Below are 115,714 nucleotides of genomic sequence, written 5' to 3' on the forward strand. Positions count from 1 at the left end.
ACACTAGATGAAACAAAGTTCTCTATTTAATTTTTTATGGGTACAAGTTGTCGTTAAGCAAAGCCTTTCCCAAAATGGGGTTTGTTTGACGAGAAAGAAGTTTGTTTAGCAAAATTGTTATGGTTGGATTAAGGATGTTACTCCCTCCACCACCACTCCTTCTCCCTCCACCTCCCCACAAATTTTGTAATGACAAAATTGTCCTTTTAATTTTTAACCTTTTTACTTTTAATCTTATTTATTTACCAAACCCTACATCCCTCACTATTACTCTCTCACGCACAGCCCCACCCTCAGCTTTCACTTACTCTTTCTTGTGAGATCCGCCGTTTCTTCTTCCCACCTCCGTCTCACTCTTTTCTCTCTTTCGGTGAGACTTCTCATCCCAACTCTCCTTTTGCTCTTCGTTCGTGGTGGTGTGATAGTATGGTTGTTCGTGCTCTTCGTGGCATGGCTCATACAATAATCATTTCAAATTCCTTCTTAATTTCGTTCAGTGAATCATTAAAGTTATTAAAACATCTAGTAGTAACAGAAACCAAACACAAATCAGTTATCAATTCAAAAGGTAATTTTTAAACTGTCGAACAAAAAGAGTTTTTAACAAGTAATAACAAATAATCTTCCTCTAAGTTCTAATTGTAACATCAACAATCCATCTGCACAGATAATTTTCATTAACAAATACAATGGTATAGCCAAGTAAGTTCTTTCTCCAAAGAAACAATGACTTAAAGTCAACCAGAGACCCTACCCCAAACACACAGAATCCTACAATTAACAAGAGACCAAGTAAATTACTAAAAGAGGAAGAAGCACAGACTAAGCCAAACTTGACTTTCTCCAAGAATTCACTATTCTTGAAAGCCTCGAAAGAAGAACCATGCTTCTTAAACTCCTTGAGCCTGATCTTCAATGCACAAATCGGCTCTTAGTCCTTCGATTGACCCTCGCCTTTGTTTTTCCACTCCTCCCAGAAACTCAACCTCCTTCCCCTCTTCTCAAAATCCACAATCCCATCTTCCTCCGCCAACACAATAGCCTTCTTTATCGCGGAAAGGTCGATTCGAATCTGCGACCTCGGGCTCCATTTCTCCAGAACCCTTTTGCTGAAATCGGGTGAGGAGTAGTCGCGTCGAATCTCCGACAGCTTCAGGCGTAGACTCTTGATGAACTCGATCTCCCTCGGCGGTGAAGAGCGCATGGTCAGAACCGAGAAAGGAGGCGTTGCACAATTAAAGAAGTTCTCGAGCTCGCGGTCGAATGACGTCGTTAGGTCTTTGAACGAGTTCGCTCGGTCATGCATGAGTTGGATATCAGCGTCCGCTGAGTCTCGAACCTCCACGGATATGGCATATCCGTGAACAGATGTGACACATCCGTTTAATGACATATAACGACAGATCTCACAAGAAAGAGTAAGAAAAAACTGGGAGTGGGGCTGTGAGTGAGAGAGTAACAGTGAGGGATGTTGGGTTTGGTAAATAAATAAGATTAAAAGTAAAAAGGTTAAAAATTAAAAGGGCAATTTTGTCATTACAAAATTTGTGGGGAGGTGGAGGGAGAAGGGGTGGTGGTGGAGGGACCCTTGGATTAAATGTTATGATGACTATATGGAATTTTATTGATGATTATGATGTTAATTGATTGTAGTATGATATAAATGTTGGAATATAATGATAAATGAAAGGAATATGATTTTTTGTTTAAATGAGGAATTTAGAATTGCGTAGAGAATGAATTTTTGTGCCATACAATTATGTGATTAATCGCTAATTTTATCAATGTTGTATAAATGGAAAGGGAAAAATGATGTTCTAGTGCTGATTAGTTTTAATATCAATTTAGAATATTGTGTGTATTATATGGATGTGGTCTTTCTTGAAAAGGAATGTCATATTTGGATAATATAGTGTATGCATTTAGTTTGATTCCAGAAAGTGAAGTCATTATAACTTTACTAAACACAAATTCATATAAAGGATGAAGTTTATGAGTGAGGGGTGAATGATGTTCCTTATCTAAGGGATCAATATGAAATACAATATTAGCCTAGATAATTGATAGGAGTTAACGTTGTCATGGTAAGTTAGGCTTAAATAGAACTAAGGTTGTGTGTTTCTCCAATCAACTAGGTTAAGTGGACCTAGGGCGATATTTTGCTATAATTCACTGTGAGATTACATGACAAGTGTAGAACTTGCACGAGTATTCAACTAAATGCATAAGCATTCCGAAAATTAAGTATAGGCTATGTCAATTCCTTAACAAATGGTTAGTTTTGAACGAATGATCTTTTGTGGTGCATTGATCAGTTGATATTAGGTGTGTTGTTTGAATTTTAACTTGTTAAATATCACTAGCTTATCCTTGTGTTTCTTTTGTTTATGGTTTTTCCAATTGGAATGATCGTATGTTATATGCAAGCAAAGGATAGTGCAGGTGGGAAAGTTGAACAATAGTGAGACTGTTAAGGGTTGAACAATAGTGAAACTGTTAAGGGTTGAACAATACTGAGACTATTAAGGGTTGAACAATGCTGAGACTGTTAGGGTTGAATAGTGAGTAAGTGTAGCTTAGTTATATAAATTTTTTATTGTATAGATCCTCCTAATGTATAGAAATTTTATGTTTATATCATTTTTAAATTATGATTTCTCATGGAGGACTGTAAATACATATTATATACTTACAAGATTGATTATGCTTAATACTTTATTCATAATACTTTAATTAGTAAGATGATACTACTTAGTTGGGATGTTTCAATTTATGGTATCAGAACAAGTCGAACCTTAGGTGATCTGTGGGAAGTGGATACTATGTTTTTGTTGTATTGGTTGTGTATTCGTGTTAACAATAATTGTATAAGAGTTCAGAGCAGTTCATCCTCAAGATTATCTGAAGGTTATGGGTTGGTTATGCTTCTTTTATGCACATAAGTGATGAATTTTAGATAGTAGATATGGCCTATGAAATTAAAAACATTGAGAAAGAAAGAATATTGATAAATTGATGAGGGTGTAGACTCATAACTAGATCAAAGATTATTTTCCTTCTTAAATCTAAAAGTGTGGGGGAAAATAGTGGTAGACATAAGGCAATAGGTAAAGAATAAGTTGTAAATCCAGTAGGAGTTTGAACGTGTAAGCATAGAACAATTAGGTTTATTAAATTAAAAGCTGCAATTTGAGTTTTGATGTCAACATCTTTTCTAGGTAAGTTTTACCTCCTTGGTTGTGTGAAGTGTTCAATGGTAATAGAGAAATTATAAATTTAAGATTAACTTGATATTCTTATCTTTATAAGAGTTGGATGCAAAATTAAGAATGGATTGGTTGTTTTCCAATAATATTCTCACAACTTTTGATCAATAAGTAGTTGTGTTTCCAGACTTTGAGAGACTGATGTTATGACTATACATCATGTTGGGAGTGAGTTGAAGAAAGGGAAAAAATATTGTGCGACCTTAACTCACTTAGGAACTGTGCTCAATAGACAAACAATAAAGGTTCAAGATGTGAAAGAGCAAAAGGAAATGCCTAGAGGGTTATCTAAGGGAATAAAGCAAAGTTCTCTATGAGGTGAAATTCTTTATAAACTTGGCACTTGAAGCTAGGTTAGTATCAAAACCACTTTAATGGATGGCCTGGCTGTTTTCATGGAACTGAAAAAGAAAATGAAAGATATGTTAAAGGCAACTCTATATTATTGGTAAAAGAAAAAGGATAACATTCCAAGGGTGTTTAGTCTACTGATAACCCAATGAGATAAATAAAGAATAAGTGTCGTTTGCCAAGGATAGGCAAACTGATTCAACAATTCCATGGTGTTATAGTCTTTTCAAGGTGAAGATACCATCAAATTTTGGAAAGAAGATGCGAATATTCAAAAGACTACCTAATTATTCAACTATGGGCATGATTGGTTCATGGAGATGCTTATGGCGTGAATAATGCCTTGTTGTCTTTGTGGAGTACATGAACATGATATTTCCTCTTTTGAATAAGTATGTCGTGGTTTTTATTGATGACATATTTATCTATTCCAAAACTTATGAAGAACCTTGTAGGTCGTGCTAGCTATTATAGAGATCTATTGAAGGGGTTCTTGATATTGGTAGTTGTTTGGGTGTAACTGACGTGTAAGGACCAATCATTTATGTGAATGAAAAAAAAATGTGAAGAAAATTTGCAAAAACTAAATAATAAGTTGACCTTTGAGGTTTACACTACCGGTTGGAATGTGTGTTGATATAGGAGAAAAATTGATGATTGATATTTCGTGATAATTGAAGATTCATAAAAAGATGGTGTACTGTATGATCACCCGGTCAACCAAGGACCGAGCGGTCGACCATCCAACAAATGATTGACTAGTCAGGAACAATAATTGATTGATAATTAATCTGCACAATAATAGTTATTAATGGGAAATTAATAAGAATAATAGTCATTAAATTGGAAATTAATAGGAATAATGAAAGTCATTTGTTGATAATTAATGGACCAGACTTAATTGTAAGTCCATTATAAGATTTTGAAATATATGTTTGATGAGATATGTCAGGTAATTATTTCTGATTATTGATCTTTATCACAGAATTATTAAGAAATACCACTAACATGAGCATCATAATGTCTTTGATAGGTACCCACCCACTTAACTTGGACAAGAAGGAGAAAAAGGGAACAACGTAACTCGAATGATGGAGGATCATTAATGGAGCTCATTCGGTCTTTAGGGCAACTTGAAATACTTTGAGCAAGGGACCTCAACCCCCTACCCGGAACATTTTGACGCCTACCGTGGGACTGAGCGACATCCCTTTCTAGCCACAAGGAACTATACGAGTGGTACTTTGGAAGACCTTAATTCCTCCACTGTTCGGTCATACATTGGCCTCAACTGCTCAGCCAATCATGGCCTCAGAAGAATCTAGGTTGGCCTCACAAAATGTCGGTGATTGTAGATCTTCACCAAAGGAATCCCAACCGGCCTTACCGAAGGTCGATGACTGTGGATCTGCACCAAAGGGATCCCGATCGGTCTTACCGAAGGTCGGTGATCGTGAATCTTTACCATAGGAGTCCCGAGCGGTGCCTATCCATATAGTCATGACCAACGTCCTCAGCTCTCTACAAGTCAGAAGTCATTAACCTTTAACATCTCGGTTGTGACACATACTAATATGGATTCCTCATTTTGGTCTTCAAATGTTCAACCGAAGACTGAACAATCTTGCATGCTTGGCCATCCGGCCTTATAACGTAAGCTAGCTTGATATTAACTATCTAACCTTGTAAATGTATTGGCTTGATTGGTTACACTTTTTTTGACCTTTTAAATTTGAATTGCTTCTTTTCTTCTGTGCAGATGACAAGACCCTGCATACAAACCACTTGGCCAACTTTGAGCAACCAGCCGGCAGGGAATGTTTTTCAACTCCTATTGAGCCCCTCACGGGTCAAGAAGCGTTTTTAAATTCCTAACTTACCTTCAACCAGTCGACAGGGAATGTTTTTCAACTCGTGTCGAGCTCTTCATGGGTGGTCAGAGGACGTTTTTTAACTCCTGGCTTACCTTCAATCAGTCGTCAGGAAATGTTTTTCAACTTCAATTAATCCATCCATGGTCAGTCAGACTCTTGCATTACTTGCAACGAGTGATCAATGAAGCTCACAATCTTGGTCAATGTACAACAACACACAAAGACAAATGTCGAAGGTAAAACTAATCTGCATTGGAAGTAAACTACCTAAACCTTCTTCACACATTATACCATGTTCGGGCTTGGGGGCCTATGTACTGTATGACCACCCAATCATCCAAGGACCGGGCGATCGACCAAGAAATGATCGATCGATCAGGAATAATAATTAAATTATAATTAATCTAAGCAACAACAACTATTAATGGGCAATTAATAAGAATAATAGTCATTAAATTAGAAATTAATAGGAATGATGAAAACTATTTATTGGTAATGAATGGATCAGATTTAATTATAAGCCCATTATAAGATTTTGAAATATATGTTTGATGAGAGATGTCAAGTAATTATTTTTTATTATTGAGGTCTTTATCACATAATTATTAAGAAATACCATTAACATGAGCGTCATAATGCCTTTGACAGGTATCCACCCATGTTGAGACTTTGGCAAGTGCACCAAATCGTTTCAAGTAATATAGCCGGTAAGACCGAATATCGTTTCCCAAGAGACTCGTGTTGCTAAACAATCGTATAATTTCTAACTAGCTTAGATGAAAGAATAATTCCATGTTTTTGGGTTTTCATGCAATTAAAGTAAATACAATGCAAGAATGATAAAAAATGAACTTTGGAAACCCAAACAACTAAAAATGTAAAGGATTTGCAATGATATGAATTGCTATTTTTGGGTGTATGATTTCACCTACTTCACTCTTGTGCATAAAACTCACTTCGTTTTCATAGATGTGCTAAAGTCAATCTACTAATTTAGTCAAACCCAATCCCTTGGTAAAGAGAGCCTAGACTTACTTCTTAAACTCCAATTCCTTAGAACATTTAACAAGTTCATCCGCTTTAAGAGTTGAGATTCAAGACAACCAAAGGTCCAAGTCCTATTCCTAGATACAATTTCCTTTAGGTATTTATTCCAATTCCAGATTTACACAATATTTCCCAATATCAAGCAAACCCTAAAATCATGCCATGGTTGATCAAGTCATAACAAGCTTTAAGAGAAGGAATTAAACACTAGCAATCAATGAAATAGGCATATAATCATTCAAATCAACAGTAATTTACACAAGAGATTCGTGGTTACATCAATCCCCAACAATAGATGCTCTCCATAATCATGGAGAGCTTAAGCTTACAATTGATAAAATGGAAGAAGGGAGAAGACCCAAGGGGGAAGGAGAAGTGTTTCCACAGCTCCAAGCTCGCCTCCAGCTGCTTAAATGGATAAAAATCGCGTCTGGGTTGCCAAAGATCCAGTCCCCTTCGTGTTCCAGGGTCAAATAAAGCTTTTATGCCACATTAGCAAAAGTCACGCTTGGGACCTTGACAAGAGGCGCCTGACGCGAGTTGGACCAATCAAATGGCGCTCGACGCCCATAGAGGAGGAGGTGCCCGACGCCCACAAAGGAGGAGGTGCCCGTCGCCCTGTTAAACCTCGGCAAGTGTGACCGAATCGTATCAAGTAATAAACTTGGTAAGACCAAGTATCGTTCTCCCAAATGACTCACGGCCTAGTTAGTTATATGATTGTTTGATTATTTAAGACTTGTAAAAACAATTACTTTGGGGTTTTTAATGCAAAATACAAAAAGTAAACATGTATGCATGAATTTGATCAATGGAAAAGAAGAACAAAACACTTGGAACGAATTATATGGATGAGTATGTTGTTGGGGTTTATCAATTTCATCTTATCCACTCTCATATATTTAGGAATTCATCATTCTTTTCATCAATGTTAATGTCACTCTCTAAATTACCTTAAACCCGATGTCTCGGCGAAGAAAGCCTAATCATAATCACTAGTTTACAATGTCTTGTCTCCCTAGCAATTAATCATGCATTATAATGAACAGAAGCTTAAAGGCAACCAACCATCATACTCCTATGTCTAGGTTTATACTACTATTGAGAGAGTTTCCCCGAATCTAGATTTCTCCGTATGTGTCCATATCGACAAAACCAATAATCATGACATCGAATGAGTTAAACAATGCATGCTTTGAGCAAAGAGGAAAAATCCTAACTATTAATGAAAGAAAGCATGTATCTCAAATAAGATGTTTAAACACAAATTCCATATATGAGAGCTTCAAAAGATTACATTGATTCCCCAACAACAATACAAGTTTAGTTCACCATATTCATGGTGAAACTAGATGAAAAATAATGAAAGAGTGAAGGATAAAACCCTAGAAAGTTGAGTAGGTAGCCTTAGCATCCAAAATCTTCCTCCAAGGGGTGGGGAGGTGTGAGTTTGCTTCGTTCTCTACCAAAGATACTAACCCTAGGTCACCTAAAACCTTATATAGAGTTCTAAAAATTAGAGAAAAGTAGGCCCGAGCCCAAAATAATGGCGCTCAACGGTAAATATCACTTAGCGGCACCAGCACGTCATCAATTCTTCCCCTCAGTTGCATTTTTACCCCTCAGTGGTGCCAACAAGTCTTCAGAAGTGTCGCTCAGCGGTAAATGGCGCTGAGCAGTACTCGCAACTTCTCTTATTTTGCACTCTTTGAGTTCTTTTCTGATTCCATCTCTGTCCTACTTCACTTCTTTCATCAAAATCATTCTAAAACTTGCATAAAATAAGGAAATCAAGCATAAACATGTCCAACTTCTTATTTCCAATAATATAAGCAAAAACATGATTCAAAGATAGTTTCTAAGTCTTAAAGGTTGCTTTTGGTATCAATTTTAAGCATGAAAATAACAGTTTTTCAACTGTTATCACGCCCACAGAGGAGGAGGCGCCCAACGTGAGTCATTTCTGCAACATTGGTTCTTCGTTTTGTTTACTCCTCTTCCCTCTTTTCCTAGGTTTTGTTAACTTGGTTAGGTAAAGAAACTTCTTCCAAATACTTTGAATGCATGGAGTTGAGGATTAGTAGTCAAATAATATTATTAAAGCTTAAGATGCAACCACTTAGAAAACTACATGAAAACTAGATTCAAGATGGTAAAAATTTAAGGAAGAATTGACATTTTCTCTCAATTTCATACTAAATATCATGGTAAAATTTGTCATTATCAACTCCCCTAAACAGAGAACCTTGTTTGTCCTCAAGCAAATGGTAAACTAGCCTAAGAAACAATCATTCAAATGCATTGGTTTAAAACTTGAGATACTCTTTAAGCTCATGGAGTAGAAATCACTTGTGTTTGCTTCTCGTAGAGAGAGCATGCCAGAGATATAAAGGTTTCATTAATCAAGCACAACAATGTTGTTCACCAATCAACAATTATGATGAAAATGCAAAGGTTGCAAAGGAAATCAACAAAGATGACATAGTGTTTTTCATGTTGTATGGAATCAATCCTCTCTTAGATAGTGTTTCACTCTAATGCACTCGTGTATAAGAATCTGTGTTTATCTCCTCTACTATCATATTATCACACAAATCAACTTTGTCATTCGTTTTAACCAAATTAAACGCATTCACAAACAAGTCAACATCACAAAGATTTTCATTGGCTTGTATTGAGGTTGGGCTAAGAAAGAAACATGATTTTTCTGGATAACAAAGCACCTTAAGCTAAGAGATTAAGCAATTCAAATCATGCACATAAGTTTCTCTTTTGCTTCACTTAGATTTCAACCAATTTCGAACTTATCCCAACTTTCTTTCATTCAATTCTTTTTCTTCTTTTTCCTCACTTTCCTATCTTCCTAGTTTTTCTCAATATACCCTTATAGAACAAACTCTCCCAAACTTAGACCATTCTCCTTTATTGCACATGATTGCTATATTCAGCTCAAGGTATGAAACTCAGGGAATTTTCATTAGGCTTAAGGTGCAAAGAGGAAATAAATCTTTCATTGAGGTTCCAAAAGTTTGCATTGGCTTAGTTGGCTAATGTCAATAAGGTAGGAAAAAAGGTGACCTTGATCATGTGTAACAAGCAAGTGAAAAACTCAAGCAAAATCAACTGTGATCTAGCATGATAACATTCACATGAAAAATCTAAGGCACAAAATCTCACCAGGTTAACTCAAGATTCCAAACTTTGATAAACACCATGCTATGAATATTGACTACATTGAACCCAAGAATTAGCATAACTAAGTGAGAACATCCACAGTCAATGCTCAACTAATTCAACTATCTCCATACTTTCAATCACATAAGATAAATATGAAGCATCACAAACGAATTTTCACAAATCATTCACTCAAATTATCAAACTAGATGCATAGAAAGTATCTACTAGGCAGTTCTAAAGCACAAAGTTCTAAAAACTGAAATTAAAGCAAAATAAAATAAAGTCTCAACATAAAATAGCATTTTGAAAGTTTAAAAAGTAAGACTCCTGTGGTGACTGCTCATGAATCAGAGTCATCATCATCCTCAACCTCCCTCAGTAGGATAGGCCTGGTCTCCAGGCTAAGCTACACGAGTATTGCACTCTACAAGTGTCATAAAAATTGGATGAGAGGCGGCATACACTTGTCTCACCATCTCCGCATGAGCGACGCCACTCCTGTTAACTGCCTCCAACTTGGCATCTATTAATGTCGACTTCATGTCCATCATTAGGTATGGGTCAGTTAGAGGGTTAGGTTGCTATGGACGAGTCGGTGGTGGTATTGGGTGCTGACGACAATGAGGCCTGGGAGATTGAGGTGGTGGACTAGCTACCTCTTCCTCTGCATCTAAACAGAACTGAGTGTAGTACCCCATGTCAATTGTTTTACGAGGAATCTCAAATGGGGGGTGGTATTTGTGTCAACTCCTTCTAGCTTGCATAGATGTGTGATCAAAGAAGAATGACCAAGAGGTTCCTTGACATTAGATGAATTAGCACAAAGGCAGATTTCATTTGCAATTAATATGCCCAGATTCAATGAACGACCTGTAAGGATGGCATATAAGATGACTGCTCTGTTGACAGTGACGTCTGATACATGAGTGCAAGGAGAGATGTTGGAGTGTACAAGTGGCATCCATAATCTGCTAAAAGAAGTGAGGTGCACTCTCTTTATGTGGAGAGGTTGTTGTTGCCTATTCCTTTGAAATGTACCTCCTTGAATGCATATGGATTGCTCAATGTCTTCATAATCTTCTCCATCAGCTCAGTGTAACCACATGGTTCATCATCCTCTTCCCAGCCAGTATTTAAAAATTCATTTATAGTGTCAGCATTGAAAGAGATTCGCTGACCCCACGAACATAGCTCTAGAAAGGATCGGCATCATCAGAAAAAACTTTGGCATTAGCATAGAATTCTTGCACCACTGCAATGTTTGTAGGTTCTAGATAAGTTTTCAACTTTCCCCATTGTCGTTCCATGATTTCATTGTAATAATCAGGTACATCTTGTGGTAGGAGTGTAATTTTCCTTTCCATCAACAACTTTCTATTTTGAACCATTGAAAAGTTCTCTTCTTATGCTCTTTGGCAAGGACGATGTGAGAGTAAATCTTTTCCTTTATTTTATGTTCTCTTAGGCCAACAGTTGTTTTGATGCGTTTAGAGCCTAAAGGAGAAGCCATTCCTGCAAAAGAGAGTGAGTCCAAAGATGCCAAGTGTGATTAGGGTCATAAATGGAAAATATCCACAATCTTTCAGTTTAGTGCACCATATATAGTTAGGTATAATCACATTAATCATACAGGCAAAGATATAACAAAGAAGATCTTGATCAGTGGAAGTTTGAGGCCAAAAAGGAAAACCAACTTGAGAAGCCAAGCTGTTTTGGCTTCCTGGCGTGACAACATAACTGAGATGGTGCTGTGTTTTTGGCAGCCTAGCTGCTAGCCCAGGTTTGCATACAATGAAAGCACCTTATGAAGTCTAAAGCCTCAACATTGATTTGAAAAGATAACTAAATATCAAAGACAAAGATTAACATTTCACACTCTAGAAATCCTATGAATCATCACACACTCTTAAAATTAAGACAATTTTTTAAACTTAATTTTCAGCACAGTTCTATTATGATTGCAACAGAAGAATGAATTCATAGAGCAAGAAATTTGCAGTGCAAACCAGTCCAAAAGACAAAATTGTCCAAACTCACTGGCGTCGGGCGCCGCCTATGGCAGATGGTGCCGAACGCGATTTGCAGACTTGGAATTCACCCAGGTTTCGGTTATCCAACATGGGTGATGGTGTGTGTGGTTGACTAGTTTAAGAAATGCGAAAATTGAACACATAGCAAGAATCCAAGTCATATAACACACAATTGGAGGGACTTTCTACAAACTTAGGTCAAAATTGAAATACCCAATCACACAATAACCAAGAATATGAAATGTACAAACAATTAGAACTTCAAAAATTGAAAAGCCTACTTGGATTGAAGAGTAAAAGACCAAAATGGGGCAAAGCTTTTGGGTTTTGAAGTAGTTGAGGTGATGTGTCGAGAATGAGAGTGAGAGAGAATGTAAGGATGGCTCAATGGTGACAACAACAACTTTAGGGCATTGTGGTGGATGAGAATGCAATGATGAAAGTGAGAGTGATTAGAAAGAGAATGGTATGGGGGTGTATGATGGTGGTGGGTGTGAGGAAAGTGTGATGGAGTGAAGTTGAGAAGGTGTACTGTGTGTGAGAGGGTGCGAGAGAGTGATTCAGAGGTGAGGTTTAAGCTTAGAAAATTTGAAGTGGGCCGAAACTCTGTGCAACCCAAGCCCAATTGTGCAGATTTTCTGCATTCTGTGGCGCCGAGCGCCGTCTCAGTCAATAAGTGTCGATCGTGGTATCAAGGTCCAGAACAAGCCCTGAAGCAAAAAGCCAGGATGATAAGCTTGCGCCGGGCACCCCATTAATCAACAGGCATCGGGCGTGAATTATGCAGAATTCGAATTTAGGCCTCCCAACTTGAATTTTTTTGGAATTTGATTCTAATTCACATGCATTGACTCCAGAATGTCATGTTATCACTATACAAACTTGATGAAATCTTAAAGGAGTGAAATTGAGTTTAAAAATGTCAAAATAAGTTCACACTTCCAAAGCTTTCTACTCCTACAAGTCAAAGCTTCACTTTTTGACATTAACACAACCCAAATTTCTCTAAGACATGATAATACATACACAAACAACCCGGAATACAACAAAACCATTTTAACTACTCCTATTCACATCAATTTACCACAACATTCAACATTACACCAATCTACTATCAACATTACCTTGGTTAATTTTCCAACTAACATGCTTCAAAATAACCAAATCAAACTAACACAATATAAAACAAATTCAAATGATCAAACCACACTCAAACAATAAAGTTACACATGAGAAAAGATTATAAAGCTGGGTTACCTCCCAGTAAGCGCTTGTTTAACGTCATTAGCTTGACACCATTGTGCTCAAGGGTCAGAGAGAAGGATAATTGTGGTGAGACGTTGGATCTCACCACCCAAGTAATGTTTCAATCGTTGACCATTTACCACCCAACTTCTTGCTAGATCATTTGAGGAAGGGTCTACCAATTCTATGGCTCCATGAGGTTTTACTTCCTTTATGGTGAAAGGTCCCGACCACTTTGATTTCAATTTGTCTTGAAAGATCTTGAATCTAGAATTGAAGAGTAGAACTTATTGGCCAGGTTGAAATTCTCTCTATAACAGCTTCTTGTCATGATACAACTTGACCTTATCCTTGTAATTCTTGTAGTTATCTTATGCTATCAATCTTATTTCTTCCAACTCCTGTAGTTGCAACTTCCTCTTCTCTAAAGATAAGGCAGGATCAAAATTAAAAAACTTTAAAGCCTAGTAAGCTTTATGTTCCATCTCCACCGGTAAATGACAAGCCTTGCCATAAACTAGTTGAAAGGGAGTCATTCCTACAAGTGTTTTCATGGCAGTTCTGTAGGCCCATAGAGCATCATCCAACTTTAATGACCAATATTTTCTCGAAGAAGAAACAGTCTTCTCTAGAATCCTCTTAATTTCTCTATTTGACACTTCGGCTTGACCATTGGGGTGAGGATGATATGGGGAAGAAACTTTGTGTCTCACTTTATAGTGTTTTAATATCTTTTCTAGCTGATAGTTGCAGAAATGAGATCCTCCATCGCTGATAAGAATTCTTGGCACCCCAAACCTTGAGAATATATTCTTCTTCAAGAATTTAATCACAGTCTTTACATCATTCTTTTGGCATGCGGCTGCTTCTACCCATTGGCTGACATAGTCCACAGCAACCAGAATGTACTCATTAGTGTAAGATGACGAACAAAATCAATACCCCAACAATAAAAAACCTTTACTTCCAGGATGTTTTGTAATGGCATCTCATGCCTTCTTGAGATAATGCCTACTCTTTGACACTTATCACAACCCTTAGCATGAGCATAAGCGTCCTTGAATATTGTAGGCTAGTAGAATCCATATTTGAGAACTTTGGCAGTTGTTCTTTCACCATTGAAATGTCCATCATATGGTGAGTTATGACAATGCCACAAGATTATTGTTGCTTCTTCTTTAGTAACACACCGCCTCAAAAGGTTGTCAACTCCTAGTTTGAACAAATTAGGGTTATCCCAAACAAATTGTTTAGCATCATTTAAGAATTTCTTCTTTTGTTGCCATGAAAGATCATCTGGAAGGATTCATGCAGCTTTGAAATTAGCTATGTCTGCAAACCAAGGCCTTTGTTGTACCATCATTAAGTTCTCATCACAAAAATCTTCACGGATTTCTCTCTCCTTAGTTGTAACTTCATCATTAACAACCCTCGAGAGATGGTCAGCAATAACATTTTCACTTCCCTTCTTATCTCTGATCTCCAAATCAAATTCTTGCAACAAGAGAACCCATCTTATTAGTCTTGGTTTAGAATCTGGTTTGATGAACAAGTATTTGATGACAACATGATTAGTGTAAATAATCACCTTTGATCCAATGAGATAAGGTCTGAACTTCTCTAGAGCATACACTATTGCCAAAAATTATTTCTCAATTGTGGCATAGTTTAGTTGGGCTCCATTTAAAACCTTGCTGGCATAGTAAATGGTATGAAAGACCTTTTCTCTTCTTTGGCCTAGGACAACACCTATGGCATAATCACTTGCATCAAATATCAATTCAAACTCTTGTTCGCAATTTGGACCAATTATCATCGGTGCAGAAATTAACTTGTCCTTGAGAACTTTAAATGCATTTAGAAACTCTTCATCTAACACAAAAGGAGTGTCTTTTACTAGAAGGCTGCATAATGGTTTGGCGATCTTGGAGAAATCTTTGATGAATCTTCTATAGAAACCAGCATGACCAAGAAAGCTTCTGATTCCTTTAACATTTGTTGGTGGTGGAAGTTTTTCAATGACTTCCACTTTAGCTTTGTCAACTTCAATTCCTTTAGAGGAAATTTTATGACCCAGCACAATACCTTCCGTTACCATGAAATGACATTTTTCCCGATTGAGAATGAGGTTTGTTTGGATGCATCCTTTAATAAGAATCTCTAGATTTGACAAGTTAAATGAACCTCCAAACACTGAAAAATCGTCCATGAATACTTCAATGCATTTTTCCACTAAGTCAGCAAAGAAGGCTTGCATACATCTCTAAAAGGTTGTCGGTGCATTGCAGAGTCCAAAAGGCATCTTTCTATAAGCAAAAACACCAAAAGGACAAGTAAAAGTCGTCTTTTATTGATCTTTAGGGTCCACTACAATTTGGTTATAACCAAAATAACCATCTAAGAAGCAATAGAAAGCTTGACCAGCTAATCTTTCCAACATCTGATCCATGAAAGGAAGGGGAAAGTGATCCTTCCTTGTAGCCTTGTTCAACTTTATATAATCAATACACATCCTCCACCTTGTTACTTATCTCGTAGGTATTAGCTCATTCTTCTCATTACACACCATTGTCATCCCACCTTTCTTTGGGACCACTTGTAGTGGACTCACCCAAGCATTGTCATAAATGGGATATATGATTCCGGCCTCAAGTTGTTTCAAAACCTCTTTTCTTACTTCTTCTTTCATCACAGGATTCAATCTTCTATTGGGTTGAACTTTAAGCATACTTCATCCAAAGCATCAACTTGGAAACATACTTCATCATCATTGGGGTGAGACATAGCTTCAAAAATATTAAAGTTCACTTCCCCATCCTACACTCTCACCTTGAGTTTACCATTATAGACATCAATTAGTACTCTTGCAGTGTTCACGAATGGTCTCCCAAGAATGAGAGGGACCTCAATATCCCCCTCCATCTCCATTATTACAAAGTCTACTGGAAAGAAAAATTTGTCAACTTTAACAAGTACATCTTCCACTACTTCATGAGTGTATTTAATAGATATGTCCGCCAATTGTAGAGTCATCCTTGTAGGTTTAAGATCTAACTCTCCAATTTTCTTGAACATAGAGAGTGGCATTAGATTGATGCTTGCTCCCAAATCAATTAGGGCCTTCCCAATAGCTAGATTCCCAATGGTGCAAGGAATAGTAAAACTACCTGGATCTCTGAATTACGGTGGAAGAAGCTTTTGGATGATGGCACTACAGTTGCCTTGTACTTCAATGGTTTCTGCTTCGATATACTTTCTTTTTTTGGTGAGTAAGTCCTTCATGAATCGAGAATAAGTTGGAATTTGTTGGAGAGCTTCAGAGAAGGGAATCTTTATTTCCAGCCTTTTGAATATATCTATAAATTGCTCAAATTCCTTCTCCTTCTCCTTTCTTGTATACACCTTTGGATAAGGAAGGTGTTTCACTATTTCTTTTTCTTTTTGCTTTACTTCTTTTTCTTAGCTTTTATTGATTTCTTCTTCTTCTCTCACATTTTCTTCTTCAATTTCTCTTTCTTTTTGGTTTTCTTCCTCTATCTTTTTCTTCTCCTCTTTTCCTAAACTTTCCCTTGAACGTCTTCTTACTTCCTTCCCACTTCTACTGGTGATAACTTTGCATTCTTCCTTTGGATTGGCTTGAGTGTTAGTAGAGAATTGTCCGCTTTGTTGATTTGCCAATTGCTTAGCCAACTGATCGACTTGCACTTCTAAATTTTTTATTGAAGCATCAGTGTTTTTCTGATTTTGGATGGATTGTTGCATAGACATTTGCAAAGTTTCTTTTAATTTTGTTGTTCGATCATTTTGAGATGAATAATGCGAAGCAGGTTGATAAGGATTTCTACTAACATAAGCTCTCTATGCTTGTCTCCACCCTTGATTGGAAGGATTAGGAAAATGATTGTTGAAGAAATTCTGACGTCCTTGGTTCCCCATATAGATGACTTCTTCAGATTGGGAACTACCAGAAACTTGACAATGACCATTAGGATGATCATCTCCACAGAAATCACATCTCATGACTTGATGATGTGGTTGACAATGAGCTTGAAGTGCTTGTAATTGCTGAGGTAATTTAGCCATACTTTGAGTCAATAACTCCATTTGTTGAGAGAGAAGCTTGTTATGAGCAAGCAGTGCATCTTGAGCACTAAGTTCATACACTCCTCTCCTTTGTGTTGGAATTCTTCCATGTTGACTTCTTAGATCAGTGGAAGCCATATTTTCTATAACAGGAATGGCTTCATAAACAGTTTTGAAAAGTACTGAACCACCGAAAGATGCGTCTAATATCATCTTAGTATGAGGTTGCAAACCACTGTAGAAGGTTTGCACTTGCATTTCGAGACTGAATCCATGGCTGTGACACTTTCTCTGTAAAGCTTTGAATCTTTCCCAGACTTCACATAATGGTTCATCTACTCCTTGAACGAAAGTAGCAATTGCAACTTTTATTTCTGTGCTCTTAGATGGTGGAAAGAAGCGAGCTAGAAATTTATGTTCCACATCCTCCCAACTAGTAAGACTTTGATTAGGCTGTGATTGAAGCCAAGCCTTCACTTTGCAATTCAGAGAAAATGGGAATAGTCTCATGTACAATGATTCTTGATCCTCCCCCATTACACCCAAAGAGCCATACAACTCATAAAAAGTGACCAAACGAGTATGAGGGTCTTCATTGTCTAAGCCAGAAAACTAATTTGAACTAATGAGCTGGAGTAGAGTAGGCTTCATTTATAGTGGGTCTCACAATGCTTGAGACGTTTCTCGGGCTTGTGTAAGTGATTGAGTCCCCTATGGTTCTCCTTGAAGGTGGTCCTGCGCCAGCCATCCCGTTCACTAAGAAGAATCAAAAGATTTAGGCCTTGTTCTCTTGAGTGGATTTGAGGGAGAGTAATTGAGGGGATTTGAAGATAATTTTTTTTGTCGTTTATTTGAGTGAATTTGGAGGTAAATTAGAGTGGATTTGGAAGTAAATTTTTTTAATTTTTCACGTCAATAAAATCCTATACTAATTCTCACAAACTTTACTTGCAAATTCACTCTCATTTACCTCCAAATTCACTCAAATAAATAACAAACAAATTTATCTTCAAATTCTCTCAAATCCCTTCAATTACTCTCCCCCAAATCCACTCAAGAGAATAAGGCCTTAGTGATTTGATTGTTGAAAGAAGACAAAGATTCAAGAATGACTTGTTTAGCTAGAGCTTTTCGTTTCCTAGTGTCATTGTTGTTCCTTCGAGCAGTTTTCTCGATCTCAGGATCTACAAGGAGTGATTCTATGACACAGTCCTCCTTGTACGGATGCTTCCCTGCATACACTAGAAACAACCAAACTCGAGCCACAATTTAGCTCAAAAATATAGAAATAATAATTACAATAAAATAGCAATTTATACACAAAAGAATAACGTCTAAATTGGTTAAAAATCACACAAAAGTCTAGTTTAACGCGGGTCCTCGGCAATGGCGCCAAAAACTTGTTGAGACTTTGGCAAGTGCACCAAATCGTTTCAAGTAATAAAGCCGGTAAGACCGGATATCGTTTCCCAAGAGACTCGTGTCGCTAAACAATCGTATAATTTTTAACTAGCTTAGACTAAAGAATGATTCCATGTTGTTGGGTTTTCATGCAATTAAAGTAAATACAATGCAAGAATGGTAAAAATTGAACTTTGGAAACTCAAACAACTAGAAATGTAAAGGATTTGAAATTATATGAATTGGTATTGTTGGGGGTATGATTTCACCTACTTCACTCTTGTGCATAAAAATCATTTCCTTTTCATAGATGTGCTAAAGTCAATCTACTAATTTACTCAAACCCAATCCCTTGGTAAAGAGAGCCTAAACTTACTTCTTAAACTCCAATTCCTTAGAACATTTAACAAGTTCATCCAATTTAAGAGTTGAGATTCAAGACAATCAAAGGTCCAAGTTCTATCCTTAGATACAATTTCCTTTAGGTATTTATTCCAATTCCAGATTTACACAATATTTCCCAATATCAAGCAAACCCTAAAATCATGCCATGGTTGATCAAGTCATAACAAGCTTTAAGAGAAGGAATTAAACACTAGCAATCAATGAAATAGGCATATAATCATTCAAATCAACAGTAATTTACACAAGAGATTTGTGGTTACATCAATCCCCAACAATAGATGCTCTCCATAATCATGGAGAGCTTAAGCTTACAATTGATAAAATGGAAGAAGGGAGAAGATCCAAAGGGGAAGGAGAAGTGTTTCCACAGCTCCAAGCTTGTCTCCAGTTGCTCCAATGGAGAGAAATCGCGTCTGGGTTGCCAAAGATCCAGTCCCCTTCGCGTTCTAGGGTTAAATAAAGATTTTCTGCCACATCAGCAAAGGTCGCGCCCGACGCCTCGATAGGACGTGCTTGACGCGAGTTGGACCAATCAAATGGAGCCCGACACCCATAGAGGAAGAGGTGCCTGATGATAACTTTTTGGCAAGTATACCAAATCGTTACAAGTAATACAGTGATAAGTAAAGTATCGTTCTCCTCAGGGAATTTGTGTTACGTTATTCAATTAAAATTTATTTATCAAAATCAATTTGAACAACAAATTATAAGTGAATTCATAGTCTCAAAGTAGATGACAATTTAAAATTGAAATTAAAATTTAAAGAAAGCTTCATTGGAATTGACTTCATGACCACATTACAGTAACTATTCTGAGCAATATAACTTGCGTTCAAACATCAACATCACAGTATCTTGGTTTAATTCCTTAAAACAAGTTCTAAAGAATTATGTTCAATTATTAATTCCTTAAGTAATTAAACATAAACTTTGCATTAAGAACGATGTTATTGATGACCAGGAGAATTGAAACTATTCCTAGCATCTTTCCTTCTGGTTGCTTTTCTTGCGTTAATACTCAAATTTACTTCCCAGTACAATTTAAATATAAAAACAAGTTTATTTTACTTCCGTAAAATAAAATAAAAAGTAAACAAGAAAAGCATACGAACACAATTTATATTGAACAGGAAAGATTACATCAAATGTCAGCCATTACAGTCAATTCCAAGGAATAAAAGTTTAGCCTATCCTAGACATCACAAACATACTCATTTCTGCAATTCCTTGCATGATGTGCAGTCTTGATGTCTTCAGAGAGGTCTCCTCCTGGTCTCCAGAGCAGTTCTCCAACGATTATTCTTCTTGCCCGTCTCTGTCTGATACCCTCTATCCTCCAAAGCACGTCTTTTAAGAGACAGTTTATTTCTCATAAAACTGCTCCATTCGCTCAGCGCACAGAAGCAGATTCGCTGTGCGAATTAAAATTAATTCAGCAATCAACTGCACCAACTCGCTAAGCGCACAGCCTCTGGTGCGCTGTGCGAATTCAAGAATTGAAATCTCCAAACTGGCATGATTCGCTCAGCGAACCAATGGTGGTGCGCTGTGCGAATGTATTCTCCTGGCTCTGCGAATTTTGCTCCTGCTATGCGAGAATTGGCTGACAAATTCACTTTTGTACAACTTTTCCTGAACAATATTTTACAACACAATCTACTTCCTATTACGACTTTTCACTGAGTAATAACATGAATAATTACCAAATTGAGATCCTTTATAAGTGTCAAAACATCTGTTTTTCACACTTATCAACTCCCCCAAACTTGAACTATTTCATGCCCTCAGGAAATAACAGAAACATATGAACAACACATAACACACCTTTGACGTTTTGATAGAATGACTTTACACATCAGACAAATCACATGCATTCCTAAAGATTCAAACAGGTATGACACAGTAAATTTTTTTTTTTTTTTTTTTACATAAAATTCGCAGAGCGCATTTCAGCTATGCGCTATGCGAATTAAAACACTAAAACCACTCTCTTTTAATTCGCTCTGCGCAAAATTTCGTTGTGCGAATTTTGACAGAGCTCACCCCCAACTTTAATTAGCATAGCGCAAAGTGTGCGCTATGCGAATTAACTGCTCAAGTTGCTCTGGTGATTTTATTCGCTTTGCTTATCAAATGCGCTATGCGAATTACTTCTGCAAAGAGAAAAATTTAACTTTTAAATCGCACAGCGAATTTAATCGCTATGCGAACTTCAATCTCAAAACAATTTCTTTTTCTCTCTCGCAGAGCGCATGAAATTCGCTGTGCGAATAATTCACTGCTTCATAACATAATCTAGTCGCATAGCGCACCTCAGCTGTGCGCTGTGCGAATAGAGCGTCAGACCTCATTCATCAAGCATCTCAGCACTTCCTCTCCACACTCAAACTTAACAATTACAGAATCACAATTAACAAACATAAATATATACAAACATGTGCTAGGGTGCCTCCTAGCAAGCGCTTCTTTAACGTCACTAGCTTGACCCAGAATCTCATGGCTCAGACAATTTAATAATTGTGGTGAGGCGTTCAACCTCACCACCCAAATAAGATTTCAATCTTTGGCCATTAACAATCCAGCTTCTATTTGAATTCTCAGAATTTGAATCCATTAGTTCAATAGCACCATAAGGCTTGACTGCCTTTATCACAAAGGGACCAGACCATTTAGATTTCAACTTACCTGGAAACAGTTTGAATCTGGAATTAAACAACAATACCTGTTGTCCAGGTTGAAAATCTCTCTTGATCAGCTTTTTGTCATGGTACACCTTGATCTTTTCTTTGTATTTTCTTGATGAATCATAGGCAGTCGACCGCATCTCCTCCAGCTCTTGCAATTGAAGCTTTCTTTTACCTGCACACAGAGAAGCATCAAAGTTAAGAAATTTTAAAGCCCAGTATGCTTTATGTTCCATCTCAACAGGGAGATGGCATGACTTGCCATAGACTAATTGGTAGGGTGTTAGCCCTACAGGAGTCTTCAAGGCAGTCCTATAAGCCCACAGGACATCATCTAATTTTGCTGCCCAATCCTTTCTTGAAGATGATACTGTCTTTTCCAGGATTCTTTTTATCTCCCTGTTGGATACTTCAGCTTGACCATTGGTCTGTGGATGATACGGTGAAGCAATTCTATGCCTCAAATCATAGTGTTTCAAGACCTTGGACAACTGGGAGTTACAGAAATGTGATCCTCCATCACTTATGAGGATCCTAGGTACACCAAATCTACAGAAGATTTGCCTCTTGAGAAATTTGACAACAGTCTTGGCATCATTCTTCTGGCATGCTGCAGCTTCCACCCACTTACTGACATAATCCATTGCTACTAAAATATATTTGTTGTTGTAAGAAGAAGGTAGTGGTCCCATAAAGTCCATTCCCCAACAATCAAATATTTCAACTTCTAAAATTGCCTGCAGTGGCATCTCATGTCTCTTTGATATGCTTCCCGTTCTTTGGCATCTGTCACACCCTCTAGCATGAGCATGTGCATCTTTGAACAAGGTAGGCCAAAAGAAACCAGATTGAAGCACTTTGGCGGCGGTCCTTTCTCCATTAAAGTGACCTCCATATGGCGAATTATGACAATGCCATAGGATTCCAGCAGCTTCCTCTGCTGTAACACACCGCCTAAGTAAGTGGTCAACACCCAGTTTGAAGAGATAAGGATCATCCCAAAGATACTCTTTGGAATCATGAATAAACTTCTTCTTCTGCTGCCAAGTCAAGTCATCAGGAAGAATTCCTGCAGCCTTAAAATTAGCCAAATCTGCAAACCATGGCCTCTGTTGAATGAGCATCAGATGCTCATCAATGAACTCTCCCTTTATTTCTCCCTCTTTATCAGTCACCTCAGAGTTAAGAAGGCGAGACAAATGATCAGCAATCACATTCTCACTCCCCTTCTTATCTTTGATTTCCAAATCAAATTCCTGTAACAATAAAACCCATCTTATGAGACGTGGCTTTGAGTCAGATTTAGCCAGTAAATATTTGATGGCTGAATGGTCAGTGTATATGATAACTTTAGACCCTATCAAATAAGGTCTAAATTTTTCAAGAGCATACACAATTGCCAAAAATTCCTTTTCAGTGGTGGCATAATTCAATTGTGCCCCATTCAGAACTTTACTGGCATAATGAATAACATGAAAAATCTTGCCACGTCTCTGCCCCAAAACAGCCCCAATAGCATAATCACTAGCATCGCACATTAACTCAAAATTTTGAGTCCAGTTTGGTGCGACTACAACAGGGGCTGATATCAACTTCTCTTTCAAAACTTCAAAAGCTCTCTGACACTCCCCGTCAAATTCAAATGGAGTGTCCTTCACAAGCAGATTACAAAGGGGTTTAGCTATCTTGGAGAAATCTTTAATGATTCGCCTGTAAAAACCAACATGTCCAAGAAAGCTCCTTACCCCTTTGACATTCATAGGAGGTGGTAATTTTTTTATCACATCAACTTTTGCTTGATCCACACCTATTCCCCTGGATGAGATCTTATGTCCTAAGACAATTCCCTCACGAACCATAAAGTGACATTTTTCCCAATTTAGAACAAGGTTCGTGGAAATGCATCTCTTCAAAACTACATCCAGGTTCTCTAGGCATAAGTCATATGATTTTCCAAAAACTGAGAAATCATCCATGAAGACTTCAATGCAATTCTCTACCAAATCAGAAAAGATGGCTAGCATGCAACGTTGGAATGTAGCAGGAGCATTACAGAGACCAAAAGGCATCCTTCGGTATGCGAACACACCAAAGGGACAAGTGAAAGCGGTCTTTTCTTGGTCCTCTGGATTCACTACTATTTGATTGTATCCTGAATAGCCATCCAGGAAACAATAATAAGCTTGTCCTGCTAGCCTTTCCAACATTTGATCCATGAAAGGGAGAGGAAAATGGTCTTTCCTGGTGGCTTGATTTAATTTTCTATAATCAATGCACATTCGCCACCCTGTGACTGTTCTTGTAGGAATTAATTCATTTTTCTCATTCTGAACAACAGTCATACCTCCTTTCTTAGGAACAACATGCACAGGACTCACCCAAGCACTATCTGAGATAGGATAAATCATTCCTGCTTCAAGCAATTTAAGCACTTCCTTTCTCACCACCTCTTTCAAAGTAGGATTCAACCTTCTCTGTGGTTGTGCTATGGGCTTATAATCCTGTTCCATCATGATCTTATGCATGCAGTAGGTTGGACTTATGCCTTTCAAATCGGAGATGTGCCAACCTATTGCCTTTTTATTCTCTTTCAAGATTTTCACTAATTTTTTTTCCTCACTGTTTGATAGAGAATTGCTTATGATCACAGGCTTCTTAGAATTTTCTTCTAAAAACACATACTTGAGATGATCAGGAAGCATTTTTAATTCCATTTTTTCCTGATCATCCAAATCAGCCTTTTCCAATTTATCCACTCTCACATCAGTTGAATTCTCTTCTTTTAATTTTTCTAGATTTTGTGAAATCTCCTCCACTTCAGATTCTTCTTCAATAGTCAGCTCTTCACAAGCATCAACCAATATACGCTCTAAAGGAGATTTCACATACATATGATTTTTTACAGTCTCAATTACATCATCCAGTACTTCAACTCTGAAACAGTTCCCTTTATCTTTTGGATGTTGCATAGCCTCCACAACATTAAAGGTTATTGTTTCATCATGTAGCCTCACCTTCAAATGACCATCATCAACATCAATTATGACTCTAGCAGTTTTCATGAAAGGTCTACCCAATATATGGGGGACTTCAGTATCCTCCTCCATGTCAAGAATAACAAAATCTACTGGAAAAGTAAACTTATCAACTTTCACCAGTACGTCTTCAATAACTCCATATGGGTTTTTAAAGACCTATCTGCTAATTGTAAAGTCATCCTTGTTGGTTTTACTTCCATGTCTCCTATTTTCTTTAACATGGACAAAGGCATCAAATTAATGCTTGCCCCTAAGTCTATCAATGTTTTTCCAATAGGGAGTTTTCCAATTGTACATGGAATAGTAAAGCTTCCAGGGTCTTTGAATTTTGGTGGTAGAAGCTTTTGGATGATGGCGCTACAATTCCCTTGCACCTCTATTGTTTCTTCCTCAATATACTTTCTCTTCTTGGTCAACAGATCTTTCATGAATCTAGCATAAGAGGGCATTTGTTGAAGTGCTTCAGAAAAGGGAATTGTAATTTCCAGCTTGTTGAAGAGAGCCATAAATCTAGAGAATTGACTTTCTTTTTCCTTTCTAGAATATGTCTTTGGGTACGGTAAAGGATTCACAATCTGTTTTCCTTTTTGGCTCTCTTCACTTTTTTTATTTTTATCTTTATGCTCTTCCACTTCTTCTTCTTTATCTTTCTGTTCCTCATTTAACTTTTCCTCCTGATCCTCTTTTCTCACAACTACACTTTCTAACACTTTACCACTCCTTGTTGTTATAGCTTTACAGTGCTCTTTTGGATTTGGTTCAGTGTTAGCTCCAAATGTATTTACAGGCTTCTCTTCCAATTTCTTGGCCAACTGTCCCATTTGAACTTCTAAATTTCTTAGAGATGCATCTGTGCTCTTTTGATTTGATATGGACATCTGCATAAATTGTTGAAGAGTTTCTTCCAGTTTTGATGTCCTATCAGAAAGAGTGGGTTGTTGTTGAAACTGTGGAGGTGGTCTACTGGAACTAGCCTGACCCATACTAGGATGAGGTCTCCATCCTTGATTATAATTTCCATAATTACCAGAACGGCCTTGATTTCCCATGTAATTGACCTCTTCCTTAGCATTGGTAAGAATAGCACACTGTCCATTTTGGTGCTCTCCACCACACAGTTCACACCCTTGCACAGTATGTTGTGCCTGTGATACATTTTGAATCTGTAATTGTGATACCTTTTTCATCAGAGACTCAAGCTGTTGAGTCATAATTTTATTTTGGGCTAATAAGGCATCTTGGGATTGCAACTCAAACATTCCCTTCTTTTGATTTTGTTCTCTCTCACCCTGAACATCATTGTCGCTAGATGCCATATTTTCAATAATTTCATGAGCTTCATCAGGTGTCTTCCACCTAATGTTACCTCCTGCTGAGGCATCTAGCATCAATTTTGTGTGAGATTTTAAACCTCCTAAGAACAGGTTCAATTGAGTGGGGACATCAAATCCATGTATGGGAGTCTTTCTTAACAATCCCTTAAACCTATCCCATGTCTGACTCAAAGTCTCTTCAGGTTCCTGTTGAAAAGAGGATATCTCTTGCTTACCTTTGTTTATTTTTGATTGAGGGAAATACTTATGCAAAAACTTTGACACAACGTCATCCCAACCTGTCAGACTTCTCTCAGGAAAAGAATTTAACCATTTCTTGGCATTGCCTGCCAAGGAAAATGGAAAAAGACTAAGTCTGATTGCCTCCTCTGACACATTCAACATTTTCACAGTGTTGCAATATTCATTAAAAGTTGCCAGATGATCATAGGGATTTTCGTGTGACAATCCTGAAAACTGATTACTTTGAACCAAGTGTATCAATGCTGGCTTCATTTCCATGTTAGCCGCAATTATCACAGGTTTGGCTATACTGTTGAAAGATGCAGGTACAGTAACTGAAGCATAATCTTCCAACGTACGCCTTCCTTGTTCATTTTCCCTGTTTTCCTCCATCTTTTTACTCTCTTGGTCAGATGAAAAACAAGCGTTTGAGGATAAGCTGGATTCTCTAGCTTCTTTTTTCCTATTTTCTCTTCTACGCCTACTATTATTTCTACGGGCTGTCCTTTCAATCTCAGAATCAAACAATAAATTCTCAGACTTTGTTCTGCGTGGCATACAGAACAAAAATCTCCAATGACCAACCCAAGAAATAACAACAGGAACAAAACACAATATATACAGATACACAGAAAACTAAAACAATGAATTTACGGAGATGGGAACAGAATTGAAATTGATAAACAACTAATTAAAATAACAAAACAATCAAATTCCCCGGCAACGGCGCCAAAAACTTGATAACTTTTTGGCAAGTATACCAAATCGTTACAAGTAATACAGTGATAAGTAAAGTATCGTTCTCCTCAGGGAATTTGTGTTACGTTATTCAATTAAAATTTATTTATCAAAATCAATTTGAACAACAAATTATAAGTGAATTCATAGTCTCAAAGTAGATGACAATTTAAAATTGAAATTAAAATTTAAAGAAAGCTTCATTGGAATTGACTTCATGACCACATTACAGTAACTATTCTGAGCAATATAACTTGCGTTCAAACATCAACATCACAGTATCTTGGTTTAATTCCTTAAAACAAGTTCTAAAGAATTATGTTCAATTATTAATTCCTTAAGTAATTAAACATAAACTTTGCATTAAGAACGATGTTATTGATGACCAGGAGAATTGAAACTATTCCTAGCATCTTTCCTTCTGGTTGCTTTTCTTGCGTTAATACTCAAATTTACTTCCCAGTACAATTTAAATATAAAAACAAGTTTATTTTACTTCCGTAAAATAAAATAAAAAGTAAACAAGAAAAGCATACGAACACAATTTATATTGAACAGGAAAGATTACATCAAATGTCAGCCATTACAGTCAATTCCAAGGAATAAAAGTTTAGCCTATCCTAGACATCACAAACATACTCATTTCTGCAATTCCTTGCATGATGTGCAGTCTTGATGTCTTCAGAGAGGTCTCCTCCTAGTCTCCAGAGCAGTTCTCCAACGATTATTCTTCTTGCCCGTCTCTGTCTGATACCCTCTATCCTCCAAAGCACGTCTTTTAAGAGACAGTTTATTTCTCATAAAACTGCTCCATTCGCTCAGCGCACAGAAGCAGATTCGCTGTGCGAATTAAAATTAATTCAGCAATCAACTGCACCAACTCGCTAAGCGCACAGCCTCTGGTGCGCTGTGCGAATTCAAGAATTGAAATCTCCAAACTGGCATGATTCGCTCAGCGAACCAATGGTGGTGCGCTGTGCGAATGTATTCTCCTGGCTCTGCGAATTTTGCTCCTGCTATGCGAGAATTGGCTGACAAATTCACTTTTGTACAACTTTTCCTGAACAATATTTTACAACACAATCTACTTCCTATTACGACTTTTCACTGAGTAATAACATGAATAATTACCAAATTGAGATCCTTTATAAGTGTCAAAACATCTGTTTTTCACACTTATCACCTGACGTGAGTCATTTCTACAACATTTGTTCTTCGTTTTGTTTGCTCCTCTTCCCTCTTTTCGTGGGTTTTGTTGACTTGGTTTGGTAAAGAAACTTCTTCCAACTACTTTGAATGCATGATATTGAGGATTAGTAGTCAAATAATCTCATTAAAGCTTAAGATGCAACCACTTACAAAACTACATGAAAACTAGATTCAAGAAGGTAAAAAGCTAAGGAAGAGTTGACATTTTCTCTCAATTTCATACTGAATATCATGGTAAAATTTGTCATTATCAACCCACTTAGCTTAGACAAGAAGAAGGGAGAGCGAACAACGTAACTCAGATGATGGAGGATCACTAAGGAGCTTATACGGTCTTCCGGATAGCTTGGAGTGCTTTAAACAAGGGACCTCAATTGCCTATCGAAATAGATGATAATACTATCACTATTTTTTTTCGTCATGAAAATCGTACCAAAACTTCATGTGTCGAAAGTAATCAAAACCTTTACTTCTATGAAAACTAAAAGCTTATCTAGACTGTATTAATCTATGTTTAAAAAATGAAAAGAAAAATATTTAAACAGTAATATTAATAAGATTTAAACCCATAGATAGTCCTCATATTTGTAGAGGAATATCAAGTGGGCCCTCTTGTTGAAAACAGTCTCAATTAGGTCCTAAATTTTAAAAAATTGTAACAATTATGCCCTTTTCCTTAAGTTTTCTCAAACGACGTTAACATATGCTGAGCTGTAATTTTTTTTAGAGGACGTGTTATCGTGTACTAAATTTAGTGGATGATGTGTTTTACAATCATGATTTCCACATGGAGGATGAAATTATTATGGTTGCTCTAACATTTAAAGGGTTCTCTCAGATAGAATTTGCCATTGATCTTTGTTTTGGGAAAGAGCTTAATTTATGATCCACGACCAACCACTACAATTTCCATGGTTGCACCACTCAAGCAAAACAGGTTACTATCGCAACTGCTGCGAGAACCCAAACGCAAGAACAAAATCACCTATAGTTCAAACATGAAAACTTCAGATTCATAAATCGCAAAAATAAAAGCACAAATCAGAAACCCCAATTTCATTCATGGCAATTCCAAATACAGAAGAACATATCTAATTTTCCAATATCATAAAATAAGAACAAAACCCCAAAAGAGAAAATTCCAAATCAGAAACCCTACCTGAAGTTGCATGATCAAAACCTAAATTTTCGCCGACAACCTACAAATACGGAAACTGGAAGAACCATCCCTAAATCGTGAGCCAGAATGCAGAAACATAACCCCGAAACGCAAAGCACCACCGCAAGCATTGTCGCCATTAGCCTATCGCATCGCGTCACCATTGAGACACTTTCGCACCCAACAGCCTCCAGATCGAGACCTGCGCCCACAACCGCGGTTTCCTTTGAAGGTGGAAGATTTCTTGATCCCCACCACTACGTAAACGCCCACGAATAGAGGTCTTCACGATGTAGAAACGCCGTTGCGGTGGCACCCACTGCCACGAGGGGAGTCACACCCGAGCCACTAAATCTGGCCTCTCCTTGATGCGAAAGCCAAACAAGAACTATAAAAACGAAGGGAGAAGAAGAATTCCTTGTTGAATCGAACCTACAAAAGAGAAGAGGAAGGAGGGAAATATGTCTCTTGTGCGACCTTAATGCTGGATTTTCTTGATTACGAAATCCCTAATTCCCTTTTTAACTCCCTCTTTCTCTAACCTTATTTAGTTTAGAAAATCCTACAATAAAAAAAAACAAAATTTCTAATCCATTATTTTAACCTAAACCAGTTAAATTTTATTATGTCATAATCCTTTCACTAGTGGAAAAATATCTTTTTATGACTACCTATATTATGTCGTACTAATATTATCCATCATAATAGGTTGACCGGTGGCACTTTTGTAATAAAAGTAAGACATATTATAACGTACTTTTGTAAATCAGTTATAATATGAAACGCGGTGGCAAACATGTAAATAAGTTTAAGACATATTATAACGTAGTTTTGTATATTAGTTATAATATGAATTGCAGTGGCAAACTTGTAAATAAATTCAAAGATATATTATAATGAAGTTTTAGAAATCAGTTATAATATCTCTTGTTCTTGATGTATTATATCGGAGTTTTAGAAATCAGTTATAATAATTCTTCCTCTCTAATTTTTCACATTTCTCTCTCGCATCTCTAATTTCATAACGTTCCCTCTCACTCTCATTCTTCTCTTTCGCTTCTCTAAACCCTTGCATTTTTCAGCACTCCTCCAAGAACACTCCGAGAACACTCCTTCATGCTTGTGGTTTTCTCGACTCCTCGGACACTCCTCCCTCCGCTGCTTCTGAGACTGCCTCCACTGCCTCTTCGTCAAAATCTCCAAAGTGTGACCAAGTAGGTTTTATGATTCATAGTTCCCATTCTACTCTTTGTTTTTTTCCAAAATTTGTTATGTTTTTCTTCTATTAATTTCACTAATTTCTCCTATGGTGGGATTGTGTTTGGATTGGTGGGACATTGTTGTTCGTTAGATTTTCCTAGCGAATTCGAGAAGTTGTTGTTCGTCGGGACGGTAACTCTTCCCTCTAATTGTGTTAATTTGATTGGTACTGTTGGATGTTTTGGATGGCTCTGTTGGTGTTGTTTCTAGCTCTGGATTTGCTCTTGTTTGTGCTTTTATTGTTTCGTCCTATTTTCTTGTAAGAACTAGGGTTTTGAAGTCTTATTTCTGTGAAGTTGAATTATTTATGAAGTGAGAAAATGCTGCTTGCGTGGTGTTGTCTTTTTCTATCCCATCTTGCTGATCAGACGGCTTGCTTTTTTGGCATTCTATTATATTTAGCATTTTACTATAATGTCATGTTACTTGGTTAGTTGTTTCTTTCTAACATAAAATGTAAAATGGCCTGGATATAATTTCGAAGTTCAAATGCTTCTTTTTAATAAATCTTAATCCTGATTATCACATAGCTTTACTTTCATTTATAGTAAACTCTGTGCCTAGGTTGCTGGAATTTCTCTTCCTTACTATTGTCCAATATGCTTAGCATGACCAACATGTCCCTGTTCGGCTACTTTCTTTTCTGAAATTTTAGTTGTCTACTTTTCACCTAATTAACTACACTTCACCTCTTAATGCGACATGGATCATACCTGTTACTTGAATAAATTCTTCACTCCATTTTTTCAGTCAGTTAGTCAAAGCACTTCTTTCCCTTTCGTTTCAATTTACGGTTACACTCATATTATGTTGGTTTTGAGGATTTTGTTGTTCTTATTACTATATTTTTTCCATTTAAACACATTAAATTAGTTTGGACCTGATATAAAAGACCACATAACTGGTATGAAGTTTTTACCTTTTAAAAAAAAGTCGCTGGCTTGTTTTGGACATATTTCATCAAGCAATTTATTATCTAGAAATATTTTTGTTTTTGGAGAAATAATCTTTTGTTAATGTTACGTATATACACTCATTGAAAATATCAAATCCTTAACAAAAAGGAAGTTGTTAATCGGTTTATCTGAAGGAATCTTAATTTTTATTATATTTTCATTGACCTTCTAAGTTTGACTGTGATTCCTTTTGAGTTTGTGTTCATATATTTATCTTTAGTGTCAAATAAAGAATTCTGGCACACAAATTACAATGTTATTAAATTAGGTAGAGGTGGGATCACTACAAAAAAAAAGGGCATTACCGAAGGCCCAAATCCCTCGGAAACAGCCAAAAGCCGTCGGAAAAAGACATTTACAGACGGCCTACCGACGGCCATCGAGCCGTCGGTAAATCTCTTGTCGCTAACAATTACCGACGGCCTGTGGCCGTCGGTAATTACCGAAGGCTTTACCGAAGGCCAAAAGCCTTCGGTAAATACGTCGATCTGGTTCATCTTCTTCCTCTTTCCCCTTCTCCTGTATCCTTCGTTTTTCAGTTTTTTTTACCCAAATTTCTTCATTCCTAAACCAAAACAACAATTTTATTCATTCCAAAACAAAAATCAGAGGCTACACTTCGGTTCTTTAATTGTTTTAGAAACCCTAAAATTGAAAAAATCCCAAATGGCAGTGAAGCTTGCACGGTGGTGTTCTCCCATGGCAACGGTGGTGCTCTCCAGTGACGGCGGCGGCGCTTCACCCACGGCAGCGGCGCTTCTCCCACGGCAGCAGCGGCGCTTCTCCCACGGCAGCAGCGGCGCTTCTCCCACGGCAGCGGCGCTTCTCCCACGGCAGCGGCACTTCTCCCACAGCAGCAGCGGCGTCCTCCCACAGCAGCGGCGGCGCCCTCCCACAGCAGCGGCGGCGTCCTCCCACAACAACGGTGGCGTCCTCCCATGGCAGCGGTCGCGTCCTCCCAAAGGCTGCGGTGGCGTTCTCCCAGCGGCACCGGTGACAGTGTGGGAAGATGGTTGCACAGTAGAGAAAAATGGGGGCAGAGAAGGTGAGAAAAGGTGAGAAATATAGTAGAGGAAGCGATTTGTGAGTGATAAAAATGTATAAACTTTGCCTAGAGAGAGTGAAAAAATGGGCGGGAATTTTGCCGCTCTTTTTACCGAAGGCTTTACCGAAGGCTTTTGGCCGTCGGTAATTACCGAAGGCTTTACCGAAGGCTTTTGGCCGTCGGTAATTACCGAAGGCCCATATCCGTCGGTAAAATACATTTTTTTGCATCCGTCGGTAAAAGCCGTCGGTAATGCATCATTTACCGACGGAACTAAGTCCGTCGATAAAAAGCCGTCGGTAATTCCATGTTTTGTTGTAGTGGATGGAGAAAATATTGGTCATTAAATTTATTTATTTAAAGTTATATTAATTATAAATTGATGGGATGAGATAATAATATAAAAATATTATTATAATTTGATTGGATGTCAAATATAATAATAATAATTTTTTTTTAAAAAAACATATATTATGACGTACTAAATAATTTACATTACGATATGTTGATCACATATTATAACATATAAAAATATATACATAATAATATATCACATATTATAACGTATAAAATTTGTTATGTCATAATACATTTTTGTACATTATAAAATGTTATTTTTCTACTAGTATTTAATTTAAATAAAAATTTCATATAATCACATATCTGTTACAACTCAACATCCATCTAATAATGTAGTTCGAGAAAACATTTAATAGAAAGAATCTAATTCAACAACCATCTAATAACGTAGTTCGAGAGAACATTTAATAGAAATAATGTAATTGTTACTATTTTCAAAACTAGAACTCATTTCAACTATTTTCAAAATTAGAACTCATTTCAACTAGAGGACTTTATTATTAATAAATGTATTTATTATTAAATTTATGTAATAAAATGAAAGAAAACGCCAAATATATTCTTCATCATTAAACACATTGACTTATTTCTGGTCCAATCTGTGTTTCAATTAATTGCAGCAGTTGGCATCCCTCATTAAATAGGGCTTCTGCTCTTGCTTTATCTCAGAGCCGCTGTTTTATAAACCACTGTTTTAGATAAGCATTAAAACATGGAACGTTTTCACTCTCTTAGTACTCTGTCTTCTGCAATTGAAATGGCTTCATCACCAGAGACAGAGCATCCCAACAAGGCATTTGGATGGGCAGCCAGGGACATTTCTGGTATTCTCTTCCCTTTCAACTTCTCCAGAAGGTATGCACCGTCTACCATTCCTTATTTCATCTTTTCAAATTACTTTTATTCATTAATTTTTCTTTTGTTTTCAAGGATAATTCATCAATGGGACAAAGTATGAATTATTGACTTGAAATATGTTTTTCTCTGTCTCTAACATCTAGATCTCAACATTTTTTAATGAATTTTTTATTTTTAACTTGTTTATTGTTATTTTTTTCTTCCCTTGATTTTTTGTACTGTTTTATTTCTCTTTACATTTTACCGATGTTGAATTAGTTTTCTTTAAATTTTTAATAAGGGCTAAAATACAAATGATCTACATAGTGGAAAAAATATTTTCCCAAAAGTAAAATAAAATAATTAGAGAGCTAGGATTTGAATATAATGGCAGAGGAAACAACAACGCAACAATAAAAAATAATTAAAGAATTCTAAATAAATTTACAAACTTATTACTACTCATTGGGAGCAACAATAATAGAAAGTGCTGATAACAATCATAAAAAAGATATCAATAGTTTTAATAGAAAAACCCTTTCAATATATAATATAAGTTAAATTTGATAATAGAAAAAATATTTAATAATTTTGTATTTCTTGAGTGCGAAAATAAATAAGCATCTTGAGTGATAATTTAATTTTTAATTGAGTTTTGAAGAAATGATGAGATGTATGATTTTTGCAGGGCAACAGGAGAGAAAGATGTTGCAATTAAAGTAATGTACTGTGGAATATGTCACTCAGACTTACATATGTTAAAGAATGAGTGGAGCTGTTCAATCTATCCTATTGTTCCTGGGTACGTATATGTCCTTTTCTTTTCCTTTTGCTGACTTTTATTTTTCCTAGGTATTTGTAGGGATTCATTTTAGATAATTTTTGAAAATGATGTGTATTAGGTTAGAGTGATTTGTCATTATTTGTAAGATTTTTTTTAAAGAGTGTATAAAGTCTGAATCCAGAAGAAAATAATGAATTTTTAGGAATTTTGTGTTAAAATATTAATTTATTATTAATATTTAACCTTTTTAAAATAACTCTATTTGTATGACCCTTTTTACTTTTTTGATGATTATTATTTGAAATCCATAAATAATATTTTTAAGAAATAATTTATTTTCATTTTTGAATTAAAATAAAATGAATAGATTTAATTGAAAGTTTATAATAAATATGACTAATGTAACTTAATTAAAAATCTTATTTTCTTTTTAATAATATTATATTAATTATTTATATTATTATAATAAACAAATAAAAATGTAAATATTATTAAAAAATTATATAATCTAATCAATTATAGTGAATATATAACTAATTATAGTGAATATTACAAAAATTATTTATATTCATTTTTGTAACGCATGGAGGTAACACATATGTTTTCACAGTATATATAAAAAAATACTATAAAATTTATCTTCTAAAAAGAGGAGAACTCAAATAGGACAAAGTTTGGAAGAGTGACCAAAAAACACATGATAGTTTAGAAACAAAAATATATTTAACTTACAAATATTTATTATTTCTTTTCTCAATCTCTAAATTTCTTTTAATATAAATATATATTTATTAACATAGAAAAATACACAAACAAACACCAACTTACGTGGCCACAAGTTTATTCAATTAAAAAGGTAACAGTCTCAAATTTTTTTGAACATTCTTTTTGTTTTTCATATTTTTTCCTTTCTCCTTGTACAAATAAATTTGTCTTTAGTATGTGAAGGGCTGATTTAAAAGTTTACTCAAATTGAAAATAGTCAGATAATTTCCGAAGCCGTGCAGTTTCACCTGAGATTGAATCTTACAACACTAGTGAAGGTCAGTTCATCATGTAACATGTTAAATTTGATTGGAATTTGTGCAGACACGAGGTTGCTGGTGTGGTGACTGAAGTGGGAAGCAAGGTGAAAAAGTTCAAAGTTGGAGACAGAGTTGGTGTAGGGGGCATGGCTGGATCCTGTAAATCCTGTCAGAATTGTAGTGAAGATCTCGAGAATTATTGTCCCAAAATGATTTTCACATACAGTGGCAAGCATGTTGATGGCACCATAACATACGGAGGCTACTCTGACTCAATGGTTGTAGATGAACACTTCGTGGTTCGAATTCCAGATAACCTACCTCTTGATGCTGCTGCACCTCTCCTTTGTGCTGGAATCACAGTGTATAGCCCTTTGAAATATTATGGACTTGACAAGCCTGGACTTCATATCGCTGTGGTTGGTCTTGGTGGAATCGGTCACATGGCTGTCAAGTTTGCCAAAGCTCTTGGGCTTAAGGTTACAGTGATTAGTACATCTCCCAGTAAAGAGAGGGAAGCAATTGAACATATGGGAGCTGACTCATTTGTTGTTAGTCATAAACAAGATGAGATGATGGTAATTACCACTCACAAAATTTAGAAACCAAAATTAGCTTCTTTTTTTCTTCAAAATACAAGGGTTTCAAAATTTTTGGTGACATCTTTAAGAAATTACATGAAAATTGTTTTTTGTCACTAGTTACATGTTGTATAAAGTTGCTTCTTCATTGCAAGTAAAAGCATTCACCAACTTCTAATGTTCCTCACTAAATGTCTATGTAGGCTGTAATGGGAACCTTTGATGGAATCATTGACACAGTTTCTGCTAATCATTCTCTCGTGCCTTTGATTGGCCTGTTGAAGACTAATGGTAAATTAGTCATGATTGGTTCACCGGAGAAGCCTCTGGAGGTTCCAGCATTTGCCTTACTTACGGGTAATAAGCATGCATAAAAAATAATGCCATCAATTACACACTTCTTTCTTAGTATTGAGAAAAAAATGCAGAAAAATATCACTGCCCACGATGAATATAGAACTCTTCACATTTAAGTTAAAAGTATAGTAATAATAAACACTTTTTCCAACCTTGGATCTAGTCTGTATAAGAATGAAAATGTACTTAATTTTATTTTGAAACTCAGTATAACTGTACACAATTGGCAGGAAGGAAGCTGGTTGGTGGCAGTGCAATTGGAGGGATGAAAGAGACGCAAGAAATGATCGACTTTGCTGCGAAACATGATGTGAAACCTGATATCGAAGTTATTGAAATGGATTATGTGAACACTGCAATGGAACGCCTCCTCAAATCAGATGTGAAGTATCGATTTGTTATTGATATTGGAAACACGTTGAAGCCAAGTTCCTGAATGAAGAATTTGCTGGCATATGTTTCAGCCTTCAGAGACTGAACTTAGGGTAAGAAAAAGATTGAGCAATCTTTTTTCTTGCTGTTCTTATACATTGTTGAGCCAATTAATAAAGTGGAATACATTTTAGATTGAAGAAAACGTGCTTCACTGGAATCATGTTACTGAATAATACTAAATGTAATTCACATTCTATGTATTTTTCTTTCAATAATTGGTTGGTATTCTGATGAACAATGAAAATAACATCGATAGTGTAGTTGTGGCTGTTTAATTCTTTAATAATTTAGAAATGCATGAACGGAAAATATTAATATTTAAAAATGTGCTTTGCTATGATTAGAGATTTGCTTAATATAAATGATGTATTGACTCGATAGATAAATCTATTCTATTTGTGGAGTTGTTATATTTACGGTACCAGAGAATGGTATAATGGTCTATCCTTAGGTGATATGTGTGTATGGGTGCTTCTATTGTGTGTGCTATGTGGTTAGAATAGTTCTAATTAGTGTGAAAGTTAGCTAATGGTTGATTTATCTTTCTTTATGTGTGTCCAGAGAGAGAGTTATGGCCCGTAAGCAACTACCTCTATTTTTGGAATTGTTACAATATCAATATTCTTCATCGTATAAATACAACAAGCAAGAAAAGATATGTATATTAAACGAAAAATACTGGTTTTATTCTTTTCCTATAATTTCATGATTCCTATACGATAGTAAAAGCTGATGTTATTGATGCATGCTTGTCAGCAAATTACAAGATGAGAGAATCCTAATGCAGATTGCTCAACTACAAGTCAAGGCACAATTAGGTTTATTTTTAAGTAGTAGGACTTTCCAAACGAATATAATCATACATAATTCCTTCAAATGGAGTTTTGGCATTTGACTGTGTCAAATAGATGGTGTTTTTTCCTTTTACCAATTGATTACTATCTACACCTACACTATACAACTCATACAATCCATGGATGCCGTGCCTTGCTATGGCATTGTCATAGCCAATTAGCCCTTCTGTTGCGAAGTCTGGAGGGTTTGAATTTGGCTTGTTGAACCTAACCTGATCATCCATCTCAAAGCATGTTAGACACAACAGTCACAGTAGAAAACAAAGATCAATTATGGAAAAAGTAAATTGTTCTACCTCCAATTTAGAATTAGTGGCAGATGCCAAGGCCAATTGCAGTGTGTAGTTTGCTCCCTTTATGATATTCTCAAGCTGGAATTGAATCTGCCAAGTGGTTGGCATGAATTTACTCGTTTTTGTGCTCCTGCATGCATCAGTGTGTAATTTAGAAGAGAAAACTGATGATGACAATCATAAAATTTCTATATGTTGAAAAAGTTTACCTGGTAACTTGAGCATAAAACCAGTCCTTATGATAGTCAGAAACACCGACTGTGAAAATAAGATCTTTTGTTGGATATAAATCAGTGTAACGTCCCCACAAGCCGTATTGCCTAAACCTGTCACGGTAGAAATTCTTTCAGAAAAACTGAAAATAGTGTCAAAATTTGTTGTTGACAATGAGTATTGGGCTAACCCATTTTTGCTATCCTTTAGGTACAATTTGTTCACAAGCTCTGGGTAATAGTCTGGTACATAGAACTCTGCAGCTGACCTATCTGGTATCCCAATTTCCCATAAAGTAGGACCATTTCTTGGAGGTTTGTATACAAGTGAACCCAAGTTGATGTTGTCTCCTACAGCACATTTTACATGAAGTTATAATTAATCTGGGTATCATAACATCTCAAAAGTTTGAATTATTAAGTGAATCTGTAAAATTACGCAAACGAATTTACATTTAAACAATTAAAGCTTGAAGGGTTAACTCTGCACAGGTTTACTGTACCTTCAACTGAAAACTAACTTTTTATCAAGACAACAAAAGTGAACAGCATTCTAATGCCATGCCATGAATCAATTGCGGTCTATATCTTTGGATAAAAGCATAATTATTCTATGCTTAGCATACTTGAGAGAAGAAGATATGTTACCTGGTGTGATACCAACATTAATTGGATATTTGTAATCTCCTATGAAACCAGGGACCCATGCATACAAGGCGTACTTCCCAGGTACAATATTTGTAATTGAGAAGCTTCCATCTTTGTCAGTTTGAGTCCAGAATTGATAACCCTGTGAATATCATGTACAGGTCAAACACTTTTCAGCTGAATGTTTCACTAGCCATTCAAAGTTCAAGAAATTAAAACTGATTGACTCCTACACCAATTGTACCTTGCTTTCTATTTGCCATGATCCTGCGTCTCCAGGTAGAGCTAGAACAACGTAAGAACTTTTAGCTGGTTGAGCCGTCCCTCCCCTGATGAATTAGAAAAAGCAATTAGGAATTCAGCTCACCTATATAAGTTGTTTATATGTAATCAAACAATAAAATGAAGGCAAATAAAGTATTATCATATACCCATCTTTAACTTGAAGTTTTCCTGACACCGTTCCCCGTTGACTGGGTGGAATGAAATCTTTTGATCCGATGAAATCATAAGGCCATTTTCTTTCTTCATTGGATAACTAATTTACCGAATAGCAACAATATGTTGTGTCATAATATAATACTTCACTCGAATAACGTACAATGAATGATCATATGTGAGTGTTAAAGGTAATAATAATGACCTGTTCTACAGCATCTGACCACAGAGACTTAAACTGAGTTTTGCTTGGAGCAGAGTTAAGGTAAACAAAAGTTGGCCCAAAAACCTTTTTATAAGTCTCCCCTTCATCAAATGCTATGATTACCTTCTTGCCAGCATAATGAGTGCTAGTAAACATCTGCACACACAAACAATAACAAAGTTAGAACAACAACAACAACGAAAACAGAAGTACATAAGTATTATACATGTTTAACATAGTATTATAATTTTCTGTAACATGTTTAATACAAGAGGAAACTCTAATAAGGAATTGTTGATGGATTCAGGGATTTGTCAGGTCTTACGGAAAGAGAAGTTGGGCCAACATGAGAAGTGAGTTCTTGTTTAACGGGCCCAGCATTGCGGAACTCATTACTGGGAGTTATCACCCAGAAACCCACTGGTGCTGAATCATCCTCTGCAATCCACCCATGAACAGAGTTATCTTTGTTCTCTGTCGAGTATTGATATTTATCATCAACCTAAACCCAACAAACACGTCTTCGATTCACACACATTATAGGCAACAAAAAGAAAAATAGAAAAAATCAATGTCAATTCAACCAGAGGCATAACCAAAGAAAGAATCACCTCTCCTCGAATTTGTGGGTCAGTTGCATGGGTTAAGAGAACAGCTTCAGGATATGAAAGCACCTTGCCCGTTCTTCTGTCTTCTGCAGTTGGCATCTTCCTTTGCCTTGTATCAGATATGGCCATGTAGTGGAACCTGCATCATTGGTTTGGTTGTTAATAAGTTACGCATTGCTTTTTACTCTTCCACTTTTAAAATGATAATAACTTCAAACTAATCAAACATTGTATTTTACGAGTCAATGAAAATTACTAAAATTAATTTTTCCAAAATCAAAGGCAAAAAATGTTTTTTAACTTGTTTGACAGTAAAAGTTTGCTAGTTACCTGTCTTCGTCGAGTTTGTAAACTATTCTGATTTGATAAACCGTGATTGCAGGTAATCCTGGTGGACGAGTAAATACTGCGTATGAATAAAACCCAGAATCACCTCTGCGCAATATATACCTTAAGTCTATGTTTATGGGGACACTTGAGCCTTGCATGGAAGCTTTCCATGTTTTTAGAAAGGAAACCTCCACCACAGTATCACTTGCTTCAATTACTGAGAAATCTGCCCCATTGATTCTGCATGCATGCATACGTTACTTTATTATTACTTTTGCTATCTAGCAAATAATAGTGACTGAGCACTAGTGACAATGAGTGAATTTAAGTTCGATATTCTCTTTTATTATTAATATATCATATAACTAAGAAGATACAAGAATGGAGGTTGATCAAATTTGTAGATAGAAGAGAAAATCAATGAATGTTTTGTAAAATAATACAAATAAAGTATACCTCTCAAAGATCCCAGGTTTTCCTGCTTCGTTCCAAACAACGTCCAAGTACCTATAATTATGTAAGTCAGGTTATTTATATGTTTAAAACTAAACGTGACTTAATGTGGATCAAATTAACTTTTTTTTCCATAATTTACATTTTAAGAAAATCGATGGTAACTGGGATGTAATTTATTTAGCATAATGTTGTAAGATATGCACATACCCTCTATCAAATTCTTCATTTTTTTGATTAAGTATATTATGAGTTCCGTCATAGTATAGTCCAATAATATAGCCTTCGGGATTTGACAAATTGAGGGAAACTATTCCGTTTTCAATCACTACCTGAAAATCATCTCAAGACTTCAGCTGTTAAAACCTAAGTATTTGACCACAAAATTCAGGTCAATTAATGGTTATTTCCTTCTTCTTTTTTTCAATATCCTGAAGAATTCTATCATTAAAAAGAACATTTATCACCTGGTCTTCATATTTATTCAGCTTGACAGCAGCAGGAGTAGTCTTCAAACCTCTTCTGCAAATGGGAGTATCGCAGGGAAAGAAGAAAGTTAAAATTCAAAGAGAGGATAAAAGGGAATAATTACACCTAGTAACATTCAAAGAGAAATGAAAAATGATATATTTATAAATGATGTGATATGATAGGAAGAAAGATAAAAAGAAATGAATGTGTAATAGATAAGGACAAAATTAAGATGTCCGTGTGAACGAGTTGAGTCTAAACTGAATGCATAGTTTTACAATACTTTCTATGATTATTTTATTAGAAAATGATAAAATAATGAGTAACTTAAAAAAGAAAAATTGATATAAAAAGGTTATATATATATATATATATATATATAATAAGCAATGTAAAAATGTACATTATAGTAATAATAATAATATAATTTGATATTTAGTTATACAAAAAGGTTTATTGTTTTTCCCTTTTCCAAAACCTGTATGTTATGCTTAGTTATGATTGTAATTCATGAAAAAGAACGTTTTTGGAAACCTAAATATTGGAATTGGAAACAAAACACAACCGCTTTCATCATTTGATTTAAAAAGAAAACGGATAAAAGACGTTGCCCATTGGTTGAAACATCAATAAGAGTGGATTAATGGGGGGAAAAAGAACATTTGAACTCACCTAAAAATGTTTTCATTTCTCTTCCTTGCTAGAAAAACTGAAGAGAAGATATGATTTTTCAGATAAGAATAATAACTTTTTGTTTATATTCGTTTTAAAATAATATCTTCATTTTATTTTATTTTTATATTTTTAATAAAACTGCAAAAAAGGATAAAACTCACTTATTTTCCATTTTTAAAAACCTCCCCTCGCATTCCTTTTACTTCCAAACAGAATGAAATATAGAAAAAGTAACTTCGCATATTAATTTGCGAGGAAAAACTAATAAAAACTCCCACACTCCTTTTTATCTTTATAATAACAAAACAAAAGTAAATATAATATAACGAGTTTAAAATTAATACGCTATAATATAAGTTTTTATATTGATATTATAATATATATATATATATATATATAATTATTGAAAAAATATTCTTAAAAAAATCATTATTTTTTCATATATGAATTAAATAGTAAAATAAATTCAAATTTTAATTAAACTTTTGCCACATTATGTTCTGGAGGAGGAGAAAGATGACATTTAATGTCAAGGGCAGTTACTATTAGACATTTTGGCAACTTAAGTTGTTCAGTTTTGAAAAATGATTTACTTTCACCTATCTATGCGCATCAATTAATGTAAAACTGCCCGAGTCCCCACACACGTATATCTATTCAGTTATATGGAGTAAAGGTAAAAAAAAAATTCATCGCAATATATATAATTAACATAGCTTTATTTAAAATCTAGTTCTTTTTCAAACTATTTATATTTAAGTATAGGATTAAAATTAATAAGGTTTCTTGGTGGAGAAAGAGAGGAGGAAAAACAGTAATTTAAACGTTACCATGTCTATTTTATGTACGTCCCATCTTTAGTATATAAAATGTAGATGAAAAGAGAGAGAGAAAAAATAGAATATTGATGAGTGCAAAGCGATGAAGATGGAGATATAAACATGCAAAGTAAGACATATATAAATGAGAAAAATGACAGACTTCAATTTTAGGTGCGTGAACTTTAAATTGTTGTTATGTTTTGAAAGGAAGATTCGGTTGTTTGTGAAGTAGACCATCAGCCTATACTATTATGATCAAGTGTCTTTTTGAATAATGCATTTGGTGAGACTTAAAAGAAGTTATAGTGAATTGCATTTTCATCAAATTTTGCGTCATTAAATGCAGGCCATCTATGTGTAGACTCAATATCACACAAAGGAAAACATAAACGAGGCATTTGAGATAGTCAAAGAATGCATGGAAACTCTTTTTCATGGCTAACTTGAAACATGTTCTTTTTCTACCATGAAGTAATGGATGCAAGTGAAAAGCACCATGTCACAGAGAAACCATACACTAACATGACTGCTGATAAGTAGTTAGTTTTTCATGATGTCTTCCTTCTGAGTTGCGTTTTCTCATCTTATGTTTCCTTTTTTGTTTATTCAGTCACACAAAGATAAGCATAGAGAAAAAGCAACATTGCTGACTATAATGAAGAAAAACAAGAGTAGGGAGAACCTAAACGAGACACTCTCAGCAGTGTCAGAGCAGGCACCGAAGAAGATTAAGCTGAGAAGCAACGCCATTCTAAACCACCGTTGGATATTATTAGTTTCCACCATCATCTCTTACTAATATGAACCTGCAAATAACTTGAAGCTTCATTACTGGTTATAAAGGTCAGAAGAACATGTCAAAGAATGCCAAAATGAGCAAAAAAAAAAAACTGAGAGCGCTGTTCCATAGTATCATGCGGCAAACTATCTTATAACGGAAAAAAAGAGATAAATCTAGTATTCAGATTCTGAAGAACACACAAACCTTGACTTTCACCGTTGTTTTTTTTTTTTTTTGCGAAAACCGATAATAGAGTTGCAGAAAACCAAATACGTACAGGAGATGAATATTTGATGATAGATATTTTTCTTTGGAATTGTTTTTCTATATTAAATCTCTTTGGAACCTTAATATGCCCCTTCAAAAAACGTGTGGGAAGTGAATGCACCTTATATATGTATACAAATACTCCTTTTATGTACGTGAACTTTTAAGAAATAATTATGAGGATAAATTCGGCAAAAGCTTCTATCATATGAATTAAGAGGGTAACGTTGAATTTAACATTTTAAAAAAAAGTAAATTTTTAGTATATCGTACTATAAAAATATACTTAAAATTAAAAAAAATATGTGTGAAAATACGCATAACTAAAAGATACGTGAATAAACTTGAAAAATACGTTTCATGAATGTTGATACTTAATTATAACCAACTCCTAGTAACAACCTTTTTAAATACTGAATAACACTTTACAACTGCAAATTCAATTAACAAAATTGACTTTCTTTTTACCATTAATAATATGGGATTTTGTTAAGGGCTTTCGTATCCTTATATGCCAGAATGACGACGTACGTAGAATTAAACTATAGTGGCATGATATCAATTTGTCAATAGATATAATTAAACACCGAAATTTTTCTAGCTTAATTATATTCCAACATGTAAAGCGAGGGGCGTTTGGTACATACCTAATCCTTAGGATTAGAAAATAATGAAAATTTAGTCATTGTTAGTACTGAATGACCCACCTCTTGTTAGGCCTACACAATATGCTATTAAGGTACATATTAAAAGGACTTACATTAGAAAAATATATCTGGATTTAAATTTCAATCTCCTAAGTGAATAGGCAAGAAAAACCTGCAAACCTGCCCCCAGTTTCAAAAACAAAACCTACTTTTAATCAAGAAAGAAATTTAGTTTCCAGCAAATTTTATCACTTTTGTGTAATTTCTCTAAAAAAATTACCAGAATAGAAAAATGGTAAAAAAAATCACAAAAGTAAAATATAATTTGCTTGAATAAAGAAATCGTATTTTACAAACACAATTTCAACCTTCTATTTTTTGTAATACAAAAGTCTTGTGTTTATGATACATATGTTCGTTTTATATAATTCTTGTATTTCTGAAATTGTGTTTATTTCTACCATATATTAAATTGATGTGAACATAGGCAAACCTTATAAACTCAACCACTAAATGATTTATATACTGTTTTACTCTCTATGAAGATGACAATAGATCAAAGTGGGGCACAAGCAATAATGCTATTATTTCCTTTTCGATATATATTGGCATATTTGGCATTTGAAAGCGTTAGGTAAACCATTAACAATAAGTTAAGTTCTATGATTATTTTAAGGCTTAACAGCCTCTTTTGTCCCCAGTTGTGTTTGGTTTTGTCAATTTGGTCCTTGGTTTTAAAAAAGTGTCTACTTGGTCCTGACTTGGGAAATTTTGTGTTTGTTTTGTCTCTTCCGTTAAAAAACACTAACGGTGTTAATGAATTGATGATATGGTAGTATAAATTGGTAACGTGTTAATGAGAGATGAGGTGGATTTTACAGTATAAACTTGGCTGCCACGTCATCACCATCTTCAGAAATCCTAACTTCCATCAAGCATCAAACCTTAGCTGCCGAACCATCCTTAACTGACGAACTATCCACAATCGTCGCCGTCAATAGCTACGACGCTGCTAACATCATGCGCTGCCGCCACCATGAAACATCTTCATTAGACCACCACCCGCGCTACAAAGCCGCCGCAAGGCACCATCCATCACGAGCTCACGCAAGCTGCCGCGACCACCATCTCCCACCTCCATCAAACCCGTGAGCTCCGCCACCAATTTTCACCATCACCAAACCTGCATACCAGAAATCACCACACCAAGCAAAACCCTAAATCGCCATGCCGCCGCTGCCGCAGAGCGAACCTCTCCCTGCAGGATCACGAGAACCTGCAACCACCACACCTCCATCACCTTCTCCAAGCCCAAACATGCAAACCACAAAATCAGAAAAAAAAGCCTCATCCTACGAGATCTGAGTTCGCATCTTCGCACCTCCATCCACTTGAATTCACCACCTGCAAAAAGGAAAAGACCTCCAATTCGCCAAACACCATCACGTTACCAGTAGCCACCGCAGATGGGAAGGCCGAACCCCAATTCTCGCGAGTTAACGGCGCAGAAGCACTCTTCCCCAATCTGAAACCCTAATTTTTGGGTGGGGAAGGGCTGCCACATGCTAAGCCTTCATTTCTATTTTGCGCGAATTGGGTGTTTAAAATTGGGAATTTTTCTGGGTCTTAATCGTGAGGAAGAAGATGATGTTGTTGTTGGTGATTTGGGTTGCGCGAGATTGATGATGGATGGTAGGTTCGAACCTGGTTGTGCGATTTTAGGCATAGTGGTGACGACGCGACATGGTGGTGACAACGCGGCATGGTTCATGGTGGTGGATGGGTTTCACGGTGTGGGTGGTTGCGGCATTGATGGTGAAAGACGATGTTGGTGAAAGATGATGTGGTGGTTGCAGGTTCTTTGCGGCATTGACGGTGTGGGTGGTGGCAGCACAGTTGGATAGGGTTTGGACTTCACTGTTGCGGCGCTACAAGGTGGTGGTGGCGGATAGGGTTTGGCTGACGGTGGAAGAATTAGGGTTTCTACTGTTTGGGGAAGACAAAGCTGACGTGACGTGGGAGGAGGGAATATGTGGCCCAAAGATTAAAAAAAAGTTGAAAAGAAACTGCCATATCATCAGATTATTAACTCCGTTTGTTTTTTTTAACGGAATGGATAACATTGACACAAATTTTACTAAGTCAGAACCAAGTAGACACTTTTTTAAAACCAAGGACCAAATTGACACAACCGAGCACAACTGGGGAAAAAGAGGCTATTAAGCCTTATTTTAAAATCAAGATTAGTTTTTTATACATTTTACAATTAATGATTCTAAATGTGTTTAAAATTAATTTCATTGTTGTTCCGATCCCAATCTAGCAAGTAATATTATTAGGTCAATCACTATTTTATTTTTAAAAAGCGCATTGGAGGATGGAATGACACGTGAGTATTTAAACTGCGTTTGACCTCAATTTCTAAATGATGTGAGATTATTGAGTGTGGTAGGAACATAAATCCCTAATCGAGGTCTAAAAGAAATGACTAATCTTATACAATATAGTGTTTAAGAGATCAAATATTCAGTTATCGATCTCACAATGAGTGTCAAATAATCTTACCGGATATACTGTTAAAAAGAACTCTTATGTTCCATTAAAATAATACTTACTTCAAAGATATAATATCAATATAATTAATAATAACATAATAATAAATAATAATCATATTACTAATACTCAAATAAATTTAAATTTGGATGACTTTATAATAAAAAATTTAATAAACTTTATTGGATTATACTTTTTAATATTTCTATTACATTCGTTAAAAACAATTAGGTTAGACAAAAAATAAGAAAATGTCAAATTTAATTCTTAACGTAAAAGATATATTAAATAAAAATGCATTTTAAAATGTAAAATATAAGAAACAAGAAATGGACACAATTGATGACGTAATGTGAAAGTGAAATGTCTAGTTAGTTAGAAAACGTCAAGGAATCATACTAGAAGAGATAGAAGACAAGTGCTGAGGTCTAGAAAAGAATCAACACATGACAATTAGCACACGTCAAAATATTTTGACTTTTCAAAAATTATGCAATGCCAAATAAACAAGGAGCATATTGGCCTAATTTTTAAGTGCATTGACAAAATAAATCACATATATTAAGAAAATTAATTAACTGTATTATAAATTTACTAATATCCTTTTTTTAAAATTGTGCTTTTCATGAAAAGTTAAAATATTTTAGAAATAAAAATGGTTAAAAATAAAACATTAATTAATGTTAAAATATTTTATAAATAAAAAAGGTTAAAAATGTGATTTTTCTTTTACTCAGATGAAACTTGGGAAGGTACACTTAGGGGCAACATACACCTGGTGAGGAAAGTTTATGCGTGGGTCTTCATTTATTATATTTGTTAAGAATTTATTATATACTAAAGGAAGGTAGACCAGGGGAATATATACTCCTTGGGAAGGAACTTTCTGTGGGGGTTCATTTCTTATTTCTTAAAATACTTTCTTATTGGATGAGATGACGTACTTATCTGTATGACTTTTTTTCTTCTTATATAAAAATGTAATATTGTTCTATAAAATTTTTAATCTATCAAGCTTTAAAAACAAAACATGTTGTACTGAAAAAATAATTGTGACATTTTCAACCATGTTGAGAAAGTGTTAAAAATGCCAGAAATGATTTTTCGAAATCAAAGTTTACTTTCAGGAATTCCATTTATACACGATAAGTATAGTTTATTTTTAATCATAGTTTTAAAAGTAACCATTTTAATAAAAAAAATCCTTTTGTGCCTTTTTACTTTCAAAGGATTTAAAGCTATAAAGTGAATTTAATGGTAATTAGAAAGAAAGCGTGAAAGATTGTAGATTCAACTTTTTCACTAATATTTAAAAGATATACATTTGGTTTAAAAATATTTAAAAGATATAAATTTTGGTTTGAAAATGTTGAAAAAGATTTCGAGAGAGATTTTTAAAATTCAGCTCATTTTTAGTTCAAATGAAAAGTGTGATACATGATTCGAACATAATCTAAAATATTTAAATATAAAAACATTATATATATATATATATATAATATAAATTTTTAGGTTTATTAAGTTACAACTTTTTTATAAATATGAGTATTTTTAATTAAATTTTAATATTTATTTATTTAAATTGAATATTTTAAATATTTTATATTTTTTAAATAATCGTTTTATTTTTTATGGAATTCTTATTATTTTATATATTAATATTTATGTGTAAAAAAATGTGAATTTCATTAAATGATATTATAATTAGTATAAAATAATAAGTAATTTTTATTACTTTCATTAAAATTGTGTTAGATACTAAATATCACAGGTTGTAAGGGTCGAAAAAAATATCAGAAATAAGTTAGCATTTGGTTATTTGGTAAAAATATTATTGGAAAAATAATTTTATTTAAATGTTTTTATTTTACCATTGTTTTTTTTATTGTTTTGTTGCATAAAATGATGGTTTTGTTTAGGTTATATAATGAGGTGGTGTATATTTTTATCAATGAAAGGGAATGCTAGAGTGGTGGAGCTATGTTATATATTATCTAGGTTAATTTTCTCAAATAGGTTCTTTTTTATTTTTTATTTCTCAATTGATTCCCTAAAAGTGAAAAAAATAGTGTAGTTGGGTCATTGTCGTTAAATTGGATTAACAAAGTTAAAATTAAGGTGATTTCTCATTGTGAAGTGGAATTATTAATTGACGTGGCAGATGCAGTGTCATCATGTTAAGCTAAAGTTGTCACCCTATTCTGTCATGTCATCATCTTCAACCTTTCCCCAAATTAGAAACCCTAACAGTCCATGGCAGCCACCAAAAAACGCCACCACACAACCACCACCATCGCAAAATTATGTTCGTCTTCCTCGAACCATCGCAATAGAACCTTCATCCCCTTCTCCTCCATCGCAAATCGCACAAGTTCATCTCCTTCCACCAACACAGAAATCAACCCCAATTCAAGATGAACCTTAAAACCCCAAACAGAAAAACCCAAATTGAACTCATCTTCATTGTGCCACAACGGTCTCACAACTCCTTTATTCTCCACTATGAATAACCCTAACTGCAAGTTCATCTTCATTCAGGCTACCACGCGAACTCCATCGCGAGCTCCACAACACTTAAACAACCACCATAAATCGCGCCACCGTCGTGCCTTCATCACGTTTTCGACCTACGATCTCGCAAAGCCAAATCCGCGAGCATTTGCAAAGAGAGGAGAACCCAAAGAACTAGAATGGCGAAACGCGCTACCACAAAACCCTCTCTCGCGAAAATCCAATCTCGAAACTTCTTCTTCATTCCGAGTTCACCTTCGACTCTCCTTCTTCACGAATCCTTTCAAAACCTACAACACAAACAACAAAAAATCCCAACAGCCTCTGTGCCTCACCATGAAATGTAAACCTGCACCCAATTCGGATCAAAATCTACCATGCGTCGCCACAAATGAAAGGCCCAAACCCTGGTCTTGAAAGCCAAACACAGAACCAACCAAAACTCCTTCGAATCGCGTCATCATTGCACTTTCAAACCCAATCATGAACCTGCGAAATCAATCCTCTTCATCGCGAGCTTTATCTTCTTCCCTAGAATCTCTAGGATTTGTAATTTGGGAAAAGGTTGAAGATGATGAACCCTAATTTCATTTGCATGAACCTTAATTTTCTGATCCCCTCAATTCAATTCTCAGAAACCTTTTTTTTATTCTTTAATTACACATATTTGACGTAACATGTTCTGAATGTGTCACGTCAATTAATAAATTCCACAATGATAATTCAGCTTAATTTTAACCATGTTAACCCAATTTAGCAACAATAATCCAATTATACTGATTTTGCACTTTTAGAAAGTTAATTGAGAAGAAAAATAAGAGATCTATTTGAAAAAACCTAACATAAATAGAGACTATCAGAATGATTAAACCTATTATGTACGTGCAATGGAGGGTCTGGGCTCAAATCCATTTTGCACCAAGTTTTAGGGATGTTATTGTGTTATTTTTTTTTAACGGTGGGGCCCACTTTATTTGAGAATTAATGAGAAGAGTATTAGATAATGATCATAAAATAGAAGGGGAGGGAATCTGCGTTGGGTAATTAATTAAGAGAGAGAAAGAGATGTTTAAAAGAAAAAAAAAGATTTATATATATATATATATATATATATATATATATATATATATATATTATATATTATATTAGGTATTAGATATACATTATAATAACAAATCTGTGAGGGTCTTCGGGGGCAATAGTTTTTTAAAATACTTGTATATATGTTTTGGAGATAAAAAAACTGAAAAGGGGAGAATTTGTTAGTGATAAGAAAGGGGTTGAGAATAGTAGGGTTTATCTTTAAAAGAGAAAGATTAGGTTAAAAGTAAAGAGAAAAAAAAAAGAAAGAGAGAAGAAAAGGGTGAAGGAAGTTACAATGTTAGAATCTGGACAAGAAGAAGACTAAGTGGGGTGGTGGTCTAGAGGTTGAAACTCAAGCAAAAAGGAACCAACATTTACCTAGATAAAGAGACTAACTTTTACTTCATGAGGATAGCTTGTGATTGTATTTTCACTAGACATGCCTAATATAGAGGGACTCACGACATGGGTGTTGCATGTAACGTATGGGTGAGAGAAAAAAAATTCAATATGGAGTGCTTGGGTTATGACGAGTAGATAAAACTTGATGGGTTGTAAATAATAATGAGGGTTAAAGGTGAAGGTATGGGGAAAATTTTGGTTTGTTCAAGCTCACTCAAGAGATGATAGTAAAGCATGGTAGGAACAAGGGTAGAGGATAATCACAAGTTGCAGGGTCACATGGTGTGTTCTTCGTTCAGGTAGTATAAGTTTGTTAGTTTCCTGGTAAATATTTTTTTGATAATAGTAAGTGGTGAAACCTAGAGATAAATCATGGCTTATGGTGGTATTGGAAGTGCCTGTTATATGAATATATATATATATATATATATATATATATATATATATATATATATATATATATAGGTTGTAGAATAGTTATACAATTCGTGTAATTTAAGGTGTTGACACCATGTTACTTATCATCATGAACATCAGTATCCAAATTATTAACAGACAACTGAATTGGATCAACATCAGCCACACTACCATCTTTCTTAGGTGTGGACTTCTCCACCTAATCAATGTCTTTAATGGTTTGATCTTCCATGAATTAAACATCACAACTTCTAACAACTTTCTTTTCAACAGGGTCATACAACTTGTAGTGAAATTCATCCTTACCAAAAACCAATGAAGATGCATTGTCTTGTTTTCACATCCAACTTGGATCTTTCATCCTTTGGAACATTGATAACGGTTGATTTCACGTGTTTTTGTGTATATATTTTGGTGAATAAATTAACATCTCAATAACTTTCACCTTGTTTTATCCTCAAGTTTAGTGTGTTTTCATGTTTTCATGTGTTTTATTTAGTATATACTTGTTTTTACCTCTACTAACTGTGTTTGAGTGTATGAAATAAATGAATAGGAAGTCATTCTGATGAAGAAAAATAAGCAAGAACCCAAGGGAACATGTTTTAGGACAATAAAATATCAATTTGAAGCAAATACCCATGTTGGATACCTTTGGAATTGCACATGAACTTGAATTTTAGAATGCTATCAAAACTGCCTAGAGTTGAGCGCTAAACCCTAGGATTGAGCACCCAACCCAGCGCTGAGCGCTACACTTTGTCGAGAGTTGCACTCAGGGCGCTAAGACTCCAACACTGAGTGCCTATTTTCTAGAAATCTGGCGTTGAGCGTCAGGACCCAGCGCTAAGCGTTGTCGGTGCTGATGTGGCAGATTTGGTCTATTTAAATACCTCTAAAACGTGAACAAAACCATATCTGGACAGTGGGAACGCTGCAGAAGCTCTTCAACTCGAGTTTAGGTGCTTCCAAGGTGCAAGACTACCAATTTTCACCATCAAATCCATCATTTCTTCGCATTCTTGCTTCCTGGATGCATGTGTAGCTAAAACTCCATTTCATTGGGGTTGGATGTAAAGTTTCTAAACTCTATGTAAACTTCTCTGTTTTATGCTTAATCCTTGATGAATCTTTTCTTCTATCCTTATTATTTATGCCTATGATGGGAATCATAGCTATTTGAGTGGTTTGAATAATTGGAAAACGCTAAGATCAAAGACTTAGGTAGAACAACCTAGGAAATTCAATTCTAGACATAGATTGAAGCCTTTGGGCATCTTTAACATCGTTCTTAATGCAAATCTGAATTCTAAAACATCTAAGGGATTATAGTTTTTGTTGGAAGGTTTAGAACTCGTCATCTAAGGAATTAGAGACTTGTTTGCTTATGATGTTGATGCATGATTCTAGAGGAATTATGTTTGGTAGGAAAGAGCACTGAGTTTTGGACATGAAATTCAACCCCAATGAATCTAAACTCGACTGTTTTTATCAATTTGTAATTCTAAAATTTTATTTTTATTGTGTAGAAAAATCAATTTCTTCGTAATTGTAGCTAAATCGGTAAATTTATACAATTAGCAAAATCAGAACAAATATCTTGGGAAACGATATCTGAACTTAGCGGTTTATTACTTGATGCGATTCAGTGCACTTGCCGAGATAAAGTCTCAACAAACATGAACAAATGTTTTACCGCAAATGATCATAGGTAACATTCTTGCCAAACCAAATTTTGTTTGGTACCTTAGAGTTCAAAGCAACTGCAGGACTTAGATTAATGACATGCACTGTTGTAAGTAATGCTTTACCCTAGAAATGCTTAGGCAATTTTACTTTAGAAAGCATACACCTAACTCTTTCAATCAAAGTCTTGTTCGTTCTCTTTGCTAAACCATTCAACTGAGGAGTTTGGGGAAGACTCTTCTCATGTGTAGTACCATACTTCCTATATTAAGCATCGAATGGGCCACAATATTCACCAATATTATCAGTACGAATGTGCTTCAACTTCTTGTCTGACTGCTTCTTAACCAAAGCATGAATTTCTTTAAATTTTTCCAACACTTGGTCTTTTATCTATAGAGACCTAAAGCTTCCTGGAAAAATCATCAATAAAAGTAACAAAGTAAAGTGCACCAGTAAAAGACTTTACCTTCAATGGGCCACAAACATCAGAATGCACCAATTCAAGCAGCTCCGACTTCCTAAAGGAATGATGCTTCTTGAAGGATACTGTGGTTTGTTTACCAGCCATGCAATGAGAACATTTCTCTAACTATGCATTCTTCAATCTTGAAATATCTTTTTTAGCTAAGTAGTTAAGTCCCTTTTCCCTGATATGCACAAGCCTTCAGTGCCACAAAGATGACTCCATATACACGACATTCACATTGTCTTTAGCAACTAAAGCTTTTGTCTAGTAAAGCTTAATGTTTTTCTCCCTTTTGGCCACAATCAAGTTACCTTTGGTGAGCTTCCACTTTTTAGAACCAAAGTGATTATCATATCCATCATCATTAAGTACCTACACAAAAATCAAGTTAAAGCAAACATCTAGAGCATGTTTAACTCCTTTAAGAAACAACTGCATCCCTATGTTGGTTTGCAAGTGAACATCACCAACACGAATAACCTTAGACACCTCATCATTATCCATTTTCAATACTCCAAAATCACTAGGTGTATAAAATGTGAAGAACTCCTTCTTGTATGTAACATGCATTGTAGCACCACTATCAATTATCCATATGCTCTCATCGGATACAAGATTAATAATGTCATAATCACGAAAATAAAATATGTCACCACATGTAATAGTAATAATATAATCCCATAATCATGATCTCTTTCTCTTTGCTTACCCATTTTGTCTTTGCTTTCTTTCTTCTAAAAAATATAGTTATTCTTTATATGCCCTGTTTTGTTTTTATCTTTACCACTATTTTGTTCTTTCTTTTGGCTTCTCCCCCTATTATTTGTAACAAGCACTTCTGAATGCGATGAATTATCCTGTGTCTTCCTTCTTATCTCCTCATTAAGTGCACCACTTTCTTCCATTTGCAAAGAAATATAACCAAGGGGTAGCACTGATCATCAAAATCCGAAATATCTCCCACGAATCTGGTAAAGAGTTTAATAGGAATAGTCACAATAGATCATCATCAAATTTATACTCACACTTGCTAAGTGATCATAATATCCTTGAAATTCACCCAAGTGATTTGAAATAGGAGTTCTTTCCTTGTACTTCAACTGCAAAAAAATTTCCAACAAGTACAATTTATTAGTCTTTGAGTTAGAAGCATATAAGGACTCAAGCTTATCTCATAGGCTTCTTGCATGTGTCTCATTAACAACAAAATTATAAACATTATCATCAACAAACTGCCTAATAAATCCAAATACCTATTAATGTTCAAAATCTCATTCTTCATCTCACTTGGATTCTGGTTTATTGGAAGCAAAAACAAGAAGATGCAAATTTTTCACAAATAGCAAGTCATTCATCTTGCCCTTCCATAGGTGATAATTTTCTCCATTCAAAGGAATCAATTTAGTATGTGCCTCCATCATTCACGCAAGCTAAACAGTCCCTTAACCAAAAAGCTAAATTTGATACCACTTTGATGGGAAAAGCCAAAAATAATAGTAACTTAACAAAGAGTAATAACGCTGCAGAAATTCTACCTCCCTTCTTGCGATAATCTGCGAGGAGCATCAAACTAATAGAATAAAAATAGAATGCAAAGCACAAAGAGACACCAACAATTTTTAACTTGGAAAACCCCTCAAAGCAAGGGTAAAAATCAAGAGTTATCTGGACCAAAGAAAAAATCAACTATGATCAACAATATGGTAGAAAAGAGTCTCCAATAAAAAAACACCAAATGGTGTTTTCAATAAGTCAAACTAAATAAGTACAAATGCTTACAAATGAAAACAAAGAAGATGAAACTTTTCTAAAATAAAGTTGCTGATGCGAGACTATTTTCTCCGAAACTAGACCACTGATTAACGATCCAAACGGTCAGAATGAAGAACCTTACGTCTAGAACCCATTGTCCAAAAATCAGCTAGATCCAACGATGAAGACTTCGCAATGACGAAAACACTAGTGCAGACTTTGTATTATGCGGGAAATACTTTCTCTCTTCCTTTCTCTCTCGACTTTTTCTTCTCTTCAAATGACTCTAATGTGCCATATTAATCTGATCCATCTCCACCGAAATAAAGAGAGACATAATGATCCACATTATTTGGACTTATTCTCCAAATAGGTAGGAAACCTAATAATCCAATAGGAACATTTGGAGTAACCAACAATAGCCACAATTGTGTGAAATCATAAAATGGGTGATAAATAAAAGCAAGAGAAAATGCAAATGGGAAGAAAAGCTCACACATTTTTATGGTCAGAGTAGTGAAAACGGGTGGCGTAACCAACTGATCGAGGTCGCACCCAAGTCAAATTAATATGCAATTAAGTGCAATATAGACTAGGAAGTGACTTCTAGGTCCTCTCTCAAGGACCAAATATTGGTCCAGTCAATAGGTCGAACACTTAGTGAGGGGTTTTGTGAAGAGATTTTGTGAACTGAAATAAAGCAATTAAAACACGAATTGAACAATAATTTTAAACAGTTGGTCATTAACTCAATTACAATGATTCCAATCACAGATTAACAACAAATAAACACTACTCTAACTCCTAATCGAACATAAGTTAACGAACTAAGCGAAGACTAACCATATTTTCATAAAAGCGAATTAAGTAAACGCAATGCTAATATTCAACCAATTCTACACCATACAGTTTCATCAACTAAGCGAAGATTAGACACCAATTAAGCAATTAAGCGTATATCCAATCGCAAGCACAAAACAAATTCAATATTAGCCAAGTCAGAGCAACAGAAACATAATTACCATCTAGAAATCTCAAGGAAACGATGCAATTTCGCTAATGATCAACCAAGCGAATATAAGCTAACATTAAAGACGAAACCCAAACAGCAATACAGTACTGGAAATCAATATTATATCAGGACGAAAATGCACAACGAAAATCAAAGCTGGAATGCGAAAATCAAATGGAAAACGAAACAGAACATGAATTCAAAACGCTGGAATGGAAATGGAAGCTGGAAATCTGCACGAAATAGAAATGCTAACGCAAGAATGAAATAAAAAACGCAGAATGAAGAGTACAAATAGAAAACAAAATTAATTTGCAATAAAAATGAGATTCAATACAAAAATAGGCAAAAGAGAACAAAACCTAAACCCCCCACAACGGGGGGGGGGGGGGGTGGAAAATGCCCAATGCTAGGAAACCTAGAGAGAAAAAACGTGAAAATAGGGGAGAGGAAGTGACCTAAATCTGATTTGGGTATTTAAAAACCCCAAAAGACGAAAATATCCTCTAAATGGGCTTCTTCTAAATGTTGACCAAAAATGGGTCCAAAGTCATAAAGTTTGACCCAATTACATTATAAACGAATTCAAAACGAAATTAAACTATAATGTTGATGTGACCAAGCTCTTCTTGTCCAAAAATATGATTCCTATTTTTCCCTGCAATTAATAATTAGAATAATTAAGACCAAATAATTCAAATTAATTAAAATGAGAATTATTAGTCAAATTAAGCCCAAATAATGAAAATGAGACAATAATGAAGAATTAAACACAATTCACTAATACAATATGGTGCGAAAAGTTAAGTGAATAGTACAAAATAGTGATTCATCACCAACTATTGCAACAATGGTGGCTGTGACACCAGTGTGAGGAGGAAAGCTCACAATGAGGGTTTTATGGTAAGGAGGAGACTCAAGACAAAGAGTTTTGTGACACAATGCAGAGAGCTTTGTAAAGGAGCTCACAACAGGTAGGGAGCTTTATGAAAGAGTCTAGTAGCGTGACTTATAACATGATACAACATAGACTCACAACGTGCAACAAGATCGATAGTATTTTGCAACATGTGATGAAGGTTAATACGAAGAGAAAATAAAAATACAGAAGAAGAGAAAAATGCTCAGATAGAAGTCAAGTTGGGGAAAGAAGCTCACGCTTTTCTTTTCTTTTTTGATGAATAATGATGTACTACACTTTAAATGATGGTTCTTTATTTAACAATTGTTATTTATTATCTGTCCTACTTTTAACAATGATTCTTAATATAACCGTCATCATTTTGCACTTTTAACGATAGTTACTAAAACTGTTGTTGTGAAAAAGTTTGCTGAAATTGCAAAATACCACTGGGCTTATTTTACAACGTTGATTTTTTAACTGTTATTATTTGACATTACGGAAGCTTCTTTTTACATTAGTATAAGCACTGAATACATCAAATTTTTAATGAATTTCTCTTATTATTTTTAATCAGCACATGGAATAATAATAAGAAAAAATCAGCAACGTATCCATCTCTTAATATCAATATTTTTCGTAATAAAAATACAACAAGCAAGAAGGCACATGTATATTAAATGAAAATAGTGATTTTATTCTTTGATCATGATTTCATGATTCCTATATGATAGCCAAAGCAGATGTTGTGCTTCTCTGCAAATTACAAGAAGAGAGAATCCTAATGATTGCTCAACTACAAGTTCAAGGCACAACTAAATTTATTTGTTAGTTGTAGGACTTTCCAAACGAATATAATCATACATAATTCCTTCAAATAGAGTTTTGGCATTTGACTGTGTCAAATAGATGGTGTTTTTTCCTTTTACCAATTGATTACTATCTACACCTACACTATACAACTCATACAATCCATGGATGCCGTGCCTTGCTATGGCATTATCATAGCCAATTAGCTTTTCTGTTGAGAAGTCTGGAGGGTTTGAATTCGGGTTGTTGAACCTAACCTGATCGTTCATCCCAAAACAAGTTAGACACCACAGTCATAGCAGAAAACAAAGATCAATTATGGACAAAGTAAATTTTTCTACCTCCAATTTAGAATTAGTGGCAGATGCCAAGGCCAATTGCAGTGTGTAGTTTGCTCCCATTATGATATTCTCAAGCTGGAATTGAATCTGCCAAGTGGTTGGTATGAATTTACTCGTGTTTGTGCTCCTGCATGCATCAATGCGTAATTTAGAAGAGAAAACTGATGATGACAATCATAAAATTTCTACATGTTAAACAAAATTTACCTGGTAACTTGAGCATAAAACCAATCCTTATGATAGTCAGAAACACCGACTGTGAAAATGAGATCTTTTGTTGGATATAAATAAGTGTAACGTTTCCACAACCCGTATTGCCTAAACCTGTCACGGTAGAAATACTTTCAGAAAAACTGAAAATAAAGTGTCAAAATTTGTTGTTGACAATGAGTTTTGGGCTAACCCGTCTTTTTTATCATTTAGGTACAATTTGTTTTCAAGCTCTGGGTAAACGTCTGGTACATGGAACTCTGCAGCTGACCTATCTGGGATCCCAATTTCCCACAAAGTAGGACCATTTCTTGGAGGATTGTATACAAGTGAACCCAAGTTGATGTTGCCTCCTACAGCACATTTTACATGCAAGTTATTATCTTAGGAAACAAGTTATAATTAATTTGGGTATTTACTAACATCTCCAAAGTTTAAATTATTAAGTGAAATTGTAAAATCACACAAACGATTTTACATTCAAATAATTAGAGCTTGAAGGGTTAACTATGCACAGGTTTACTGTGCCTTATGCTGAAAACTAACTTTTCAGTAAGGCAACAAAAGTTATCTATATTCTAATCCCAGGCCATGAATCAATTGCTCCACAAGTTTAAATCTTTGGAAATCTATACTTAACATACTTGAGAGAAGAAGAAATTTGTTACCTGGTTTGATATCAACATTGACTTCATATTTATAATTTCCAATGAAACCAGGGACCCATGCATACAAGGTGTAAATCCCAGGTACAATATTTGTAATTGAGAAGCTTCCATCTTGGTCAGTTTGAGTCCAGAATTGATAACCCTGTGAATATCATGTACAGGTCAAACACTTTTCAGCTGAATGCTTCACTAGCCATTCAAAGTTCAAGAAAATAAAACTGATTGACTCCTACACCAATTGTACCTTGCTTTCTATTTGCCATGATCCTGCATCTCCAGGTAAAGCTAGACCAACGTAAGAACTTTTAGCTGGTTCAGCCGTCCCTCCCCTGATGAATTAGAAAAAGCAATTAGGAATTCAGCTCACCTATATTGTTAGTTGATTCTTTGTAATCAAACAATGAAATGAAGACAAATAAACTATTATCATATATACCCATCTTTAACTTGAAGTTTTCCTGACACCATTCCCCGTTGACTGGGTGGAATGAAATCTTTTGATCCGATGAAATCATAAGGCCATTTTTTTTCTTCGTTGGATAACTAATTTACCAAAGAACAACAATATATCGTGTTAATACTTTACTGGAATAATGTACAATGAATAATCGTATGTGAGTGTTAAAGGTAACAATAAGTACCTGTGTTACAGCATCTGACCACAGAGACTTAAACTGAGTTTTCGTTGGAGCAGAGTTAAGGTAAAGAAAAATTGGCCCAAAAACCTTTTTATAAGTCTCCCCTTCATCAAATGCAATGACTGCCTCCTTGCCAGCATAATGAGTGCTGGTAAACATCTGCACACAGAAAAAATAAAAAAGTTAGTAGTATTAATCTGGATGATAATATTCAAACATGTTTAACATAGTATTATAATTTTCTGTAACATGTTTAATACCAATTATCTATTTAATACAAGAGGAAACTCTAATAAGGAATTGTTGATGAATTCAGGGATTTGTTAGGTCTTACGGAAAGAGAAGTTGAGCCAACATGAGAAGTGAGTTCTTGTTTAACGGGCCCAGAATTGCGGAACTCATTACTGGGAGTTATCACCCAGAAACCCACTGGTGATGAATCATCCTCTGCAATCCACCCATGAACAGAGTTATCTTTGTTCTCTGTCGAGTATTGATATTTATCATCAACCTAAACCCAACAAACATCTCTTCGGTTCACACACATTAAAGGCAACAAAAAGAAAAATAGAAAAAATCAATGTCAATTCAACCAGAGGCATAACCAAAGAAAGAATCACCTCTCCTCGAATTTGTGGGTCAGTTGCATTGGTTAAGAGAACAGCTTCAGGATACGCCAGCACCTTGCCCGTTCTTCTGTCTTCTGGAGTTGGCATCCTTCTTTGCCTTGTATCAGATATGGCCATATAGTGGAACCTGCATCATTGTTTTGGTTGGTAATAAGTTACGCATTGTTTTTTACTCTTCCACTTTTAAAATGTTACTACCTTCAAACTAATCAAACATTGTTTTTTACGAGGGAATGAAAATTACTAACGTTATTTTTTCCAAAATCAAAGGCAAATGTTTTTTAACTTGTCTGACAGTAACAGTTTGCTAGTTACCTGTCTTCGTCGAGTTTGTAAACTATTCTAATTTGATAAACCGTGACTGCAGGTAATCCTTGTGGACGAGTAAATATTGCGTATGAATAAAATCCAGAATCACCACTTCGCAATATATACCTGCAACAAAATACGTTTATGTCGGACAATGCTGAGGAGCTAATTCTGCATCTGTTTCAAAGTGTAGGAAAAATTTAGGTTTAAAATCCACACCTTAAGTCTATGTTTATGGGGACACTCGTGCCTTGCATGGCAGCATTCCATGTTTTTAAAAAGGAAACCTCCACCACAGTATCACTTGCTTCAATTACTGAGAACTTTGTCCCATTGATTCTGCAGCACATTATCAATTAGGATTATAATAAGTTAACAACTTTTTTGACAATAAAATAAGTATTACTGTTTTATTGATCCTGTATATTTGAAACAGACTAATCACAAGATATCACATCTGTTATAAAAACATTATCAAAAATTGTTAAAGAAACATTTCCCTGTCAGTTATTAATTTGTCTATGGAGTTGCAAGAGAGCATCTGGAGTTGCAACAGAGCATAAAGCATGCAATGCATACGTTACTTTATTATTGCTTTTGCTATCTAGCAAAGAATAGTGACTGAGAACTAATGACACGAATGAGTGAATTTAAGTTCGATATTCACTTTTATTATTGATATATCATATTACTAAGCAGATACAAGAATGGAGTTGATCAAATTTGCAGATAGAAGAGAAAATCAATGAATGTTTTGTAAAATAATACAAATAAAGTGTACCTCTCAAAGATCCCAGGTTTTCCTGCGTCGTTCCAAACAACGTCCAAGTACCTATAAATATGTAGTCAGGTTATGTATATATGTAAAACTAGCCATGACTTAATGTGGATCAATTAACTTTTTTTTTCAATGATTTACATTTTAAGAAAATCGATGATAACTGGGATGTAATTTAGTTAGCATAATGTTGTAAGATGTGCACATACCCTCTATCAAATTCTCCGTTTTTTTGACTAAGTATATTCTGAGTTGCGTCATAGTATAGTCCAATAATATAGCCTTGGGGGTTTGACAAATTGAGGGAAACTATGCCGTTTCCAATCACTACCTGAAAATCATCTCAAGACTTCCACTGTTAAAACCTATGTATTTGACGACAAAATTCAGGCCAAAATTAATGGCTATTTCCTTCTTTTTTTCAATATCCTGAATCAATTCTATCATTAAAAAGAATATTTATCACCTGGTCTTCATTTTTATTCAGCTTGACAGCAGCAGGAGTAGTCTTCAAACCTCTTCTGCAAGTGGGAGTATCGCAGGAAAAGGAGAAAGTTAAAAATGAAATCAAGTCATTTCAAAGTTTGACGTTGTCATTTGCAGTTATATTCAAATAAAAAAGGGAACATATGGACAATACTTGAGACTTAACTGAAATATTTTCCACAATTTTTTTATTAGAAAAAGATAAAACAATGAGTAACTTAAAAATGAAAAATAGATATAAAAACGTTATATACAATATGCAAAGTAAGACTTTATTCACTTAAATGAATTTTGGAGAGAATGATTGAATGAATTTAAGAGGATTTAAAGGTAGATTTTGTGTGGTTTACTTAAGTGGATTTGGAGATAAATAAAAGTGAATTTGGAAGTAAAGTGTCTGAGAATTAGAATTAGTGTAAGATTTGATTAATGTGACAGATTAAAAAAATTTAATTTCAAATTCACTCTCGCTTACCTCCAACTTCACTCAAATAAACAACAAAAGATTTATTTTCAAATTCATTCAATCACACTCCCCTAAATCCATTCAAATGAAAAAACTGCAATTTATGCATATATATATATATATATATATATATATATATATATATATATATATATATAAATGATAATATACAATTTAATATTTATTTCTACAAAACCGTTATGGTTTCTCCTGTCCCAGCTATATGTTGTGCTTAATTAGAATTGTAATTAATGAAAAAGAACGTTTTTGGAAATCTAGCTATTTGAACTGACCTCAAAATGTTTTCATTTTGCATGCTTGAAAAACTGCGGTTGAGATTTGATTTTTCGGATAAGAATGATAATTTCTTGCTTATCTTCGTTTTAAAACTATATCTTTATTTTATTTAATTTTTCATTATTTTAATCAAACTAAAAAACATAAAATTTACTTATTTTCCATTTCTAAAAAAAAATCCCCTTTAGTATTCTTTTACTGGATCCATTCTGACTTAATAAAGACATATTTTTTTATATTTTATACTATCAATTCATTATGTAATTTAAAATAATATGACTGTTATGAGTTGTGATTACGAGATAATAAAAGAAGGCACCCACGAATAAAAAAGAAAATAAGAAAAGAACAGCTAGAATATCCTATGTATAGAAATAAAAATATTTAATACAACATTTCATATATGAGGTTCTCTCTTCTAGTTAAGTATCTATTAATTATTATTAATGGAAGTTTTTATTAAGTACCCATTAATTATTATTAATAGAAGTTTATATTGAAATTAAGTTGTTTGGTTTTTTCTTCTTTATTGAAGTTTTCTAAAATTAAAAAGTTTTGATAGTTAGTTAAGTTTTTTCTTTTTTAATTAATGTATTTTATTATTTTGCATATTATTAATTATATATAAAAATTTAATATGAGTTTTAGTCTCTCTTCTTATGTATTAATACTTTTCAATAATTTTTTAATATTCAGATGTGAGTGTAAGTATCGTATTAAGTAAAAAATTAAAAAGAATTGAACAACAACATTATATATCTTACCGTGATTTCAATATCTTATGTAAACAAATTCATTTCTCATTTGTATTTTATCTCGAGGTGATATTTACTCAAAAGGTTTTTCTCATCTTATGATTTCCTTTTTTTTATTATTCAGTCACACAAAGATAAGCATAGAGAAAAAGACCTTGAATGAAGAAAAAAAGAGAGTAGGAACAACCTAAACGAGACAGTTTCAAAAGTTCGAGAGCAGGCACCGAAAAAGATTAAGCTGAGAAGCAAAGCCATTCTAAACCACCATTGGAGCAGAACTTGTTTCCTCATATGAGTTTTCATCATCATCTCTATCAATATCAACCTGCAAATAACGTGAAAGCTTCATTACTGGTTATAATAAGATCAGAAGAATATTTCAAAGAATGCCAAAATGAGTTTTACTAAGCTGTTGGTTAAAAAAAGAAACAAAAAAAAAAAAAAACTGTGAGGGCATTTCCATAGTATCATGTGACAAACTAACTTACAATGAACAAAAAAAGAGAGAGGATAAATCTAATATTCAAATTCTGAAAGAACACACAGAAACCTTGACTTTCGCAAAGCGATAATAGAGTTGCAGAAAACCATATACGTACAGAGATGAAAATTTGATGATAGATATTTTTCTTTGCAATTGTTTTTCTATAATAAATCTCTTTGGATCCTTAATATATGCACCTCTTAAAAAAAACGTGGGAAGGGAATTACGTTACCTTATTACAAAGTCAAATTTTCCTTCTTGATTAAAGATTATTTGATATTTTAACTATTTTACCTATAAAAATATGTCATAATATCATTACTCTTTACTCTTTCCTTTTTAGGTGGTAATAGAGAAACATCTCATATATTAAATATGAATTAAGAAGTCCACGTGAACTTTTAGGAAATTTTAACTTTCTATTTTTTATAACACAAAAGTTGTTACTATACATTACTTTCTATTTTTTATAACACAAAAGTTGTTACTATACATTACATCTATATAATTTCTTAATATTATGTCTAACATATATTAAATTAATGTGAACATGCAAAGTCTTTATAAATTCAACCACTGAATTGCATTTATCATACAAAGGAGGCTAGTATTACTCTCCAGGAAGATGACCAATAGATCAAAGTGGGCACAACCAATATTGCTATTATTTCCTTTTCTATATATATTGGCATTTTAAAGCCTTAGTTAAACTATTAACAATAATTAAGTTCAATGATTCTTTTAAAATCAAAATTACTTTTTATATATTTTACTTTATTGTAATTGTAAAATGTATTTTGACTTTTTAAAAAAATTAGGCAATTCCAAGAGAAATGCACTTAATAATTTTTTTTCTTAATAATGCACTTAATTTTTTTTTCTTAATAAATTTTTCATCATTAAGTGCATTAAGAAACAATATTAAATTTATTAAGAAAATTAATTAACTTTAATTAAAATTTACTAATATCTTAAATACAATATACAATAATATTCACATCACCTAATTAATAGAAAAATTAAATAATAATTATTTAATTGAAAATATAAAAAGTTTAAAAATAAATTCTTTTAAAAAAATCAATTAAAAATATATTAATTTTTAAAAGATTTAGAAGTTAATTAATCTTAATCTTTACCTCCAATAAGAAAAAAATGGAGAAAAATAAATAAACAATGAAAAGGAAATGAGTAGATAATGCGTACCCGATCTGTGTATTCAATTAGCAAATTATTCTCTCTTTTTTATTCTATCTTCTTCTTTGACAATAACCTTTAGCAAGCAATAACACAATGCTTGCACCAAAATCAGTAAAGAAAATTATTATAATTCCGCACAAAATTAAAAAAATAAAATAAAGATAAAAGGTTATAAAAACTTCTAATAAAAACTTTAGTGAATTGTATATGTACGTGCGAGTTTATTTCAATTGTGTTGAGATTTCTTGAACTTTTAAATTACAGTTATACCCCTGTTCCTTTTTTATCATAGTTTTTTTCAAAATTACAATTATACTTTTTATGGTAACCTCTTTTAAGGGTCAAGTCTAATGCTTTTTAAAATTTAAAGAAATATATAATGTAAACTTTGAAGAAATGATTGTATATAATATAGAAAATGGACAACGTAATGTTTTAAAAATAAAGAAGAAATTTGTGTAAAACTAAAACACCTAAAATAATAGTGTAATCCAAGAAAACTTAAAAAAAATGTTTATAATTTACTCTTTTTTAAAATATTATTTCAAATTGGTGTGTTTTTTCTATTTATGATTTTAACTATTTTTTAGAAACATATCTATTGAAGTTAAAATTATATATTTGTGGTGGAATATTTTTCTAAACCAAATGTCTGTTCTATGTAAAATCCAAAAGATTAAGGAAATCTATAAATTAAATTCATATATAAATATTTTGTTAAAGGATTGTAAAACGTACTCTGATTTTGATTTATAATAATTTTACTGATAAAAAGAATTTTGTGCCTTTAAAACTTTTTCATACATACAAAAATAAATTATCATATATATATATATATATATATATATATTAATACAAAGAGTTGTTCTTTGTTGAAACAATTAAACAATTTCTGCAGACCAACAAAAAGAAGAGTTATATAATGAAAAAATAGGAATGTAATTTAATATTTTGTAAGCCTGAAAGACAGTTTAAGTAAATCAACTAGATACAAAAGAAAAAATATAGTATAAAAAGGTTGAAATTTATTCCATTGAATTTGAGGAGGTTTTGTATATATAGATCTTAAATGAGTGAAAAGACACAAAGAACTGTGCTACAAGATTACTGTACTTCTCCATTTTCATAGCGCAAACTAAGAAAAATATAACAAATGGTAGATATATGTAATCAAGAAAATGAGATAATACAAGAAAAATAGGTTGAAAAGATTCCTGTAGAATATATTTTAGTCTCTCAATTTTATGTGCATATTCTCATATGAATATCCTGAAAAAAAAAGAAAAAAAAAACAGATATCGTATTAGAAAATGATATGAACCTGTGACTATCAAGATTTACAGAGAAGGGCATAAAGAAGTTTATGTGCTTTTCTTAAAACAGTGAGAGTTGCATGTGTATATATATAGCCTTTATTCAACCTATACTATTATTATAATCATACTTTAGTATTAAATAATTTAGTAAAATATTTATTCTTTAAATTTAATTACAGTTCATTAACTTTACTTTAAATTAATTAAATTAAAAAATTTCTATATGTTACACATAAAACTCAAATATATATATATATATATATATATATATATATATATATATATATATATATATCCTTTATTCAACCTATACTAATTATTATAATCATACTATAGTATTAAATAATTTAGTAAAATATTTATTCTTTAAAATTAATCACAGTTCATTAACTTTACTTTAACTTAATTAAATTTAAAAAAAAATTCTATATGTTACACATAAAACTCAAATCAGAATATCATTTAATTATTCATATCAACTCTCTGTGAATAAAAAGACAATTTTAATTGATTGACTTGCAAAAAAAAAAAAAGCTTTTTATACAACTATTTTATATTAAGAAAAGTTTGGTATATTTTCTTCTAAAACAAATGTTATTTGATAAATTTATGGTTGTGATATATCTTTTTACATAAGGAGTAGCTAGTATTAATTAATTGGAGAAAATTAAAATTCATTTAATGTATTTAATTAATATTAGTGGTTGATATAGTCAATTAATGATAAACACGGATATATTTATTAGTAATAAAGTTATCTTTTATTAACTCTATAAGTTCTAATTGCATAAGGTTTCTGTGATTGGGAGAGTGTTTAAAGGAAAGAAAAGTTTGGTTTAATGTTGCATTCAATTTATTTGAGACCTTTTCCATTTAAAGTTTAGGCCTTGCATTTGAAATGTTGTGCAAGGTGGTGTGAGGTGGAGAAAGAATTTACAAAATATTAAAAATGACCATTATACCACATTATACTTTTCAAGTCAATTTCATAAAAGAATCACATCGAATTTTTTAAAAACTAAAAAAAAAAAAAATAAAAACATATATATTAAGATTAAAATGAATAAAATACCTAAATGTGAATAACTAAATTAAACCTGAAATTTTCAATACGCTTCTTTTATTTTGTTTTAATACATAATTAAATATGAATGTTCTTTTGGATTTCTAGTAATAAATATGATTAATCATAATTATTTCTTAAGTGAAAATACATATGTTTTGAATACAGTGAAAAACTATATATGAGATTAATCTTTCTTGCGTCGTTGAATATACACATAAAGTTCTTTATTTATAATACAAGAAATATGGACTAAGCCCAAAATACAAATAAAAAATAATAACAAACAAACTAAAGATAAAAGATAAATATAAAATAAAGATAATAAATCTAACACTCCCCCTCAAGCTAGTGCATACAAATTGTATGTACCAAACTTGTTACAAATATAATCAATTTTCGGTCCCCATAAAGACTGAGTGAAAATATCTACTAATTGATTACTTGAATTGACGAACTCAATCTTGATATCTCTAGAATCAATTTTCTCTCGAATGAAATGACAGTCGGTCTCAATGTGTTTGGTTCTCTCATGGAAGACAAGATTAGAACTAATATGAAGAGCAACCTGATTGTCACATATAAGCGTCATTTCAATGACATCTCTAAATTGTAACGCTCTGAGAAATTGCTTAAGCCAAAAACAAGCTCACAAGTGGTTGAGGCCACAATTCTATATTCTGCTTCTGCACTAGCTCTTGCCACAACACTCTATTTCTTGCTTTTCCATGAGATCAAGTTACCACCAATGGAGACACAATATCCAGATGTAGTAGATCTTCTATCAGAAGGAGATCCTGCCTCAATCAACACCAGAATAACAAACCACTCTTGTATGGTTACTAGAACCATATAACAACCATTTTCCAGGAGATCTTTTAATGTACTTTAATATACGAATAACTGCTTTCCAATTATTTTCACATGGGGAATTAAGGAATTGGCTTACCACACTAACTACAAAGGAAATGTCAGGACAAGTAATTGTAAGATAACTTAATTTTTCAACTAGTCTTCTATATTTCTTGGGATCTGACATAGGCTCTCCCCGTTTTGATAGAAGTTTAGTATTAGGATCCATGGATGTGTCCACAGGTTTTGAATTCATCAACCTAGTTTCCTCCAAAATATCCAGTGCATATTTCCTTTGAGATATAACAATACCATCGTTGGATTGTGTCACCTCAATACTTAAGAAATATCTAAGTTTGCCAAGATCTTAGGTCTGAAAATGGTTGCAAAGATGTTGTTTCATCTAAGAGATGTCATGACTAGCACTGTTTGTAAGAACAATGTCATCAATATATACTATAAAGTAGACAAATCCAACACTCGAGTGACGGTAAAAGATTGAATGATCTACCTCACACCAAGTCATAACATTACTAAATTTTCCAAACCAGACCCTAGAGATTGTTTTAGGCCATAAAGGATTTGCGAAGACGACATACCAACCCAGACGACTCCCCTTAAGCAACAAATCCTAGAGGTTGCTCCATATAAATCTCTTCTTGTAGATCTTCGTTAAGGAATGCATTTTTTGACATCTAATTGATAGATAGGTCATTGTTGAAGAGCTACCATGGCTATAAATAAACGAACAAATGACATCTTTGTCATTGGAGAAAAAGTATCACCATAATCCAACCCAAAAATTTGTGTATAACCTTTGGCCACAAGACGAGCTTCGAGGCGATCAATAGTTCCATTAGGACCAACTTTGATAGCAAAATTCCACCTGCAACCAACAACAGATTTTCCAGACGGTAATGGGACAAACTTCCAAGTTCCATTACTCTGAAGAGCACTTAGTTCATCTAGCATGGCCTGACGCCAACCAGGATGGGCTAAGGCATTGATAACAGATTTTGGGATGGTCACAAAAGAAATAGAGGAAAGGCAAGTATAAAAAGATGAAGACAATCTATGATAACTTAAAGCAAGATAATATGGAGAGGATTATGAGTAGAACATATACCTTTTCGAAGGGCACTTGGAAGGGTAGACTCAGTTGTCGAAGTTGGAGGAGATGAGACGTGTGACAACACACGATGAACCTGAAAGAGAAAAAAGAGCGACCTCGATGCTCTAAATCGCTGTGAGACATGTCACAATGCATGACAGAAAAAGGAGCAAATCCACAACTTTAAAAGGCGCTAAGAGCACGTAGGAGCTCCAATGAAGGCGTCGTTGATGGCATGATGGTTGCCTGGCCGAGACAATCAAAACCATGTGATCGTTGGTCGAAACTAGAACTCCATTAGTGACAATTATAGACAATGGCGCCACTGCTGGTGTAGTGGCAGAGGCAACAAGAATTTTGTGTACTCAAAAGAACCTGACTCTAGATACCATGTTGAATATAGTGAAAAATTATATATGGGATTAATCTCCCTTGTATTAAATATACACATAGAGTCTTCTATTTATAATAGAAAAAATATGGGTTAAACCCAAAATACAAATAAAAATTAATAATAAACTAACTAAAGATAAAAGATGAATATAAAATAAAGATAATATACCTTAAAATATATATATATATATATATATATATATATAATATATCAATTAATTAAGTTGTCAATTTCGCTCATCTATCCAAATTAAAAAGAAAAATCAATCCCATACATTTTTTTATTTTTTCTATTTACAGAATCAAAATAACTTAGTTTCTCAAATTTAATAGTAGGATTAAAAAAAATATTTTTTATTTTAAATCGTATATTGTTTTTTTATTGAAAATTAAAAAACAAAAATTAGTTTATTACAAAATTAATTACTATGTGATTTTTTTACAAACATTTTGTAACTATTTTAAAGGGAAAAAATGAAAAAAAATACAAAATTAACTTGTGTATAAATTAATATGTAAATGCTTCGTCAAAGAAGTTCTTATTTTAAATTTTATCTGAATTAATTTTTATAAAAAAAAATTTCGTTTTATATTTTCTATAATATAGAAAAAAATTTAAAAAATCAATTCTAAATTTTTTAATTATCTCTTGTCATATTATAATAAATATAGTCAAATAAAATAATAAGTTACGTAAAGTTTTGTCAAATTAACTGATTCTTGTCAAATTTATAATTTAGTCAAATAAGTCAAATAATTTAATCAAATTAACTGATTCTTGTCAAAATTATTAAAATAAGTCAAATAAAGTTTAGTCAAATAAGAACGTATATATATTTTTTTAGTATATATATATATATATATATATATATATTCATTTATATTTTAATTTTCAGTTACTATTAATAATAAAGCGTTTTTTTTCTCTTGAGAATCTCTTCTAAACTTTTTGTGTCATTAATTTTTTTAATGATTTGTCTTCTTTTATTAATTTTTATTCTTCAGTCAAAATTGTATTTTAATTTTTTACTACTTTTGTTATCTCGTTAATTTTTTTTAATAATTGGTTATTTTTGTTAAATTTAATTTTATTATTCAATCAAACTTAATTTTTAACTGTTTTAAGAAAAATCTATTAAACCTTTTTGTATCGTATTTATTTTTTATTTATGTTAATTTTATTTTTCATTCAAAATTAATTTCAATTGTTTTAAAAATTTAGTAAAAACAATACGTGTATTCTATTCTTTCAATTTATTATTTGAAGTAATGAAAAATATAATTTTATTTTTGAATTCGTGAACAAATTAAATTAACTTTTAATATTATAACTTAACGAAGTAGTTTGAACCAGTGTTCTTAATAACTTAATGCAATTTCTTAATAAAGCTTAAAAAATTTCTCAAACAAAGATTTAAACTGCCCTTGTAAATGTCATTGTTGAAATATGAAACTTTCAATCTTAACTTATAACAGTAATTATAGTCATATGTAACAAATATTATCATAAATTTACGAAAAACAGTTATTCTATGTATTATGTATAATTATGGATTTTGACTATAACCATTCTTATACTATGATCTTAATTTGAATTTTTTTATTATATACACTGTATTAAATAATATAATGTTATAACATTACATGAAGTAAAAGAATATTAGAAATAATTGATGAATTAATTTAATTATGTGGTATGGGAATTAAAAGAATATTAGAATTAATTGATAAATTAATTAAGTGAAGTATTATAATAAGTCTAAATCTGATTTAATAAAATAAAATAATATATTAGTTATGTATGGGAAGTTGTAATAAAACTAAAATAAAAGTTTATCATAATTAAAAAATGTTAGAATTAATTGATAAATTAATTTAATTATGTGATAGATGTGAAATATTATATGATTTTAAATAATAAAATTAAAATAGAAACTTACTGTTATAAAAGAGACTAGGTTTTGTCTATGATTATAAGATTCTTTGAAATATATGAAGGTTTGAACAGTGTTTTATTTTTTTTTTTCGTAAATAGTGTTTAATATTACTCTCTAAGAGTTAGATAGTATGCAACACTACTTAAAAACTTAGGTTTAATAAAAGTTTTGAATGGAAAACTTGTTTAAGCATAAAAGCAGAAAAACATACAATGATTTTATACTATTTTAATCAAATTAAGTTACGTTAAATTCTTCCCCTAAAACCTTTTTAGGAGTTCCATTAAAAATGAGTGTAATCACTTCTGGTTTACAAACTAACCAAACTGATTAGACGAGTTTCAACACTCCTAGTTTACAAATATGTTTAAATTCACTTTTGAATCTAAAGCAACAAATATGTTTTTGAAATCTTATAAGACTGAAGATATCTCTCTTTGAGAGGATATAAAATCATTATAATGAACTTTTAAAATTTGTAAAAGATCTTTTCAAAGATAAGACTAAAGAGCTTAGAAACAGAGTAGAGAGCGTAACAATATTCTTAATACCAAAAGTTCTTCTCTTATGTTCATGCAAACTCCTTTATATAGATTTCTTCGAAAATATATGTTACTCAAAGCTTTTGACTTTTATGTACCCTTTAAGGTCTAGTTAGAAGCTATGTTGCGTCCTGACAAAGCAACTGTGTTAAGCGTACGAAAAGAACATGCATAAAGCATGTAAAAGACATTCCTTGAATATTAACATCGTTCTGATTCTGAGCAGATTTTATGATAAAGTTGATAATCTGTATAGAAAAATAGAGCAACACACAACATACAAAAGAGTATTTGTACTTTCATGCATTATTTAAATGTTTAGGCATGATACTTATACTAGCGTTTAACGCTTGTCTATTTTGAGTAACTTTTAAAACATTTAGGATATAGCATTTAGGGTATAAAGTTTAGCAAGATTATAAGTGTCCTAGATGGTCTAACTTTCTTTTAGACGCTTTTGCAATTAGATACTCTGTTATGAACTCTATAACGTTTTGCACTTATCAGGCATGTGTTAGACAATCTTAGTTATTAGATACTCTAGATCGTTTAGATACTTTAAAGAATAGTGTTTAACACTTCTAACATACTGTCTTAGATGATTAAGCATTATTTCATTTTAAACGTTACATTAAACTTTAAAACAAGGTTTGCTTAAACAACCTTATCTTAACATTTTTTACACTTAACCATTAAGAAAATATAAAAGAAAGAAAAAGGAAAAAAAAATAAATTGAAAAAAGAAAGTTGAATGAAAAATAGAAAAATGCATTTTTACTATATCTCTCATTAATAAAATTCTACAAATTAGAGTTCTAGAATGAATAAAGAAAACGTAAACTAAAAATAACTTACATTACAAGTGATGATGTTATATACACTTATGTATCAATTTGTTTAATTCACTGTAACGAATAAACGACCTTAACTTGAATGAAATCCGTTCAGTCTTTTAGGAAAAAAAAATTATAATTTTGTAAAAATACGGTTAGCTTGTAGTGGGTTAACCCTTTTACCAATTGATCACTACCTACAACTACACTATACAACTCATAAAATCCATGGATTTCGTGCCTTGCTATGGCATTGTCATCGACAATTAGCCTGGTTGAGAAGTGAGGACGCTTTGCATTCGCCTCGTTCAACCTAATTAACCTGATCACTCATCTCAAAAACCGTTAGCCACCATAGTCGTAGCAGAGAAAAATAAACAAAATATCAATCATGGAAGAAATGAATTGGTGTGTATACCTTCAATTTAGATCTAGTAGCGGCTGCAATGGTGTTAGGATTGATAACCCAATACCTCTAATACTAGGGACTCTACTGGTATAATTACTGAAACAATTGAGGGGACCCCATAAGACTCAGTTGAGGTCACAGCACATGAAGGAAGGTCGCACAGAGCATCATGTTTGCCTCAACGTTTTTCTGATTTTGTTGTGACGCGTCCTGGTCCCAGTACAAAGGGAAATTATGTTACGAGGACATGATGGGGAAGGAATCTTGCTTATTTACTTTTTATTTTAATTTTTCTCTATGTCAAACGGTTATACCAAAAAGTGCATGTTATATAGCACATTGTTAATGAAAGAGGAGGGCAGACTTTATGCAGAAATTACTTTCCTCTTTGAAAATTTTATACTTTTCTCTGTATTCCTGCTAAATTTTCTCCTGACAGTACCTTTCATTGGTGCTTTCATTCGGCTTACTCACTCCATGTCGTCTTCTCACGCTGACAAACTCTCTAAAATAAACAAACAACTCGAACAACTTCTCTTATCCCAAGAAAATTTTGTTAATGCCCTTCATGATATCTCATCACGCACCACTGTACTTGAATCTAAATCCCCACAACAATCACCCACCACACCATCCCACGACCCATCAAATTCGATCTCCCAACCTTTGACGGGTCTGACGCTTTAGGATGGATATTCAAGGTGAACCAATTCTTTGAATATCACCAAACACCACTTGAGTAGCGTATACAGGTCTCCTCCTTCTATCTTGAAGGCCCAACCTTAGCATGGTTCCAATGGATGTTTAACAATGGTCTCCTCACTTCATGGGAGGCTTTTCTGCGCGCATTGGAACTGCGATTTGCACCATCCAAGTATGAAGACCCCACAGCTGCCATATGTAAGCTTTCACAAACCCAAGGACTCCATGAATATCTCTCTGAGTTTGAGACTCTTGCCAATCGTATATCCGATTTTCCTCCTTCTTTTTACCTTAGTTGTTTTATTTCGGGACTCAAACCACATATTCGTCGTGAGGTCACAACCCTTCAACCGAAAGACCTTCCCCAAGCCATTGCTTTAGCCAAACTTCAAGATGACAAATCCAAACCCACACCAAGCACACCCACTAGATTCTTCCGCCCTCCACCCATGTCACCCACCTCATCTACCTTGCCCAGACCTCAACCGCTTCCACCTCTTCTCCCTACACCACCCACAAAAATACCCATTCGGAGACTCACTAAAGCTGAGATGCAGGCTCGGAGGGACAAAAACCTCTGTTTCAATTGCGATGAACGATATACTAGAGGTCATCGTTGGAAACCTCAATTCCTCTTATTTACTTGTTTCGACACTGATGACCCACAGGCAGACGTAACCATTGATGAGTCCGTTCCTGAGCTACACGAACTAGAGGCAGGCCTCATTAGCCTTCATGCGTTCTCCAGCCAGTGGAGCCCGCGCACTTTTCGGGTCATAGGGTCCATAAATGGGTACAGTGTTCAGATCTTGGTGGATAGTGGGGCTACCCACAATTTTATTCAAAACCGAGTGGCCCAATTTTTACAATTGTCTAGAGAACCGACACCAAGCCCATTACGAGTAATGGTTGGAAATGGCGATTTCTTACCTTGTTCGACTTTCTGTCCCAATGTTACCCTTCACTTAGCCCAACACCAATTCCCCATTGATCTCTACCCTTTAGACCTATCAGGCACAAATGTTGTATTGGGGGTACACTGGCTACAATTGATTAGCCCTTTCCATATGGACTACAACGGCCCATTCATGCATTTTATGTGGAACAATTCCTTAGTGGAGTTATAAGGCAACCAGGACTCAAATCCCATACCTATCTTAGCCCATCAACTCAAAAGACTGCAAACCACCAATAGAGTAGAGACGCTATTCCAACTTTCCCTACAACCTCTCCCCCCAACACCTTTACCATACCCCCACGACACTACCTCTGATCCCGAACCAACCCTTACACACCCGCTGCTTCCCATCGCCTCTGAACCTCAATTATAAGGTCTTATTTCCAAATATTCCTCACTGTTCACCATTCCTACAGCTCTCCCCCCTTCACGCCCTACCGACCATTCTATTAACCTCACCCCAAATTCATTCTCCATCTCTGTTCGCCCATATCGATACCCTCACTTTCAGAAGCATGAAATCGAATCTCAGGTTCAAAAGATGCTGGATTCCGGTTTTATTGTGCCTAGTAATAGTCCTTTCTCTTCCCCAATCCTTCTGGTTAAAAAGAAGGATGACACTTGGCGTTTCTGCGTGGATTACAGGGCATTAAACTCCATCACCATGAAAGATGAATTTCCAATTCCTACTGTTGATGAGCTTCTTGACGAGCTGGGTAATGCCTGTTGGTTCTCGAAATTAGACCTCCTTTCGGGATTTCATCAGATTTTAATGGTGCCCGAGGACTTAAGGAAGATCGTTTTTCTTACTCATAATGGTCACTTTGAGTTCAGAGTTATGTCTTTCGGGCTCTGTAACGCCCTGATGAGTCAATATTTTCTTGACTTCACCTAGTTTATTGCGCTAGAATTAATCAGGGAATTGTGCTTAAACGTCCAGTATTTTTCCGTTTTTGCTAACTGTGCTTAATTTGACCAGAAATTCTTATTTTAATTAATTTGAATTATCTGAGCTAATTATTTTCATCATTGATTGCAGGAAAAAATTTGGAGATACATTTTGGGACATCAAGAAGAATGCAAATAAATTCAAGACTCTTCACATAGACATTTTAGAATTAATTAAATTGTAATTTAGTAGTGTAGAATGCTTTTGGATTAACTTTTGTAGATTGAGCCAATTTTTGACAAAATGAACTAGGCCCAAAAGTGGGGGTGGATGACTTGGCACCCTAGGATTTTTTGTGTGGACCCCACCCTCATTAAAAGAAAACTCACGACCTTGGTGAGAAGGGGGGCCGCCACATTCAGGTTTTTTTTGGCTTGAACACTGGTTTCAATATGATGAATGAGAGCTGATTTTTACTCCGGTTTGCTGATTTACTCATGGCCCCTTTTTATTTGGTTCATGCACTTTTTGATTGAAGTTTTCAGTCCATCAATGTCACGTCCAACATGGAGAAGCACATATTTTCTTTTCTTTTGAGAATGAAGCATTATTTTGCTTTGCTTGTGCACGCTGTTACATTCTTATTCACTCTCGCTGCTTTGAATTTATTTAGCACTTTGCATTGTTTTTCTTTATTCCAGCACATGAGGTGTTAACTCCAAGGGTTTTATTTATCTTTATTAGCTTCAAGCCTGCACTGATTAGGATGTTATTTGCACTGGAACACTACACGTGTTTGTTTTAAAAATGTTGATTCAATTTATGGAGAATGAAACGGTGACTCATAAATGAATTTGGAAGTTGCTGTCACGTCCAGCATTGTGGTGTGCTCGCTGCTGTAGACACGTCCAGCTGCTGATGATGGGAGGAAGAAAAGCACACGCCGCCACCGAGAAGACTTCTTCACTTCTTTTTGAGGAGAAGTGCTGCACGGAGAATGAAGAAAAGGTGGGACACGAGGCATTCAATTGGAGGTTCACGTCCAGCGTTGGAAGCATGGTGACTCATGAATGAAATTTTGATTTTAATTGGAGCAGCTGCAGCGATGTGCACGGCGTCCAGCAAAAGGAAAAGCATCACGCACATTCCAACATTTCTTTTAGAAGAGCACGGAGATTGATTTTTCTTAAATTGGGTTCAGCACAGCTTTTCTTTCTTGCTTTCTTAGTTGTTCCGAATATTGCATTTCATTTATTAGATAAAGCATAGCTTCTTTTATTCCAGTAGCATTGTTGCATTTAAATTTATTTACGCCATTTTCCATTTGTTTATGTGTTGCATTTCTATAAAGTATCCATGCATTTTAACTGGCTCAAGCACTTTATGAATTTTCCTTGAAATTTTATTTCAAACTGAAATGAGCATTTCACTTTTAGCTCAAGCATTGCATTTTAGTAGCCTTAATTGCTTCGACTTCTTTATCTTCTTGAATTTCCAATTTCTTCACTTGCTTTAGAGAGCATTCGGTCTCAATGTAGAATCGTTCGGTCATCTGTAGGACTGTTCGGTCTTCATGCTTTGTCCATTTATTTCAATTATGTTTGGTTGTATTTAATTTCCAGTTTTAATGTAGTTCATTTCGAATCACAAAAACACTTTCAAAACCCCCCACTACATGTTCGACCAATTGACTGAACCACATTTGGTCCTTGAGAGACGACCTAGGAGTCACTTCCTAGCACTATACTGCATTCTTTATGCACATCAAATTTGATGGGTCGCGACAGCCGCATCACGCCCCCTCCACCTTCCAGGCAACGATGAATGATCTCTTTCGACCTCACTTACGTAAGTTCATCATTGTTTTTTTCGATAATATTCTAGTGTATAGTCCTTCTCTGGATTCTCATATTACACATCTTGACATCACATTTGATCTACTGCATTAAAACCATTTTAAGTTGAAAGGTAGCAAGTGTTTGATTGGACGTCATTCTATTCAGTACTTGGGGCATATCGTTTCTCATCAGCAGGTACAGCCCGACCCTGATAAACTCGAAGCAGTTCGCACTTGGACTAAACCTACTACGATCAAATCGCTCTAAGGCTTCTTGGGCCTTACTGGATTCTACAGAAAATTCGTCCATGGATATGCCTCCATCGCTCATCCTTTGACCGAGCTATTAAAAAAAGGCGCATTCCTTTGGAACGATGAGGCCCAATCTGCTTTCAAAAAGCTCAAGCAAATACTCTTATAGGAACCTGTACTGGCGATCCCTAATTTTGAATCCACATTTGTTATTCAAACTAATGCTTCAGGTGTGGGAATGGGTGCAGTTTTATCTCAGGAGAGTCACCCAATCGCTTATTTCAGCAAGCAGTTTTGTCCCAAATTGCGCAACTCATCCACATATGTAAGAGAATTATGTGCAATCACATCTGTTATCCAGAAGTGGCGTCAATACCTGCTTGGCCGCCATTTCATAATCCAAACAGATCAGTGTTCCATCAAGGAACTTATGCATCAGACTGTCCTCACCCCAGAGCAACAGAAATATCTTTTTAAGTTGCTTGGCTATGACTTCGAAATCCAATATCGTGCAGGAAAATCTAACATTGCTTCTGATGCCCTCTCTCGTACTGATGTTACCGAGAGTTCCTTGATGGTCATGACCATTCCTCAGCTTGACTTCCTGGATGCCCTTAAATATTCCCTTACTGCGAATGATGAATTTCAGGATCTTAAGGGTAAAATCTCTACTGCACCAAGTGATTTTCCTCACTACACAGTTCACCAGGATTTCATCACCTTCAAGAACAAGATATGGCTACCTTCCTCCAATCCTTTTATTCCCTTACTCCTCTATGAATTCCACTCAACACCAATGGATGGGCATACGGGTGTTGCTCGCACACTTAGAAGGTTAGTAGCTCAATTCTATTGGAGGACTACTCGTAAGGATGTTCAGGATTTTTAAGCCAAGTGCTCAGTTTGCCAATAGACAAAGATTCCTACTCAGCGAACTCCAGGCCTTTTGCAACCAATACCACCACCTTCGCATTGCTGGGAGGACCTCTCTTTGGATTTTATTGTGGGTCTTCCATCATATAAAGGTTTCACAACAATCTTAGTGGTGGTTGACCGTTTCTCAAAGGGGGCTCACTTTGGTCTGCTTCCCCGATCCTTCACAGCCTTATCAGTTGCTGAGTTGTTCATCAATATTGTCTGTAAACATCATGGCATCCCTCACAGCCTCACTTCGGATCGCGATCCGATTTTTCTTAGCAAATTTTGGCGGGAGCTCTTTCGTTTGAATGGCACTAAGCTTCGAATGTCAACAACTTACCATCCTAAACTGATGGGCAAACCGAGGTGGCAAACAAAGTGTTGCAACAGTACTTACGTTGCTTCGTTCATGACAAACCATCTCAATGGGGCAAATTCCTAGCTTGGGCAGAGTGGAACTTCAATACCTCTTTCAACTCCTCTACGGGATTCACTCCTTTTGAGATTATGTTCGGCTTTCCACCACCAACATTGCCTAAAATCATCACTTTTGACACTTCTAACGCTGCAGTACAGTATGAACTCTCTTCTCGTGAAGAAATTTTACGCAAGCTCAGTTCCAACTTAAAGAAAGCCCAAGAATCAATGAAGCATTGGGCTGACTCCTCTCGACGTGATCTCCATTTCAACGTTGGTGAATGGGTCTATGTTCATTTGCGACCTCGTCGTCAAGTCTCTGTCACTGGCTCATCTTCGAGTAAATTGTAGAAGCGATATTTTGGGCCATTCCAAATTACCAACAAGATCGGTGAAGTAGCTTATAAGTTGGCATTGCCCGCAACAGTAAAAATACACAATGTATTCCATGTCTGTCTGTTACGACCTCATAAGGGACCCCTTCCTTCTTCTCCTCTCCAATTACCATCAGAGATTCATGATAACCAACCAGTTCTAGAACCCACTGCCATTATTGATTGGAAACAGGATTCATCTTCTGCGGATTCGCGTATTCTGGTCCTAGTCCAGTGGCAAGGCATGCCCCTAGAAGAAGCTAGTTGGGAACCATGGTCACAGTTCAAAGACCAATTCCATCTTGAGGACAAGGTGTTACTCGAACCGGGGGGAGATGTTAGGATTGATAACCCAATACCTCTCACTAATACTAGGGACTCTATTGGTATAATCACTGAAACAATTGAGGGGACCCCACAAGACTCAGTTGAGGTCACAACACATGAAGGAAGGCCACACAGAGCATCACGTTTGCCTCAACGTTTTTCTGATTTTGTTGTGACGCGTCCTGGTCTCAGCACAAAGGGAAATTGTGTTACGAGGACATGATGGGGAAGGAATCTTGCTTATTTACTTTTTTTTTAATTTTTCTCCATGTCAAACAGTTATGCCAAAAAATGCATGTTATATAGCACATTGTTAATGAAAGAGGAGGGCAGACTTTATGCAGAAATTACTTTCCTCTCTGAAAATTCTCTACTTCTCTTTGTGTTCCTGTTAAATTTTCTCGTGACAGTACTTTTCAAGTCGCCAATTGTAGTGTGTAGTTTCCTCCCTTTGTGATATTTTGAAGGTGGAATCGAATCTGCCATGTGGTTGGCATGAATGTTTTTTCTTCTGTGCTCTTGCATACATCAGAGTAACTCAGGAGAAAACTCGTGATGACAATTACAGAAAATTCTACAAGTTATAGACATTACCTGGTAACTCGAGCAAAAAACCAATCCTTATTATAGTCTGAAACACCGACTGTGTAAGTGAGATCGCATTTTGGATATAACTCACTGTAACGTGTCCACAAGCCGTATTGCCTAAACCTGTCACAGTACAAATACTTTGAAAAACTGAAAAAGTGATTGCATATATAATAGAAGTTAAAACATTGTTGATAATTAGTTTTGGTTAACTTGTCTAGGCCATTGTTGGGGTATAGTTTGTTTCTGAACCCAGGGTTAGGGTCTGGTACACAGAATTCTGCAGCTGAGCGATCAGGGATCCCAATTTCCTAAAGAGTTGGACCATTTCTTGGAGGATAATATACAAGTGAGTGCAACTTTATGTTTGACCCTACAAGTACATTACACAATATTCGTTGTCTAAATAGCGAGTTATAAGGGTTAATGTTTTAAATTTCTTCAAAAATAACATGCATATAAACTATTCTATATTTAACATAAATAAGAGACAAAGATACTTTACCTGGTCTGATGGAAATCTTTGTTGGATATACATAATCTCCAATAAAACCAGGAACCAATGCATATAATTTGTAATCTCCAGGTACAGCATTTTCAATTAAGAAGTGTCCATTTCTATCAGTTTGAGTCCAGGTACAACATTTTCAAACTCATATATTGTACCTTACATTCTTTCTGCCATGATCCTGCATTTCCAGGCAAAGCTAGTCCAACGTAAGCATTTTTAGCAGGTTGAGCTTTCCTTATTCTAAAGCAAGAATTATTACGATTTTCTTTGTAAGATATTCTATATATGTTAGAAAACAATTTAAATGCATCTAAGTAAGTCGTTGGCTTATACCGATCTTGGACCTGTAGTTTTCCTGACACTATTCCCCGTTGATTGGGTGGAATGAAATCTTTCGATCCAACGAAATCATAAGGCCATCTTCTCACTTCTTTGAATAACTGATAGATCAAAGAAAAACCATACATTGTAAATTAATCACTGCACCTAAATCATGTTTATTAAGCAAACACAAGGGAATGTTGTTAAGGGTAATGATATAAGCACCTGTTTTACGGCATCTGACCACAGAGACCGAAACCGAGCTTTGTTTGGACAAGAGTTAAGATAAATAAAAATGGGGCCAAAAACTTTTTTATAAGTCTCCCCTTCACCAAAATTCATGGTTACATCTTTCCCACCGTAGTGAATGCTCGTAAACATCTAAACATGGAAACAAAATAACAATAAGAACAGAAGAGCTTTACAAGTCTACAACAATACACTCGGCTGAGTAACCAGAAATAAAATTAAAGAATTCCCAAGATGAACAATATTAAAACGTGAAATTTTCCCTTTTTCTTCATAAATGCTGGGCATGAAATGATAGTTCATATATTAAATATCTCATTAACTTTATATTGGTTGAAGTTTTAAAAAAACCATACGTAATACAAGCTGGTTAGCGAAGAGAAGAACACCAAGGATTAAACAAGAGAGGAAGACAAGTTATGAATGGAAGAAACCAATCAAGCAAACCAAGAAACATTAAATTAAAAATTTGACACAATCTAGGAATGAAAACGTTTGATTATAATGAAAGCTAATGGTCAATCTGCTTGAACTGACAGTGACTGGATCTACAAGGCTGCTTCGAAAACCCAGTTAAGAACGTCATGTGTTTCAACCAAATCACCGGTGGCGGCAGAGAAACCAACTCTGATCCATTCAGGCAAAACAGTTCTCAAATCAACAGTAGTAGAGACAGTGGCATTCCTATTGTCCCCAGGGTAAGCCACAAACACACTCAAATGCTTGGACTCAGAGTTATAGTTTATGCTCGCATGTGCCACAGCATTATCCGGTTCAAGTTCACTTGGCCATGCTACAGTTGCCACTGACTTAATGGAGTCAACATCAATTCCAATGTGAGGAGACTGAGAAGGTGAGTTGGGATCCCAGTCATTGGTATAACTATCAAACTCAATCGCCACTATTTGGTTTTTGGAAGTATCCAATGCAGTTTCTGGGCTGAAAAGTCCAAGATACCCTCCGCTCGAGTTTCTAGGTAAGTGAAGGTCGGCTGGTGCAAGAAAGAAGGCAAAACCATCAGCATGAAGGGTTGAGCCATTAGGGTTCACGACAAAGGAGAAACCAGAGCTGAAGTCCGCCAGGTTTCCATTGTTTTTGTCCCAGAGGTGTATTGGTGTGATATGCACTGCTCGACCAACACTGTGAGGAACTGGCTTTCCAAGTTGGTCGGTGTTGGTTAACCTTAGAACCCCACCAGATATTGAGGCATTTCCCAATAATCCTATGTTTATATCATCTTCCTCGAAAAAAGAGAAGCCGAAGGAAATGGTTTCGTAGGCGGACAGCGGGGATGCTTGTGCGCTGTGATGTTGAAGCAGGAGGAAAGGGACGAGGAATTTGATAAGTAGAATGGTAAGAGGACTTAGAGATTTTGAGTTTGGGAAAGCCATTGTGTGATGCAGGAAGCAATAATGTGAGGAATGAAGTTACATATAGGCCTCTTTGGCCAGCTAAGAATGTAGGTTGGAATCAAGTTCCCATATACGGCACCCAAGTGACATATACTGCCGTTTGCCAATGGAAAATCCGAGGAAATTCTATAAAAATTTTATTATATAAGTCCATATATAACATGATAGTCTGCAAAACTTTGGATATCTCTCTTTCTAAAACGATCAGGGTATAACAAAGAGAGTTTGAGGAATATGCTCCTGCATTTTGGTAATGTTTGCAAAATGCATGATCCCGTTGTCTTTGGCCATTTCTTTTAAAACAAAATAGAAGTCATCAGTGTATATATGGTATTTGGTAACACCTAGTTTATGTCATATTTAACTAGCCTTCCACATAAAAAGAAATTGTTATCTCTGTAAACTATAGCAAAGTTCAAGAATATCCAAATATTCCATTATATGTTACAAGATTTCAAGTACACTTCCATAGTGCTCATATATAAAGTGATAAATAAAATATATTTGAAGCAAGGATTTCATTGGTTGAGCCGAATAGGATTAATTCTGAACGATTTTTCTTAGAGAAGTTTATCTTTTTCTTGTTTTCGTAATTTTTCGAAGAATTTTCATACATTTTAAAGAAAATAGAGTTTTGGGGATTGATCACCGATGTACAGTTCGTTTATTTAAGCTTTAAGATATATTTAATAGTCTTTGCGAAATTATTACTTATAATTTATCGTCTATACGGTTCAATGGGAGAGAACACTTTTAGATGCTATCTTGAAGCTAAATCCATCAGTGCCACCTTACACCAGTGCCGTTTTAAAGGCGGTGAAGAATCTGCTTCTTGAATTCTTCGTGTTGAATTAAAAAAAATAAAAAAGCTTCTTTTGAAGTTATAGGAATGCATACTCCAGAGATCTAGTGTGAACATTGCATTATTTAATATGGAACCTTTATGTAGGGAACTGCCAAATTTAGTTTACTGCACTGAACCACATATGTGTAAAATATTAATCAGTAGCCTTTACCAATTATACATACATATATATATATATATATATATATATATATATATATATAGATATACAGACACACACAACTGTGATATCTTATTAGTCGATAATAACAAGGCATGCATAAGTGGTTTGCTTGGCCGGATAATGAATAGTTTAACAGTGTTATGAGCCATATGTTGGTAATTGAAAATGTATACATAATTGATTAATTAATTATTGATTGAAACACATGAAATCTGTCGAATTGAAGGACAGGGATATCTCGGACAACGTTCCTCGCTCTTTTCGCCTAGGTTTGACGACGGCAAAACTATGTAGTTTGCCTACACAGTCCAAATTAATAATGAATTTTTTTAGTTATTTTTCTGAAAGCCCTGCAAAACCGAGGCGTATAAGTAGGTAGATGCATGCCTGGTTATGAGCATCCTCACAAATCATTCAGAACAAGAAACACTACAATGGCTTCAACTCAAAACCCTTTCACTGTTTTCCTTATGCTCTCAGTCTTTTGCCTCTCGCTAATCTCCACAGTCAAATCAGACTCGTTTTCTTTCAACCTACCCAGTTTTGAGCCGGGTGTTAGAAGCGTACTAGTGGGTGATGATGCCAAGACAGTAGATGGAGTGTTACAACTCACCAACAAGGACACAAGCGGCAATCCAACTCAAGAAAGCGTTGGCCTGGCAGCATACTTTGGACCACTTCATCTCTCTGACGCAAAAACTGGAAGACTCGCAGACTTCGACACCGAGTTCTCCTTCGTTGTCAACACACATCGTGCGTCACTGCACGGCGACGGCTTCACCTTCTTTCTTGCATCAGTCGACTTTGATTTCCCTGACAACTCCACCGGTGGCTTCCTCGGACTTTTCAACTCCGAAACAGCATTCAACACCTCTTTAAACCAAGTGGTTGCTGTTGAGTTTGATAGCTTTGCAAATGAATGGGACCCCAACTTCCCACAGTCTGATTCTCCTCACATAGGAATTGACATTAATTCCATTAGGTCCGTGGCAACTGCCCCATGGCCACTTGATATTCAACAAGGATCAATTGGAAAGGCACGCATAAGCTATCAATCTTCCGCCAAAATATTGAGTGTCTCGGTGGCTTATTCAGATAGTTCTGTGAGTCCGAACACCGTTGTTTTATCGTATCCCATCAATTTAGGGACTGTTTTGTCAGAGTGGGTCCTGATCGGTTTCTCTGGTACCACCGGTGACTTGGTTGAAACACACGACATTCTTTCCTGGTCTTTCAATTCCTTCTTGTAAAACAGTCCAGTCGGTGGCAGAAGAGAATAAAGTGCTTGACTAGACAAAGATGACGCTCTTTCATGGTTTGATGGGTGTTGTTACGAACTCTTGTGATGTTTCTGTTTCCGAATTCCCCAATAAATTTTTTCGATAAGTTCAATTTATGATTAATATTTGTTTGCATGGAAGCTTCTCATATAATAAATCTGTTTTAGTCGATCAATATCTATGCACACTTTTATTTCTTTTCCCTGTTACTTTATAAAAAATGTATGATGAATTGAAAGTTTCACGTTAAGAAAAATATAAATAATATGTAAATAGAAAGATTTGCAAATTTATTATTTTAAAATTTTAGGTTCTACCTCGTCATAATAAGACTTTACAATTATGGTTAGTTCAACATTAGTCATAGTATATCTAAATCCCTAATTTATGTCTTGTTTCAAAAGTAGTTCACACAGTCCTCTTCTGTTTTTCGTTTTCCAATCCTCATGCATAGTCTCTCATTTCTCTTTTTTTTGTCTTCGACACGCTATTATCTCCCAGAAGCCGTTGACATGTTGTCTCCTACACGCTATCGTCGTGTTCACTTTGATCTCTACCTTTTCCCAAGAACTCCTATCATAAATCCTAAAAATTAAATAATTATTTAAAATCGGATAGGGTCTATGGCAGCGGTTGCTATTGGAATCGCTAATATAAATCATTTTATGCTTCGATTCCTAAATGAATCGCTGCCATAGGTCGAATTTTACATACTACTTTCTGCCCCGAACCCTAAGTTCTGAGACTTAGTTTACATACTACTTCCTATGTCTCCACTGCCTCAACCCACACCTGTCGGCACCCCAACCTATGTCAACTTTCGTCGCCTTAGCCTAGACGACATAGTTGCTTGTCATGAAAAGGGCCTTTACTATAACTGTGACAAGCTATTTACCTCATCCTACCGTTGCAAGGGAAAAATTTTCCTTATAACTACCGACGATATTAACATCCCTGGTAGGATGCCACGTGTAAAAGATAATAAAAAGTTTCACCATGCAAAAAATATAAAAATGTTTTCTTCGTGTACTCAAAATTATTTTTAAATTATCATCATGGAAGAAAAACGCAAACTCAAACGATGTCCTTACAACAAATGAAAACTTGAATCATATTCTTTACAAAAACAATGAGTCTGAAAAGAAAATTAAAACACCAAGATGACTAAAAATCCCAAAGTAATTAATTTCTCGTCTCACACCAGTCTACTGCACTCTAGTCTCATCTGCAACACCATCTACTCCTGTACAAGTACGATCATCGTAGGAAGAAACGACAACCACAACATGCAAGGGTGAGCAACCAGAAACAACCTCATAACATATAACACAGTATAACAACATTATACTCAGACTACAACAAGTCACCACATCATATCTCAACACAGAAACAACATCACAACCAAACCATTTATAAGCCAATGTTGTTTCCTTACACTTTGTCGTTTCAACCTGTTTCGTAAAACAAGACGATTTGAGTCGTCCTCCATTGCAACTTTAGGCCTATCTCCCTGACTCATCAAGGACTAACGAGTCAAAACACTGACACTACACGCACCGGTGCACTATACTCAGCGCGAGCCGAATTTTTTGGACAAGACATCCAACCCTTTCTTTGCTCGCATAGGAGGAAGGGTGACACTCGAATCTCTATCTCCACGCGAGACCCAGCCTCCTTATCATTTCGCAATATGAAAAACTCTCACATCCTACGAATTACAAGGAAAATACATAGTTTATACTTACATTACAATTTCATACACATTCTCATTAATATGCATCAACCAATCCAAATAATTAGTTTTAAAACACTAAAACTAAATACTTTTTTTAATTAACCAATACTAAAAACAAATTACAACAAAACCACAAGTGGAACCCACATGGGTCTACCAAGCTCATCAACTAATTCAAAAGTAGATACTTAAGTGAGACACCTTTACCCAGTAGAAAAAGAAATAAACAAAACACCTACCAAACTAGTTACGGGTCCTACAAGGCCAAATCATTTTATTTTCCTTTCTATAGCACCCCAAATAGTGACTAATTTTTTGAAGACTAGAGCACACGTGAAAACCCCTTGAGATAATTGATTATTATTGTGATGATATATTGTAGTGTAATAGACAAACCAGTCCATATGAGTGTGGTTACTATGTAATGAATTGGATAACGATAATCATTCGTGTCTATATTACAAGTGGCTCCAAAATAATATTATTTGCATTTAATAAAAAAAATTCTTCATCATTTAAAAATCATATATACTAATTAAATTCATTGTGTTCTATGTAGAAATTCAAGACTCTAGTTCCCGTTCTCGACTTGTCCATCAATTTCATAAGGAAAGATCTTGCCAAATATATAATATATTTGTACAATAGTATGTAAATGTTAGGTTATAATATTATGTACATTAGAATATGAAAATTTGAGTTTATGTGAAATATATATGGTTATAATTCTCTATTTTATAAAAAAATATATTTTGGTTTGTATTTGTGATGTACATATTTTATATATTATGCAGGTTTGTTTCAGTGATTTTTGTGACGTAGGATGTCACAGAAACAAAACCACATTTAAAAAAAAGGCAAACTTTAGACAACGGTTGTGATAAAAATTGAGGTAGAAAATGGTATATGATATCAGTTCTAGATCAAATCGAGGCCATAAACCTTTACATTAAAAAAACATTTTAAATAAAATTCGACCTATGGCAAGGTCTTTCCTTATGAAATTGATGGACAAGTCGAGAACGGGAACAAGAGTCTTGAATTTCTACATAGAACACAATGAATTTAATTAGTATATATGATTTCCAAACGATGAAGAATTTTTTTTATTAAATGCAAACAATACTATTTTTGAGCCACTTGTAATATAGACACGAATAATTATCGTTATCAAATTCATTACATAGTAACCACACTCATATGGGTTGGTTTGTCTATTACACTACAATATATCTTCTTCTTTATCCTCAACTAAAATACAATTAAAAAGAGTGTTGACTAATAATATTGAAACACAAAATAATAATTAGGTGGACTGGTGAGGCAACCCAGCTCACCACGGGTGCAATCCAGGTGGGCTAACCTGGCTCACCACGGTTTCAACCCGGGTGAGCCGGGCTCAAAATTGGCCGGTATTGAAATTTCATATTGTTTTTCAATCAAACCTCGCTCGAACCCGTGGTTGTCCAGGTTGACTTATGAGTTCCAACCCATTTTAATAGCACTAGCCACATCATATGACATGTCACGACGTTTGGTATTAGCATAATGTTTCATAGTGGCTTGTGCTTTGAGGAGTTTTCACTACAATTGTCCTAATAGTGTTTGGTGTGATGCCAACACGGAGGATGAACCCAATAAGTAATTAAGGATATACAGAGTTGGCTTGTTGTAAATGATATGGAAGGGCGAGCACCTGGTGGAAGAGTGAGTAGAAGTGTTATATGATCATTCAGCCGAAGCCATGTACTTGGACCACTAGTAAGGATTGGAGTGGACAAAAGAACGATCAAAATACCAAGCGTAGGTACAAGAAAAAGGTTGCAAAAGACCAGCTAATTGGCGTATCAAACTTCACTTGTTGGCATTTAGAAAATTGTTGGATGAAATTTTAACATCTTTACGGAGTCCATGCCAATAAAAATTTGCCAACAATCAAGTAACAATTTTGGTTATGCCTATGTGGCCACCAATTGGAGTAAAGAGGTATTTGTCAATAAGCTTGAGGCGGAAGGTATTACTAGGGTCCAACCATAAATAATTTTTGAAAAAAACCAATCCGTTATGCAACTTATAGTGAGGAACAGCAGTAAGGTCAGTTTGAATACATAAAAGTAATGTAGTGTAAGCAGAACCAGCAGCCACATATTGTTTCAACTGATCCATAAAAATGAAATTAGACATGAAAATGGCATAACCCATACTAGAGGAAACATCCAGGAGTCTAGAGAGGTCATCCACAACAACATTGTGAGGACTTGTCTTGTAATGAACCGTGTACTCGTACCCTAGTAGCTTATAGAGGTAATGTTGTTGTTCCAGAGGAGGTTCTAGGTTAGAGGAGGTTCTTGGTTATATTAGGGTAAGCGTTGGAAGGGTTCAAGATAGTGGCTGTGTGAGAAAAAGGAAGATGAAATATAAGTGGAAATGGAATTATCTGAAAAATAATGGGTAGTGGTGAGAGAAAAATAATTAGACAAAAATCAGGGACGCTTTTTACGTAATTAGAAAAGAAAGTTTTGAGTTTGGCAAGACGGGTTTTCATGTAGAACAAAGTGGAGGAAATGCAAGTTAAGAGTTTTATGTGCAATGGAAAGGTGAGAGCATTTTGCTTTTGGAGTGTATTAAGTAACGTGGGTCCCTCGTCAAGTGAAATTGAAGAAAATTGCTAATGTTTTGAGTGAAATAACGAATTTTGTGCAGAGAGAAAAGCAAGTATAGGGGTTGCTGGTGTGTATTTTGATAAGGTTAGGGTTCTTACTTTTGGGGTGGGACCCATGGAGTTTCAAGAAAAATAAAAGTGTTATTAATGATGATAAAGTGTTCTCAAGGGGTTTTCACGTGTGCTCTAGTCTTCAAAAAATTAGTCACTATTTGGGGTGCTATAGAAAGGAAAATAAAATGATTTGGCCTTGTAGGACCCGTAACTAGTTTGGTAGGTGTTTTGTTTATTTCTTTTTCTACTGGGTAAAGGTGTCTCACTTAAGTATCTACTTTTGAATTAGTTGATGAGCTTGGTAGACCCATGTGGGTTCCACTTGTGGTTTTGTTGTAATTTGTTTTTAGTATTGGTTAATTAAAAAAAGTATTTAGTTTTAGTGTTTTAAAACTAATTATTTGGATTGGTTCACTACAAAAAAAAGGTTATTTAGAAGAGGTTTTTTTTTCGATTTGTGGGGGTTTTCACCCTCCGCAAAATAAATTTCGGGGGTTTTTCAAACCGCCGCAGTTTGAGTTGCCACAAACTATCTGCGGGGGTTTTTTGCGACCCCTGGTATCACGTTCAATTTGCGGAGGTTTTTCTGCGGAGGGTAAAAACCTCCTCTGTTATTGACTATTACTTTGTGGGGGTTTTAACCTCCTTTATTTTCAACTATTTGATCACAAGTTTTCTATATTTTTTGTCAGTTTTTTTATTTGATGATTATTAAAATATATAATATCGTTTTTTGTTTAATGATTATTAAAATATATAATAACTACCTATTTTCACCAATTTCTTTCTTTTCTTCTTTTTTTTTAATTTCAAAATTAAGTAAATTTAATTTATTTTTAAATTATTAAATACCAAACAAATATGATTCCTCTGAATAAAAAATTGATACCATAGAACTTAAACCCCTGAGTAGGAAGGAATTTAAAAAAATAAATTGAGAAACAATTGTATGTTACAGAAGGATAGGCTAGAAGTCAAGGTAATCCTATTGCAGAAATAGTTACAAAGAAAGAAATGTTACCCAATTCATAATAAACTAAGTATAGTTTTATCCTAAAACAATATCATAAACTTCCAAGATAAAGGACAATCAAGGCATGGTTTCCTCAATCCAAGATGTAGCACCAAAGATAGGTTTGATGCCTCAAGTCTCTTTGCCTTATGCTTGTTCTGCCACTTCTCGAATGCAAGTCCTGCCAACATCATAACTTCTGATAAGCCAACAGTTCTTACTCCAACAACATTTCCATCTTCTCCAATTTTAGCATGGAACAAATGTGCTATCATGTTCACGCACCGGTTCTGTTTCCATTCAAAATACAACACTAGAGAGAGTGAAAAAAATTATTGAGCAAGTCACACCAAAAAAATATAATACATGTTTCATATTCCAAATATAAACACCATTTGTCATGACAGACAAAAGCTCTACATCATACCATTTTGCCCAAGTTCTCCATTATCGATATGTTCATCTACAAAACAATGAAGATTGATTCCATTTATATACTCTTTCAAACTTTATCTCAAGCTAATATAGAACCAAAAAAATTATGGAAAATAAAATCTCTTCTACTGCTTGTTTCTCCTACTACCATAAATAATGAATAGACATAGACAATACTAAAAGTATTGATTTAATCTAGAAAGATAAAACCTAGACAAGAAGTAACAAAACTAGAAAAGTGCTAAATTCATATTCTTTGTAGTTCAATGACATGATGTTAAAGTGGGGAAAAATGTAACAATCAGTTAAAACCAAATCCCTCGGTATAGAAAAGTTGCTAATATGCTTTGATTAAAATTATGTGATTGGCACAAAGATGCTCAAGACTGAAAGCAAAGTAATCATTTATAAAGAAGGAAAACCATTTAGAACATAATCTCTTTACCTGTACTTGAACATTGTTAATATAGGTCCTTTTAACAGGAGCTAAACAGTCTGATAGCAAAGAAATATGAGGAATTGAATTTCAGACTTCTTTATATCCCAACCCATCCACTAACGGCAACAACATCATTCAACAAAATACATCTAATAATGAACATGAGGCATGCATTAGACTTGGACAAATATCAACTCTAAAGCTAACATTATGTACTAATATGATGAGTGATGATTAATTATGCACAACGAATACTCAAAACCACATATTATTATTTCATAAGAATTGGCATAGGAGCTCGCAAGAATTATTAAAATAAAAAAATGAGACCTGGAAGAACAGAGTAGAGGCTTGGCAAGTGTCCACCAGTATCAGAAGCTCCTTGAACCTAAAAAATCCAGTTATGAATGAGTAAAGAAAAGAGATTACAGTCCAACATTTATAAGCATGCAAAATTGGATTTCTAATTCAATTGTTTGTTTTACAGAACATAGGTAGCTTTTCTTTAATTATTATTCATCTTTATTGTCATCTATTTTATACTTTTGTTATGGAGAACTCACTATCCTCTCCTCTCTATGTAAGAAAAAATCATTAGCAGCATATGAAGATTCTATATCTATTATAATAGAGGAGCAAATTATGAAAAAGGGAGCTCAAGAAAGGAGTTCCATTTACACCAAATGTCTGTCTGTTATTATAATGTATTTCTTTTCAATACAAACTAAATGGTTAGATATTGATATGAAAAACAGTGTTAACATTAAACGATTTCTGAAATTAATTATGTATTATAAATTACAAAGGTTGGTTCTTACATCAATGATTAATGCATTACACAAAGGAAACACAAACATTGCAAAATGAATTCATTTGATAGAGCAACATTGTAAAAGAATCTATGATTGATTCTAACAAATCTGAGAAATGACACCAACTTCACCAATTATTAACAAGACCACAGAACCAAGTCTCAAATCTCACCTTTCCTAACCCAAACCTTATAGTGTTTATACCTCTTCCGCTGGTGAGAATCACGATCGACAGTATTCATTTCCCCTGATTTTCCCTTCTCTTCTCCATTTTTTGAGTTAATCGATAAAACCCTAACTCTCTCTTCTTCCTTTTCCTGTGTTGTTGTTCCAAAACCTTCTCCATTTGCTTCTCTCTCTTTCGTGTTAGCTATACAAGAAGAGGAGAGTAAGAGGACTGAACGTCGCTGGAGGAGTCAACGGCGATAGCGGCTTGGACGAGCTTTCATTGGAGTTCATAGGAGGAGTCGGCGTAGAACTCGATGTCGTCAGAATGTTGTTCCAGAGTTGCGCAGGAGGAGTCGACGAAGAACTCTTAGGAACCCTAATTCGAAACTAAAGAATTATCGTGAGCGAAATGGAAGAACAAAGAAAGGAAGAAAGGGAATGCGATGATTTTAAGAAGCCTCGAGAGGGAAGAACGATTGTGAAATTTTGAGAGGAGGAAGGGAGTGGGAAATTTGGGAGGGGAGAAGAAAAGTCGAAAATTTTGGAGGCATACATGTTTTTGGAATTGGGGAAAAGATAATTACGTGTAAAATATAAAGAGGGAAGAGATATAAAAAAGTTGGAAAGGCAAAAAAAAGTTTTATAATTGAAGATGTTATAAACCTCCTAAATAAGAAATTAAAACCGCCACAATTATTGTCATTTACACTGTTAAGCATAATCATTTCAAATCATGTCAATTTGCGGAGGTTTTTTATAACCTCCGAAAAAAAACCTCTACTATATATCATTTTTTTTGTAGTGGTTGATGCATATTAATGAGAATGTGTATGAAATTGTAATGTAAGTATAAACTATGTATTTTCCTTGTAATTCGTAGGATGTGAGAGTTTTTCATATTGCGAAATGATAAGGAGGCTGGGTCTCGCGTGGAGATAGAGATTCGAGTGTCACCCTTCCTCCTATGCGAGCAAAGAAAGGGTTGGATGTCTTGTCCAAAAAATTCGGCTCGCGCTGAGTATAGTGCACCGATGCGTGTAGTGTCAGTGTTTTGACTCGTTAGTCCTTGATGAGTCAGGGAGATAGGCCTAAAGTTGCAATGGAGGACGACTCAAATCGTCTTGTTTTACGAAACAGGTTGAAACGACAAAGTGTAAGGAAACAACATTGGCTTATAAATGGTTTGGTTGTGATGTTGTTTCTGTGTTGAGATATGATGTGGTGACTTGTTGTAGTCTGAGTATAATGTTGTTATACTGTGTTATATGTTATGAGGTTGTTTCTGGTTGCTCACCCTTGCATGTTGTGGTTGTCGTTTCTTCCTACGATGATCGTACTTGTACAGGAGTAGATGGTGTTGCAGATGAGACTAGAGTGCAGTAGACTGGTGTGAGACGAGAAATTAATTACTTTGGGATTTTTAGTCATCTTGGTGTTTTAATTTTCTTTTCAGACTCATTGTTTTTGTAAAGAATATGATTCAAGTTTTCATTTGTTGTAAGGACATCGTTTGAGTTTGCGTTTTTCTTCCATGATGATAATTTAAAAATAATTTTGAGTACACGAAGAAAACATTTTTATATTTTTTGCATGGTGAAACTTTTTATTATCTTTTACACGTGGCATCCTACCAGGGATGTTAATATCGTCGGTAGTTATAAGGAAAATTTTTCCCTTGCAACGGTAGGATGAGGTAAATAGCTTGTCACAGTTATAGTAAAGGCCCTTTTCATGACAAGCAACTATGTCGTATAGGCTAAGGCGACGAAAGTTGACATAGGTTGGGGTGCCGACAGGTGTGGGTTGAGGCAGTGGAGACATAGGAAGTAGTATGTAAACTAAGTCTCAGAACTTAGGGTTCGGGGCAGAAAGTAGTATGTAAAATTCGACCTATGGCAGCGATTCATTTAGGAATCGAAGCATAAAATGATTTATATTAGCGATTCCAATAGCAACCGCTGCCATAGACCCTATCCGATTTTAAATAATTATTTAATTTTTAGGATTTATGATAGGAGTTCTTGGGAAAAGGTAGAGATCAAAGTGAACACGACGATAGCGTGTAGGAGACAACATGTCAACGGCTTCTGGGAGATAATAGCGTGTCGAAGACAAAAAAAAGAGAAATGAGAGACTATGCATGAGGATTGGAAAACGAAAAACAGAAGAGGACTGTGTGAACTACTTTTGAAACAAGACATAAATTAGGGATTTAGATATACTATGACTAATGTTGAACTAACCATAATTGTAAAGTCTTATTATGACGAGGTAGAACCTAAAATTTTAAAATAATAAATTTGCAAATCTTTCTATTTACATATTATTTATATTTTTCTTAACGTGAAACTTTCAATTCATCATACATTTTTTATAAAGTAACAGGGAAAAGAAATAAAAGTGTGCATAGATATTGATCGACTAAAACAGATTTATTATATGAGAAGCTTCCATGCAAACAAATATTAATCATAAATTGAACTTATCGAAAAAATTTATTGGGGAATTCGGAAACAGAAACATCACAAGAGTTCGTAACAACACCCATCAAACCATGAAAGAGCGTCATCTTTGTCTAGTCAAGCACTTTATTCTCTTCTGCCACCGACTGGACTGTTTTACAAGAAGGAATTGAAAGACCAGGAAAGAATGTCGTGTGTTTCAACCAAGTCACCGGTGGTACCAGAGAAACCGATCAGGACCCACTCTGACAAAACAGTCCCTAAATTGATGGGATACGATAAAACAACGGTGTTCGGACTCACAGAACTATCTGAATAAGCCACCGAGACACTCAATATTTTGGCGGAAGATTGATAGCTTATGCGTGCCTTTCCAATTGATCCTTGTTGAATATCAAGTGGCCATGGGGCAGTTGCCACGGACCTAATGGAATTAATGTCAATTCCTATGTGAGGAGAATCAGACTGTGGGAAGTTGGGGTCCCATTCATTTGCAAAGCTATCAAACTCAACAGCAACCACTTGGTTTAAAGAGGTGTTGAATGCTGTTTCGGAGTTGAAAAGTCCGAGGAAGCCACCGGTGGAGTTGTCAGGGAAATCAAAGTCGACTGATGCAAGAAAGAAGGTGAAGCCGTCGCCGTGCAGTGACGCACGATGTGTGTTGACAACGAAGGAGAACTCGGTGTCGAAGTCTGCGAGTCTTCCAGTTTTTGCGTCAGAGAGATGAAGTGGTCCAAAGTATGCTGCCAGGCCAACGCTTTCTTGAGTTGGATTGCCGCTTGTGTCCTTGTTGGTGAGTTGTAACACTCCATCTACTGTCTTGGCATCATCACCCACTAGTACGCTTCTAACACCCGGCTCAAAACTGGGTAGGTTGAAAGAAAACGAGTCTGATTTGACTGTGGAGATTAGCGAGAGGCAAAAGACTGAGAGCATAAGGAAAACAGTGAAAGGGTTTTGAGTTGAAGCCATTGTAGTGTTTCTTGTTCTGAATGATTTGTGAGGATGCTCATAACCAGGCATGCATCTACCTACTTATACGCCTCGGTTTTGCAGGGCTTTCAGAAAAATAACTAAAAAAATTCATTATTAATTTGGACTGTGTAGGCAAACTACATAGTTTTGCCGTCGTCAAACCTAGGCGAAAAGAGCGAGGAACGTTGTCCGAGATATCCCTGTCCTTCAATTCGACAGATTTCATGTGTTTCAATCAATAATTAATTAATCAATTATGTATACATTTTCAATTACCAACATATGGCTCATAACACTGTTAAACTATTCATTATCCGGCCAAGCAAACCACTTATGCATGCCTTGTTATTATCGACTAATAAGATATCACAGTTGTGTGTGTCTGTATATCTATATATATATATATATATATATATATATATATATGTATGTATAATTGGTAAAGGCTACTGATTAATATTTTACACATATGTGGTTCAGTGCAGTAAACTAAATTTGGCAGTTCCCTACATAAAGGTTCCATATTAAATAATGCAATGTTCACACTAGATCTCTGGAGTATGCATTCCTATAACTTCAAAAGAAGCTTTTTTATTTTTTTTAATTCAACACGAAGAATTCAAGAAGCAGATTCTTCACCGCCTTTAAAACGGCACTGGTGTAAGGTGGCACTGATGGATTTAGCTTCAAGATAGCATCTAAAAGTGTTCTCTCCCATTGAACCGTATAGACGATAAATTATAAGTAATAATTTCGCAAAGACTATTAAATATATCTTAAAGCTTAAATAAACGAACTGTACATCGGTGATCAATCCCCAAAACTCTATTTTCTTTAAAATGTATGAAAATTCTTCGAAAAATTACGAAAACAAGAAAAAGATAAACTTCTCTAAGAAAAATCGTTCAGAATTAATCCTATTCGGCTCAACCAATGAAATCCTTGCTTCAAATATATTTTATTTATCACTTTATATATGAGCACTATGGAAGTGTACTTGAAATCTTGTAACATATAATGGAATATTTGGATATTCTTGAACTTTGCTATAGTTTACAGAGATAACAATTTCTTTTTATGTGGAAGGCTAGTTAAATATGACATAAACTAGGTGTTACCAAATACCATATATACACTGATGACTTCTATTTTGTTTTAAAAGAAATGGCCAAAGACAACGGGATCATGCATTTTGCAAACATTACCAAAATGCAGGAGCATATTCCTCAAACTCTCTTTGTTATACCCTGATCGTTTTAGAAAGAGAGATATCCAAAGTTTTGCAGACTATCATGTTATATATGGACTTATATAATAAAATTTTTATAGAATTTCCTCGGATTTTCCATTGGCAAACGGCAGTATATGTCACTTGGGTGCCGTATATGGGAACTTGATTCCAACCTACATTCTTAGCTGGCCAAAGAGGCCTATATGTAACTTCATTCCTCACATTATTGCTTCCTGCATCACACAATGGCTTTCCCAAACTCAAAATCTCTAAGTCCTCTTACCATTCTACTTATCAAATTCCTCGTCCCTTTCCTCCTGCTTCAACATCACAGCGCACAAGCATCCCCGCTGTCCGCCTACGAAACCATTTCCTTCGGCTTCTCTTTTTTCGAGGAAGATGATATAAACATAGGATTATTGGGAAATGCCTCAATATCTGGTGGGGTTCTAAGGTTAACCAACACCGACCAACTTGGAAAGCCAGTTCCTCACAGTGTTGGTCGAGCAGTGCATATCACACCAATACACCTCTGGGACAAAAACAATGGAAACCTGGCGGACTTCAGCTCTGGTTTCTCCTTTGTCGTGAACCCTAATGGCTCAACCCTTCATGCTGATGGTTTTGCCTTCTTTCTTGCACCAGCCGACCTTCACTTACCTAGAAACTCGAGCGGAGGGTATCTTGGACTTTTCAGCCCAGAAACTGCATTGGATACTTCCAAAAACCAAATAGTGGCGATTGAGTTTGATAGTTATACCAATGACTGGGATCCCAACTCACCTTCTCAGTCTCCTCACATTGGAATTGATGTTGACTCCATTAAGTCAGTGGCAACTGTAGCATGGCCAAGTGAACTTGAACCGGATAATGCTGTGGCACATGCGAGCATAAACTATAACTCTGAGTCCAAGCATTTGAGTGTGTTTGTGGCTTACCCTGGGGACAATAGGAATGCCACTGTCTCTACTACTGTTGATTTGAGAACTGTTTTGCCTGAATGGATCAGAGTTGGTTTCTCTGCCGCCACCGGTGATTTGGTTGAAACACATGACGTTCTTAACTGGGTTTTCGAAGCAGCCTTGTAGATCCAGTCACTGTCAGTTCAAGCAGATTGACCATTAGCTTTCATTATAATCAAACGTTTTCATTCCTAGATTGTGTCAAATTTTTAATTTAATGTTTCTTGGTTTGCTTGATTGGTTTCTTCCATTCATAACTTGTCTTCCTCTCTTGTTTAATCCTTGGTGTTCTTCTCTTCGCTAACCAGCTTGTATTACGTATGGTTTCTTTAAAACTTCAACCAATATAAAGTTAATGAGATAGCCCAGCATTTATGAAGAAAAAGGGAAAATCACGTAGAGTTATTATGGTATTATGGTATTTTAAGTAAAAAAGCTAATTAACTGAACTAAAATACAAATTATCGAACTATTTTTAGTAAAAACTAAACTGTTAAATTTTTAAAAATTAAATAACTAAAAATAATAGTTAATGCACTATTTAAACAATTTCGACAGTTGAAAAAACTAATTTATAAAATTATCCACTATATGTACTTTTAATACACTAATTCTTTCAAGTGAATTTCAATTGTAATTTTGTTATCGCGCGTTTGATAAAATTATAACTACATTACATCACAATTAAATCATAACATCTTGCTCCTGTGGTCAAAAGTTTGTCTTTCATTCATGTTATTAATATATCAGATAAACATGTCTACAAATAAAAGGTTAGTGACCATACATTATTAATAAATAAACTCATATAAATTTGAGTTCAAAAAAAATAAAGTGAGAACTTTTTATCTTTGATGTCCACTTGATTATTGTATATATCAATTCCTCCATCTTTCTCCATTCTGGAACCAGTTTGAGAACAAGTTCTCCTCCTTTTGCCTTCAAAGATAGGCCAAAGCTTGTGTCCCATTGTTTCACCCGGGTGCCTTATTGGTTTTTCTCAGTGGATTCTCTTATCAGCTCACTCAAGTCCACTGAGCTTCTTCCAAAATCTAGCTCCTTAGCATCAGCGGCAAAAAGGTATATCCAAATGGGGCATGGCTCAAATTTGATCAGCTATGCAATGCCTTGGTTGGAGGTGTGATAAACATGGCAAAAAAGGGTCTCTTCAAAATCTGTTGCTCCTTCTGCAACCCTCGATTGCATTGTCTTAATAACACCATCTTTGTAAGGCTTGTCGAAGTTCGAACACCGATTAAGATTCTGTCGTAACTTGAAATTCGATGATTCTTAACCGGTGTTCGAACCTTGAAGTTCGACAATCCTTAATGGGAGTTCGAACCGCAATCCCTTAACCGCATTTCGAACGTCAGTTAACTGTATCCAAAGCTCAGTTCTTACCTGGCTTCACCGCCTCCTTCTTCCCACGAAACACAACACCCACCACCAACCTCTGGGACCACTCCCAATATTACCAACAAGTTAGTGTTAGAAGTTTGTCTTAGAAGTCCCACATCTAAAGTGGGCAAAGACTTCCCTCCCTCATTTGCATATAAATAAAGGTGTAAGGGAAGGTGTAAGATGCACCAAATTACTTGTATCCTCCTTGCTCTAAAGAGAGGGTGTTGTAATCTCTTCTATCTAGTAAATATTTTTCTTGACCTTGCCCTTGGTCTTGTGTTAGTTATAAATTTTCTCATCTTTATTTTAGTTGTGTGTGCTTGTGTTGTATGACTGATACCCAACAGTGGTATCAGAGCTTTCGGTTTGTATTCCGCTGCTATTGTCATTAGAATAGTATTGGTAAAATTCTGAGTATGCTCTGTGGTTGCGGTTTAATCCGATCTTCCGCATCAGAAAAGAGTTATTACTGGAAACGTTTGGTAGTGTGAAAGTGCGGTCTGAGAAAGTTCTGGCTAGGAAAGACTTGGTACTTAAGAGTGTCCGTTTGTGACCCACCTCTCTTTCCTGGGAACTTCTTGGTGCTTTACTTCACAGTCTACCTGTACCGTACCAGTAGACAATACTATTCATAGTGAGAAGTGCATAAGTCGGTTCAAGAGTGAAACCATGACAGCAAAATTTGAGATAGAAAAGTTCAACGGAAATAATTTTTCCTTGTGGAAACTGAAGATAAGGGCAATTTTGAGAAAAGACAACTGTCTGGATGCAATTGAAGACAGACGTGCAGAAATTTCTGATGAAAAATGGAAAGAGATGGATGACAACGCGATTGCCAATTTGCACCTAGCAATGGCAGATTCAGTTCTGTCTAGTATAGCAGAGAAGAAGACTACAAAGGAGATTTGGGATACTCTCATTAAACTGTACGAGGTCAAGTCACTTCACACCAGAATTTTCTTAAAAAGAAAACTCTATACTCTTCGAATGAGTGAGTTCACGCCAGTGACGGAACACATCAACAATCTGAATACATTATTTGCTCAGCTCACCGCGTCAGATTTCAACATAGTAGAAAATGAACGTGCAGAGCTACTACTTCAGAGTTTACCAGATTCATATGATCAACTCATCATCAACATTACAAATAACAACATTGTTGGTCGTTTATCCTTTGATGATGTTGCTGGAGCTATTCTTGAAGAAGAATCCAGGCGAAAGAATAAGGAAGACAGGACAGAAAGTTCGAAGCAAGTAGAAGATTTAACGATGATGAGAGGAAGATCAACGGAATGTGGCTCCAGTGGGAGTCAAAATCATGGTAGATCAAAGTCTCGAGGAAGAAAGAATTTTAAATGCTACAATTGTGGCATGAGGGGGCATCTGAAAAAAGATTGTTGGCACAAGAAGAGTGGAGGAAAGAACTTCGAAGCATCAAGCTCTCAAGGTTGTGTTGCAAAAACTTCTGAAGATGGAGAAATCCTGTATAGTGAAGCAGAAGTTAGTTCTAAAGGCAGAAGACAACTTTCTGATGCCTGGATAGTAGACTCAGGCGCGACATGGCATATGACTTCACACCGAGATTGGTTTCACACTTGTGAACCTGTCTCAGGAGGATCTGTGTTCATGGGGAATGATCATGCCTTAGAAATTTGAGGGATTGGTACCGTCAAAATAAAAATGTATGATGGTACAATACGCACTCTTCAAGGAGTTCGACATGTGAAGGGATTGAAGAAGAACCTCTTGTCTGTTGGACAATTGGATGACCTTGGGTGCAAAATTCACATTGAAGGCGGAATCCTAAAAATGGTGAAAGGTAACCTCATTGTGATGAAAGCAGAGAAGATCGTAGTCAATCTATACATGTTGTTGGGAGATACGTTGCAAGAAGCAGATGCATCAGTTGCAACAACAAAAGAAGAAGAAGCAACGATGATGTGGCATTACAGACTTGGTCACATGTCAGAACGAGGCTTGAAAATTCTTGCTGATCATAATCTCCTGCCGGGGCTCAAAACAGTTAACTTACCGTTTTGTGAGCACTGTGTGACTAGTAAGCAACATAGATTGAAGTTTGCTAAAGTGACTGCTAGAAGCAAGCACATACTTGACTTAATCCATTCTGATGTCTGGGAATCACCAGAAATATCCATGGGAGGAGCAAAGTATTTTGTATCATTCATTGATGATTATTCCCGGAGATTATGGGTGTACCCAATCAAGAAGAAGTCAGATGTGTTTCCAGTATTCAAGGAATTCAAAGCACAGGTGGAACTTGAAACTGGAAAAATGATCAAATGCTTGAGGACAGATAATGGAGGAGAATATACTGATGGTGATTTTCTGGCATTCTACAAGCAAGAAGGTATTAAGAGGCAATTTACAGTTGCTCATACACCTCAACAGAATGGTGTAGCAGAGCGGATGAATAGAACTCTTCTAGAAAGGACAAGGGCCATGTTGAAAACTGCAGGATTAGCCAAGTCCTTCTGGGCAGAAGCAGTCAAAACTGCTTGCTATTTGATAAATCACTCGCCATCAACAGCAATTGGTGTAAAGACACCAATGGAAATGTGGAAAGGAAAACCAGCTGATTACTCTTCTCTGCATGTATTTGGTTGTCCTGTGTACGTGATGTACAACTCCCAAGAAAGAACAAAGTTGGACCCAAAATCTAGGAAATGTATATTCTTGGGTTATGCTGACAATGTTAAGGGGTATCGCTTGTGGGATCCCACTGCCCACAAGATTATTGTTAGCAGGGATGTAGTTTTTGCAGAAAAATTGCAAAGTGAGCAGAAAAATGTCAGCACACCAATAGACATTACTTCAGTACAGATAGAGGAAAAGTCAAAAGATAATGATTCCTCTGAAGCAGAACCAGAGCACGATGAACAAGAACCAAATGAGGTCAATGATGAAGATGCTCGACGAACAACACGTCTGATGAAGAAACCATCTTGACACTCAGACTATGTTATGGCAAACCATGATGCGTACTGTCTCTTAACTGAAGAAGGAGAACCTTCAACCTTTCAAGAAGCGTTGAGGAGTTCAGATGTTTCTCAATGGATGACAGCAATGCATGAAGAAATAGAAGCCTTACATAGGAACGAGACATGGGAACTTGTTGAACTTCCAAAAGGTCGAAAAGCAATTGGAAAGAAGGTCTTGATTTTAACGAGATATTCTCACCAGTTGTTAGACTTACCACTATCAGAATAGTGCTGGCAATGTGTGCTATAGATGATTTACATCTGGAACAGTTAGATGTAAAGACTGCTTTTCTTCATGGAGAACTTGAAGAAGAAATATATATGCTCCAACCAGAAGGTTTTGAAGAACAAGGCAAAGAAAACTTGGTTTGTAGGTTGACCAAATCTCTGTACGGTTTAAAGCAGGCGCCAAGGTGTTGGTATAAGAGATTTGATTCTTTCATTATTAGCCTCAGATAAAACAGATTAAGTTCAGACCATTGTACGTACTACAAGAGCTTTGAGGATAATGATTTCATCATTTTGCTGTTGTACGTGGATGATATGTTGGTGGTAGGCTCCAACAAAGTTCGAGTCCAAGAATTGAAGGCACAATTGGCTAGGGAATTTGATATGAAGGACTTGGGACCTGCAAACAAGATTTTAGGGATGCAAATTCACCGAGACAGAAAAACCAGGAAGATTTGGCTTTCACAAAAGAATTATTTTCGAAAGGTCTTGCGGCGCTTCAACATGCAAGATTGCAAGCCAACTTCTACCCCACTTCCTGTTAATTATAAATTATCCTCAAGTATGTGTCCTAGCAATGAAGCAGAGAGGATGGAAATGTCTCGAGTTCCGTATGCATCAGTAGTGGGAAGCCTAATGTATGCCATGATTTGTACAAGACCAGACATTGCACATGCAGTGGGAGCGGTTAGTAGATTTATGGCAAATCCTGGTGAAGAGCATTGGAATGTTGTTAAGAGGGTCCTTAGATACATCAAAGGAACCTCAGATGTTGCGTTATGTTTTGGAGGATCAGAATTTATTGTCAGAGGTTATGTCGACTCAGATTATGCAGGTGATCTTGATAAAAGAAAATCTACTACAGGCTATGTGTTTAAACTTGCAGGAGGGGTGGTAAGCTGGTTATCTAAACTACAAACTGTTGTAGCTCTATCCACCACAGAAGCTAAATACATGGCAGCTACTCAAGCATGCAAAGAAGCAATCTGGATTCAAAGGTTATTGGAAGAACTCGGGCACAAGCAAAACAAAATTACTGTATATTGTGACAGTCAGAGTGCTTTGCACATTGCAAGAAATACAACCTTTCATTCCAGGACAAAGCATATAGGGGTTCAATATCATTTTGTCCGAGAAGTAGTAGAGAAAGGAGATGTAGATTTGGAAAAGATCTGTACCAAAGATAACCTAGCAGATGTTATGACAAAGCCGGTCAATACTGACAAGTTTGTATGGAGTAGATCCTCTTATGGTCTATCAGCAACATAGCATGAAACTGACAAGGAAGGCAAAGTATTGTGAAGACATGATTGATTCAATCAAATCTTCAAGTGGGAGAATTGTTAGAAGTTTGTCTTAGAAGTCCCACATCTAAAGTGGGCAAAGACTTCCCTCCCTCATTTGCATATAAATAGAGGTGTAAGGGAAGGTGTAAGATGCACCAAATTACTTGTATCCTCCTTGCTCTAAAGAGAGGGTGTTGTAATCTCTTCTATCTAGTAAATATTTTTCTTGACCTTGCCCTTGGTCTTGTGTTAGTTATAAATTTTCTCATCTTTATTTTAGTTGTGTGTGCTTGTGTTGTATGACTGATACCCAACAGTTAGGACCACCACCAAACGTCGTGCCACCACAACACCACAAAATGGAAGCATAACCACAAAAACTCTCGCACGAACAACACAACACAATAACAAGTGAGAGTCGAAGAAGGGGTGCAGGGTTTATACCAACAGCCATTATTTTACATGATCACTGGTGCAGAAGTTTATTAAATGAAGGGCAAAACAATCTAATAGGAGGTGCAGGGTGATATAGGTGAGATACAGGAAGAAGAGCTCATGACCAAAACAAGCTACATGGATTAAATTTTTAATTCTCTCATCAATCAACCAGTTCTTCATGCTTAAGATGTGACAATATTGACAACATATTTGATGAAGAAGACGTTCCCCCATCATCTTCATCAACCCAAAGAATTTCAACAAGTGGGTTCATAAAAATGAAAATCAACTTGTTGAGCGAATAGCCTTTCAATCAAAGGACGCCACATTGTCTACCATCAAGCAATACCAACAATGACTACAAATTTGTGGTGGTTGAATCAGAGAAAGATAAGTATGTAGCTCGATGTATAAATTACAGCAATGGATGCTAATGTCGATTACGAGCTTCTTATAGCAAGGTTTTGACATTACTGGGAGATTAAAAAAATTGAAGCATCTAATACCTTTTTATCAACAATTCTTTGCAGATAGCCCCCATTATCTTCAATTTGGTGAATGCAAATTCATTCATTCCCATGAAAAGTTTAATTGCAGAAATAAAAGGTCGTTATGAGTATTCTATATCCTATAGACAAGCTAGATTGCAAAACAAAAAGTTATTGCTAAGGAATTCGATGACTAGAAGCAATTTGAAGTTGTAATTATATGCCAAAACACAGAGTTACTTATTGATACCCCCATAGATTGTAGACACATTATTGGACATAAGTATCAGTCAAATAAAAAAAAATGTTGTTTGTATTATTTATTACTAATCTAGTTCAAGCTTTAATTATTGAGGTAACCATACCTCTACAGCTATTTTTATATTATGATATAAGTCATATATATTACAATATTAGCGTAAATTTTATTCTAGACCTCATATTTTTTACAAAAAAAATATCTTTATTTAGTTTGATAATTGCTCGCTATGATAAAACAAATATCTAATTTAAAATAGAGTAAAATTCAGCAATACTAATAGACCTTTTATACTATTAATCCTTATACTTCTGGATTTGATATATTGATTTTTGTGTTAGTTAAACATGCTATGTGCTTAAAAATTAAAAATTATAAGTTATAAAATTATGAATATTATAAATATTACTTATTTTAAGAAATAAGTTTATAAATTTATTAATTTTACTAATATAATTAGATAAAAATAAAATTACTAAAATCTTACCTTCTAGTATTTCTAAAGAAAAAAAACTTACAAAACAAATAATTTCTTGTACGAATCATGAGTCACCTCACAAACCCCAGGTTAAATATTGTATAAGATCGATCGAAAGATTAGCTCACACTTCTTTTTAAATGAGTCAAATCAATTCATTTTTTACTATTCAAATTCAGTGCAAGTCAAAATGGGATGGATTAACCTTAATTTGATATAGTGTATCAAAATATAAATTAAAGTTAATTAAATTATGTAATATTGTTTATAAAGAATGAAAAATACAGAAAAAGTATAAGTTTAAATGTGTGTTTAGACCTAACAACTTCATCTATTTTAGTCATTACTAAAATATTTGTTAATTTTAAATTATTGACATTTTTTAAATATATTTTTTAGTCTGATAATTGATTACTGTTAAAAATATAAATTATTAATTAGTTTAATTAATATAAAAAAAAGTTATTTCGAAGAAAAACGACATTTTTTTACGCATATAATTTAATTAAGTAATATATTACTTAATATAAATAATATATATATATATATATATTTCATTGAATAATTTACTTTTAGTATTGTAATTTTATTAAATATTTATATTTTACTTAAAATTTATAATTTATTTTCTATATATTAATTTTAATATAATAATATTGAGTATTTACAAAACATTTGTTCAAATAATAAATAAGGATTTATTCTATAAAAAATAATTAAACATTTTACATACTTTTATAATTAATAATTATAATATAATATAAAAATTATCATTGTTCTTTTCGTTTTTATTCTTACACAAATTAAAAAGAACATAATGTTTGGCTTAAAAATCCCTACAAATAGTCTTGTTATATTTTATTCATAGTGGTTTTTTCGTTGCTTTGTATCTTTCACAACTTGTTAGTACTTTTAAGCCTTTAGTAATTATAATTAATCTATTATAAAAATAATGTATACATTTGTTAGGACAGTTAAATTATTTTTAAGTGCCTGATTCATTGAAGTAATATATTTTATTTTTTATCAATACGATAAATACATATAACTTTTATTTCATTATATGATGGAAAATAGTATTTATTTTATTTTAAATTAATAACTAAAAATTTATTAAAAAATATTATTACATGAAAACTATTATATATAACTTATTTTAATTATATATTTATCGTTTAACAAACAATTATTAGTGAGAAAATACACTAACCTATTTGTATATACTAATATTTTTAACATTAAATAGTTTTAATATATTACAATTAGTTATACTTAATAATATTAAACATATTTTATTTTATTTTTATTTAAAGACGCAATCTCCATTTGTGATAGAAAATAAATTGTTCAAATTATTCAAAATTATAATGCTAAAATTAATATATAAAAGTAGTTTTTCTTCATCATTATATGAATAGTATTATATCGATAATCGACTCAACCAAAGATTATGTGATGAATAGTATTATATTGATAATCGACTCAACCAAAGATTATGACAAGTTAATTTATTGATCTTAATCTTATATTAATTCACATATTAATCTATAACTTGACTTTGACCTATGAAACTTTTCGTGCTATTTTAATTATGTGAACTTACCTTGACTGGTAGGTCAAGACTAAGTGAATTTAATCAAATTGACTTATCTATTAAAAATGTAAATACATAAAATATTCTTATTAAAAGTGAGAAATGGAATTTATAGAATAAAAATAAATGACAACAAGAATAAAATAATATTTGTCGAGATCCATCAACTATTAAAATTAAATTTCATTCGTAGCATTATATTTTTTCAAGTTTCATTCATAACATAAATTGGCTAATTTTTTCACAAAACAGGTGGACAAAATGTGTTCATATGGGCCCATATGACACCCATTAATTTCAATTATTTTGTAGTAGTCAAGCCCATTATTCATTTAATGAAAAGCTTTTTCTTCCGTCTCATTATTACTAATTGCACTCCAAACTTCTAAGAAAAAAAATTAAAATATCTTTCTCGTCCTTGTCGTTATTGCTATTATCATCGTTACCACTGCGCAATGTTCCACTTTTTTTCTTCACTATACTCTTTGAGAGAAAAAGAAGAAGAAAAATAGCTCATTTCAAAAACTCTTATTTATATTTTGCTAAGCCTGTTCTAAATGTTTGTTCCGGAAAGTCCGTTATAAAAGATATCCAATATGTTTCAAAAGTTTATTGCAAAAAATCTATTTCAAAATGCTTATTGTAAAATGTATTTCATGTATTATGAAAAACTTGTTCTAAAAATCTTATTCTACAAAACCTATGCAAATCATGTTTCAGAAAATTTGGAAAGCTTGTTCCGGAATATTTTCTTAATAGATCATCAAGGAATCATTTTATAAATGATAGTATTGTTTTAAAAATTATAGGGGTGCCGGAAGAAAAACCTTTACTGAAAAGCAGTGTACCCAATATTTCTGGTTATAACTTCTCTTACTCATTCTATTCGTCCATTTTGCAAAGGTTTTTTTTTTATTCCTCGTGATAATGTATGGACCAAAGTCTAAGGACAATTAGGTAATAATACATTAAAGTAATCATGCTGAGGGTGTTGCTCCCTCCACCACCATCCCTTGTTTCCTCCACCTCTCCAATCTTCTGCAAAAAAAAAATTTAATTACAAAAATAATTTTTTTTACTTTTAACTCTATTTATTTACTTTAATTTAAAATCTTAAATTTCTACCAATTTTCACTTTTCACTTGCACAGTCCCACCTCCCAACTCTCCTTCTCTCTTTCTAGATTTTCACCCCCTAACTCCATATCAGTTTCTTTTCATCTCCCAACTCTTGCTTCTCTTCTCCATATTCTTCTTCATATTCCTTACCATTTTCATTCGTGCAGCCCCACCCCCAACTCTCCCAAGTCTCACTTTCAGTAGTTGTTGAGCCAATTGTTCCCTGCCATTTGTGATTTATCCCCACACTCCCTGCTTCCACTTCTTGCTGCTCCTGCTGCTTTCAAAGTGAGCACACTCACGAATCAAAAAGAAGGAGAAGATGTGTGAGGTGAGCAACAATCCAAGAAAAATAAAAACAAAGAATGTTCACGGGAGGGAGGAGGAGTCTGGAAATAGATTGAGAGATGCGGAAGAGTGTTGCGGGAACGTCCTTTAAGCAGTTAAATCTTTTTCTTTTCTTTTCATTTTCTTTTTCTTTTCTTTTTTTCTTTCGGTCCTAATGAGTCCTGTCATCTGCCCTTGTATGTATGGATGGATGGGATCGGATGGGACCTGGTGAGAGCAATCCTCGGCAATTGTCAGTAGTACTTTCTTATTTTCTCGCACCATCCCTTTCTCTATTTCTCACATACCACCCCTTACACAATTTTAATACGTCAATCAAACAATTCTACCACAATTAAAGAAAGAATGAGAGGAAGAAGTGGAACGTGAAAAAGGAAGAAGAGCACAATAAAATAATAAGAAGACCAAGTCGAACGTTAAAGAGAAAGAAGAGTTGTCATAGGGGATTAGAGTGGGTAAAGGTTAAAAAATATTAACCCTAAGAGTAAAATTTTATTAAAGGTAAAACAGGAATGAAGAGGTGGAAAAAGGGATAAAACAAAAATGGGATGGTGAAGAGAGCAAGGGGTGGTGGTGGAGGAGCAACACCCTCATGCTGAATAATAAAGGTCCTAAGAAATATCACCATGCTCATAAGGCAATTGCTTCAAGTACCCCATCAAATTTCTCTTCTCACCTCATCAACAAGTTTCAGGAAAATGTTTTCCATAAAAAGATGGGTTATTGATTTTCCGAAAAAAAAAATTCAAAATAGTTTGTTTAGTTTCAAAAAATAAATTCCGAAAGTAATAAGTGTATGAAGAAAATCAAATGGTGCAGGGAGTAATTGTCTACTCATAATTATGTGTTTTCCTTTCACATAAGCCCAAATGATTCTAAAGCAGAGTCCAATTCATTTATAGAGTTTTGTTTTATTTCAAATATTTTATAAATAAGTGTTAGAGTGTTGCTCCCTCCACCACCACCCCTTGCTCCCTCCACCTTCCCCTTCCTCTTTTACCCCTCACTCCATCTCTCTATTCCTATTTAATCCTTGAGAAAACAAGATCCATTCTCGTGGACGTAGTCTTGTGCAGATCCTCACAAGGCAACCTACTGAGGGACGCTCATGCGATGGAGGTCTCTGATTTGGAGAGATGGAACAAGACAACATGATTGCTCATGGAATTGCTCACTTCCTAAAGGAGAGATTGTTTGATCAAAGTGATGCATACAGGGTCCATGTGTGTGAGCGTTGTGGGTTGATAGCCAGTGCAATTCTCAAGAAGAATTCTTTCGAGTGCAAGGGGTGCAAGAACAAAACGAACATTGTTCATGTTTACATCCCTTACGCGTGTAAGTTGCTCTTCCAAGAGTTAATGGCTATGGCCATAGCGCCAATAATGCTTACGAAGGAGATCAAATCTACAAAAGACCAAAAGAAGAAAGGAGCCTGATTAACATGTTTGACATGAGCCACTACTATATATCCTGACTAGAACATCTCGAGCGTGAACGGAGATGGAAAAAGAAAACAAACGAACGGATATGGAAGAGAAATAACGGATGTGAGAGTTGGAGGAGATGGGAACGGATCTGAGAGTTGGAGGGGATAAGAACGGATCTGAAAGAAAAGAGAGAAATTTAGGATGAGAATCTGGAAAGAGAAACTGAGACTTGCAAGGAAATGGATCTGCACAGTGAAAATGGATAACTGAATAAAAATTTAGAATTTCAGTAATAAATAAGGTTAAAAAGTAAAAAAAATTAATTTTGTAATTAAATTTTTTTTATTGAAAGTTGAGAAGGTGGAGAGCAAAAGTGGTGGTGGAGGGACTAACACCCTAAATTTTAAATGTCAGGAACACGGAACATATCCATTTGCACCCAATATATTGTTTTCAAAATTTGGCAGTGTCATTATAATTATCAATTCTATACTTCCAGAAAACACAGAATAATAATGACAAACACAACAACACATGCAGAAAAAAACAACAAAATAACTAATAGAAAAACAGAATACATATACAATATTAAAATAATAGAGAACAAACTAAATCCATCGGAAATCACCCACGAAAAAAAATTCTTCGAAACATTCCCTTCTAATATATATTATTTACGGATTTTCACCATTGGAAATCTGTGAAAAAAAATGTTATTATCCGTACATTTATTTCACGAATTTTGATAATGAAAATTTTTATTGTTATAAAAATTTTAAGTATTTTACTTTATTTTTTTAAAAGTTGTACTCGTAATTCAAAGAGTCTTCGTTACATTCTATTGATTATTGATTGGACAGGTTCTTATAAAAGAAGAATACATTATTTTTATTTGTCCTTATGGGATGTTTTGTTTATAAGGACAATGGACAACACTTTGTATTGTTGAATACAAATTCTTTCTAATTCCTTAGTTATTAATTAGCAACTTTCTATCATATATTACTATTGTTTAATATAAGAATTGTTTGTCTTGGTCAATTTTATTTATTTTTCTTCTCTCTTTTTTCGGATAATAATTAAGTAATTGAATTTCAATTAATATAAATGGAGTAAACCAAATTGACTAAATAATCTACCGTTGAATTAGGTCTTCGAATATAAATTCTCTAATTTCTTTTATTTTATTATGAAAAATGAATGGTACATATTTAAATTTTTGTTTGTTTCAAGTACTAGTGTGACCAAATATAATAATAGATACTAAAATTATCTGTTGGTCTAATGAGAGTGAAAATAATATAATGGAGAGCAAGAACAAGAACACGCTGACCAAGAAATATAAGAACAAAAGAATAGAATATTGTACTTTCTAGAATGGAGGACGCAAGAATAGCAAGTTTAAAGGCGTGAGATAGGAATATTGTACTTTTTAAAATTAAAATGTTTTGGTGAAACAAAACTAATGGCTATAATATTGTTTATATGAACAGTACAATAAATCAATATAAAAGTGGTTTTGAGATTGATTCCTCATACAAGTGATGTGCAAATTCGAGTTTTAAAAGTAATAAAAAGAAGTGGGTCAACATTTTAGCACACTTGATAAATTCAAAAGTTACTTTTGCCTTGGAATAAAGTTGAATAATAATATTTTAATCCACTTAATAAATATTTTGCATTTATTTTTGACATTATTTTTTATTTTATTTTCTTTTTACATTTAATTGATTTTTTTTATAAATAAAAATTTCATCTTTTATAATTATTTTATCTTTATAATATGTGTTAAATAAATGTTAATATATGCCACTATATCAGTTAGATTCGATTTTTTCTTTTTGAAAACTGTTTATGTTTTTTTAGATTGACTATTAAGAAATTGTATTGTCATGATTAAAAATTATATTAATGATAAAAGAACACACATTTATATTTATTTAATATATATTATAAAGATAAAATGATCATAAAAAAATATTTTTTTATATTTTTAAGAAAAAAAAATAACAAATAGAAAAAGATAGTGTTAAATTAATGTAAGAAATTTGTATGTCAAAATATCATTTATGTAAAAATTATGGTATGATACCACACAATATATTTGTCAATAATCTAATAATATACCTGTCTACGTTCCCTTAAAATTTGAAATTTGAAATAAATGATTAATCCTATAGTTAAATTGTTGATGATTTCTAGATTAATTTATACTAATTTAAAAAATAATTATATCAATGCTGAAAAGATATTCCGTTGTTAAAAATTTAAGGATTTAACAGAGCAAAAAAAGAGTTTATTTTCTAGTGCTTTTTAATTTCAAAATTTTTTCTTTTAGCACTCCTTATTTTGAACCTTAAATTTTTTTCTTTACAAATATAAGACAGCTCTCGCATAGGGAGGAGACTCCAATTCTATGGTTTAAAGTCACTCACTTTAAACCAGAACAGAAATAATATAGAAAAGAAATGTTTATCAAACCCTTAAAATTAATAATATAGAACTTATTTTAATTACTTATTAAAATATCATTGATTGAGTCAAATCTTACTAACGAAAAGTCAATGGATTGATACAGAATAGAAGTTCATTTCTCTATTATCATGGTACGGCCTAGTATATATGTATATCATTCTTTTGAGGTAAAACCAGAACAAACCTAAAATTAGAAATGATTCTATTTGATGAATGTAAAATATTTCGTCACCCCAGAGTCCACATAGAAGTAAAAAAGTTTTCAAAGGTTGACAGGTGTAGCTCGTAAATCCTTTTGAACTCAGTGACATGAGGATGATATGAGAAAGCTACATGTTTGTGAAAAAAATAGAAAATAGAGAAGCAGAATAAGTGTTTGATAAATTTATGAGTGGGTTGAGGATGGCATGGTAATTAAGGAAGCATTAAGAAAGAACATAGAGTTGAGCATGCATGGTAGGTAGCTAGGTTTCAGAGATGGTCTGAGGGTTCAGTTCTACTACTTTTGAGAGCCACGCTGATGAACAGTACGCGTAAATTGATGAGAATCATAATTGGACAAAAGAAGGGACACACATGCAACTCAGGAGAGTGAGATGAAGAGTGTAGTTGTAAATGATTAAGTTTCATGTGCTTCACTGATTCAATGGCACGATGACCAGTGAAATAAAGCAGCATTTTCCAAAGCTGGTGGAATAAAATAGTGGTTAAACGGGTTCCGTACAAAAACTGGTGATTGACACTTGGCTGAGTTACTTGACGAGAGCAGGCAAGTTGATGTTACGGACGTTGATCGAGGTGCCATCTGAAAATTAAAATTCCGGCGAGATCGAATCTTATTGGTGAATGAGAAGTTGTTCACTGTTCACGTGGGTTGGGGAAATGATGTGTGGAAAGGTGGAGATATTTGGAGACAAAGAGGAAGCTTTATGAGCATTTGAGCACTAAAAATTGTAGGCCAAATCGAGTATTTTTAAAATTACTAGGGACCTAAACACCATGATCTATATTTCTAAGTATAGTAGCGCGTGGGGATGTCCCAGTTTGTTTACCGGTGGCGCAAACAATGCTACCATTTTGCTCAACCATGCTCTAGGCTCCACACACGCGTGCCAAGGCTTCCCTCGATTGCCGAATACTGTTCTATCAACTCACACCTTCTTCTTTAACACTTCAACAACTTAATCTCATCAAACCATTTTATCAGATAATTTTATAATGTTTTTTTGCCTCTTATAAAAGATGATTAGTGCATATTTATGTCCACATTTATGCTTTAAAATTCAAAATTTTATTAAGAGTCTTTTGTTTAAATGGTTGATTTGAAGAGAATTTGTGATGATTGGATTTATTGAGTTTGGGAATTAAAGATTTTTAAAATGTGATTCTTAGTTGCATAAATTATTTTGGATGTTCTAATGTTTATTTGTGCAGCTAAAATTAGAATTTTATTCATTTATAAACATGAAATTGAATGGTCAAAGATGGTCTAATATGGTCAAATCAGGGCGTCTATGCAATTTTGAAAAGAAAGAAATTGCTAAAGTGCAATAGAGGAAAATTTTGGACTTTTGTACAATTTTAAATAAAATAAAAAGGGTTGAAATGTAATTTTGGACAAGTTTAGATCTGTTAGATATTTTAAAAGATAATTTGGAGAAAATATATCTTAAGATATTTTATTTGATAAATAAATATCTTATTTAACTATATCAATAAATATCAAAAGATAATATTTGCCAAATCTTTTTGAATCTAGGAAAGATATTATCAAATATTCTCAAAAACTGATTAAATTTGTTGAATATTTGGAAGATATTAGATATAAGATAAAAGATCTTGTCAATAGAATTTCAAAGTTCGAGTCCAATCAAGCCTTATATAAAGAGACCCAGGGGAGGCATAACTCATTCATTCTCAGACTCCCCCACTGGAAGCCATCATCCACCACTCCTCTCACTTTTATTTCATCATGTATTCTACTCCATTCATGGAGGGCTAAGCTCCCGGGCTATTCCAATGTAATTTCTTATGGATTCTGAGATTAAGTTGAATTAATGAAATTGTTTCTTTTCATTATTGATTTGAGTTATTCTTCTTCTATGTCTTTCATCTCTTAATTATATTAAAAGTAATGATTTTTGCGTCATAAGGTGTTTGAATCTACATGCATATTAATCATATGAGTTTAATGGTTTCTAGGTTTGATTGAGAATCTATTTTGGTTAAATTTAGGAACTTTCATA

General features: G+C 34.4%; 8 protein-coding genes across 17 annotated transcripts; 3 read left to right on the forward strand and 5 right to left on the reverse strand.

Annotated features, from left to right (window-relative positions):
- The first annotated feature begins 33,524 nt into the window (after positions 1-33,524).
- On the forward strand, positions 33,525-40,683 carry LOC108320079 (probable mannitol dehydrogenase). 5 transcript variants are annotated; one of them, XR_008245796.1, is made up of 10 exons: positions 33,525-33,739; positions 34,410-34,523; positions 35,595-36,108; positions 36,315-36,468; positions 36,699-36,953; positions 38,474-38,577; positions 38,962-38,991; positions 39,072-39,189; positions 39,861-40,327; positions 40,544-40,683. XR_008245796.1 is itself a non-coding variant. In XM_052869836.1 (6 exons), the coding sequence occupies exons 1-5, from the start codon at positions 33,597-33,599 to the stop codon at positions 36,902-36,904; spliced, it is 1,131 nt and encodes a 376-aa protein (XP_052725796.1). In that variant the 5' UTR covers positions 33,525-33,596; the 3' UTR covers positions 36,905-36,953; positions 40,544-40,667. The 5 variants fall into 5 exon arrangements, 3 of the variants coding, with proteins under 3 accessions (XP_052725796.1, XP_017406908.1, XP_017406907.1); XR_008245797.1 differs by lacking the exons at positions 38,474-38,577; positions 38,962-38,991; positions 39,072-39,189; XM_052869836.1 differs by lacking the exons at positions 38,474-38,577; positions 38,962-38,991; positions 39,072-39,189; positions 39,861-40,327 and having other exon boundaries at positions 40,544-40,667.
- Positions 37,589-43,942, reverse strand: LOC108320065 (uncharacterized). Its single transcript, XM_052869835.1, has 16 exons — positions 43,897-43,942; positions 43,594-43,717; positions 41,412-41,466; positions 41,155-41,276; positions 40,948-40,998; positions 40,492-40,731; positions 40,165-40,300; positions 39,879-40,055; positions 39,554-39,709; positions 39,342-39,448; positions 39,155-39,239; positions 38,911-39,052; positions 38,454-38,613; positions 38,260-38,376; positions 38,054-38,180; positions 37,589-37,969 (listed from the first exon to the last, which is right to left on the reverse strand). Exons 2-16 carry the CDS (start codon positions 43,698-43,700, stop codon positions 37,730-37,732), a joined length of 2,022 nt encoding a protein of 673 aa, XP_052725795.1. The 5' UTR covers positions 43,701-43,717; positions 43,897-43,942; the 3' UTR covers positions 37,589-37,729.
- A 14,189-nt stretch (positions 43,943-58,131) lies between these two features.
- LOC108320072 (uncharacterized) lies at positions 58,132-61,347 on the reverse strand. The gene is made up of 12 exons (XM_017551411.2): positions 61,217-61,347; positions 61,004-61,123; positions 60,680-60,815; positions 60,394-60,570; positions 60,063-60,218; positions 59,858-59,964; positions 59,666-59,750; positions 59,422-59,563; positions 58,947-59,106; positions 58,751-58,867; positions 58,544-58,670; positions 58,132-58,459 (listed from the first exon to the last, which is right to left on the reverse strand). Exons 1-12 carry the CDS (start codon positions 61,345-61,347, stop codon positions 58,214-58,216), a joined length of 1,704 nt encoding a protein of 567 aa, XP_017406900.2. The 3' UTR covers positions 58,132-58,213.
- Positions 61,348-82,810: 21,463 nt separating this feature from the next.
- On the reverse strand, positions 82,811-83,653 carry LOC108318671 (lectin 9). The gene has a single exon (XM_017556152.1). It carries the CDS (start codon positions 83,651-83,653, stop codon positions 82,811-82,813), a length of 843 nt encoding a protein of 280 aa, XP_017411641.1.
- Positions 83,654-85,136: 1,483 nt separating this feature from the next.
- LOC108323685 (lectin 5-like) lies at positions 85,137-86,052 on the forward strand. The gene has a single exon (XM_052870029.1). The coding sequence runs from the start codon at positions 85,137-85,139 to the stop codon at positions 85,950-85,952; it is 816 nt and encodes a 271-aa protein (XP_052725989.1). The 3' UTR covers positions 85,953-86,052.
- Positions 86,053-91,338: 5,286 nt separating this feature from the next.
- LOC108322838 (glutamate decarboxylase 5-like) lies at positions 91,339-93,855 on the reverse strand. Of its 6 annotated transcripts, none has more exons than XR_008245724.1 (4): positions 93,304-93,855; positions 92,650-92,707; positions 91,873-91,908; positions 91,339-91,626 (listed from the first exon to the last, which is right to left on the reverse strand). XR_008245724.1 is itself a non-coding variant. In XM_052869673.1 (4 exons), exons 1-4 carry the CDS (start codon positions 93,371-93,373, stop codon positions 91,487-91,489), a joined length of 381 nt encoding a protein of 126 aa, XP_052725633.1. In that variant the 5' UTR covers positions 93,374-93,855; the 3' UTR covers positions 91,339-91,486. The 6 variants fall into 6 exon arrangements, 2 of the variants coding, with proteins under 2 accessions (XP_052725633.1, XP_052725634.1); XR_008245721.1 differs by having other exon boundaries at positions 91,339-91,735; XR_008245722.1 differs by having other exon boundaries at positions 91,339-91,758.
- A 1,962-nt stretch (positions 93,856-95,817) lies between these two features.
- On the reverse strand, positions 95,818-96,733 carry LOC128194430 (lectin 5-like). The gene has a single exon (XM_052870030.1). The coding sequence runs from the start codon at positions 96,731-96,733 to the stop codon at positions 95,918-95,920; it is 816 nt and encodes a 271-aa protein (XP_052725990.1). The 3' UTR covers positions 95,818-95,917.
- A 1,479-nt stretch (positions 96,734-98,212) lies between these two features.
- Positions 98,213-99,055, forward strand: LOC128194455 (lectin 9-like). The gene has a single exon (XM_052870094.1). The coding sequence runs from the start codon at positions 98,213-98,215 to the stop codon at positions 99,053-99,055; it is 843 nt and encodes a 280-aa protein (XP_052726054.1).
- Positions 99,056-115,714: the final 16,659 nt, after the last annotated feature.

The sequence above is a fragment of the Vigna angularis genome, chromosome 10 (genome assembly GCF_016808095.1).
Source record: "Vigna angularis cultivar LongXiaoDou No.4 chromosome 10, ASM1680809v1, whole genome shotgun sequence".
Taxonomy (NCBI): domain Eukaryota; kingdom Viridiplantae; phylum Streptophyta; class Magnoliopsida; order Fabales; family Fabaceae; genus Vigna; species Vigna angularis.

Coding starts and splice junctions, on each gene's coding strand:
- LOC108320079 (XM_052869836.1), top strand. CDS start 33,597: ATGGAACGTTTTCACTCTCTTAGTACTCTGTCTTCTGCAATTGAAATG. Junction 33,740..34,409: donor CCTTTCAACTTCTCCAGAAG/GTATGCACCGTC, acceptor TGATTTTTGCAG/GGCAACAGGAGAGAAAGATG. Junction 36,469..36,698: donor AGCATTTGCCTTACTTACGG/GTAATAAGCATG, acceptor CACAATTGGCAG/GAAGGAAGCTGGTTGGTGGC.
- LOC108320065 (XM_052869835.1), bottom strand. CDS start 43,700: ATGATGGTGGAAACTAATAATATCCAACGGTGGTTTAGAATGGCGTTG. Junction 41,467..43,593: donor GCTGAGAGTGTCTCGTTTAG/GTTCTCCCTACT, acceptor TCCCATTTGCAG/AAGAGGTTTGAAGACTACTC. Junction 40,056..40,164: donor ACCCACAAATTCGAGGAGAG/GTGATTCTTTCT, acceptor TGTTGGGTTTAG/GTTGATGATAAATATCAATA.
- LOC108320072 (XM_017551411.2), bottom strand. CDS start 61,347: ATGTGCTGCAGAATCAATGGGACAAAGTTCTCAGTAATTGAAGCAAGT. Junction 60,816..61,003: donor TACAAACTCGACGAAGACAG/GTAACTAGCAAA, acceptor ACAATGATGCAG/GTTCCACTATATGGCCATAT. Junction 59,751..59,857: donor AAACTTCAAGTTAAAGATGG/GTATATATGATA, acceptor CTAATTCATCAG/GGGAGGGACGGCTGAACCAG.
- LOC108318671 (XM_017556152.1), bottom strand. CDS start 83,653: ATGGCTTTCCCAAACTCAAAATCTCTAAGTCCTCTTACCATTCTACTT.
- LOC108323685 (XM_052870029.1), top strand. CDS start 85,137: ATGGCTTCAACTCAAAACCCTTTCACTGTTTTCCTTATGCTCTCAGTC.
- LOC108322838 (XM_052869673.1), bottom strand. CDS start 93,373: ATGAATACTGTCGATCGTGATTCTCACCAGCGGAAGAG. Junction 91,909..92,649: donor CCTCTACTCTGTTCTTCCAG/GTCTCATTTTTT, acceptor ATTGTTTTGTAG/ATGAACATATCGATAATGGA. Junction 91,736..91,872: donor TGGAGAACTTGGGCAAAATG/GTATGATGTAGA, acceptor GAATGGAAACAG/AACCGGTGCGTGAACATGAT.
- LOC128194430 (XM_052870030.1), bottom strand. CDS start 96,733: ATGGCTTCAACTCAAAACCCTTTCACTGTTTTCCTTATGCTCTCAGTC.
- LOC128194455 (XM_052870094.1), top strand. CDS start 98,213: ATGGCTTTCCCAAACTCAAAATCTCTAAGTCCTCTTACCATTCTACTT.